This window comes from Jaculus jaculus, chromosome 17, assembly GCF_020740685.1.
Source record: "Jaculus jaculus isolate mJacJac1 chromosome 17, mJacJac1.mat.Y.cur, whole genome shotgun sequence".
Taxonomy (NCBI): domain Eukaryota; kingdom Metazoa; phylum Chordata; class Mammalia; order Rodentia; family Dipodidae; genus Jaculus; species Jaculus jaculus.
The window spans coordinates 62786199-62929033 of record NC_059118.1 but is presented as its reverse complement, the minus strand read 5'-3'; the positions used below and the strand labels follow the sequence as shown (position 1 = coordinate 62929033).

Below are 142835 nucleotides of genomic sequence, written 5' to 3'. Positions count from 1 at the left end.
GGACGGTTATGACCAGTCACAGAACAGCATGTGGGGACAACTGCACGTAGGTGAGGGCTCCGTCGCCCACTTGGGAAGATGAGTCACGTGTCTGGAAGGGTGACAGTGCTTTAGCAGAGGCAGAGGGTGGTGGGTGGGACTTCGGAGGTAGGGCTGGGGAGGGGGAGACAGCAAGACCAGCGGGGTTACGGTGGGGAGGAGAGCAGAGGTGGGGGACTGCACACGTGTCCGCACTGGGAAGCAGACGGGCTGGGTTTTAGCACACTCGAGCAGAGATAGCTGGGCCAGGGCATACACTGGTCAAGACTAGGCTAAAAATCCTACCTGGACCAAGAGTTATTCTAAGCATAGTCCACTTATTCACATTAGGAGAAAAGTCACATATGGGCACTTCATACGCTTTTTATTTATTGTTTGGCTTTTTTCAAGGTAAAGTCTCACTCTAGCTCAGACTGACCTGGAACTCATTCTTGTAGTCCCAGAGTGGCCTTGAACTCAAGGCGATCCTCCTACCTCTGCCTCCCTAGCTCTGGGATTAAAGGTGTGCTCCACCACGCCTGCTTCGGGTGTTTTTTGCAGACTGCTGGTGAGTGCTGGGTTTTGCTCCATGTCATTGCAGCCAGGGGGCCACTAGAAAGCTTTAAAAATTAACTCAAGGGCTAGGAAGATGAGACGGCTCAGTGTTCAAGGCATTTACTTGCAAAGCCTGATGGCTTGGGTTTGATTACCCAGTACCCACATAAAGCCAGATGCACAAAGTGGTACATGTGTCTGGAGTTCAGTTGCAGAGGCAAGAGGCCTTGATGTGCCTATTCTCTGTCTCTCTCCTCACGAAAATAAATAAGAATACTTTTAAAAATTAAAATATATATATATATAAATTTGTGAGTACCTATTAAACATGCTGGCTTCTTTCTCTCTCTACCTCTACACACACACACACAAGTTGGAGTGTCTGTAATCTGCATATCCAAAATCTACAATACTCTAAAATTGGAAACTTTTTGAGTCTGCATATGATGTTATAGGAAGCAAATTTCTCATCTGGCCTCATGGAGAGGTCACAGTCACAGGAAGGTCCACTCAAAATGTATGAAATTCTTCCACGCCGTGTCTATAAGGTATGTATGAAGCATGAGTTTATTTCACATTTAGATTTGGGTCCCATCCCCAAGACACCTCATTACGTGTATAGAGTTATTCCAAAACCTGAACCACTTCGCCTAGGCACACGGGATAAGAAATACTCCACTTGTTTATAAATTTCAAGAATATTGTATTGTAGATTTTTTTTTTTTCAGTCCTCTGCCACAGGTGAGGAAACAGGCTCAAAAACACTGAGAAGCCTCCCCAGGCCCGCAGGTAGTGAGCAAGGTGGAGACTGGAAGCTGCCACTTGAGCCCGTGTGGCCAGCGTGGCCCCTGGTCCCCGGGTGAGGCCGGCCTGGGCTCTGGCCCTGTGAGGGAGGGCGGGCAGGGGGCCGCGGAGGAGAGGGACTTTCAGAGACAGATACGAAAACAGTTGGATGCAATGTGAAAGAGCAGAAGGCATCTAGAACCATGCTGAACTTTCTGGTATGGTCACCTGAAAGATGGGGACATTCCCTGAGGTGACAGAGCAACAGGTAAGGAAAAACAAAGACAGGCACTGCTGAGATACAAGGCAGGAGAGGTGAGTGCTCAGGACCCACACATCAAGGTGGGGGACCTGGGGGAGGGTGTGGGAAGGCTCTGAGGGGTCCAGCCCCTTCAGTGGCTTCTGGGTGGGGACGAAGCAGCCTCAGCAGGCACAGTGGAGAGGATCCAGTGATCGTCAACAAGGGACAAGCCTGCTTTCCATTTCCAGAACAAGCACCTGAGAGAAACAGGCTGATAAAGAGGACAGCCTTGGGCTGGAGAGACGGCTCAGCAGTTAAGGTGCTTTTTGCAAAGCCTAGTGACCTGGCTTTGATCCCCCAGTACCCACACAAAGCCAGATGCACAAAGTAGCACATGCATCTGGAGTTTGTGCACAGTGGCTAGAGGCCCCAATGCACCCATACTCTCTCTCTCTCTTTTTCTGTATCTCTCAGCTTGCAAATAAATAAATAGGGAAAGAAAAACCCCGACAAGTCTTATTTTAGCTCACAGTTTCAGATGGTTCAGTCCTTGGACAAATGGCTGTGTTGCGGTCAGCCTCTGTCATGAGGAGCAATGCCCACTTAGATGATCAGCTGGGGAGCAAAAGGGAAAGAAGGGGCGTGAGGGCTGGAGAGATTGCTCAGTAGTTATGGCACTTGCCTGTGAAGCCTAAGGACCTAGGCTCAATTCCCCAGGACCCACATAAGCCAGGTGCATAAGGTGGTGCATGCATCTGGAGTTTCTTTATAGTGGCTAGAGGCTTTGGCACATCCATTCTCTCTGTCTGCCTCTCTGTCTCTCAAATAAATAAATAAAAAATAAATAAAAATTTAAAAAAGAGGGGGCTTGGGCCCCTCACCCCCCTTCGAGGGTTTGTCCCCTGTCACATCTCACTAGATTCTCTCCACTGAGCCATTGCCTGCTGAGAGCTGCATCGTCCTCATCCAAAACCCACTTAGATGCCACACGGCTCAGAACCCTTCCTAGCTTACTCACCCAGGTGTCCTCAATAGCCCTCCTCTTAAAGGTGCCATTACTTTTTTCAGTTTAAAAATTTTTATATTGATTTATTTATGTATATGGGGGCGGGGAGATAGAGAGAATGAGTGTGCCAGGGCCTCTAGCTACTGCAAACCACAGATGTATGTGCCACCCTATGCATCTGGCTTTACATGGGCACTGGGGGATCGGTCCTTTGGCTTTGCAAGCAAATGCCTTAACCACTAAGACACCTCTCCAGCCCCTACATTTTTTTTTTTTTTTTTTGGAGTTTTGAGGTAGGGTCTCACTCTGGTCCAGGCTGACCTGGAATTAACTATGTAGACTCAGGGTGACCTCGAACTCACGGTGATCCTCCTACCGCTGCCTGCCAAGTGCTAAGATTAAAAGCATGCGCTGCCACACCCAGCTCTCACAAGCTTTGACCACTAGATGTGATGCTGACGGTGGGGGCAAGACTGTCTGGAAAGATTTGAGCTCGGAGTGAAATGAAGACATTCGGCTTGAGGGACGTGGATGGCAGTCTGTGTACGCAGACAGCGTGGTCCAGAAGAGTGAGAGCTTCCCACAGAGGCCAGGACTAGGTGTGGGGTCGTGCCATGAGGTTGATGGCTGAAGTCTTGACAGTGGGTAGGTGTTGAGGGAAGAGATGGGAAGGAAGGCAGCAGCGGGAGGGCCTTGTGAACAGCCTGTTTACAGGCAGAAGGGAAGCAAGCATGCGGGTGACAGACGTGGGAAGGTAACTAGAATGATGGAATTTCCAAGTGGAGGCAGAATAAATTAGAAAGCTCCTCAAATCCCATGGCCATTTAGCATGCAATCATCTTTAATATTTTGACCAAAAGTAGATGCCATCCTGTACCTTTTGCCCGTCTTCCTGGTACTTTAATTTACGTATGACTAAAAAAAGACTTCTCTAAGTGCACATCGTCCTCGGCAGTTGGCTTCTGGTGTTTTGATCTTGGATGAAGGAAAAGTAACACTGATTCAGTAGAAACCATCCTTGGGATTTGGGGTGGGGAGCTCTTCCTTGGCTGTGGCCACACCATCTGACCCCAGGGCTGCAGTGGGGACAATGTGCTGCCCCGCTGAGCCTGGACCTGAGGTAGTCGCGCAGTGAGCATGCTTTTGTCTTCATGGTGATCTCCAACCCTCCTCCCTAATGGGATGTGACCCCATCTTACATCAAGGAGCATCTGAACCGACAGAAGCAATGACAACAAAAAAGCATAATAAATACCAGATGTGCAAAGTACGCAGCTCTTTCTCCCTCTCTGGCTCCCTCCCTTCCTGCCTTCTTCCCTCTAGGGTCTCACTACGCAGCCCAGGACGGCTGTGGACTCGCAATCCCCCTGCCTCCACCTCCCTAGTGCCTGGAGGACTTTCACCGGCTGTCTGCACACTGGCTCCGAAGGCGGGATGGGGGGGGGATGTCTCTGAGCCCCTCCTTCGGGCTTCACCTGCTGCCTGCCTTCCATGGCCTCACCGCAGCCCAGGGGTGCCTGCGTTCCTAGCTGGTTTACGGTGGCCTGTCCAGGGCCTGGTTTTTCTGATCCTTTGCTCATCAAGGGCATTAGGAGTCATGCCACTCTTCTAGTGAGACCTTGAGACAGACAGGGCCAAGACCATAATGCCAGCCTGAGGAAGTGACGTACAGGTCTGGGGATGGGTCCCAGTGGTGGAGGGCTCACCTAACATACAGGGAACACTGGATTTGGGTTCCATCCCTAGTACTGTTGAGAGAGCGAGAAAGAGAGGGGAGAGAGAGAGCGAGAGCTAGCGAGCTAGAGGGAGGACAGGGCGGTCACGACGCATGGGGTGAGGCTGCTGGGAGAAAGGGGGCAGTGTTGTGTCTCACGGTCACATGTGGTGGAGGTGGAGGAGGCTGGACCTGAGGTGATCCTCGGGGAAGGAAGAGAGGGTGCTGGTGGCTGTTGACACACTGTCCTCAGGCAGGAGTGGCCCGAGGACCTGTGAGGGGTCACAGGGTGAGTGGAACAGATGGAATTCCGGGTTCTGGAGGTGACTGACGCATTCCCCTCTTCTCCTCCTCTTGCTGCGTGGCTGCTCCGATGTCCACTCCGATCTCCCTGGTCCTGGTGACCCGAGGACATGGAGGCAGAGACCTTGCTGCTCCCCCAGGCTCACTGCCCTCCGCAGAGTGGAGACTGCCCCTCTGCCACTCCGAGCGTCCACTCGTGGGTCTTGGGTCAGAGTTTCAGTGACCTCCTCTCTCTCACCATGCCCTGCCCTCTGCTTAAGATCACAGGCAGAGCTTAGTGCCCAGCCATCCAAGCACAGAGAAGAAACAAAACAAAACAAGAATGAAACAAAAACTAACAACCACTCTGGAAAAGAAGTAGATAAGACTTGGTTTGAACACACATTTAGACAGCCTGACACCGTACCCTGCTTTGATGGCATTTCAGTCCACGTGTCTTAGTTTCTTCCCCAAACTGTTGACCCCCAGTCTTCCAGATATCCTCTCCTTCCTTGAGGGCAACCAGCCTCTGCTGTTGCTGGTGTTGCAAATCCATGCTGGTGTCATTCCACCTAATTACAGTGACATTGCTCAGTACCCAGAGTAAGCCATTAGAAAGAATTCCAGAAAGAATCTATGTGGGCCATCTCGTTCCCTAAAAACCCATTTCTGGGGTAGCCATTTGTCCCTTGCTCTCTCCTAACATTGTGACAACAGCCTTGTCTTCCTCCCTCCCTTCTGCCCTCCCTTCCTTCCTTCCTTTCTTTTATTCTTTTGTTTTTCTGATTTTGTTTTTTTAAGGTAGGGTCTCACTCTAGCCCAGGCTGATTGCAGTCTCAGGGTGGCCTCAAACTCATGGTGATCCTTCCAAGTGCTGGGATTAAAGGCATGCACCACCACACCTGGCTCTTTTTTTTAATTTTAATTTCTTTTAAAATATACTTTATTTGAGAGTGAGAAAGAGGCAGAGAGAGAGAGAACAGGCACAGCAGGACCTCTAGCCACTGTAAATGAACTTCAGATACATGTGTCCCCTTGTGCATCTGGCTTACATGGGTCCTAGGGAATCGAACCTGGGTCTGTTGGCTTTACAGGCAAGGGTCTTAACTGCTAAGCTATTGCTCCAGCCCCATAAGTTTGGTTTTTTGAGGTAGGGTCTCGCTCTGGTCTAGGCTGACCTGGAATTTACTATGTAGTCTCAGGGTGGCATCGGACTCATGGTGATCATCCTACCTCTGCCTCCCAGTACTGGGATTAAAGGCACCACACCTGACATTTTTCTTTTTTCTTTCTTTCTTTTTTGGCCAGGATGCTGGATATTGGTGACCAGTCTACACTTTAGGTCTCTACTTGCTGACATTTGGTACATAAGTTGTGGGTTCTAAATCTGTCACGAATCAATAATGCAACCTATGGTAAGTCGTTTGCCCTGTATGACCCTCATTCTTCTCCCCTTGAGTGATGAGAGTAAAGAGTTTGGGAAAGATCAACTCTAATGATCATCTCTAGGGAAGAGAGTGAAGTAAGCCCAATTTCCAGCACGTGTCAGTTTCAGAGATGCACATCATTTCAAACTAGCAACTTGGTAAAAAATTTCCTGGAAATTTAACAGTGAGCTCTGGTTCTAGGAGAGCACCAGATAGGATCAACACTACACATTACTTGATACTTGAATTTTTTTTTTTTTTTTAGGCAGAGTCTCATGGAGTCCAAACTGGCTTTGAACTCACTACATAGCTGCAGATGATCTTGAACTTCTGATACTCCTGCCTTCACTTCCCAAGTGTTGGGATGATAAGCACATACCACCACATATGATGTATTCAGTGCTCAGTATGGAGTCCAAGGCCTTGTGCAGCTGGGCAAGCTCTGTCCCAACTGAGCTACATCCCCAGCCTCAATCCTGAAATCCAGTGATATTTTAGATCCTCCCCAGCCCTAAAACTCCACAGCTGCACGATCCCAGCACCAGGCGAGCTCTCACATGGTCAGGCTGCACCCTAACCTAATTCACAGCTCCCAGAGCATCAACGTCCATCTCAGCTGGCTTTGGTCCAGATAAGGAGCAACCTTCCCGCTGTGGAGACAGCAGGGTTCTGGCCTCTGAACCAGAGATGGTCTGAAGGATCATGGCTGTGAATTGGGGGACTCTGAGCCTTAACTCTCCAAAGCTAGCTGAGTGGCCTTCCTGCTGGTCGGACAGCCTATGATTCATCCTTAGGTCATTCCAGCCTCTGGTTCCCAGGGTGCTGGGAAGCAAGACTGCCTGGCCCCAGAGCATGAAGCAGACAGAGAGGAAAAACAGGGCGGAGAAAGGGCCCCGCCTTGGGCAGGGTGCTACAGCCTCGTAGGCAGGTGTGAGTCACTTCTCACTGTCCTGTCGGCCACACCTTCTGCCTAAATTCTGACTGTCAGGTGGAGCATTTGCCTAGACCCAGCACCCTTGATCAAGTTGGAACAGGTTTCCTGAAAGATCAGTTCCATTAAAGTTAATGAGGTGAAAATGGGCCCATCTCTTCTGAAATGGGATTTTGTTCTGTTCTGGATGCTTCCTAACTGCTTGCAGAGAATACTGAAAGTGACAAAGAGAGGGAAAAGGGAAAGAGACGTATTTTGCCAACATCTAGGAGGACGCAGGTCACACAGAGGACTTACAGGAGGCATGCCTAAGATTTCCTAACCAGCTTGCTAATGAACCACAGCTTACGTAGTATGATTGAGAACTTTCCATTAGCTGTGCATGTGTGCACAAAACTGCTACTGAATGAATAAAAGGCCTAGTGTGGGGAAATTCGAGATATATGTAAACTTGAAAATGCTAGGGTCACAGTTCAAACCCATCAGGATGGCTACTATCCAAACAAAAATAATAAACAGAAAAAAAGTGATGATGAGGGTGTGAAGAAATTAGACCCCTTATGCAGTGTCCTTGGGAATGTGAAACAGTTGAATCCCTGTGAAAAACAGTATAGCAGTCTATCAACAAGTAAGCCTAGGGCTGGAGAGATGGCTCAGCAGTTAATACACTTGCTTGCAAAGCCCGAGGACCCAGGTCCAATTCCCCAGTACCGACATCCAGCCAGTTGCACAAAGTGGCGCACAAGCCTGGCATTTGTTTGCAGTGGCTAGAGGCCCTGGTGTACCTCTCTCTCTGTTTCTCTCTCTGTTTGCAAATAAATTAAAAAAAAAAATTTAAAGTAAATCTAGCCAGGCATGGTGGAGCACGCCTTTAATCCCAGCACTTGGGAGGCAGAGGTAGGAGGAGCGCCATGAGTTCAAGGCCAGTCTGAGACTACAGAGTGAATTCCAAGTCAGCCTGGGCTAGAGTGAGACCCTACCTCGGAAAACAGCATCAATCTAGAACTACTATAGGAGGATCCAGTTCTATTTGTGGGCACGCACCAGAAGACGGGTGATCTCTGTCCACAGGAGCGCCGTGCTCTGCAGCCCTCGCCATTTGCTGGCGGGTGACAGAATAAGCGGTCTATCTCAGACTAGAATAGTATTTGCTTCTGACATGGCCTGCAACATGGATGAGCATTGAAGACATAATGCTTAGCAAAATAAGCCAGACACAAAACCACAAATACTGTATGCCTGCAGTTACTTGAAGTTCCTAGAACAGTCACAGTCACAAGGTGGGAAGGAGAACAGGCTTGCCGGGGACAAGGCGGAGGGAGTTATGGTTTAATGACTACCGTGTTTCAGTTGTGAAAGATGAAAGGAACGCTGTGCACGACGGAGACGGCAGTGGAATGATGCTGAGAGTGTGTTCAGTATCACTGGACTGTGCCCAGAAAGTGATTAAGACGGTGAATTTTATGTTGTGTCCCTTTCCCCACAACTTGAAAAATTCTGCGCGCGCGCACACACACACACACACACACACACACACACACACACACACAACTGCAAGCCTTATATACAAACAACCTGAGTTTAATCTCCCTTTTCTGGCTTCACAAGGAATATGGTCTTGTTCAAGCACGGTGACCAGTTTAACTCTGTTTTTTTTTTAAAATACTTTCTTTTTAAAGATTTTATTTATTTATTAGAGATAGAGGAAGAGATAGATAGAAAGAGAGTGAGGATGGGCATGCCAGGGCATCTAGCCACTGCACACGAACTCCAGACACATGTGCCACCATGTGCATGTGGCTTGTGTGGGACCTGGAGAATCAAACCTGGGTCCTTAGGCTACACAGGCAAATGCCTTAACCACTAAACCATCTCTCCAGCCCTTAAGTCTGTTTTGTCCTATAAACTGGAGATAGTGATGATAAACACTTCTTTTTAAAAAATTGATTAATTGGGCTGGAAAGAAGGCTTAGCAGTTAAGGCGCTTGCTTGCAAAGCCAAAGGACCCAAGTTCAACTTCCCAGTACCCACATAAAGCCAGGTGCACAAGGTAGCATGTGCATCTGGAGATCCTTTGCAGTGAGTAGAGGCCCTTGTGTGCCTAAGCTCTTCCTCTCTATTTGCATCTTTCTTCCTCTTTCTCTCAATTAAATACATACATAAAATATTTTTAAATGAATTAATTATTTTGCAAGATGAGGGAGAGAATGAGAGAAAGAGAGGACGAGTGTGGGAGGCACCAGGCCTCTGGCTACTGCAAATGAACTGCAGACACATGTGCCCTTTGTGCATCTGACCTTTCATGAGTACTGGGGAATTGAACCAAGGCCAGTAGGCTTTGCAAGCAAGTGTATGTAACTGCTGAGCCATCTCCCTAATCCTTGATAAGTACTTCTTTTTTTTTTTTTAAAAATGGATTTAAAAAAATTATTAATTCGTGATAGAGAGTGAGAGAATGAATGGGTGTGCCAGGGCCTCCAGCCACTGCAAATGAGCTCCAGACAGATATGCCACCATGTGGGCTTATGTGGGTTCTGGGGAATCAAACCTGGATCCTTAGGCTTCTCAGGCAAACGCCTTAACCACTAAGCAATCTCTCCAGCCCTGATAAACACTTCTTAAGGCTAGCATAGGCTTTTTTTTTTTTTTTTTTGGTTTTCGAGGTAGGGTCTTACTCCAGCCCAGGCTGACCTGGAATTCACTATGAGTCTCAGGGTGGTCTCGAACTCACGGCAATCCTCCTACCTCTGCCTCCCAAGTGCTGGGATTAAAGGTGTGTGCCACCACACCCAGCTAGCATAGGTTTTAAATACGACAGATCAAGAAGAGTCCGTGGCATCCTTTTGGCATAGAGTAAGAGCTCAATGAATGCTAGCAATAGAAGCTAGCCATGGGCAATGTTATCTGACTTGTCTGTTTTGACTTGACTCAAAAAAAAAAAAAAAAAGGAAACAATGAATTTCCTACCATATGTATTCACTTCCATCACTGTGTGCGTCATTAAGATGATACACATTACACATATGGCGCACAGGTGAACTGGTAGCTCTAGTCAGCGTTCACTTTGAAAATTCTTATTTATCTGTAAGTAAATTCCAAACTCCAGATTCATGCGCCAGTCTGTGTATCTGTCTTTATGTGGGTGCTGGGAACTCAAGCCCGGGGCCAACAAGACTGGCAAACAAGCGCCCAACTGATGAGCCACCGCTCCAGACTAGTCAGCGCTCCCGTTTCCCATGCTGAGAATGGGGCTGCAGCCGGGGCCGGTGGGTTCTCGATTGCACGTTGGCTTCCTACAGTGGCACTGGCTGCATTCGCTGCAGGGACAGCCCGTGGGCACCAAGGTCTGTGGTGAAGGCAGCACTGGGTTTTGTCCCTGAACCAAGGCTTGAGATTGGTCAACGGTCCTTAGGGGTGAGATGGCAGAGCGTGCGAACGCCCTGCTGCCTGATCGGGGAGTTTACAGCGCAGGAGACGGCGGCTCCCTCCACTGCCAGGGAAGCTGTGGCCAGACGGTCTTGTACCTGTCAGGTGAGCAGGGCCTGGAGACCCTGCGAAGATCCCACCTCCACGGGCCAGTCATCACACAGACAGTGAAGCACAGAAATCGGGCCTAACACCCAGAAGGAATGACAGCCCATCCTTTCCTCCCGTGAGGAGGAGGAACAGAGGGATTCGAATGAAATGCTGAGAGGAGAGGCCAAAGGGAGGACATGCTGCCCCTGTTCGCTATTTGTGCTAAGGGGTGCGCATGCATAAGCACACGCTTAGGTGACCAGAGGCTACATTGGTTACATTTATTCATTTGTTCCTTCATTCATTTTATTTATTTAAGAGAGAACAAGAGGGAGGGAGGGAGAGAGAATGGGAGCGTCAGGGCCTCCAGCCACTGAAAATAAACTCTAGACACATGCGCCACCTTGTGCATCTGGCTAACGTGGGTCCTGAGGAATCGAACCTGGGTCCTTTGGCTTTGCAGGCAAATGCCTTAACCGCTGAGCCATCTCTCCACCCACACCTCATTCATTTTTTAATTATGTCTGGTTTTATTGAGACAGGCTCTTGCTCTGTAGCCCAGGTTGGCATGGAATTCTCTATATAGCCCAGGCTGGCCTCAGCATCACTGTGCCCTTTCTACCGCAGCCTCCTGCACGTTGGGATTACAGGCGTGACTCACTAGCCCCGGCCGCGTCACATTATTGTGCCCCTCTTTGCAATGTCTTTCTTTGTGAAACATTTAAAACTGGCTTTGGTAAAAAGAGAATTCAAAGCCAGGTATGGTGGCTCATGCTCTAATCCCAGCACTTAAGAGGCCGGGGCCACAGTCATCATGAGTTTAATGCCAGCCTGGGTTAGAGAGAGATCCTGTCTCAAAAAAGAAGGAAAGAAAGAAAGAAAGAAAGAAAGAAAGAAAGAAAGAAAGAAAGAAAGAAAGAAGGAAGGAAGGAAACCATCTGGGCTTCTTTGGTGAGACCTTCACGGTATCAGTCAGAACTTGTTTCCTATCTTGCTCCACATTCAGGAGGAATGCGTCCAAACATGAAATCCTTTGAGACTACGTAGTGGTTTATACTGGGAACCAGCTTTATGAGGCACAAATGAAAGAGGGGAAGGGTTTGGAGAAGCAACACCACATGATCTGTGGAAGAAGAGGTCCTTCTGTTCCCCAGAGCCCTAAACCATGCCACTGTACATTCCTGGACCCCTTCTCCAGTGGAAAGACTGGCAGAGCAGCTCTGAATGCTGGGTTGAGTCCTGGGCTCAAGAGACAACCTACGTGGCCTTGGGCAAGTTCATAAGTGCCCTGTCTTCTCATCCAAAAAGTAAGGACAGCAAGAGAATCTACCTTAGAGAATTGTTGAGTGGATTCAAGGAGATGCTACCTGGGGCCGAAGAGATGGCTTAGTGGTTAAGGCACTTGCCTGCAAAGCCTAAAGGCCCAGGTTCAAATCCCTAGTGCCCACATAAGCCAGCTGCACAAGGTGACACATGCATCTGGAGTTTGTTTGCAGTGGCTGGAGGCCCTGGTGCTCCCATTCTCTCCCTCCCTTCCCCTTCTCTTTCTCTAGCTGCCTTCTTTATTCTCTTTCAAATAATAAATTTTTTTTGGTTTTATTGAGATAGGGTCTCACTCTAGCCCAAGATGACCTGGAATTCACTATGTAATCTCAGGCTGGTCTTGAACTCACAGCAATCCTCCTACCTCTGTCTCCCAAGTGCTGGGATTAAAGGTGTGCACCACCACTCCTGGCTTAAAATATTTATTTATTTATTTATTTTTTGTTTTTTCGAGGTAGGGTCTCACTCTGGTCCAGGCTGACCTGGAATTAACTCTGTCACCTCAGGGTGGCCTTGAACTCATGGCAATCCTCCTACCTCTGCCTCCCGAGTGCTGGGATTCAAGGCGTGCGCCACCACGCCCGGCAAATATTTTTTAAATGAGATGCTGCTTAGCACAGTTGCAAGGACATTTCAGGCTCTCTACAGGTCAGCTGCCACAGATGTGAAAATGGAGCATGAGCCAGGTAGTGGCTCACACCTGTAAGCCTAACATAGGAAGAGCAACGTGGGAGGATAGCATGTTCAAGGTCAGCCTCGGCAACTTTGTGAGGGCCTGCCTTACAACCCTCGCCCCCACACACCAACAAAAGATGAGCATGGTATATTTACTTTCTTTGGGTGCTGGGCATGTGATCCCAGATGTACCACTGAGGCCTGGAACATGATGTGTTTATGCAGGGTAAAAAGCAGGATTAGCCAAGCATGGCGATGCCTTTAGTCCCAGCCCTCAAGACACTGAGGTAGGAGGATCGCCATGAATTTTTGGCCAAGGCTACAAAATGAGCTCCAGGTCAGTCTAGACTAGAGACTACCTTTTTCATTACCTTGACAAAAAAGATTTGTTCAAGTTTTCAATTTTACACACACACACACACACACACACACACACACACACACACGCATGCACATTTTACATAGGTTCTAGTCTTGAATCTCCTCTTCCCAGACCCCATTTCTCTGAGGGCCTTCCTCAGTGGGTACTTGGTGTCCACTGTGAGGTAATGAGGGTCTCTGTTAGTGTCCATTTTTTGTGTCTTTGAGAGACAATAATCTGGAAGTGATTTTAAAATGGGACAAAAGTATAATTCATTTTGATTTCCTATAAATCTAGAAATGAAAGCTACAAGGTAGGATTAGTGAAGAAAGAACCCAAGATAGAGAACTTGGACACTTGCTGTGAAAGGAAGCCTGAGAGCGGGTTTGGTGTTCATTCAAATGCTAGCTGCTCAATAAACATCTACTGAGAAACGAAGCTCGGGGAGGGGTTTCCCATGAATCATGAGATTTAATACAGTGAGCTCAAGATAGGTTTGCAAACACGCAGGCCATCTTGAGGCAAGAGTCAGTGGTTCCGCCCTTGCCCAGCATGTCGAGTCCCGAGTTCAGTCTGGGCGCTATCAGCACAAACCACAACGAACAACACGCAGCCCGAGGGACAGACGAGGGGTGAAGAGCGAGGTCTCCGCAGCGGCGAGACCAAATGCCCGTAAAACACGGGGATCTTGGAGAGCTCCCGGGGCCATTCTTGTCCCTGGCAACACACGGGGGCACTTTTATAATCCTGTTGCCTAGGTTTCATCTGGCTTGATTAAATCGGGAAGGAGCAAGGGGCAGGCACACAGGCACCCACATGCGGGCGGTTCTCCATGCAGGTCTGATGGGCACCCCGGGTGGACAGCCAGTGTGCTAGCCCTGGGGCTGAGGTGGAGGGCTTCTCTGAGAAGCCAAGCACATGGCTTAGTAGAATTTCTCCAAAGGCCCATCCATCTGCCATCTGCCCCTGGCGCTCAGCTAGATTTGCATACATGCAGGCCATCCTGGGGCAAGAGTCACTATGAAAGGATGGAGTTGGAATTTCCGGACATTTTCTCTTTACATCTTCTCCATGTACAGCACAGCAACAGCAGAAAGAACGCTCCAATTTTCCCCTGTCTAGTCAGAGTTGGCAGAAGGCGGCCTGACAGAGGACTGGGGAGCTTGTGCTCGTCACTCCCCAGCCTTGCTGAGCCTGCGAGCTGGAGCCAGCCTTGCAACATCTCTGTTTGCTTATGAAAGCACAAATCGTCCGCTGAGCTTTGGGCCATAGGATCGGCCTGCTCCCCTCCCTGAGCGGCAGCAGATGTGGAAACCTATGACTACACTCTACACGCTGGATGGAGCACAGGAGTTTTTGTTTTTTTTTTAAAAGGGTGGTGTAAGCTTTCTTTTCTTATTAAAAAGGGATACCAGGCCAGACGTGGTGGCACACACCTTTAATCTCAGCACTTGGGAGGCAGAGGTAGGAAGGAGGATCACTGTGAATTCGAGGCCATCCTGGAATTTGTAGAGTGAGTTCCGGGTCAGCCAGGGCTAGAGTGAGCTCCCACCTGGAGAAAACAGAAACAAAAACAAAAAAGTGGTAGCAGCTGGGCGTAGTGGCTCACGCCTGTCATCCAAGCTGCCTGTGAGGCTGGGGCACAAGGACTGCAAGTTTGAAGCCAGCCTGGGCGACTTAGTCACACCCTGTCTCAAAATAAAATAAAGTAAAATAAGATAGTGGGGGAGTCGCTCAGCGGTAGAACACTTGCCTAACGTCAGAGAAGTCCTGGGTTCAACCTTAAATACTGCTCCCCCTTTCCCAAAAAAAGTCATGGCTACAGTTGACAGAAAATTTCGGAAGCCTATAAAAGTCTAAAGGAGAAAATGAATGTCAGCTTCTCCATGCACAGCATAGCAACAGCAAACGCCCATGCTTGTATGTCTTCAATTTCTTTCTTGTTCTTTTTTTTTTTTTTTTTTTCCCCCAGTTCTTCGAAGTAGCTATTTGGTCAGTTTCTTTCTGTTCTTTGAGAGGAACTTTGCTGGCGGGACACATGGCATAATGACCAGCGTGACCATGCACGGCGAAGGACGCGTGGGACAGTAGCCGCCGTGCTGACCTGCGCTGGAGAACACAGCTCCCCGCTCTCCTTTTTTTGGAGCCCTGGCTTCAGCCCCACCGCTGCTCAGGACCATGTAGCGTGCTCTGCGCGTGGTGGCGCGGCCTTCAGTGCCAGCCCCCGGGAGGCAGAGGTAGGAAGATCACTGGGAGTTTGAGGCCAGACTGAGACTACATAGCGGATTCCAGGTCAGCCTGAGCTACAGGGAGACCTTACCTTGAACCCCGCCCCCTCAAAATAAAAGAAAAACCAAAGACAACAACAACAAAAAGGCATGAAAGTAACATGAGGATTGCCAGCGGAAGAGAAGGGTACTGATGAAACGGAGCGGGGAAAACAGGGTAAGTGGGCAGAATAAGTCCAAAGTACATTGCATACATGTATACGTGCATGAAAACGTAAAACACGGACAAAGTGATTTTAAAACTAGAGGGAGGCTGGGAGTAGGCTCAGTCAGTGAAGTGCTCCTGGCCGAGTATTTTGTCCCAGCAATGGGAGGATGTGCGACGCACACACGTCAGAGGGAGGAAAGAAAAGCTCCTTACGGTAAGCAAGGGAGCTACACCCGTAAGCCCAGCACTAGGGAGGGGAGACAAGTGGACCCTGGGGCTCACTGGCCAGCCAGTGAGACCTAATTAGGCAAGTTCCAGCCAATCAGAAACCTAGTCTCCGAAAGACAGACAGCACCTGAGAAGGTTGTCCCCTGTCCCCCACATGCACACCTTCCTTCCCCCCTCCCTCCTTCTTTTCTTCCTTTCTCTCAATCTCTCTCTTTTCAAGGTAAGGTCTCACTCTAGCCCAGGCTGACCTGGAAGTCACTGTGTAGTCTCAGGGTGGCCTCGAACCCACGGCAATCCTCCTACTTGTGCTTCAAGTTCTGGGATGAAAGGCGTGCGCCAACATGCTTGACCTCCCTCCCTCTCCCTCCCTCTTTTTCTCCTTCTTTTCTTCCTTCCTTCCTTCCTTCCTTCCTTCCTTCCTTCCTTCCTTCCTTCCTTCCTTCCTTCCTTCCTTCCTCTCTTTCTTTCTTTCTTTCTTTCTTTCTTTCTTTCTTTCTTTCTTTCTTTCTTTCTTTCTTTCCTTCTTTCTTTCTTTCTTCTTTCTCCTCCCTCCCTTCTTCTCTCCCTCCCTCCCTTCCTCCTTTCCTCTCTTCCCTCCCCCTTCCTCCCTTTCTTTCTCTCTTCTTTCTTGTCATTGTTATGTAGCCTAGGCTGGCCTTGAGCTGGTCCTCCAGAATTCTTGGGGTACAGCCTGAGCCATCATGCCCATTACTGTTGAAACACCCTTCAGGAGGACAGGCTATCGCGGGACTAGGATGGGCTTCTCCATTTAAAGGCCACTTGAATTTTCATGAAATAATCTACGTGTGGCGATAATATTTGATTCACTGATTATACAGTCCCCCAGGGAACTTTTCTTCTTAAATGCGCGTTGTTCTCACCCTTTCATTCTCACCAGCTGTTCCCACTAGGCTGCTCATCACCAAGCGCTAACTGGACACTGAAAGCCTTTGGAATTTGAGAATGGAGATAAGGGGCTGGAGAGATGGCTCAGCAGTTAGGGTGCATGTCTGCAAAGCCGGACCACCCAGGTTCAGTTTCCCAGTACCCAAGTAATGCGAGATGCACAAAGAGGCACCTGCATGTGGAGTTTGTTTGCAGTGGTTAGAGGCCCTGGCCCACTCATTCTCTCTATCTCTGCTGGCAAATAAACAATAGAATATTTTTAAAATAGAGATGAGCTTTCATGGGATGATTTTTGAACTAGGGGGTGAATGTGAAGAATCTGTGAGTAGTGAGTGCTCTTTCCTGGTGCATGCTAACATCAGCTGGGTGGCTTTGGCAAAGTCCAGTACCCAGGATGCACCCAGGACTGGGTGAGTCAGCGTCTCTGAGGATGCAACTCGGGTTTATAGCTTTTTTTTTTTTTTAAATTTTTTATTTATTTATTTGAGAGCGACAGACACAGAGAGAAAGACAGATAGAGGGAGAGAGAGAGAATGGGCGCGCCAGGGCTTCCAGCCTCTGCAAATGAACTCCAGATGCGTGCGCCCCCTTGTGCATCTGGCTAATGTGGGACCTGGGGAACCGAGCCTCGAACGGGGGTCCTTAGGCTTCACAGGCAAGTGCTTAACTGCTGAGCCATCTCTCCAGCCCTATAGCTTTTTTTAATATATAAAGAAATTTTATTTATTTGCAAGCACAGAGAGATAGAGAGATTATAAACAGAGAGAATTGGTGTGCCAGGACCTCTAACTGCTGCAAATGAACTCCAGATGCATGCACCACTGTGCATCTGGCTTTACCTGGGTACTGGGGAATAGAACCCAGGTTGTTAGGGCTTGCTGGCAAGCGCCTTAACTGCTGAGCCATCTCCCCAGCCCAAGATTCTTTGTTAATTGAACTTCTTCTGCTTCACCCCAGCACAGGTGAGCCAGAATCTTTGGAGGGGAGATCTGGATACTGTAGTTTTCCAAAGACTTTCCAGACAGTGTGTTCCACAGTAAACATTGCAACTCAGAGCTGCAAGGCCTGTGGACAGGAGAAAACCTGGGGTGGAGGCCACACAAGGCTACAGGATGGTGACGGCCCCCCACCGGGCCACGCTGGAAAATGGAAGCAGCGGGATTGAGAATCTGATGGCATGAGTCACGGTTTGGCTTTGCTGCCTAATATTTGGTGTGTGGTATCCAGCGAGTCACTTCTCAGGGTTGGGAGTTCTGGCTGCCAACCTGCATCCAAGGTTCTTTTCCCCATACCTAGGGCTTCCTGGCCCTTCTTTCTTCTTTCATCTGTATTTCACTGCCCTTTGTTTATTGATCAAACTGTGGGCATAGAGATTCAAGTAGAGCACATGCTAATGTATATATGTATGCAAATACATATAGTTTTCATGCAAAGCAAGTGCTAAAATTATAAAAAGCTAGTAACTAGTAAACTTTTTTTTTTGGTGCCTAGAAGTTTTTGTTTTTAATTGACCTTCCAGCTCAAATTTTGGGAATAATTTGTTCTTAAAAAGAAACTTTCAGGCTGGAGTGATGGCTTAGTGGTTAAGATGCTTGCCTGAGGAGCCTAAGGACCAAGATTTGAATCCCCAGGACCCATGTATGCCAGATGTTCAAGGTGCCACGTACATCTGGAGTTCATTTGCAGTGGCTGGAGGCCTTGGCATACCCATTCTCTCTCTCTCTCTCTCTGTCTTTCTCTCAAATAAATAAATGTGTTTTTTTTTTTAATTTTAAAAAAGAAACTGTCAAGTGTTGTCATCTTAAATACTAAGTTCTGGGCTGGAGAGATGGCTTAGCACTTAAGGCACTTGCCTACAAAGCTTAAGGACCCAGGTTCAATTCCCTACTACCCACGTAAGCCAGATGCACAAAGTGGTGCATGCATCTGGAGTTTGTTTATAGTGGCTAGAGGGCCTGCACCCATTCTCTCTCTCTCTGCATCTCTCCCAAATAAATAAACATAAATGCTAAGTTGTTAAGTGTAAAATTCTATTCATGATTTCATATCACAAGTGCTAAATGCTCACAATGGCCATCATTCTCGGTGCATCACTAGAGGCACTGGGAAAGCTGGGCTGCCATGGACAAGGGGGGAGCCCAGCTCTGAGGGGCGCTCAGGTCAGGAACTAGCTTTCTAAGTCACCCTACTGAAAGACGACAGATGTAAAGTAAGCATTGTGGGCCTGGTGATGCACATTATTAATCCCAGAGGCAGAGGTCGGAGGAGCACCACGAGTTCGAGGCCAGCCTGGGAGTACACAGAGAGTTCCAGGTCAGCCTGGGCCAGAGCGAGACTCTGCCTTGAAAACAAGAAGCAGCAGCAGCGTTACAGGTCACTTACATAGAGGTGGGGGGTTAGGGGTGCAAACGGACGTTTGGTTGTGCTTCTTGTTATGGAATATTCTCTTTAAAACTTTAAAAAATATTTTTTATTTGTTGATTTTTTTGACAGAGAGAAAAGGGGAGAGAGATTGAGAATGGGAGAGCCAGGGCCTCCAGCCTCTGCAAATGAACCCCAGACACATGCGCTAACTTGTGCATCGAGTTTACGTGAGTCCTGGGGAACTGAACTTGGGTTCTTTGTTTTGCTAAGCAATCCTTTCAGCCCTCTTTAAAACTTGTTAAATTTTTATTTTATTTTATTTGGTTTTGTTTTTTCAAGGTAGAGTGTTGCTCTAGTTTAGGCTGATCTGAAATTCTCAGGCTGGTCTAACACTCACGACAATCCTCCTAACTGTGCCTCCCAAGTGCTGAAATTAAAGATGTGTGCCACCCACACCTGGATTATTTATTTATTTCATTTCTTTTCTTGAGACAGTGTCTCATGGAGCCCTGGCTGGCTACTATGTGGTGAGGCTGATCTTGAACTACCGATGCTCTTGCCTCAGGTTTCCAGCTTCTGGGGCTATATACACGTACCATCATGCTCAACTTTATAGAAAATTTACAGAATATTCTTTTTAAAATTTTTTTGTCTATTTTTATTTATTTATTTGAAAGTGACAGAGAAAGAGGCAGATAGAGAGAGAGAGAAAGATTGGGTGCGCCAGGGCCTCCAGCCACTGCAAGCGAACTCCAGACACATGGGCCCCCTTGTGCATCTGGCTAATAATGTGGGTCCTGGGAATCAAGCCTTGAACCTGGTCCTTAGGCTTCACAGGCAAGAACTTAACTGCTAAGCCATCTCTCCAGCCCAGAATATTCTTTTTTAAAAGTTTGTACATTCATAAAATATATAGATATAGACAAGCATTATCTGGGGCTGGAAAGATGGCTAGGTGGCTAAGGTGCTTGCCTGAAAAGCCTAAGGACCTGATTTTGATTCCTCAGTACCCGTGTGAGAATATGGCTGTGGCAGGGCTGTCCCCACTGATCCATCCTGTGCTGTGACAAGTCAGAATGCTGACTGCAGCAAAATCCCTAAGGCAGTCATTTCCATGGTAGAAGGGCTGATTTTGGCACATGGTTTCAGAGGTGTCATAGGTCTGTCGTTTAGGACTGATGGAGGCTCCATACACCATAGTGAAAGAGCTCTGTCCACTTCATGGCAGACAGGAAGCAAAGAAACATGGACGAGATGGAGGCCCAATATCCCTTTCAAGGGTACACCATCAACATAACACCTTCAAGGCCACACTTTCAAGAGCACACCTTCAAGAATACACCTTCAAGAACTCACCTTCAAGACCATACCTTCAAGGGCACACCTTCAAGAGCACATCTTCAAGGGCAGACTTCAAGAGCTCACCTTCAAGAGCTCACCTTCAAGAGCTCACCTTCAAGGGCACATCCTCAAGAGCACACCTGTAGTGTCCTGACTTCTTCCACAGGCCCCACCTGCTAACACTCCCACCCCCATCTACCACCCGCACAGGTGGAGGACCACACCTGAAACACGTGGACTCTGGGGAGATGTCGATGATGCAGACAACAGCAGGTCCAATAGAAACACTCACTGTTCAGTTCTTGCTGAGTGACCCATGACCATCGGTAATGACCACTAATCTCTATTGTTGCTTACCAGTAGGCTAATAAGGCCTTTAGTGACCCTCAAGAAGAAGGCAATTAGAAAAGTACAGTCTAGATGACCTCATGACCTGCAGAGAGGCCAGGCATATCTAGACGATCAGTTTAGGCTCTGAGGTAAGTGCAGCCAATGTTTCTTTTAATTATGTAGGACCAGGTTCTTGTCTCCATGGGAAGTTCCAAACACTTGACTCATGAGTGGAAGCCCTCTTCATTGTTAGAATCACTCCATCATCCAGAGCTTTGAAGAGCAGTGCGTAGTTTTGAAGATGCTTATGCTTCTCTATTCAATTGCCATAAATAGCTTTGAGATTTCTGTACAGACATTTTAAGTAAGCTTTGTATTGAGGTTTGAAATGTACACAAATAATACTCAACAGTTAAATGAATTTTCACATCCATGGACATAGCACATCCTCAGATCAAGAAGTAAACATTTGCCAGATGTTGTGGCACACTCCTTCAGCCCAAGCACTTGGGAGACAGAAGTAGGAGGATCACCATGAGTTCAAGGCCACCCTGAGACTACATACTGAAGTCCAGGTCAGCCTGGGTCTTAGTAGTTAAAGCATTTGCCTGTGAAGCCTAAGGACCCTGCTTCGATTCCCCAGGACCCATGTAGGCCATATGCACAAGGGGGCACATGCATCTGGAGTTCTAGCGGTGGCTAGAAGCCTTGGCACACTCATTCTTTCCCTCCGTCCCTCCTTCTCTCTATCTCCTGCTCTCTCTCAAATAAATAAATAAAATTTAAAAAAAGAAAATCAAAACAACAAAAAAAAACATTACTACCAGCACCCCAGAACCCCATCTTTGTCTTCTCTCAGTCGTTTCCCACTGAAAGTAACCACTCCTATAATTCCAACACACTGCGCACTAATAATACCTAACTTTGAGTCATTTTAATTAATTTTAATTCTGTTCCCATGGACAGGAAACATTCTTCTTAATATTTTTATCGTGCAATACTGATATTTTCATTACCTTTTTCTTTAGTGCCCCAATGTGAATTGGTCAAATTACATAAAGTCATAGTACTCCAAGACCTCAGATGGTATGTTAGTCAGCTTTGCATGAATGTAACAAATGAAGACGATCAATTTTTAAAGAGGCAAGCTTTGGTTTTGTCATTGTTTTGGAGCATTTGGTTTTACTGCTTGTGGGCCCATGTTAGGCATGGCACATCAAAGTGGGGAAAGTGGGATAAACCAAAGTTGCTCACTCACGGCTGGAAGAGGAGAGGGGAAGAGATAACAGATGAGCTGAGTTCCTACAGTGTTCTTCAAGAGCACTGCTCCAAAACCCAGAAGACCTCTCCCTCCCCCTCCCCCCTCTTAAAGCTTCCACCACCCCCAGTAGCACCAAGCTGGCTGTGGGCGCCGGGGTGGGGGGTGGGGGGGTGGAGGGTGGATGATCCAGTTCTAGCTTTGGTAGCTACAGCCAGTCTTGTTATTTAGTCATTCAACCAAGAGGTGTGAACTTTTTTTTTTTTTCTGAGGTAGGGTCTCACTCTGGCCCAGGCTGAACTGGAATTCACTATATAGTCTCAGGGTGGCCTCGAACTCATAGCAATCCTCCTACCTCTGCCTCCCGAGTGCTGGGATTAAAGGCGTGCACAACCATGCTTGGCTTGTGAACATATCTTTGACAGCGGGTGTATGTCAACATTCTGTGCACCAAATTCAAGCCATTGGTATTTACATAAGGACACAGTGACTGGGTTGCTATTGGGAAGCACAGCCGAGTCATGGTGGAGAAGGACATGGAAGACACTTCGCAGCAATTTCTGAACTGAGCCATTGGCATCACATTTATCAACTAGCGCACGGTGGAGATGGAGCGCCTGCCCCGATGCCCACCAGTGCTCTGTGCCCGACATCCAGCAGGTGCCACCCAAGGAGCATCCCCATAATGCAACACAAGAGTCCAGCCTGCAGCAGGACCCAAGGGCTGCACCCTTCTCTCCCTCCCAAGTCTCCAGCCTGCAGCAGGACCCAAGGGCTCCACCCTTCTCCCCTCCCAGGCCTCAAGCTTGCAGTCCTCCGCATGAAATTACTGCAAAACGCAGAAAACATTTGAAATAGTACTGTTGGGCTGGAGGGATGGCTCAGCAATTGAGGCGCCTGCCTGAAAAGCCTTAGCAACCTGGGTTCGATTCCCCAGTACCCACGTAAAGCCAGATGAACAAGGTGGCGCATGTATCTGGAGTTCGTTTGCAGTGGGTAGAGGCCCTCGTGCGCCCATTCTCATTCTCTCTCTCTTGACTTCTTTTTTTCTCTCTTTCTGTCTGTCCCAAATAAGTAAAGAAATAGCATTTGTCACTGGGTGAAAGTTTCTTCTGAGTCCTTATCTTCTCAATATTCAGCCGAGAGAAGCAGACAATTTAAACAGATTTTTTTTTTAGCAAGGTAAGGAAACAGTGAATTCTGCATTGTGTATTTTTTTGTGTGTATGTGTATGTGTTTGCATGTTTATATGTGCGTGGGTACATATGTATGTGTGCAAGTGCATGGGCGTGTATGTGCATGTAGACATGGAGAGGTTGATGTTGGCGTCTTCCTCACTCCCTCTCTATCTTTATATATATATATATATTTTTTTTTAATTATTTATTTATTGGAGAGCGACAGACACAGAGAGAAAGACAGATAGAGGGAGAGAGAGAGAGAATGGGCGCGCCAGGGCTTCCAGCCTCTGCAAACGAACTCCAGACGCGTGTGCCCCCTTGTGCATCTGGCTAACGTGGGACCTGGGGAACCGAGCCTCGAACGGGGGTCCTTAGGCTTCACAGGCAAGCACTTAACCGCTAAGCCATCTCTCCAGCCCTCTCTATCTTATTTTTGAGAGAAGCTCTCTCACTGAACCCTGAACTCACCTATTAGCTAGACTAGCTAGCAAGTAAGCCCCAGAGATCCTCCTGTCTCCATCTCCCAGTGCTGGGATTACAGGCGTGTGCTGCCATGCCCAGCTTTCACATGGGTGCTGGGGAGTGCAGACTCAGGGCCTCATGTGCATGTAGCATGCATCTTACCTTTACTGACTGAGCCATCTCCCCAGTCCCTGCATTGTGGGATTTAAAGGAATTTTTGTGAATATTTATTTGGTGGGTAACATATTCATAAATGATGCTCTTCCCCTTCCCAAGCCATGGCGGACTGTACTTTTCCCATGATCCTCTTCAAAGCCCACTAGGGAAAAAGAACAGCACAAATGATATTATCGTGAAGCTGGGGTCTCCTGAGGGCATAGACCCTTTGTGAGTGCTCACCTGTGGCAGCTGTGAAATCTCCTAGCCTCTTTAGTTTCTTCCTTCTTTAAAAAACCATTTTATTTATTTATTTATTTGAGGTAGGGTCCTGCTGTAGCCCAGGCTGACCTGGAATTCACTTTGTAGTTCAGGCCACCTCAAACTCACGGTGATCCTCCTACCTCTGCCTCCCGAGGGCTGGGATTAAAGGTGTGCACCAACACGCTGGGCTTATTTTATTCATTTGAGAGACAGAGAGAGAAAGAGGCAGATAGAGAGAGAGAGAATCAGCATGCCAGGGTCTCTAGCCACTGCAAAGGAACTCTAGATACATGCACCCCCTTGTGCAGCTGGCTTATGTGGGTCCTGGGGAATAGAACCTGGGTTGTTAGGATTAGCAGGCAAGTGCCTTAACCACTAAGCCATCTCTCCAGCCCTGGCTCCTTAGTTTCTGATGTAGCAGAAAGAAGCTGACTGCAGCCTCCACGATGTTTAACCACAAAGCGGCATTCTGATGGTCAGGAGACAGCTTCCAAGATGCAAGCCGCAAATTTCCTTAGTTACGTCATACCTAACTCCTTGCATACAGTCTCAATACTAATACACAGTTAGTGTTGCCTTCACTGGTTACCAACAGAAGCATAGGTTTGATTAGGTGAAGATATGCAGTTTTAATAACAAAGTGGTCCTTATAATTTAAAAGCCAGAGGGTCATTGAGCACGGTAGTGATCTGTTCAACCCATGCTTGAGCTCCTCCTAGCTCCATAAAATTGTGCTGTTGACATGACAACAGTGTTACAGCTGCTAGAGACAATAATTTCACATCACCCTGCCCAGGGTATGATATTTTCATTGCATTTTAAAATTTATTTATTTGCAAGCAGAGAGGAGAGTGTGAGAGAGAGAGAGAGGGAATGGGCACGCCAGGACCTCTAGCCACTGCGAACGAACTCCAGATGCGTGCACCGCTTTGTGCATCTGGCTTTAGGTGGGTCCTGGGGAGTCGACCCCAGTTTCGTAGGCTTTGTGGGCAAGTGCCTTAACCACTGAGCCATCTCTCCAGCCCTGATAATTTTTATATTTGAGGCGGGGTCTCACCCTCACCCAGGCTGGCCCTGGTCCCAGATCTTCCTTCTTCAGCCTCCCCTCCTGGGGGCTGGGTTAAAGGCAGGAGTCCAGCCACTGCGATGTTCTTATCTTGTCTTCGTCTTCTCCCGGCTTTCGCTACCTTAACCTTATGGTGTTTACAAATCTACTTGGGGAAACAGGGTGTGATTCCTCACGCGGCAATAGGACAAGTTGAAAAAGTGTATGGAGGGGGCTGGGCTTAGCGGTTAAGCGCTTGCCTGTGAAGCCTAAGGACCCCGGTTCAAGGCTCGGTTCCCCAGGTCCCACATTAGCCAGATGCACAAGGGGGCGCACGCGTCTGGAGTTCGTTTGCAGAGGCTGGAAGCCCTGGCGCTCCCATTCTCTCTCTCTCCCTCTATCTTCTTTCTCCCTGTGTCTGTTGCTCTCAAATAAATAAATAAAAAATGAACAAAAAAAAAAGTGTATGGAGGAATGAAAAAAAAAAAAGAAGGGAAAAAAATGAAAATGTGTGGAGGAAGCAGAATGTTAAGGTATTTTCAAACCCATGACGAAATCAGAGGAAGGGGAAGAGGAGCGAGGGAGGGAGAAAGGGGAAGGGAGAGGGAAAGGAAGCTAGCGGGTTCCAGGCTTTTCGAACTAGCACTGAGTGACTTTGCAGAGACAGCCTGGTCCATGAGTTTGTTTTCTCATTAATAAAATCAAGATCACGTTACCTCCCCAGGGTGCTATGCTGAGGGTGTGGACGGCGTTTTACATGCTGCGTTGCCGCTGCTCCTGTGGCTGGGTCAGAACCGCTGCTGAGAGAAACACAGCGAAGGAGGAAGGAATGATTCTGGTTTCAGAGAATTTCTAGCCCATGGTCTGCTGGCTCCGTTATTTTGTGCCCAGGATAAGTGAAAACATCGTGTGAGAGTGGAGATGAAGTTAGGAGCGGGCTGCTCTACGCTGCAGGTAGTCAGTTCAGGGATGCAGACCCCAGGGAACAGATGCCACACCGCCCTGGGGACACCGGAGGAGAACTTCAGGGTGATCGTCAAGGTCATCGGGGACATTTCCTGACTTTTCTTCCTTAAGTTTATTTTTGGATTTTTGAGGTATGGTCTCTCTCTAGCCCAGGCTAACCTGCATTTTACCATGTAGTCCCAGGCTGGCCTTGAACTCACAGCAATCCTAGTGAGTGCTGGGATTACAGGCGTGGACCACCATGCCTAGCTCTCCTTAATTCTTTGAGGTCGCCCCTCTCACACATGGGTGGGCTCTTCCTAACTGTGCTCTCTTCTGGGCCCCCAACCAACCAACGTCCCTCATATACATTTGAACTTGGCTCTGAGGCTCATCCTAATTGGATACCTCGTTTATAAAATTACCTGATTCCCCCCACTCAAAAAAATGACCTGCTCCAAGTTGACATAAGGACTGTTCCCTCCGAGGACCCCTCCCAGCTGTGAGGGGAAACTTCTCTTAGCTTGAGGCTTTTTTGTTTTTCTTCTCTCTTAGTTTGACTCTCTTGAAATAAATTTTTCCTAATTCCCCACCCGTGCTCTTCATGTCTATTTTTCTTTTTTAATTCTTTGCTGATCATTGACAAGAACTTGAGAGCCACAGGCGTGGGGAGTTCTCAGCCACCTGCCCAGGGCCCAGAGAGGAAGGCTGCTGGTGCCATCCAGGAAGCAGAGGGAGAGAAGACGCCAGGGCTTGGTCATACCTCTCAAATGCATGTCCTCAGCTCCCCACTTCCTCCAGTTGGACCTCACCTTGCGTAGTTCCTGCCACCTCTCTTTAGTCAGTTCTATTTCGAATTCGTCATGATTTGGTCACCTCCCAATGGCTGGGTCCCCAGCTGGAGGGCCAGCCTTCCACGCCGGGCCCTGGACGATCCTGGTCCGTAGAGGTCAGCACGTGCGAGGCCGCGGCTCTGGACTCCTCTCAGCATGGGCAGGAAGGCCTACTTGTTTTTGCTTCCCCAGAATCTAGCTCAGTGTCTGGTGCACAACAGATTTGCAAAGGAGAGAAGGAGAGAGAGAGAGGAGTAAGAGAGTTTGTGTATGAATTCTGAATGAATGGATGGAAGGATGATGGGACTGATTTTTTAAAATATTTCATTTTTATTTATTTATTTGAGAGAGAGAAAGAGATAAAGAGAATGGGCGTGCCAGGGCTTCCAGCCCCTGCAAACGCACTTCAGACACATTCACCCCCTTGTGCATCTGGCTGATGTGAGTCCGGGTGAATCAGGCCTGGGTCCTTTGGCTTTGTAGGCAAGTAACTTAGCTGCTGAGCCATCTCTCCATCCCTGGATAAAATATTTTTAAAAAGAATGAGGGGCTGGGGGGATGGCTCAGCAGTTAAAGGTACTTGCTTGCAAAGTTACTTTTCTCATCACTGTGACCTGACAACAGCAACTTAAAGGATGACAGATCAAGAAACACATCTAGCTGAGCGTGGTGGCGCATGCTTTTAACCCCAGCACTCGGGAGGCAGAGGTAGGAGGATTGCTGTGAGTTCAAGGCCACCCTGAGACTACATAGTGAATTCCAGGTCAGTCTGAGCTAGAGCAAGACCCTACCTCGAAAACAAAAACAAAAACGAAAACGAAAACAAAAACAAAAACAAAAACAAAAAAAAAAAAAAAAGAAAGAAAGAAACACAGTCTATCTTGGGGAAGACATGGTGGCAAGACCCGGCTCCTGTCTCTGGTGGTGTTAATGTGAGGTGGCTGATCACCACATATATGGGCATCAGGAGCAGAGAGCACCATGGGCAGGAACCGGAGGCAGGTATCACCTTCCAGACCCAACTCATGGCAACCCATTTCTCCAGCTAGGCTAGGCAATGTCCCACAACCTCCCCAGACAGCTCACGAGCCTGGGACCAAGTGTTCAAACACACAAGTCTGCCAGGGAATTTCGCATTCACAACGGGCTATTTGCAACAGTTGCTGATGGCATGTGTCTTGAACCAAGAGGTCTCATTAGTCGAATCCTACACATCCGGGTGGGATGGGGTTAACTAGTTCTGGAATTTAGAGGATGCAGAGAGACCTGCCAGTTCTCCAGATACAACCGCCGGCTAACTGGAAGAATGGAGGTTAGAGTGGGTTATCCAGAGCCAGTAGGCTCTGAAGGACAACTTTCTATCCCACAAGTTTTCCATCTGCTCCAGACAAACAAAATAATGACCAAGACATTGTGCCTGATTTATGTGGCTGTGAAATAGTGTTTTATCATATTTTTCTGGTTAGAAGAAAAATGTTTTAAATTATGTATTTCTGACAATACGATTCTTTTTTCTTTCTTTCCCTCTTTCTTTCTTTCTTTCTTTCTTTCTTTCTTTCTTTCTTTCTTTCTTTCTTTCTTTCTTTTCTTTCTTTCTTTCTTCCTTTTTAATGGGCATGCCAGGGCCTCTAGCCACAGCAAATGAACTCCAGAAGCATGTATCCCCTTGTGCATCTGGCTTATGTGGGTCCTGGGGAATTGAACCGGGGTCCTTAGGCTTCGCAGGCAAATGCCTTAACCATTAAGCCATTTCCCCAGCCTGCAATAAGGTTCTTATAAAGACATCGGGGTCTCTTGCAGCTGAATGCCTGACATGTATGCCACTTTTTGTGTCCGGCTTCACATGGGTACCCGGGGAATTGATCCCAAACTTTGCAAGCAAGCCCCTTTAACCACTGGGCAATCTCCCCAGCCAATCTCCCCAGCCCCTGTTGTATGCTTTCTGACCAAGCAAAACAGTTCAGAGCATGGTGTTTTTAGACTAAGACAGAACTGAATTTGAATCTCAGCCTTGGTCCTACCCCCTTGGTAAGTCAATTGTCTTTCCTGTGGCCCAGCTGTGTTGTATAATTCTGAGTTGGCTTTCAGGATTAACCCAGTGCAGTGGTCAGCAGTTACAGCATCTGGAACAAGGTTAGGATCAGAGAGAGTCCTGACTTCGTGTTAAAAGGAGGGAGGTGGTGTAGGGTAAGAAAAAAGAACTTGGAGGCACACCCACAGAACAGCCGTCAGGGGTATGCCTGTGCAAAGGATTATATGAGATTTTTGACTTGAAAACAGCCTAGGGGCTGACTTCCCGTAGGTGAGGACAGAGCCTGCCCTCAAGGATTTGAGGGAAATGAATGCTGTTTGCCCTTTCAGCAAAACAGGAGGCTTGTTTATCCTTTTCCAGCAAGAAAAGAAAATGCCTCTAGCATGAAGCAAGGATGGGGTGCTGGTGGCGATGACAGTGGCCGAAGCATCATCATCTTTAAAAAAATATTTTTAATTTTTATTTATTTGACAGAGAAAGAAGGAGAGAGAGAGAGAGAGAGAGAGAGAGAGAGAGAGAGAGAGAGAGAGAGAGAATGGCACACCAGGGCCTCTAGCCACTGCAAACAAACTCCAGATGCATGAGCCTCCTTGTGCATCTGGCTAACCTGGTTCCTGGGGAATCAAACCTGGGTCCTTTGGCTTTGCAGGCAAGTGCCTTAACTGCTAAGCCATCCCTCTTAACTGCTAAGCCATCCCTCTAGCCCATCATCATCATCTTTTTTTTTTTTTTTTCAAATTTTCATCATCATCTTTTGAAATTTCATCTTGGTTGCAGGGACTCTCTGAGAACCTTTGTCTGTCCTGAGGTCCAGCTGGAAGGTGTTGTAGATTGAGCCCCTCAAACACATGATCCGAAAATAAATGGGGTCGGGAGTGTTGCCTAGAATGCATGAGGCTCTGGATTCCGTCCACAAGGAACACAAAACAAAACAAAGGAAGGATGCCCGATGCCCGAAGGTCTTGTCAAGTGCGTTGGAAGCAGACAAGCTTTGGGTGTCATGCTTCCAACAATGTGAGAAGCAGTGGTTCCCAAGCTTGATCTCTGTATCTGGCCAAATGATAATTACAGTGTATGTCAATAAGGACACTTTAAGACTCACAAGTTTCCCAAGTTTTGTTTTGTTTTGTTTTTTGTTTTCCAAGGTAGGGTCTTGCTCCAGCCCAGGCTGACCTGGAATTCACTTACGTAGTCTCAGGGTGGGCGTGCGCCACTACGCTTGGCTCCAGACTCACAAGTTTTAGAAAGTGAACCTTGCATAAAGTCTTTCTGAAGCACACTGATGGAAGACGCGTGCCTCCAAAATAAGGGCATCAGCAGAGAAAATGAAATCCGCCAGTAGAAGAAAGGATCCAGCCTGCACAGGGAGATGGTGGAGCGGGACTTCATCAAAGCTAAGAGACATGTTGAGAGATCAGTTAGGAGCAAGCCAGAAGATTCCAGCAGATTCCTTTAAGCAATGAAACTAATAGAATAACTGGTGTGAATGTTTGTTTTGCGATAATCACCCAACTAGAGGAGGGTCTGGGATAAAGTGGTGAACATAACAGACAACAAAGCAAAGGAAAAAAGAAGAAGAAGAGATAATGCCGAGGGATGAGAAAGTTGTAAAGAAAAAGGCTTAGGATCCATTTACTCCTTAAAAACAGCCTCGCCATGCTGGCTACAACAGCCAATGGGTAGAATCCATGCAGACAGCAGTCCTTCGTGGACGGGTGGATAAACAAAACATGATGTGGACAGAGCGTTCTTCAGCCTTGAGAAGGAAGGAATTGTGACACACACCGTGTCATGCAGGAACCCCGAGGCAGTGTGCTGGGTGAAAGAAGACAGTCACTAAAGGACAGGACTGTGTGATCACGCTAGGAGGAAGTGGCCAGGGTCAGTAAGTCATGGTCAGAAAGGTGGTTGCCAGGGGTTACAGGGAGGGAGGAATGAGGAGCTTTAGTCTGGAAGGCTGGATGTCAAAGTTATGGAGGCAGACGGTGGGGATAGTCAGACAGCCATGTGCCTGTACTTAATACCACTAAATTGCACACTCAAAAATGATTATTTTATTTATTTATTTGAGAGAGAGAGAAAGAGGCAAAGAGAGAGGGAGAGAGAGAGAGAGAGAGAGAGAGAGAATGGGTGCACCAGGGCCTCTAGCTACTATAAACAAACTCCAGATGCATGTGTCATCTTGTGCATCTAGCTTATGTGGGTCCTGGGGAAGCGAACCTGGGTCCTTTGGCTTTGCAGGTAAGCACCTTAACCTCTAAGCCATCCCTCCAGCTCTTGAAAATGATCAAAAGGGTGAACTTTATGGTATGTATATTTTACCACAATAAAAAAAATCTTATATAAATAAAAATGCCCTGTAAGGTGCTATATAAATGAATGGGATTGTAATTATTTTTCTCATAATGGGCAGATAAGTATTAAATGTCAGGTATCTCACCTTTGTTTTCGAGTGCAGATGTGAAAACTATTGCATGTATTTATTTTAAAATTCGATCACTAGAAATGCATATTATAACAAATAAGTCTTCTGAGTAGATAACTTCTAGGAACAACCTCAGTGTCTTAAGATCACTTTATAAGTCTTTTTAAAACATTTTTAATATAAAAAATCTGACTGTGTATATGGTCATAAGTGGTTTTTCAAAAAAAAATATTTAAGAGAGAGAAAGAGGCAGATATATAGAGAGAATGGGCACACCAGGGCCTCTAGCCACTGCAAACAAGCTCCAGACACATGTACCACTTTGTGCTCAGGTTCACATGGGTCCTGGGGATTTGAACCTAGGTCTTTTGACTTTGCAGGCATCTCTCCAGCCCCATAAATGGTTTTAAAATTGGTGGTAGTGGTGGCATATGCCTGTAATTTCAGCACTGGGGAGACTATGTAAGGAGAATCTGTCTCAAACAACAATAAAATTCTCTCTACAAATTTTTTTATGTCTATATCCATATAAATAAATCAATTTTCTTATTATTTGTGGCAAAAACTCTCAAATCAAGAATTGTTTCCTATTAATGTAAGCCCCTTTCGAGGAGCCAAACTCCTTTACAGTTCAAGCGGAAGCTTGCAAACACCACCTCCTTTTGGTGTTACACATTTTCTCGGGAAAATAAATGGGAATGTTGATTGTATTTTTGTTCGTCTTGAGGACGGTAATTCCAGTTTTAAGCCACGAGATTACCCCCTTACTTAGGACAGTGCAGTAAAGGGGCTGGGAGGCAGAAGGCAGGTCCCTGTGGACGCCCGTGGGAAGGAGGGATGTCTGGTTCCGTTTCACCGGAGCCGGGCAAAGCCGGAGCTGCCAGGCAGGTTTAGCGAGGGTGACGCGTCCCTCTCCACACCCACCTTTGCAAGACAAAACTGCTTCCTGGGTTTGCTGAACCGGCCACGGATCTGTGCTCAGCTTTCCCCGCATGTGAAATGCATCTGTCTCCTGCCAGCTGGGCTCCAGGGTCTCAGGGTCCCTCTGTGCAAGGAGGAGACCTTGCTCGCTCCGAGGGCAGGCAGACACTTGTGGAAGAAGGACATTTTTAGGCACTTCTCTTGATTCGCACAACCTCCTCTTGCTGTCTTTGGAGGCTGAGGATCAATTCCCATGAACCCCGTGGCGCTGGCTCCAGGAGCCAGAAGTAGCCCCGCGTCTTCCTAGGCAGGAATGCATGGTCCGAGACCGTCTGAAGGTCCTCCTGGCTCTGACATCCACTGCATGATCAGCTGGGAAGACCCTTCTGCTCAGGCCAGAATTGGTTTCCTAAACACTGTTTGGTGGTGGTTGTAGCTGCCTTGCCCTAAGTCAGAGCTCAATGCTTCCCCATCAACAGTGGGCTATCAGCCAGGGATGTGAAAAATTCTAGAATAAGGGTGGATCGCTCCTGTCGGCACTTTGCTCTTTGAAGAGCCTTAAACAACAAAACAGGAAGTCAACAAGTGCTGCCAGGACACAGTGTGCACCCTTTAAAGCAATGCTGTTGAGATGTTTTAAACAAGGTGGGAAATTGCTTATGATAGTCAATGTTAAATCAAGAAGGTAAAGACAGAACTACATATATCTGACATCAGTCAGTCAAAAAAAAAAAAAAAGTCACTGAAGGAAAAAAAAATCCTGGCAAAGATGTTTAATGAGATTTCCTTGTCTGTCTGGTATAATTATTTATTTTTTGATTTTTCAAGGTAGGGTTTCGCTCTCGTCCAGGCTGACCTGGAATTCACTATGGAGTCTCAGGGTGGCCTCGAACTCAGCGACCCTCCTACCCGAGTCCAAGTGCTGGATTAAAGGAATGCGCCATCACACCCAGCTAACTATTTTATTTTTAAAAATTATTTATTTGCAAGCAGAGAGAGAAGGGAGACAGAGAGAAAGAGAGGGGGAGTGTGTGAGAAAATGGGCACATCAAGACCTCTATCCATTGCAAAGGAACTTTAGATGCATGCCACACTTTGTGCATCTGGCTTTACTTGGATACCAGGGAATCCAACCTAAGTCGTTAGGCTTTGTAGACAAGTGCCTTAACTGAGCCATCTCTTCAGCCACCTGGCTGGTATAATTACATATACAAAAGTTTCTTAGCTTTGTTTCCATTTCTTTCTGTCTTTTCTGAGTACTTTATAACAAACATACATACTTTTATAATCAGCTCTTAACACTAATCTGGGGTTTGCTACTTATAGGCTGGGAATTTAGCCACAGCATAGAGTTTCTTTCCTGTGACCAAGTCTCTGGGAAAAGAAAGAAAAAGAGGAAAAGAAGAAAAAGAGCTCTTGTTATCCTAGATTAGAAGAATCAATTAAGACTGGAGATGTTGGCCCAGGCATTGGGGTGCACTTGGGAGGCAGAGGTAGGAGGACCACTGTAAATCTGACGCCAGCCTGAGACTACAGAGTGAATTCCAGGTCAGCCGGGGCTAGAGTGAGACCCTACCTTGAACACCCCCCCCAAAAAAAAACCTTAAAGATATTTATTTTTGCTTTTTTCTCCAGCTTGTACTCTACAGATGTTTGCTTTTTATGTTTTATTTAATACCATTTGCTGGTCATTTCCTATTTTGTCTCCTGCTTTTGCCATTGAGATGGCTGAAGTCAGGAATCTGAGCATTTTCTTCATGTTCGTTAGTCTCCTCATGCCAACATTTCTCTCTGCAACAGGGAAATAGTATTGTAATGACTACTTCATGTTAATGGTTGTGGGAACTTGCTCTTGCCTATGAATGTCTAGGATTTTACTAGATTATAGTTTAGTTGCCTTACATTCCACCCAGAGAGTTGGATGTCAGATCACTTATGGCTTAAGTTCATTTCTGATCTTATCTCATTTCAGTTTTCCTAAAAAATGGAACCTATGTTCAAAACCCGACTCCAGCAAAGCAAATAAAATCACTTTTTTTTTTTGGTTGCATTTTTTCAAGGTAGGGTCTCACTCTGGCCCAGGCTGACCTGGAATTCACTATGTAATCTCAGAGTAGCCTCGAACTCACGGCGATCCTCCTACCCCTGCCTCCCAGGTTCTGGGATTAAAGGTGTGCGCCACCATGGCCGGCAATAAAATCACTCTTAACGGCTGGGAATTAATTCTAGGATTCCCCAAGGATACAAAATGCGGGGGTACTCAAGCCGTATGTAGAATGGTAGGATATTTTCATGTAACCTGTAGGCTTCCTTTGTAGATCCCCCACGCACTCTGAATCACTTGTAGGTAATGTACAATGCCCCACACAATGTAAGAACTCGGGAAATAGTTGTCACATGGTATTGTTAGGGACTAATGACCAGAGACAAAAGTCTGTACATGTTCAGTAAAGATGCATTTTTCTCCCAATCTGGTTGGCTGACTAGGTGCATGCTGAATGGGGTGGTGCTCTGTGACTTGGGGCTACTAAGAAAAGCCATCTTCCTATCTTTAAGAAAAGGACTCAAACTAATAGTAAGTATTTGTGGCGGGGCTTCCACGAAGCAAGCGTACTTACTCATGGTACATCCAGACAACGTACTCATTTAGTTTGGTAAAGTGACAGTTTCTTGGTCTCAGGTTGACCCTGATCATTCAGAAATGTGCTCTTTCATGCCTGATAGAGCGGGAACTTTAGTGTAGTGATGCAAGATTACCATCTTACATAGCGAGTAACTCAGGGAAGCTTCTAGATTCTCCAAGTCTCACTGTTTTCTCTTACTACAATGTAGGTTTGGCTTACATGACTTCTGCTGGGGAAATGCTTTTGAACCAGAGCCTTGAATGGTGTGGTTCATGGGAGGGACAGGTTCTGCCCAGGCCACAGCCAGTCTGCCCTTCCATATTTCTGCTGCACGTTGTCCATCTAGGGTTTCCTGGGTGGAAACAGTTCTGAGAGCCTAAAAGTTTGGAAAACCACTGGCAGAATGGATTAGGTTGTAGCTCAGTGGCAGTATACATGCTTGAAGTCCTGGAGTCCATCTCCAGTACCAAAAAACAATAACAATAATAAATTAAAATTTAAAAATTGGCTTTGGGGCTGGAGAGATGGCCTAGTGGCTAAGGCACTTGCCTGTGAAGTCTAAGGACCCAAGTTCAATTCTCCAGGTCCCACGTAAGTCAGATGCACATGATGGTACATGTGTCTGGAGTTCGTTTGCAGTGGCTGGAGGCCCTGGTACATCCATTTTCTTGCCCTCTCTTTCTTTCTCTCTCTACCTCTAATAAATAAACAAACAAACAAATAAATAAATAAATAAAATTGGCTTAGGGGTTGGAGAGATGGCTTAGCAGTAAAGGCATTTGTCTATAAAGCCAAAGGACCCAGGTTTGATTTCCCAGTATCCACATAAGCCAGATGGACATGGTGGTACACACGTCTGGAGTTCATTTACAGTGGCTGGAGCCCTGGTACACCCATTCTCTCTCCCTCCCTCCCTCTTTCTCTCTGTCAAATAAATAAATAGAAATAAGTTTTTTTTTTTTTTTTTTTTTTTGGTTTTTCAAGGCAGGGTCTCACTCTGGTCCAGGCTGACCTGGAATTAACTATTAACTATTGAGACTTCAAGGTGGCCTCAAACTCATGGTGATCCTCCTACCTCTGCCTCCCAGGTGCTGGGATTAAAGGGGCGGGCCACCATGCCTGGCTAGAAACAATTTTTTAAAAAATTAAAAAAAATTCAAATTGGCTTAGGCTGCAGCAATGGCTTAGTGGATAAGGTGCTTGCTTGCAAAGCCACAGGTCCCAGGTTTGATTCCCCAAGACTCATGTGAACCAGATGCACAAGGTAGCACATGCGTCTAGAGTTTGTTTGCAGTGACTAGAGGCCCTGGTGCACCCATTCCCTCTATCTGCCTCTTTCTCTCTATCTCTCCTAAATAAATAAATAAATAAGAATAAAAAAATTTTAAACTAGGGCTGAAGAGATGGCTTAGCAGTTAAGCGCTTGCCTGTGAAGCCTAAGGACCCTGGTTCGAGGCTCGATTCCCCAGGACCCACGTTAGCCAGATGCACAAGGGGGTGCACGCATCTGGAGTTCATTAGCAGTGGCTGGAGGCCCTGATGCGCCCATTCTCTTTCTCTGTCTGTCACTTTCAAATAAATAAATAAAAACAAAATTAAAAAAAATTTAAGCTGGATTAAAAGTTCTTTAAGGCAGTTTTTATTTCTAAGGTTCTCTATGGCATTTGAGTTCTGAATTCCTTCTGTGGGGGCTGAAAAACTACACACCTCCCATTTCTTCATGTAGCTCTTAGCACTTGATATAAGCATGTGGGGTCCGTGGGTAACTGGATTCACCAGCAGCCATCTGCATGGTGACTGGATTTACAGATTTATTTTTATTTTTATTTTTTTTATTTGAGAGCAACAGACACAGAGAGAAAGACAGATAGAGGGAGAGAGAGAGAATGGGCGCGCCAGGGCTTCCAGCCTCTGCAAACGAACTCCAGACGCGTGCTCCCCCTTGTGCATCTGGCTAACGTGGGACCTGGGGAACCGAGCCTCGAACCGGGGTCCTTAGGCTTCACAGGCAAGCGCTTAACCGCTAAGCCATCTCTCCAGCCCGATTTACAAACGTTTGACTAGACGGTCCCATCCTGGCATGTCAGTCACACCGACAGAGCCTCACAGTCACGACCAGCCTGGGAAATGACTTTACGAGAAAATTCGAAAGGTGAGTTTGTGTGGCTCTTACATCGCAGTCATTGTCTGAGCGGCTCGTCCACTAAAGCAAGCTGAACTACCACCGGGTCCACGAAAGAGTGAGGGTGCAGACGTCCCCTGGGGTCCACAGCATGCTTGCCATTTTGGCACCCATGGCATTTAGCCTCCCACCTTGCAACTGATGAGAAATCAAATCAGGGGGTTGGCAAAATGGCTCAGTGGATAAAGGCACTTGCTTGTAAAGCCTGCCTTCCTTGGTTCACTTCTCCAGTATCTACGTAAGGCCAGATGCACAATGTGGTACATGTGTCTGGAGTTCATCTACATTTGCAAACGGCCCTGGTACACCCTGGTACTCATCTACCCTCTGTTTTTCTCATAATAAATAAATTCTTAAAAACAGAATCAGATAGTTAAGTGTGGACAAATTCCCAACTCTATGCTAGCCAATGAAGGGCAGATACAAGCAAATCAAAACTAGACATATTCTTAAAATACAGACAGGGGCTGGAGAGATGGCTTAGCAGTTAAGGTGCTTGCCTGCAAAGCCTAAAGATCCAGGTTTGACTCCCCAGAACCCCAGTAAGCCAGAGGCACAAGGTGATACATGCTGTCTCTCTCACTCTCACAGTGTGAACACACACATACACACACACACACATACAGCAGCCCTGCACGGTGGGACATGACTGTTTTCCCAGCCTTTGTGGGGCAGGGGCAGAATGGAGAGTTTGAGGCCGCCCTGAGTTATCTAGTGAGAGCTCATCTAAAGAAACAACCAAACCAACCAACCACACAGCTCGGCACAGGACAAGTGTCAGGAGAGAGGGAGGGGCAGGCCTCATTATTGCAACAATGCACCCAAAGTGTTCCCTGTCCAAAATAAATAAATAAATAAATAAATAAATAAATAAATAAATAAATAAATAAATAAAGTTCTTTAAAAAGAAAATTCTCCCATTCGTGAATATAATTAAACCAAAGAAAAGACAGTTTTAAGGCAAGGAATATACTTTATGAACATTTTCCCGTCTTGGAAGCTTTTTCCAGGAGGGGCGGGGACATTTTGAGGTAGGGTCTCACTCTGGCCCGGGCTGATCTGGAACTCACTATGGAGTCTCAGGGTGGCCTTGAACTCAAAGCACTCCTCCGACCTCTGCCTCCTGAGTGCTGGGATTAAAAGTGTGCACCACCACGTCTAGCTAGAAATGGGTTTAATTTGCTTCATTAAATGCTTTTTAAAACAAAAAACAAAACATTATTTATTTGTGTGTGTGTGTGTGTGTGTGTGCGTATGCGTGCACACACATACATGTGCCACAGCACAGGGCATGTGTGACAGAGATCGGTGTTGAGGCATCTGTGTTTTACCTTTTTAAAGACTGGGTCTGTAACTGCTGCAAACAAACTGCTGGGCAGCAAGTGAACGTCTCGCTGGGATCACAGACGCACACACCACACCCACCATTTGCATCTGGCTTTCTGGGGGTGTCGGGGAGTTAAATCTCAACCAGCAGGCTTGGCAAGCAACTGCCTTCAACCACTGAGCAACCTCCCCAGGCCCCATACATTCTTCCTCTGATGAAAGTTTCGAACAGTTTCAACGATTTAAGGAAAGAATAATCTTATTTTTGTAAAATTAAGAGCTTAGATTTATAATTTCTGCAGGATTTAAATTTGTTCATACAAGTGGAAAAGGAAGAAAGTACATGTACTCACACACATATATGTGCTCATATGCATATGAGTGTACACACACGCACACACACACACACACACACACACTGGATGCTAATGATCAAACCCAGGTCTCAAGACTGTGAGACGAGCATATTTCTACTGAGCTCCATCCCCAGCCCTTCTATATATTCTGTCACTGAAATTTGTCTCCATTTTAATTGTCATTTTCTTTACCTCACATCATATCTTCAACCCAAACTTCTGTCTATGTTCTGATTTATTCAAATACTACCCCTGTCACATAGACCAACTATTTTAGTTCATGGGCTATAAATATTTTTGTGACAAAGAAATATCATTTGCCACAAAGAGGGAGGAGCATTCCCATGTGATTCTGAGCACATATATGATTCATTTTAATCTCACTGAAATCAAGGTGCTCTGTTTAGTGTTTCTGTGACTGGAGCCTCTCTCCTAGCTGCAAGGTCATTTCTAAGGTCAGCAGAGGGCCGGCGGCCTGTCAGGGATCCGTCTCTATCAGTACAAGGGGAGCTATCTACAAGTGGCAGGGAAAAAATAGCTGACCTGCTCAGGCCAGCTCGTGAAGCCTGCCAGGCCTTGGGTTCTGTGCTTTTTAGATCTGGTTCTAAGAAACAAACTACTTTCCAAGCACGTCATGTGCTCCCATGATTCTATAAAGATACCCCGGTGGCAGCGCACCCTGACGTGTAACTGCTTTCTGAGTGGCGTTTTCAGTGTCCTGTAGCGAGCAATGCGCCTTATTCCCCAGGTGTCTAGTACTGAGCCTGGCGGCCGGCACACGCTGGCTACTCACATGGGTTTTCATATGAAGAACACGGAGCGTGTGCAAGAGGAGAGCTTAAATGATTCATTGTGAGATAAACATGGAACAATAGAGGCTAGAACTTCACTTCCAGGTCTGCGGAGACGGCTCAGTGGTCAAAGGCATTGCTTGCAAAGCCTGCTAGTCCAGGTTCGAGTCCCCAGTTTTCATGTAAAGTCAGATGCACAAGGTGACACTCTTGCATCTGGCATTTGCTTGCAGAAGCAATAGGCCAGGGTGTGCCCATTTTTTTTCTCTCTTTATGCTTGCAGATAAGCAAATAATACTTTTTTTAAATTTTTATTTTTATTTGAGAGCGACAGACACAGAGAGAAAGACAGATAGAGGGAGAGAGAGAGAATGGGCGCGCCAGGGCCTCCAGCCTCTGCAAACGAACTCCAGACGCGTGCGCCCCCTTGTGCATCTGGATAACGTGGGTCCTGGGGAACCGAGCCTCGAACCGGGGTCCTTAGGCTTCACAGGCAAGCGCTTAACCACTAAGCCATCTCTCCAGCCCACTTTTTTTTTTTTTTTAAATCTCATTTCTAGCCAAGAGTTTTTGGGTTACTAGGTGGTACCTTAAGCTTGACATAATAGTTCACAGTTTTTAAAAATGACCCCTGCGTTGTCTTTCATGGTTCTCACTGTAGACCTGGGCAAGTATTATTTCCCTTCTCCCCATGAGGAAGGCGAGTAAGTTACAACACAGACCGTAGCAATGGTTTCCTGACGTTAAAGCCTTCCTCATGACATGAGCCAGCCTAGACAATTAACGTTGTGTCTGGAGTCCATCTTCCTGAAATGAGTAGCCAACCTACTCATTTCATCTTCTTATCTTCCTGTGCCATCCTTAGACAAAGATAAAAGGAAACCTCCGTCTTCGCAGGCAGGCTTGCGAGGTTCGCGGGGAGCCCTTTGCGTTCTCGGGAGGACGTGGAGGCGGCGGGATGCGGTGAGGCAGGTGCGGAGGCCGCGGCCGGTGAGCAGCTGGTGGGCTTGTCGGCTCCTTTGCTGCCGGGGCGGTGGCTGGGCCTGTGTGGAGCGGGGTTCCTGACTGTCCCACGTGAACTCTGAAGTTCCCGCCTGCTGCAACGCGCTTTGTTGACACTGAGAGGGATTCATAAATATATGGGGTATTTTTAAGGAGAATTCCGCTATGAAATTGCATCTGTCTAGTTTACATTATTAGAAAAATGAAGCTGGGCGTGGTGGCGCACGCCTTTAATCCCAGCACTCGGGAGGCAGAGGTTGGAGGATCTCCAAGAGTTCGAGGCCACCCTGAGACTACATAGTGAATTCCAGGTCAGCCTAAGCCAGAGTGAGACCCTACCTCGAAAAACCAAAAAAAAAAAAAAAGAAAACTGAATTGTTTAACTTGAAGTCTTTCTCTAATATTGTTATTTGTTTATTAAAGACAGAGAGAAGGGAGAAAGAGAGAGGCAGGGGCATATAGAGAATGGGTGCGCCAGGGCCTCCTAGCCACTGCAAGCTTCATGAGCCACCTTGTGCATCTGGCTTTATGCGGATACTGGGGAATTGAACCTGGATCCTTTGGCTGTGCCAGCAAGCGCCTTAACCACTAAACCATCTCTCCGACCCTTACTAATATTTATATGTATGTATGTCTATTTGGTTTTTCAAGGTAGGGGTCTCACTCTGGCCCAGGCCGACCTGTAATTAACTATGTAGTCTCAGCGGGGGGGCTTGAACTCACGGTGATCCTCCTACCTCTGCCTCCTGAGGGCTGGGATTAAAGGCGTGCACCACTACGCCTGGCTTACTATTATATTTTTAAGGACAGGGCTATGCCTTATTTGATGTTGCTGTTTTTGGAAACTGACACTGGCTCTTCCATACAGTAGATTGTTACTATCTGCTGGACAAAGGAGGCACACAGAAGGAAAATGCCCTGGATCAAGTTTTGTGCATTATTTACAGACACACCAGTGTGTTTTCTCTCCTCCAACCAGTGGACATTATGGGCTGTTTGTATGGAGGCTGACCAGACATTGACTCCACCTCAGAAAGAAATCCTGTCTTGTCTCTGGATGACAGCTAGTGTAACCATCTGAGTTGAAGAATTCTTTACTCAGTGAGAGGAAATTGAGACAGAAATAGAAACAATTGGGTGTGCTAAGTGGGCAATCGTTGTATATTTGACTCTTTGGATTTTGCCTAGCTGGCTGTGGCCAACTGTGAGTCAAAAGCACAAAACCTGTTGTCAAAGGTTGTGTCTCACAGGGCCAGGAGTCATCAGAGGAACGACCCGGCACAGTCAGGAAAACCATCTCCCCCTCAGAACGCACGGATGTAGTTTGATATTTGCCTTTTGGCTTCTTTTGGTTCATAGCATTTCAGAAACACTGTGATGAGGACAGTTAACTGGCATTAGTTGAGAAGACGAGGAATATATATAGTAAACTTTAGATGGTGTTCACTAAATAGTATTTAATCATTTTCCAAGTTAGAGAAACAGCTTTTTATGGGTGGCGAGGCTACAGCGCTGGTAACATTCAGCTACTAACTGGGAGGGGCTTGGAACAAGTCTCTGGAATGTTCTGGTTCCAGTTACTCATCTGTATCAACTGTGATGGTATCTGTCCGGGGCGCGGGGTCTCTCAAGCTCCAGTCTCAGGAAGGGGCTGGGGCTGGGGAGAAGGTCCAGAGGGTTGGACCCAGACAGGCCTATGCAAGGTTCTTTTACAAAATGTGGAATCCAAGTCTTCTCTTTGTTTCTTTAAAAAAAAATTACTTCCCTCTCTCATGAGAGAGAGAGGGGGGGAGAGAGAAAGAGACAGAAAGTTGGACTGTAGGCACATCAGGGCCTCCTGCCACTGCAAACAAACTCCAGACGCACGTGCCACTTTGCGAATGGCTGTAAGTGGGGAATGGAATTCCCGTCAGCAGGCTTTGCAAGCGAGCGCCTTTAGCCGCCACATCCCTAGCCACTTTTCTTCCTTTTTGAGAATATGTTCGTCTTGATCTGTAGCCCAGGTCGGTTTCAAACTGGTGGCAATCCCCCTGCCTCAGCCTCCTGAGTGCCGGGATTACAGGAATGTGCCACCACACCCGACTGGAAACTGAGTCTCGTGGTTTAAGTCTTTACCACTTCTTGTTGAAAACAAGCCTCAAAAAGAAAAAAAATAGAGCAGTGACACTGGCAAGTTAGCAGATGAAAAACAGCTCTCCAGCCGGGCGTGGTGGCGCACGCCTTTAATCCCAGCACTCAGAAGGTGGAGGTAGGAGGATCACCGTGAGTTCGAGGCCACCCTGAGACTACACACAGTTAATTCCAGGTCAGCCTGGACCAAAGTGAAACCCTACCTTGAAAGAAAAAAAAAAAAAAGGCTCTTGAGCTCTGTTTATCTTCACGCCAAATAAATCATTTCGGGACACATCTTTTTGTGATTTTTTTTCAGTGAAAACAGTTTTAACACGGCAGGGACTGGACTTCTGGGGCCATTTAAGAGTGAAGAGAGAACTTTTAAATAGCCGACTTAATTGGCACCATCGTCGAAGAGTCTGCGCGGTTCTCCCTTTAGTTGTGCTTCCATTTAAAGCTCGGTTCACACAGTTTCGAGAAAAACACAAACAAAAAAGTACACTTTTCTCGAGGACGGTCCCGCGCAGGGGCCCATTGGACGCACTTTTCCTCTCGTCTGTGGCCCGCAATGCTGCAGAGCTGGTGCCCGTGCGCCCTGGGCGCAGGTCTGCCCGGGGTGGTCGCGCCCCGGGGATGGTGGCCCGGTGTCCCCCTCGCCCCCTCGCGGTGTCGGCTGGTGAAGCGCCCGTGGGCGGTGCCCGGAGGGGCGTGTGTGCGCGTGTGTGAGTGTGTGTGAGTGTGTGTGTGAGTGTGTGTGCGTATGCGCGCTGGCTCCGCTCCCCGGGGCCCGCCCCTCGCTCTCCGCCTCGCTCGCGTCTCAGAGGCGCAGGGCGGAGCCGCAGGTGGCCGGGGCGGCCCGAGCGCGTCGGTGACCCCCGCGGCGGCCGCACCCCGCCCTGGGAAGAAACCGGCCAGGTGTGGCCCGGGCGCCGGGTGCCAGCGGGGAGGAGACTCGGGCCGCGGCCGCCGCCAGCCTCACCAACACCCACACCCAGCCCCGACGCCGCTCCTGTGCGCCCCGGCCGCCCGCCCGGAGAGCCACGCACTCGCCCAGCTGCGCCCCGGGCCCCAGCGCGCCTCGCCGTCCCCAGCGGGTCCCCGAGCCGGCCCCGTCCACCCGGTCCCCGGCCGCTCCGCGTGGCCGTCGCCATGAGCTGCAACGGCGGCTCCCACCCGCGCATCAACACGCTGGGCCGCCTGACCCGCGCCGAGTCGGGCCCGGACCTGCGCTACGAGGGGACCTGCGGCGGCGGCGGCGGAGGCGGCGGCACCACCACCAGGATGTTCTACTCGCGGCGCTGCGGGGTCGCCGAGCAGAACTCGGACGGATACTGGTGGGTACCCACCCGCGGGGAGCTGGGGCGCCCGGGAGCCCGCGCGCGGGGACTCTGGAGGGGGGGCGCACGGGGACGGCTTCCCCTTTCCCTCCCCGGGAGAGCGCGGAGACGCTGGACACTGCGCTGTCCTCCAGGCTGTCCTCTGCGCGGGGAACTCTGGCTGCGATCGCCTGGTTCCCGCGGGCAGGTGGGAGGAGGCCCTGAGACCTCAAGGTCCCCCCCGTTTCTCAAACTGTAATCAAAAAGGCTGTGTGAAGGGGTCACCCCCAAACTCATGGTCACCCCACGATCGTTGCTCGGCGGCCCCACCTCGGACTCCCGACTCGCCCCCCATTGAGACTTCTCTGCGGGGCGCCCGCTGGGCCCGGCGCGGACTGCCGGCTTCCCTGCGGGTCCGCAGGTTGGCCACTCGGGGACCCCTCGGAGCGCATCGGAGGCTCTGTGCCTCTCCTGTGTTGATTTTATTTCAAATTTTCGAGGTCGAGTCTCGCTCAAGCCCAGGCTGACCTGAAACTCTTCTCTGTAACCCAGGCTGGCCTCGAACTCACAGGGATCCTCCCACCTCTGCCTCCTGAGTGCTGGGATTAAAGGTGTGCACCACCACATCCGGCTCCCCCAGCCTTAATAAAAGAAAAAAAACTCCGAATTAACTCTTTTTTTTTTTTTTTTTTGTCCAGAAGCACTAGCTCAGGCTCTGCCTTTGGTCAGCCCAGGGTGGTCTGGGCGTTTGAGAACAGGGTGGCCCCGGCGGGACTAGGGGTGGCGAGGAAGCCACGGGGAGACAGATCCTGCGCGCCAGCGCTGGCCCGGCGCGTCCTGGAGACAGACCGAGGGGCCAGGGGCGGGTGGGGGAGGGATGGGCAGCCCGGAGTCCCCAGAACTGCTCCCGCAGGCCCACGTGAGCCGCCGGGGCCTGGGGCCCGCCCCTCGCCGACGGCCCCGCGTCAGACCTTTGGGAAAGAGGCAGAGCCCAGAACCGTATCTGCCTGGCGTCGCGGCCCGGGGCGGAGGAGGGGCCGCCCCAGCGCACTGCTGGGGAGTTTTGCTTGCTAACAGGCTGGAGGGCCGGGCTGCGCGGAGCTTTTGCGAGTTGCAACCTGTTTTCTGCTTAGATTTATTTATTTATTTCCCCCGACAGCACGATAACTTATTTTCTCCTTCTTGGATCACTTTGTTTTGTGAGCAAAACGTCCCTAGGGATTTCCATGAAAAAACCAAAAAAATGTGTCAGTTGATCCCAGACATGAAAACTTGGATTTTTAAAGTTTGCCAGCCATGTAAATCTGAAAATTTACTTTCCTGTCTTAAGTCTTCTAGGATTTGAGAAGCACCTTCGTTTACATGTGCGTATTGCGCAATCTAAATTCAAGCCAGAATATGTAAGGATTCTTTGTGGCTCTTTTCTACATTTTATAAAGCAAGTGTTTACGATTAATTGTTTATTGTTTTAACATGTTTCTACTAGCCTAGATTTCTTATCTTTTATTATTATTTTGGAGGTGTTGAATCTCAAACCTTGCATGTCAGGCGAAAGTTCAACTTCTCTGCTAGCCCTGTTAAATCGACAATAAGCAGTGCCTACGCATAAAATATTTTCCTGCCTAAGCTTCTTGTAATTTTGTAGAGAAGATTTTAATGCATTCATTGGTAAATGAACTGCAGAGCAGAAAGATACATTTATTTCTTTAGTTATTTAGGATTCTTTCCTGAAACACTTTAGGGGAGGTTCAGTGTATTTGGCAAGAAAGTACCTTTAACCACTGAGCGATCTCTCCACACCAGTGTATTTTCATTGTGTAGTATTTCTGTGTTCTGTTTTCTCCAATAAAAAGCCTGTTTATAAACTGGACGTGGTGGCGCACGCCTATAATCCCAGCACTCAGGAGGCAGAGGTAGGAGGATTGCCATGAGTTCAAGGCCACCCTCAGCTAGAGTGAGACCCTACCTCGGAAAACAAAAAACAAAACAAAACAAAACAAAAACAAAACACAAAAAGCCTGTTTATAAACCTGTCCAGTTTTACATCCCTTGGAAGGGAAAACAGACCCATGTGAACATGAACTCGCTTTGAGGAGGGATGTTTTCTCCAAGGGTTGGCATTGGTCAGCCGCCTAGCAGATGACAGGCTTCCTCCCTAATCAGCTGGCTGTCATTTTTCGGAGACCCAGGTAACGGAGGCTCCCATGTCAGCGGGGGGCCTGTAGTGGTGCGGCTGCACACAAAATACCCCAGGAATGCTGACTTCTGCATTTCCAGTTAATGGCGACTGAGTGAGGAGTCAGGCTATGCACCCAGACCTGTTTTTCTGGTGGCATTGTAGTTCTGTGCAGAGGGATCATGGCTTGAATTATGTAGAAGTAGGAGGCCCTGTCTTCCCCCAGGGAGCTGGGAACCTCTGCTGAATGAATGATTAAGAATTTAATAAGTACTTTTTATTTCCTAAATAATTTTTTGGATATTTCCCCCACAAAAATCACTGTGGAAACTACTAGTGAAATTTAAAACTATTTGCTTAAATACCTGATACATTATTGGCTGAATTAGATTGGGAAGTTTTTTTTTTTTTTTTTTTTTTTTTTTTTTTTTTTCTCCTCTCAAGGTATGGTCTCACTGTAGCTCAGGCAGACCTGGAACTCACTTTATAGTCCCAGGCTGGACTGACAATCACAGTGATCTTCCTATCTCTGCCTCTCAAGTGTTGGGATTAAAGGCATGAGTTACCATAACAGCCTTAGATTGGTGATTTTTTTGAAATAAGTGTATTCAACACTTCCCTGTATAAACCAATATGAGCATTAAGAGAGCCCCAATCTTATTTTTCTTTTTTAAAAATTTATTTGCAAGCAGAGAGAAAAAGGAGAGAGTATGGATGTACCAGGGCTTCTTGCTGTTTCATAGGAACTCAAGATATATGCACCACTTTCTACATCTGGCTCTGCATAGGTACTGGGGAATTGAACCTGGGGCTGCACGCTTTGCAAGCAAGTGCCTTTAACCACTAAACCAAGCTTCCCAGTCCTTATTTTTCTTTAAAAATTGATCTTAAAGTATCTCCCCTCTGTTCTTTCCACTACTAATGCTCATTTTGCAGGCGTTTTAGACCCCTTTGCATTGACGTACCCTCTCCTGCCCCACCACTTACTTGTCCCTTACGCTTTACTTTAGACTGCATGGAACTGACAATTACCTACTTAACAACTTCTTGTATCCCATTCAAAGCATTGTTGGTAAATATTACGTGTCTGATAATATAATAGGCATAGTTTTGAGAGTAAATTTTGGACTTTTCCTGTATATATTATGTTGATGCTGTCCTCTATTAAAGAAGATTTCTGTAGTCTTATTCCACATAGTCTCTATTCTTATAAAACAACATACTAATCCTTAATGAGATTGATCCCCAAAGAAACCAAATCCCACACTTAGATCTTGCTCCAATCTAAGTGTGGGTTTTGTAGTAGGGTTTTTAAAAGCAGGACAGAGTCATTAAGCTTCAGAGATATGCGGTTGTAATATTAAGGAAGGCTTATTTTTGTCCAGATCACATGATTTCTAACTTAAAACAGTAGCCCAGTGGTAGCGTGTTCAATTCCAAGCACCATAAAATGAAAACAAAACACAAACAACCGCAACAAAACGCACATGAAACAAACCTGTTTCTTAGCATGAGAAAAACAGGACCATTTTCACTGAACTTTAGAGCAGGGACTGCTAGTGGTCCCCTAGCCTAATTGGGTGGCTCCCTGTGCCTTCCCAGCCTGACTTTATACTCACCGAGGGACCTCAAACACCATTCATCCAATGCAGGTATTTACTGAACGTGCTCTGTGTGCCTGCACATATTAGGTGTCCAGAGGGTCAAGGTGAAAATAGAAATACTGTACAACTCAGGCTGGCCTCGAACTCACATAGTAAAGCACTATGATACAAAAGTGAGCCCTTGTATTGCATGGTCAGAGCCTTGGGTTCGATTCCCAGCAGCACCTACAAACTCAATGAGAAGTAGCTGGCTTGGAGGGGTGTATGTGGTTTCAGCCTCTTGGTGAGGAGTGGCAATGCCATCTGGGCGGGGCCGCTAAGACTGCGAAGAAAGTGATGCTGACTTCCGCTGCAGTGCTTCACCTGGGGCAGGTGTGTGGGCAGAGGCGAGCGTGAGAATAGCCCCAGAGGCCCGTGGGAGGACTGCCTTCTCAGCATCCACTGTGAGCGGAGAGCAGTGGGGAGAAAGCGGGAAGGACCTTGGGAAAGCCATGGAGGGGGGTCTGTCCAGACCCAGAGTGTTGGCAGGTTTCCATTTATTGAGGCCCCATGAAACTCCTGCATTCCAGGAGCAGGGAAAGATGGTGGCCACTGAGCTCCTGGCCACAGGCGGCCCTGAGCTGGATGCCAAGGTGGGGGCGTGGGCCGGGAAGTCAGCCCCAGGCGGCCCTGCCCCTCGCAGGAGGAGTCCTGAGAGTCCCAGTGTGAGAGGTGGAGGGGATGGGAACTAAGTGGGAACTGCTGGGCTGGAATGACAGCTTCTACTGAGACTTGGCTGGGAGGCGCAAGGGGAGTCTGGGAGCCCAGCCCGGGGACTCAGAGACTATTTTGGGACAAATGATGACAAGTAAGGCTCAGTTTCGCTTAGTATGTGGCCTATAGTATTGACATGGTTATTAAGTCTGGATGAGTGGTATACTTAATAAAATAATCAGATCCATGGTTAATCATGGATCCCACTGTCTGGCAGACACATGTGACACGCCAAGGTGTTATGCAAGCCTTGCGTCATTGCAAACCTCACAGCTGGCAAACAGCGCAGTTTAGAGATGGGAAACTGGGGTTAAAAAATGTCAGAGCTGGTTCAGGTCTCACAGCTCACAAGTGGCTCGGCTCGCTTCCTTGACTCCAGGATATCGCAACACTCAAGAACAGCTCAAATCTCTGTGCTAGATTTCATCTGTTTTACTTGTAAAGTCTTCTAGCTAACATGAGTTTTCGTTTCTCTTTAAGTCCATAGCAGTCTTCACTCTGTATTCTATGAAGCATTTATTTCACACCTACGGTTTTCTTTCTCATATATACATACATATATATATATATATATATATATATATATATATATATATATATAAAATGTATGTATACTTCATCTGTTTAGAAAAAAGCTCCACCTAATATGAGTCTGTACTAAGCTGTCTGACTGCTGTTTAATGGACAGAACAGCTTCCAACAGTAGCTAATTTTTTTTCTCTGAATGTGAGTATGACTTCACTGTTGTTCAGGGGACTGAAATGTCTTGGGAAGAGAAAATCTGCTGATGCTGGGATGCCTCAGTGCTGACTTCTCAGGGTGGAGCAAAGGAGGGCTTGGGTGTGACTTTGGGAGTCCAACTCCACTTTCAGGTAACCAGTCTTTCCAGATGAGGGGGTTCTAGGAGATTCTAGGAGTGTTTCAGGCTACAAGCACTGATGCCGGGAGCTCTGCTCCACCTCTGGCAGCTCTCTTCCCTTCTTTCTACTGGGCTGGTCCACCTGGTCCTGATTGTGGAGAGCTGGAAACCCTCAGATGTGGTTCGGATGGAGAGGCCAGTGCTGTCCGTAACTCCGAGACCCTGACAATGAGTTACTCATTGGATAGCCAGCCCTGTCCAGCAGTTCACACCTCCCAGTGAATGCCTTGGCTGGAGGGGTCCACATCCTTTGAAACCCCACTCACGAGATCTATAAGTTTCACAAAAATGAAGACTCTATAGTGAAAAGCTACATGAACAGATGAAAGGTTTTGCTTAGAAAAACAGTTTTTGACACACAAACATAACAACCCTAATTGATCTGTCATTAGAGAGAAGGAAAGGAGCTAGCTTTTCCATGAACACAAACAATTTATAAGCCTTTTTCCCCCCCAGGATTCCATAAAATAAGTTTTTGCACTGGGAACTAGTTCAAAATAGAAATTTCTATTTTGGTATTAAATTTGTAAAACCAAATCATTTCGTGTCATCCTCACTTAACTAAAAAACAAAGTCATCTTTTGCTGAATTTTCATATTCCTTCAATACTCTTCCATAGTGGCAAAATGTAATTATTTTTATTGAATTGTCTTTATTTGATTTTTTTATGGGTAATCTTGAGAACTTCTGAAAATGCCTCACACTTAATATCCAATCCATTTCTTTCTTCTCCTCCTTCACTTTGAAAATATGAACTTATTGTGACTGCTCCCATGACAACATAAATTGTACACATTTACTGGTTCCCGTCCTGGGCTTTCGTACATGTGTATACATTCCTTCCTTTTCTTCTTGCTACATGCCCAAATTTCTATATCCTGATCTTAAAATAATCAATGGGGGGTAAAAACTAGAATCACGAAAGGGGACCTTCAGAAGCCTGAGGAGTTAGTCCTGTAGCACCCTGCAGAAACTTTCTGCCTCCACCAAGCCTCTCTCCCCAAGGACATGGGTGTCACCTCCTGTCAAGATGCTTACAAGCCATACAAGCGTGCCACTTTAGTTTGATCAAAGTCACAGGCTCTACAGCTAAGAGTGGCTGAGCTGAGAGGGACGCCGGTGTTGTCAACTTCAAGGTCCTTGTAAAGGTCATCATAAGTGAGCAGATTGCCCCCCGCCCCACCAGACACCTACACTCAGTGAGAAATGGCAAGGCACCCAGGAGGAGGTGGAATTTTTATTGGAACACTACCTCATGTTTCCTGTGTGAGGACAAAATTTAGGAGCAGAGGAGAGGTGAGCCCTTTTCTTTTAAATCTACAGAGAAAAAGCCCCCTTTTTTTTGGTTCATTTGTTAGGGCTGGGATAGCTGCCGTAACTGCTGTGCTCAAAATTGAGCTTTTAAATCTAGTGTGAGTTCAGGGTTCTCGAATCATCCATTCATTTGCCTTTGTTGCTCCTGCAGTTTACTAAGCTAAGCAAACACGCACTGAACATCTGCAGTCACAGAACCTTGTGTTGTCAGCTGTGTGTGGGAGGGAGGGTGACTCAGGTGTGGGACTTCACTCTCCAGGAGTGGGGTAGCCAGGTGTGCAAATAAGTAGTAGGGAGTGGGGGCAGAGGGTGAGCAGGTAACTAAGATTCACAGCGCAGGAGGCCTTGGGTCTGCCACTCCCGAAGGATGGCTGCCTGACACCTGATGTCCAGGGTATTCGTGAGTCATCCCTACACGAAGAAAGAAGTAAAACTGCGTTTCTGTTTTTCTTTTTACTTAAGATCCTTTAAAGAAACTTGAACAATACAGTAGATGTGAAAGATGCTTTGGAAGTTGTAAAGAGCTGAAAAGTTAGGCCTTAAGATCAGTATTAATACGTTATATGATTCCAAGACACTTAGGTGAGGTTTTGTTCTAGACATCAGTTGAAGAACCTGACCACAGAGAGACATAAGACTTCATTTCAGGCAAATATATAAAACCCTGTGTTGAATAATAAATGATCAAGAGAGGAAGAGGAGAGAAGGGGAGAGAGGAAAGGGAGGGGGGAGGGGAAGGAAGTCCAGGGGAAGAGGAAGAGCACACACAGAACTACCATTAACTGACAGGGATGTTCAACAGTGAAAGTTATTTTTCTACAACAAAGAGATTGACTGTTTTTGTCTTATAATAGTGCGTGCCCTTCAAGACACCTGCTTGTGATAACATTCTGACAAATGTACAGTCAATGCCATAAGACAGCTAATTTGGGGACTTTTTTTTTTTTAACCCCTCAAGGTAGGGTCTCCCTCTAGTCCAGGCTGACCTGGAATTCACTATGTAAGTCTCAGGGTGGCCTTGAACTCACAGCAATCCTCCTACATCTGCCTCCTATGTGCTGGAATTAAAGGCGTGTGCCACCACGCCTGGCTGGGATTTTTTTTTTTTTTTTTTAAAGAAAAGAATGTGTCTGAACATTGTAAGGTAAAAGTTGGCTCTCCCTTGTTCTCATGTTCATGTGACCCGTGTTTGGATGAAAATACAGAACACAGTTTCCTTTTACCCAGTGATGAAGGGATCTTTATACAAAAGCTTGGAGCCACTTGTTTAAACAAGTTTGAGAATGAATTAAAAAAAATGTTTGTGCAGACAGGTTCTAGGTGGCATGAGTCACTTGTCTTTGTGAGTTTCAAGATAAAACAATTTCAGAATAGTTAAAAATGTCTAAGGGCGAATGTTTTCTTTTCCAAGAATACCTTGTAGTTTGAGTTTAGAAGCCAGTAGTCTTTCGATTTGACCCATATGAGTTTCCTTTTCCCCCTCCCAAAAAAAGCATGTGATGTGATGGCTTTTCTCTTCCATGTCACTGACATAAATTACATTTTAGTGACATAGAAGATAAAAGAACCCTAGATGTTTATTCAGTTCTTAACATGTTATAAGCTTTCCACCTTTCTACCCCTGTGTAGCACGACTAAAATTTTGTGAAGCTAGGAATTTCTAAAACACATACACTTGTTAAATAGTATTTTTTAATTTATTGAAACATCTTCTCTTCCCACCTGATAGAAATATTCACTTACTAACAGAAGAAACAGAGTTAGTTCTGTGTGAAATACGGTGTGCGTGAGACGTCAAGCTGGAGTCTTCCTCCCCTCACTCACCTCAGTTGGGATCAGCCCGTCTTTTGAGGTGCATGCAGCCAGTCTACAGGTGCACCCCTTTTTTGCTTTCTCGCCTCACAGGTTCCAAAGCCTTCTTGGCTAGAAAGCAGGCTGAAGTAGGGTTTTCGGATGAAGACAAGTCAAGCTGGCCTCTTTAAGGACCAGTCCCCCACATCCGTGGTTTTGTTTCCTTTTTCTTGTTTCAGTTACCCATGGTCATGTGCTGTCCAAAAATACTACATGGACACATGCCAGGTATGGTGGCTCACACCTGTAATCTCAGTACACAGGAGTCCGAGGCAGGAGAATTGCCATGAGTTAGAGATCAAGAGATATGCGCTACATAATGAGTTTCGGGAACAAACACACAAAAAATAAATACAACCCCCCAAAATTCCAGAAATAAACAAGTTAGAAATTTCAAATGTTTTTGTCAAATATATTTTTACAGTTACCATCTTACTATTGATGATCCCTTACTGTGCCTAATTTATGTATTAAACGTTGTCATAGGTATGTATGAATAGGAAAAAAATTCCTATTCTATGAGAACAGATTTTTTAGTATTTTAAAAAAAAGCTTGATGGCTCCACCTCTAATTCCAGAACTTCAGTGAGGCAAGAGGATTACTTAGCGTTCAAAGCCAGCCTGGTTTACAGAGTGAGATCTGACTCAACCAACAAACGCATGTATCTGAGGACTCTGCAAGGTTTCAGTCACCAGGTGGGGGGTGTGGCTCTCAGAACACCTCCCCTGAGTAAGGGAGCTAGTGTGTAAAGTGAAGTACTATAGACAACATGCCTGACAAATTTTTTTTTTTGAAATTGTTGTACTTTATTTGTGAGTGTGTGCGCACGTGCACCACGGCCTCTTGCCGTTGCCAGTGCACACCAGGTGCTTGCACCGCTCTTCCAGAGTTCAGCTTTCGTGAGCGGCTTGGGAACTGAACCCGGCCACCAGCCTTTGCAAGCCAGCACTCTAACCACACTGAGCCATCTTCCCAGGCCCCTATAAAAGAGAGCGACAGACACAGAAAGACAGATGGAGGGAGAGAGAGAATGGGCGCGCCAGGGCTTCCAGCCACTGCAAAGGAACTCCAGACGCGTGCGCCCCCTTGTGCATCTGGCTAACGTGGGACCTGGGGAACCGAGCCTCGAACCGGGGTCCTTAGGCTTCACAGGCAAGTGCTTAACCGCTAAGCCATCTCTCCAGCCCCCCCTAGAGACTCTTAATTTCAGTTTTTCAACATGCTAGCTTTTCACTTCTTGAATCCTAAAGAAATTTGGTTTCTGTGCCTTCATCTTCCCCATCTGGATGCTCATTTATTTACTAAAATGCAGAGTGAAACTTGTGAGGAATGGTCTTGTCATGGGCACGTGGTGGTGAACATTTGCAAGTTCTTTAGTAAAGCATGAAGAATTAGTTTATTATTGTTACTATTTTTATTATTTTAATATTTATTTATTTGACAGAGAGAAAGAAGGGGAGAGAGACAGAGAGAGAGAGAGAGAGAGAGAGAGAGAGGGAGAGAGAGAAAGAAAGAATGGGTGCACCAGGGCCTCCAGCCACTGCAAATGAACTCCAGGTGCACGTGCCACCATGTGCATCTGGCTTACGTGGGTCCTGGGGAATTGAACCTGGGTCCTTTGGCTTTGCAGGCAAATGCCTTAACTGCTAAGCCATCTCTCCAGCCCTAGTTTAGTATTATTAACAGCGCATAGGGTTACCTCCTCCTCCTCCCTTTTTTTGAGGCAATCTCATTAGCCCAGGCTGGTGTAGAATTTACTTTCTGACTGAAAACCACCTTCCAGTTCTGATCCTCCTGTTTCCATCTCCCGAGTGCTGGTTTGCAGGCCTTTGTCACCATGTCTGGTTATGCAGTGCTGGGGAAGGAAGCCAGGCTTTATGCATTCTAGGAAGCACTGTACCGACTGAGCTACATCTCTGGCTCCTGTTTTGTTTTGTTTGTTCGTTTTTAATATTAATATTAATATTAATATTAATATTAATATTAATATGTGTGGGCAAGGGGAAAAGTATGAAGTGTTTTTTTGTCCCCACAGTAGTGGTATTTTCTAAAACCAGGAAGAAATAATAACTAAAAAAATTCAGTAGTGGTAGTAGTGGGGTAAGACGTTCTTGCTTTATGTTTCATTGTCCAGTGAGTTTCATGAATTGGCTTAAAACTTAAATGGCATTTTGGATACATTTATTTACCGCAGAGTTTGACTTCCCCGCCTCTGTGTGTAAGTGTGGCGGCGGCGGTGGCGTGTGCCGGTGCTGGGGATTGAACCCAGGGCCTTGCTCATCTTAAGCACAGGCTGTCCCGCTGAGTGACACACCCACTCTAATGCATTTTCATTTTGGAATAGTTCAATACTTACAGAAAAGCTGCTGAGAGGGTACAAAGTTCTTGTGCACTCAGTATCTATCTTCCCCTACCTACCTTGGTCTTATAGCTCAGTTTATGATCGTTTTTATGGGGCACACCTTGTTAAATCCCTGAAGAAAGTCTGGCTTTCCATTGTGCTGAGAGATAACCCCTTTCATTTACGTGCTTGGGCCTGGCATTCTTTGTGGCAATGACCCTCTGGCCAGCTTGCTGAATAGAATTTCCAAATGTTTCAGAAGAGAGCTTCCTCCGTCACCTTTCAAGCAGATGCCTTTAATCTCGGGGCGTTTCTCTAGCCCGTGTGGTCAATAAGGGCCGCCAGCCTGGCGCAGGAGGCTATGCAGGAGGGTCCTGATGGGATGGAGGCTGCCTGGGCTACAGAGTGAGACCCGTCTCAAATACACAAAAATGTACAGGAAAGGAAAAAGAAAGAAACCAACTAGAGTTACACAAAGCTGACTTACTCTTCCTTTTCTCCTTCCCTTCTCCCTCTCTCTTTCCCTCCCTTCCTCCTTATGTATGTGAGGTCTTAGTCGCTTGCTGCCCTGATGCGTCTTCACTGCAGGGCTCCAGGCCCCCTCCGGAATGACCTCACTGATTCCTTCGTCATTCTAAGTGAACCGTTGCGGTGTTTCTCAAGTTTCCCCATTGTTTCTTGAATTTCCTTCCTGTTTTCCAACAGGTGCATTTTGGCAAGTGTTCTCAGGTCGTTGGAATTCTGCGCAAGTCGGGACAACAGATGCAGCGCGGCCTGCCCAGCTCGTGGGCAGTGTGCCAGGCTTCCTGCGCATGCGCCCTGCGGCAGTGTGCGGGAGGAGGGCTGCCCAGGGCTGGGTGGGTGGAAGCCCAGGCTGGACCTTGCCTGGGCTTGCCTAGAGGAGCTGGTGTCGTCATTTGGGAAGAGGTTCCCAGGGAGGGCTGGGCTCCTCACCCACGTTCAGCTAGTGCTGGCATGTTGGGGAGCCTTGCTTGCAGGGAGGGACCCCACATGGGGAGCAGAGGAAAGAAAGAAAGTGCTCTCCTGTGGTGGTGATGCGTGATCAGGTACGGTGAGAGAAGTCCCCACATTCTTGTGAGCCTACCTGGCTGTGCATAATAAGTCATTGTTTTCAAACCTCTTTAAAAAAAAAAACAAAAAACACTTTCCAGTGCTGGGAATAAAACCCAAGGCTTTGCACGTGCTACACAAGTATTCCACCATTGAGTTACACCCCAGTCCAACTCCTCTCTTAAAAAAATTATTTATTCTTTGTTGTTGTTGTTGTTGTTTCAAGGTAGGGTCTCAGATCTCACTTTACCTCAGGCTGGACTGGGACTCACAGCGATTCTCCTACCTCTGCCTCCCGAGTGCTGGGATTTATTTATTCCTTGTTAATGGAGGGTTTATTTTGGCTTATAGATAGAGGTTTTAATCCATCGTGGAGGAGGGAAGATGATGCTGGGTGTGATGGTGCACACCTTTAATTCCAGCATTTGGGAGGCTGAAGTGGTAGAATTGCCATGAGTTTGAAGCCAGTCTGAGCTGCAGAATGAATACCAGGTCAGCCTGGGCTAGGATGAGATGAACCTTGAACCGTGAACCCTGAACTCTGCTTTTTTAATGATGATGACATCAAAATAGGATAGGGGCTAGTTGGGAAGGAGGAGGGGGATATAAGAGGTGAGACAAAGAAGGGTGGTGGGAGGGAGTTACAATCAGGATTCATTGTGTATGGAGGTGTCAATACAAAGTTGAAAAACAGATAGAATGGCGGAAGGAGCAGCTGTCTCTGAAGCCCCGTGACGGGTCAGCGTTGCGCGCACACTCAGGACTTCTTACGCCGGTCAAACCATAATTTGAGCTACTCTGTTAGGAAATTGAAAAGCAGCGCCATTTCTTATCCACTCGGCTCTTTCAGACACACTCATGTCAGGAGACGTCCAAATCTTGTGTGCTCTTGCTTTAACAACTTTCTTCTTTAACACTAGAGTTTTCCTTTCCTTTTCTTTTTTCTTTTTTGGTGTTTTGAGATAGGGTCTCACTCTGGCCCAGGCTGACCTGTAATTTACTAGGTAGTATCAGGGTGTCCTTGAACTCATGACGATCCTCCTACCTCCGCCTCCTGAGTGCTGGGATTAAAGGTGTGTGCCACCACGCCTGGCTTATAGTTGTTATTTATTTATTTTGAAGAGAGAGAGAAAGAGAGAAAGATGGGGTGTGTCAGGGCTTCTTGCTACTGCACCACTTTGTGCATCTGGCTTTATGTGGGTACTGGGGAATTGCAAGCAAATGTCTTTAACCACTGAGCAGCTTTCCAGCCCACTATAGTTGTTTTAAGGTTTCTTACAAATCTTCCATAAAAGTGCCTCATGTGGAATGTATATCAAATGAGCCTCAAGATGGAGAGAAATATTTAATCAAAGGCAACCTCAAAAGAAGGGACTTGCTTTTGCATTGAAGATACTTAAATTTCCATCATTTTCTTCACACCATGATTTCTTTGTCATGACTGGGTTTTAATTTGATCATGGAAAATATATGTGTACGGCTGGGAATGTAGCTCAGTTGGTAGAATGCCTGTAGAGTAAGCACATGAAGCCCTGAGTTTGATCCTCATGAAACTGGGCATGGTGGTACATGCCTGTAATTCTAGCAATTGGGAGGTGGAGGCAAGAGGATCAGAAGTTCAAGGTCATCCTCAGCTATATATCAATGTGAAGTCAGCCTGAGATAAATGATACTGTCTCAACAAAACAAAACAAAAAACAACCTTTCATTGCCAGGCGTGGTGGGGCACACCTTTAATCCCAGCACCCGGGAGGCAGAGGTAGGAGGATCACCGTGAGTTCAAAGCCACTCTGAGCCTACAGAGTGAATTCCAAGTCAGCCTGGGCTAGAGCGAGACCCTGTCTCAAAACAACAACAACAACAACAACAAAACTTTAATAGAATTTGTTTTCCTATTTTCTCTTTTTTCCTGTGGCCTCATTTACTAGTGACATCCGAGTCTGACACCATGAGGTCTTATGGAAGGACCTGTGTGTTGGGGAATTGACATTAAGGTTGCAGTGAGAAGGATGGATTCCTGCTCACATAGCTCCATGTCATTGCTAGTAATGTGTTTTACAACTCAAAAGAGTGTTCCTGGTTTGAATTCTGTGCCAGAGGAAAAATTTCTATGAAGGACATTTCTGGGTTAACTGATGAAATTTGACATTGTTGTCTAGATTATAAAGTAATATTATAGTCATCTTAAATTCCCTGATTTTGATCATTACAATATGGTTACATAAGTGGATACCTTATTCTTAAGAGATATATACTGAGGGCTGGGGAAATGGCTCCACAGTTAAAGGCGCTTGCTTGCAAAGCCTGCTGACCTAGGTTTGACTTCCCAGTAACCATGCAAAGACAGATGTGCAAAGTAGCACATGCATCTAGAATTCAATTGCAGCCCTGGTGAACTCATCCCACTCATTTATTACTTTTTCCCTTTCCCTCTGCTCACAAATAAATCAATTTTTTTTTGAGGTAGGGTCTCTCTCTAGTCCAGGCTGACCTGTAATTCACTATGCAGACTCAAGTTGGCCTCAAACTCATGACAATCCTTCTAGCTCCTGAGTCCTGGGATTAAAGGCATGTGCCACCACACCTGGATAAATAAATTATTTATTTTTAAAATTTATTTTATATTTGAGAGAAAGAGGGAAAGAGAGAGAGAATGGGTGCACCAGGGCTATCAGCCACTGCAAATGAACTGCAGATGCATGTGCCACCTGTGCAGCTGGCTTACGAGGGTCCTAGGGAAATGAACCTGGGTCCTTTGGCTTTGCAGGCAAATGCCCTGACCACTAAGCCATCTCTCAGCCCATAAATAAGTTTTTAAAAGGCAATATATACTGAAATATTTTCATTTCAAAGGACATGGTCATTGCCAAATGTTCTAGAAGATAACAAATGCACGTCTATGGGTAGAGGGATAAAGCAAACTTCAAAATGTGAACAGCTAGGGAATCTGGGTAGAGGATCTTGCTAGAGGGTTTTCGTGCCACCTTTGCAACCTTTTTGGTTTTATGATTGGTGAGAGTGACTTCACACCTGCTTTCTTTGTCTCCTCAGTCAAACTGGCACCATGTCCAGGCACCAGAACCAGAACACCATCCAGGAGCTGCTGCAGAACTGCTCGGACTGTCTGATGCGGGCAGAGCTCATTGTGCAGCCTGTAAGCTCTCTGTTCCCCTCCACTCCCCTGCTCCTGACCTGCACATCACTCTTCCGGGATCTCTTTCGCACACTTAGTGTTTCCAGATGGTTTTCGCCAGGCCAGCCTAGAGAGGGATATATTGAAGTCCATTTTCTGATGCTAGTAACAATGCCATAGACTGGGGAAACTATAAGGAAAAGAGGCTTGGGCTGGAGAAATGGCTCAGCACTTGAAGCTGCAAAGACTGACAGCCTGGATTTCGTTCCCCAGTACCCACATAATGTCACATGTACAAGTGGCGTATGCGTCTGTCACAAACATTTAACCTGAAGAGTGTAAGGGTTTTTCTATTCAAAGACTATTGTAATGTTCTAATTTCTTATTTTAGATACTGTGTTGGTTTCCCATTCTTGTACATTTTTGCCCAGTTAAAAAATATCCCTTTAGCTGGGTATAGTGATGCATTACTATAATCCTAGCCAACACTTGGACAACAGAGGCAGGAGAATTACCAGTTCAAGGCCAGTCTGGCTGTGTAGCCAGGGCCTTTTGCCACTGTAAATGAACACCACATGCATGTGCCACTTTGCATCAGGTTTTATGTGGGTACTAGGGAATCAAACCCAGATTGCCAGGCTTTTAAAGCAAGCACTTTAACCACTGAGCAATCTCTCTAGCCCCAGTCCACAAATTCTGATTTGTGAATCCCCCACTATTCCTTATCGCAAATTAATACGATCATTTTCAGTTTAAAATGTTTTTGTTTTGTGTGAGAGCTCTTAGCTACATAGCCCAGGCTTCCCTTGAACTTGGGATCCCCCTGACTCAGCCATCTGGAGACTGGGATAACTGGTGTGTATCACCCCACCTGAATCTTTTGCAGCTTGGTGGGGGAGGTACTTTTGATATTTACTGCATTTAGTATAGAAAGTTTGCTTTCATTAACACTCATGAAGCTTTTCATTGTGGTCTTACATGTTGTCCTTCGTGTGGATTTTTTTCTTGTAGGAACTGAAATACGGAGATGGAATCCAGCTGGCTAGAAGCAGAGAACTGGATGAGTGTTTTGCACAGGCCAACGACCAGATGGAAATCACAGATAGCTTGATCCGGGAGATGCGGCAGATGGGCCAGCCATGTGAAGCTTATCAGAAAAGGTACTCCCCTGAGAGCAAGGCTTAGGCATGAAGCTTACCAGAAAAGGTGTTCCCCTGAGAGCAAGGCTTAGGTGTGAAGCTTATCAGAAAAGGTGCTCCCCTCAGAGCAGGCTCAGGCAGCCCCTGAGAAGGAGAATGGCTCACATCCGGCTGCTCTCAGCTCAGTGCCCAGGGCCTCTCCTGCAGGAGGCACATGGGTCCCAGGAAGACCTGCCTTACTTGGGACCTGGTACACACTTCTAGATCAAAATCACTACTTTCGTCTTTCATGGGTTCTCAAAGCTGCTCTGAGAAGAATTAAATGGACCTGCCCAAGAAAGTGACCATTCACAAAGTAGTTCTTGGGGCTAGGGAGGTGGCCCAGCAGTTGAAGGCACTTGTTTACAAAGCTGGCCAGCCAGGTTCGATTCTCTTGTACCCACATAAAGCCAGCTGCACCTGGAGTTTTTGTTTTCAGTAGCAGGCCCTGTTAAATTTTTTAAAATTAATTAATTAATTAATTTGCAAACAGAGAGACACACAGAGAAACAGAAAGGGAGGGGAGAGAGAGAATGGGTACGCCAGGGTCTTCAGACCCTGCAAATGAACTCCAGGTGCATGGGCCACTTTGTGCACCTAGGTTTATGTGGGTACTGCAGAATCGAACCTGGGTCTTTAGGCTTTGCAGGCAAGTGCCTTAACCACTGAGAAATCTCTCCAGCACCATAAAAAACTTTTTTTTTTTTAAAGGGCAGGGAATGTAGCTCAGTTGTAGAACACTTGCTTAGGATCCAGACAGCCCTGGTTTAATCCCCGGGACCACACAAACTGGCTCTTTCCTTGAAGAGCTGAATGGAGCTGCGTCATTACCTTCCCTCCACTTAGGCAGCAGTGTAGGAGAGGTCTCTGGCACAGGTCTGACTTTCTTTATTTTCCTTTTCTTTTTCGGGAGTGGGTGGGTGAGTAGGGTCTTACCCTAGCCCAGGCTGACCTAAAATTGACTATGCAGTGTCAGTCTGGCCTCGGACTCATGACTGTCCTCCTACCTCGGCTTCCCAAAGGCTGGGATTAAAGGCATGAGCCACCACACCCAGCAGAGAGAGAGCACGCGTGAGAGAATAGGCATGTCAGAGCCTCTAGCCACTGCAAATGAACTCCAGACCCATGAGTCGCTTTGTGCGTCTGGCTTTATGTGGGTGCTGGGCAACCAAACTCCAGCCGTTTTGCAGGCAAACTCTTTTACCGCTGAGCCATCTCTCCAACTCTGGTGTCTGACTTTCTGTGAGTTAATATTAAATGTTACTTTAAAGAATACCAAAGGGGTGCTCTTGGAGTTGGAAGGGCATTACAGAGCAGTCCCTAGGATGAAACTCACAAGAAAAGCAAAGGTACTTCCCAGTTAGGGAAAGGTTGAGACATTTTCATGATGTTTTGGGCTTTGAACATCTTCATAGCATTTAATGTTTTATAAGGTGCAAGTCATGGAGTAAAGAAAAAAAAAATAATCCCCCCCCAAGAAAATCCATGTGGCCTGACCCAAAGGAGACCCAGAAGAGGGTCCCCATACGTGTTTCCCTCGGTCTCTCTCCTGCGATGATGTCGCTGTTTTCCTGTCCCTTTAGACTGCTTCAGCTGCAGGAGCAAATGCGAGCCCTTTATAAAGCCATCAGCGTCCCTCGTGTCCGAAGAGCCAGTTCCAAGGGCGGCGGAGGCTACACGTGCCAGAGTGGCTCCGGGTGGGACGAGTTCACCAAGCGCCTCACGGGCGACTGTCTGGGCTGGATGAGGCAGCAGCGGGTGAGCAGTGCGCCGCGGGTTCTGAGCCCGCAGAGCAGGGCAGCGCGGGTGGAAGGCGGAGAGAGGTCCCAGTGCCAGATGTCCCGCGACAGCCACCTGCGCCATCAGAGATCAGCTGACCTCACCGGTGTCACAAATGGGTTAAAAGAAAGAGCAGCCGGCATGGTGGCGGGCGCCTTTAATCCCTGCACTTTGGGAGGCAGAAGTAGGAGGATCGCCATGAGTTCGAGGCCACCCTGAGACTGCCTGGTGAAATCCAGGTCAGCCTGAGCTTAAAAAAAAAAGGAAAGAGAAAGAAAGAAGAAGAAAGAGCGAGTAGTGATTCACTGAAAATGTTAAAGGGAGGAGGAGGTGCGAACAGTGAAAATGGGGGTTCAGGTTTGGGCTCATGGGTTCCTACCTTGTATGTTTGAAGTGCCAATTGCCTGGTTGTGCAAGCAATACAGCCCTCATGTGGGAGTGAGCTGAAACCCTAGAACTGGGGTTTCTACAAAGTATTTTTTAAATTTTTTTGTTTTATGTTTATTTATTTATTTGAAAGTGACAGACAGAGGAAGAGGCAGAGAGAGAGAGAGAGAATTGGTGCGCCAGGGCCTCCAGCCACTGCAAACGAACTCCAGATGCGTGCGCCCCCTTGTGCATCTGGCTAACGTGGGTCCTGGGGAATCGAGCCTCGAACCGGGGTCCTTAGGCTTCACAGGCAAGCGCTTAACCGCTAAGCCATCTCTCCAGCCCCTCTACAAAGTATTTTTCAATGCTAATTATCATTCCGTTGTTTTCTATCCTCGTTCGGCCCTGTAATGAGCTGGTGGCAGGTGTGTTAGAATGACATGCTGTGGAGAGATCTTTTTTTTTTTTTTTTGGTTTTTCAAGGTAGGGTCTCACTCTGGCTCAGGCTGACCTGAAATTCACTCTGTAGTCTCAGGGTGGCCTCGAACTCACAGCGATCCACCTATCTCTGCCTCCCGAGTGCTGGGATTAAAGGCGTGCGCCACCACGCCTGGCTTTGTGGAGAGATCTTTAGGCAGTGTGGTTGTGGCTGTATGGAAGCTTGGTGGATTGTTGGATCAATTTGGCAGTGGTTCTAAAATTTCTCAGCCACTTTGGCAAAACTCTTTTTTCCCTTTGAGTCTGGGTTTTATGATCTTGCTGAAGACTAGTCTCAAGCGTGTGGCTAGAGGTGTCCTCCAATGTCAGCCTGCGGCGTCGCGAGGACCACAGCAAGTGCTTGCTCCCTGCCAGGTTAATTATTTTTTATAGAAGAAGACTTTTTAAAAAAGATTTTATTTTTATTTATTTACTTATTAGAGACACTATAGAGAGATTAGTAGATTTATTAGAGGGAGAAAGAGCAAGAGAGAGAGAATGGGCACACCAGGCCTCGAACCACTGCAAGCAAACTCCGTATGCATGCGCCACCATGTGCATCTAGCTTATGTGAGACCTGGAGAATCAAATCTGGGTCCTTAGGCTTCACAGGTATGCACCCTAACTGCTAAGCTGTCTCTCCAGCCTTTTCCTTTTTTTCTTTTTGAGGCAGGGTCTTACCCTAGCCCAGGTTAAGATTTCTGAGTGTGTTCTTTCCTACATGGTGAGTTCTTTTGCCACTAGGCATTTATTCACACACTTACTCAGTTATGTTTTCTTGTTTACCTTTTAATTTATTTATTTAGATTAGATCTTGCTATGTAGTCCAGGCTGGCCTCAAGAATGCTGAGATGGTAGGTGTGTACCACCATGCCTGAGGTGTGCGCCCTTCCACTCATTATGAAGAGAACGTGGGAAGAGCATCAGTGATTATCTCAGAAGCCACAATATCTGTATGGTTTAGATTCCCTTCAAATCTTTGAACACATGTTTCTTTCCTTTTTTCTTCCTTCCCTTCTTTTTCTTTTTTCCTTTCTTCTCTTCCTTCTTTTACTCTTTTCTTTCTTTCTTTTTTTTTTTTTTTGGTTTTTCAAGGTAGGGTCTCACTATAGCCCAGGCTGAGTCTCAGAGTGGCCTCGAACTCATGGCGATCCTCCTGCCTCTGCCTCCCAGGTGCTGGGATTAAAGGCGTGCACCACCACACCTAGCTTCTTAAGGGTTTTATATGTGCTGGCACCATGTCAGAAACTGCAGGCTCCAAATTATGGCCCCAAGGATGAATATTATTGGAGGAAACAAGATATTTTCCAAAGGCCAAATAATTGCCTTGCAAAAGCTATAATAAAGTCTTGCTTAGGAGTAAGGAGAGGAGGCGCTTCATATCTGTGGAAACTTGACTTGGTGGAGCTTGAACTGTGTGTACCTTGGAGATCCTCACTGACAGGCAAGACAGCCTTTGGGCCAATTAATTATGCAACATCATCTCCCCTGATGACTTCTGAGACACTATACCAGGGATATAAAATGACAGCTCATAATTTGTCATTTTCTGTATTCCTCTTGGGTGTAGCTGTGTAAGGCTTTATAGAGCTGGGTGTGGTGATACACACCTATAATTCCAGTCTGTGCCACATAGTGAGACTCTTGTTTCAAAATCAAACAAACAAAAAATAAATAAAGCAAGGAAGCAAAGAATGCTTTCTAGAAAAGTCTCTGTATCTTTAAACTTCAGAAAATGGCATTATCACATGGACTTGGCTTAAGGTCATTTTTATTCACTCACTCATCCTTATTCAGTTAATGTTTTTTCTAGTTTATTTTATTTTCTATTGAGATAAGGTCTTATGCAGCCAGACTGGCCTTGGACTTGTTACCCTCCTACCTCAGCGTCAGGAGTGCCGTGCTTTTGAGGTCAGACTCACAGCTGCCAGCAAACCGAAAGCCCTGCGATCACTCCTGGGGCTTTGGCCTGGGTTCTGTGTGTCTTTTCTCTCTCACCCCCAACCCCACACATAGCCTGCATTCTTCACTATTCCCAGGAGGCACCGTGAAGGCCTCTGCTGACAAGGGAGCCATTTCCCCAGCGGCGCCCGGGAGGCCGTGCCCGTCTCCCTGCCAGGCTTGGTTTTGTTTTCCTCATCTGCACTTGTGTCGATGGACAAGGCAGATACTGTACACCTGGCTGGTAGAGCCCAGTACCTCCCAGTGCGTGTCTGCTTTAATGCTGGGACAGCTGCAGATGAGGCTCAAAGTCCAGGTGACCTTCAGTGATCGGACTCTGAAATGGCTCCTCTCTCTGAAGCCCTGCCAAGTTCCCGGGAACGTGGATGTGGCTTAGGACAGTCGGGCTCTGTTCTGGCTGCCCTCCCAGTGTGATCTGTTCTGACACAGGTGATTTAGAAGTGGGCATGTATTGGGCCAGGCGGGATGGCACACTGGAGAAAGCTGGTGTGCCCCAGTTCTACCCCAAGAAAAAAGTGGAAGCCATGAATCAGGGGAAGGAAGCTGTGCCTTAAAATGAGGAAGACCCACCTGAAAGTTGTCCTCTGACCTCCACACATGCACATCACACACACACACACACACACACACACACACACCCCATGCAAACACACACGCAAACAGTGCAATTTTAAAAATAAAACATAGAGCCGGGCGTGGTGGTGCACACCTTTAATCCCAGCACTCGGGAGGCAGAGGCAAGAGGATTGCCATGAGTTCGAGGCTACCCTGAGACTGCATAGTGAATTCCAGGTCAGCCTGGGCTACAGTGAGACCCTACCTCGAAAAACCAAAACAAATAAAATAAATAAAATAAAATATAGAGCCAGGCCAGGCGTGGTGGCACACACCTTTAATCCCAGCACTCGGGAGGCAGAGGTAGGAGGATCACCATGTATTTGAGGCCATCCTGAGATTACATAGTGAATTCCAGGTCAGCCTGGGCTAGAGTGAACCCCTGCCTTGAAAAACCAAAAACTAAATAATAATAAAAATAAAAAAATAATTACAGGTACTCATGTAAAAGGAGAGGGAGATGATGAACTTGCCCCAGAATGAAACATGGAAGAGTGTGTTTGATTCTTACTGAGTCATATTCTTTAAATTTAGACTGAAGTACCAAAACTATACACTTTTAATTTTTTAAAAACCTGAACCTAAATCGGGTGAGGTGGCGCACGCCTTTAATCCCAGCACTTGGGAGGCAGAGGTAGGAGCATTGTTGTGAGTTCGAGGCCACCCTGACACTACGTAGTGAACTGCAGGTCAGCCTGAGTTAGAGTGAGACCCTACCTCGAAAAACAAAATGAAAAAAAAGAAAACCCCTGAACCTAAACCCACAATGTTAATATTGCCAACATGAATAGAGGACTGGAGAAAGCCTAGTGGTATATCACTTGCCTTGCATGTGTGAACTCCTAGGTTCACTTCTCAGTACCACAAAAAAACAAAACCAAAACCCCCCTCAAAAAACTAAAACCCACATTAATCAAAGCAACGTTCTTGAGTGTGCAATTTCCCTTTGAAGTAGACCACGGTGTTGTTTGTATGCTGAAAGTACGAGATGTAAGTGCACCGTTCACTTCTGAGTTTATTCATCCAAAGAGCTCAAGGCCAGCGGTGTACCTCAGTGGCAGAGCGCTCGCCTGGTATGTATGAAGTATGGGTTTGATCCACAGTACCGCAACGACAAAGAAAAGCAAATTTAGCCCGGCGTGGTGGCGCACGCCTTTAATCCCAGCACTCGGGAGCTCGAGATAGGATTGCTATGAGTTCGAGGCCACCCTGAGACTACATAGTGAATTCCAGGTCAGCCTGGCTAGAGCAAGACCCTACTTTTAAAACCCACACATAACAAAATAAAAGATAATTTAAAGAAATAAACAATGACAAATTCTTTCAGGTTAGCTGTTGGGCTGGAGAAACTATGTGTAACTGGTTTCTCAGTGACTTTGGGTGTACAGTAAAATGGTTGACTGAAGAAATGTCCATTGGCATTTTATAACATTCTATAATACACATACTGGTATCTTACACGCACACACACACACACACACACACACACACACACACACACACTTGCGTTCTCACACAGAGTTTCTTCAGAGATCATGGTCTAGGTTGCAAGACACCCATTTCTGCATCTTCCTCGGCTCCTCCTGGGCTAGGGCTAAACAAATTGAGGCATGTGTTAAACAATTGCCATTAGCTGTTTGGTAATCTTTCTAAATTAAAAAAATGCTTTTATTTATTTATATGTTTATAAATAGAAAGGGAAGGCAGGGGAGGGAAGGAGAGAGTGGGCATGCCAGGGCTTCTTGCCACTGCACATGAACTCCAGATGCATGTTCCACTGGTTTATGTGGGACTGGGGAATTGAACTGAGGTCATCAGGCTTTGTAAGCCAGTGCCTTTACCTGCTGAGCCATCTTCCCAGCCCTGTTTGGTCATCTTGGACCTTAGAAAAATATTTTGGCTTCAAACATGCTTCATTTTGACGTATGCAGTGTGTTTTGGTGAGGTGGTGTTGGGATGGGGACTTGCTGTGTACCCAGGCTGGCTTTGAACTCCTGGGCTTAACGTCCTGCCTCGGTCTCCGGGGTTACTGTACATGTTTGTTTTCTCAGAAGCAGAGATCCTTTGGCCCCTGGGGCTGGAGAGAAGTGGGTCGACCAGCTGCCGGACAGGGACAGTAAAAGGTGTCTTTTCCTATTTTCTCTTCGTCCCCAGGCGGAGATGGACTTGATCGCCTGGGGTGTGGACTTGGCCTCGGTGGAACAGCACGTCAACAGCCACAGAAGCATCCACAATGCGATCGGAGATTACCGCTGGCAGCTGGATAAGATCAAGGCCGACCTGGTATTGCTCATTTGCATTTTGGAGTCCTCAGAAAGCATACTGTAGGACTGTGTGACTGCTCTATGGCTGTGCTTTCCTTTGCAAGAGTGGACCATTATTAGAATCCTGTTTCACGAAGGGGAGTGGAAAGAGAAAGATCTAGGGCACGTAGAGGAGGAGCTGAGCCCGAGCTAAGTGCCCGCGGGCACTCGCGAGCTGGCTCTGTAGATGTGGGATCTAGTCGGCAGAACGCAGACCGTCACCTTCTGAGGAACCTAGGTCGGTCGTTGCATGTTCGTATTGTTGGTGAATCCTTTTGTAGGTGGAAATTAAGATGCGTTTCTTCCAAAGAAAATCATGACCTAGGCCAACACTTCTCTTGTGTGGAGAAAAAGTCAGACTTGCAGCTGGGTAGAGAGAATGACAGCGCGAGACGGGAATCTGCTTTTCGGTGCTCGGCTCCCAAGATCTCTGCACAGTGAAATCACCAACTTTTGTAGTTAGGCTGAGGCTATCCATCCTCATTTGTTCTGGATGCCCTAAAAACAAAACCATAACAGCAACAACAAAAACTTGTCCATTTTAGTACCTGATCGACTTTCTCATTTCCCTAAGATCTAGAGCATTCTAAGTAATAGTTTCAAATGTTCAGAAAAGATGTACAAAAAGCAAGTCATTAGGTGACAGTGACTAGGCCTTTATTTTGCGGTGAAGGCTGTACTCAGCCATGGAGGGATCTTTAAACCACATGTGGGAAACCTCGTAGAACAATCCTTCTTTCTCCTGAGGGATCCAAGGCCAGCACCGTAGGGAGGAAGATCAGCAGAGCTGCTGTTTCTTTTTCTGTTTTTCGTTTTTTTTTTTTGCTTGTGTTTTTTGAGGTAGGGCCTCGCTCTAGCCCAATTTGATCTGGAATTCACTATGTAGTCTCAGGTGGTCCTCGGACTCTCGAACATCCTCCTACCTCTGCCTCCCAGGGTTGGGATTACAGGTGTGCGACACCATGCCCCACTTAAGGCTTCTTTTCCTTCAGAAATACACAGGGGAATTAAAGTTAGCTGTGTTTTCTTCCAGCGTGAGAAGTCTGCCATCTACCAGTTGGAGGAGGAGTATGAAAACCTGCTGGTAAGCTGATTTCCTCCAAAGGACGGGAAGTCCTTGTCCCTCAATAGTGTGTGGCCCCTGGGGACAGTGCAGCTGCTCAGCGAGACCTTCCACCCTGGACCTACACTGGCTGCTGGTGCTCAGAGACCCTAATATTGTTGTTACTGTTGATTTTCCTTTAGAAGCAAATTTGAAGTCCCCTGCCCCCAAAGGTAGTACTAATTTTGAGCGTCGTGTGAATGGCATTTGTTAGTTGCTTGTATAGTGATCGGCCTCTGAGACTCTGGGATGGCAGTCTTCAGAAGAGGGTTAAGTAAGGGTGCAGGTTTACTAAACGGTCATTGCCATCTTATGACTGGCTCTGTGTCAGTCGCTTGTTTCATAAGAGAGATGCCCATTCTGCCACCGATTTGTGCCACCTTGTTTTCACCTTTTCCATATTTCTGTTTTCTTTTTTGTTTTTCTGTGGTAAGGTCTCACTCTAGCTCAGGCTGACCTGGAATTCACTATGTAGTCTCAAGGTGGCCTCGAACTCATGGTGATCCTCCTACCTCTGCCTCCCAAGTGCTGGGATTAAAGGTGTGTGCCACCATGGCTGGCCATATTTCTTTTTTTCTGATGTTATTGATGTATTTATTTGCTTGAAGGGTGAGGAGAATGTGCATCTGGCTTTATGTGGGTATTTGCGAATCAAACCTGGTTTTGTGAGTAATCGCCTTCAACCTCTAAGCCATCTCTCCAGCCCCCACCTTTCTTATATTTCTTTGCTGGATATAACAGTTTTAAAATAATGTGGCTATTGGTGACACAATAATTTTCCTGTTGGATACAACTGATGGCCCCTTAAGTTTGTAGGTGTAGGAGAGGGGGAAAACCTTGTCTTGTGTAAGATAAAAGGCTCGATTTATCTAAGAGTCCAATTCTTCAAGAGGAGAGGGAGAAAAAGAGAGAGAATGAGAATAGGCACACCAGGTCTTCTGGTTACTGCCAGCGAACTCCTCATGCATAACATTTTCTTCATTCATTTGGCTTTACATTGGGTATTGGGGAATTGAACTGGGGCCAGGATGCTTTGTAAGCAAGCATCTTTAACCACTGAGCTATCTTCCTGTCCAAAAGTGTTAAAGCCAAACATCATTATCAGTGGGGAAGGAGCTGAGTGGTTGAACGCTTGTGGAGCATAAGGGAGGCTGAAGTCGGACCTCTGGTACCAGAGGGGAGAAACAAACAAACAAACAAACAAACAAAAGACCTTTTGGCTGTTTGAATCTAAAGTCACCATTGCCCTCTCATCCATCACAATTTTGGGCAGGCTCTTGGTGGTCAGTGAATGCGCCAGGTTAGTAGCTTTTGCCTGTTTTCAGATGATCTTGGTAAGGGAGCCACAGAGGTTTGTGTGTGAAGTCTGCTGTGAGCACGGCTTCTGTGTGTGCTGTTTCTAATGCCGCCTTTGACCCTGGCCGGCAGAAAGCGTCCTTCGAGAGGATGGACCACCTGCGCCAGCTGCAGAACATCATCCAGGCCACGTCCCGGGAGATCATGTGGATCAATGACTGCGAGGAGGAGGAGCTGCTGTACGACTGGAGCGACAGGAACACGGACATCGCGCAGAAGCAAGAGGCCTTCTCGGTGCGCCTGCCGGGCCTCACGGGCCTGCTCAGCCTGCTGCCTGGAGGGCTGCGAGGGGACACGGGGTAGTTTAATAAGCGGCCAGCCCCTGTCATTCAGCTTTGGAAAAACCACTCCTTTCCAAGTGCTGTCCCCAGCATTCTGGGTGAGGGACACTCTCCAGGCATCACGTTCCACGTGTGATCTTGGTCACCAGCATTGCTTGGGAGGGACACTCCACACTTCCTGTCCCCAGCATTTTGGGTGAGGGACACTCTCCAGGCATTACTTTTCCTTTGTGATCTTGGTCAGGCCTGGTCACCAGTCTGGCCTGAGCCACTTACTGTCCTGTGACAGACACGCTTTCCAGCCTTGAAGACGCTGTGATTCTCGAGGACAACACAAGTCACACCAGTCCGTGGCATCGTTCGTTTCCAAAATGCACGCAGTCTTGGGTGCAGCACCCTCTAGATACTGAGGGTGATGCGGGCCTAGAGTGGCAGCATTCTCTAAAGGACTTGATGTTTTCTTTCATAGATCCGCATGAGCCAACTGGAGGTCAAGGAAAAGGAGCTTAATAAGCTTAAGCAAGAAAGCGATCAACTTGTCCTCAATCAGCATCCGGCTTCAGACAAAATTGAGGTGGGCTTCATGGGAGTCATGTTGAAAAGCTGGGCAGAAAGAGCCTACGTGGGTGGTTGATTTCTCTCCATCAGAGCAGTGCCGACTTTATTTTCTGTTTTGGATCAACAACTCTGGGTCAGGGTTGCACACTTTTTCTGGAAAACCTACATAATAAGTACTTTTGACTTGTAGGTTAGGTGGTCTCTGTCATAATCACTGACCTCTGCCACTGTATCACAAAAGCCACCAGAGACACTATGTAAATGAATGAGCATGGCTGGGCTCCAATAAAACTTTATTCACAAATAAAGGCAGTGGACCTAGTATAGCCTTTGGGCAGTATAGTTCGTTGACTTTTGTCAAAAAGCTGTCATTTGTGGCCCGTGCTTAGGCTGGTGTAGGTCACCCGTATTGTCTGTAAGACTCACTACCTTAAGCCCCCTTGGCCCTCTGACCCGATGCCCCAGACGTCCTGGGATCCAGCACCTGGCTTGGTGTGGCAGAGGGACCTTCCTCACGTACTGTCTTCAGCGTCTGCCCTGACTGGTCAGTAGCTGCTCAGTTCATGCCCATCCAAGGAAGCCACACTCCCCCTCTGATGGCAGTGGTTTGTGGAAACTGGTTGTAAAATCTAATTTCCGCCGCACAATAAAAAGGCATGTCGTGTGTCCGTGTGTGCCCCCGTGTGTGCGTGGGGCCTGCGCCTCGGTGCAGTGGAGCTGGGCGGTCAGCGGCGCCGTCTCGTTGCAGGCGTACATGGACACGTTGCAGACGCAGTGGAGCTGGATCCTGCAGATCACCAAGTGCATCGACGTGCACCTCAAAGAAAATGCAGCCTACTTCCAGGTCAGCATCCTCGTCATCTTGCGGGTCTCCGTACCTTATCCTTTGAGTGATTTTTTGTTTGTTTGTTTGTTTGCTTGCTTGTTTTTCAAGGCAGGGTCTCGGTCTAGCCCAGGCTCAATTCACTATGTAGTCTCAGGGCGGCCTCGAACTCATGGCGATCCTCCTACCTCTGCCTCCTGAGTGCTGAGATTAAAGGTGTGTGCCACCATGCCTGGGTTGAGTGTGTTTGAAAAGCACTGAAAACAATCCTGAAATCACTGTATACATCCTACCAATTGGTTTCCGTTCAGGGGAGCGTAGACCTGTAACCTGACCACCGTTGACTCAGGTCCTGCTTCCCTCCCCCATGTGCCTAGTTCCTGTGCTGCTCATGTCCTTTAGCCCCTACCAGAGGCTTAGGGGAGACAGTCTGACGCAGAACTACTAGCTCTCTGACACCATAGCAAAACACCTGAAGCAGTTAACGTGTAAAGAAAAAGGTTTGGGCCGGGCGTGGTGGCGCACGCCTTTAATCCCAGCACTCGGGAGGCAGAGGTAGGAGGATCGCCGTGAGTTCAAGGCCATCCTGAGAATGCAGAGTAAATTCTAGGTCAGCCTGAGCTAGAGTGAGACCCTACCTCGAAAAACCAAAAAAAAAAAAAGAAAAAGGTTTGGGCTTAATGGTTAAGCGCTTGCCTGTGAAGCCTAATGACCCTGGTTCGAGGCTCGGTTCCCCAGGACCCACGTTAGCCAGATGCACAAGGGGGCGCACGTGTCTGGAGTTCATTTGCAGTGGCTGGAGGCCCTGGTGCGCCCATTCTCTCTCTCTGCCTCTTTCTCTCTCTCTGTTGCTTCAAATAAATAAAATAAACAACAAATATATTTTTAAAAAAGAAAAAGGTTTATTTTGGCCTATGATTTTGCAGTTTCAGTCTGTGACTCATGGACCCCGTTACTGTAATAAAGCAGATGATCATGGAGGGGTGTGTGGGGCGGGACAAAACCACTTGACATCGTGCCAGCCAGGAAGCAAAGGGTGGGAGAAGGGCCTAGAGTCCTACAGTCCCCATGCTTGCCCTTCCTTCCTTCCTTCCTTCCTTCCTTCCTTCCTTCCTTCCTTCCTTCTTTCCATCCTTCCTTCCTTCCTTCCCCTTCCTTCCATCCTTCCTTCCCCTCCCTTCCTTCCTTTCCCTCCCTTCCTTCCTCCCTCCCTTCCTTCCCTCCCTCCCTCCCTCCCTCCCTCCCTCCCTCCCTCCCTCCCTCCTTCCTTCCTTCCTTCCTTCCTTCCTTCCTTCCTTTTTTTAGGTAGGGTTTCACTATAGCCCAGGCTGACCTGGAGTTCCCTATGTAGTCTCAAGATGGCCTTGAACTCATGGCGATCCTTCCACCTTCTACCTCCCTAGTGCTGGGATTAAAGGTGTGCACCACCATGCCCAGCCATCTCCCTTTTTAAAAACATGTTTTTGGGGCTGGAGAGATGGCTCAGCAGTTAAGGTACTTGTCTGCAAAGCCTAACAACCCAGTTTTAATTCTCTAGTATCTACATAAAGCCAGATGCATAAAGTGGCGCATGTGTCTGGGCAGTGGCTGGAGGCCCTGACACATCCATTCTCTTTGTCTCTCTCTCTTTTTGTTTGCCATATATATATATATGAATAATAATAATAAATATAAATAAATAAAGTGTATATCTATATCTATCTATCTATATCTATCTATCTATGTATATACACACACTTTATATATATATTTATTTATTTATTTTTCAAGGTAGGGTCTTGCTCTAGCCCAGGCTGACATGGAATTCACTCTGTAGTCTCAGGGTGGCCTCAAACTCATGTTGATCCTCCTACCTCTGCCTCCCGAATGCTGGGATTAAAGGCATGAGCCACCATGCCCAGCTTAAACAGATATCCTTTCTTATTTATGTATTTATTCATTTATTTGAGAGAGAAAAAATGAAAGGGGGAGGAGGAGAGAGAGAGAGAGAGAAGGGACACACCAGGACTTCCTGCCACTGCAAGTGACCTCCAGATGCATGCGCCACTTTGTGCACGTGGCTTTACATGAGCACTGGGGAATCAGCCCAGGCTGGCAGGCACGTGCCTTTAATGGCTGAGCCATCTCCCCAGTGCCATAATCTCCTTTGAGAACACTGCCCCTCAAAGTTAAAGACCTCTCACAAGGCCCTTCCTTCTGAAGTTTTCCCAGGGGTACCGCTCCGGGCCCAAGCTTTTCACACATGTGCCTTTAGGTGACATCCAAGATCTGAACTGTGGCAGTGACAGCGTCTGCTGATAAATTCCTCTTCATTGACATGGGTCACTCTCATTCTTCACAGTTTTTTGAAGAGGCCCAGTCGACTGAAGCCTACTTGAAGGGTCTGCAGGACTCCATCCGGAAGAAGTACCCCTGTGACAAGAACACACCCCTGCAGCATCTTCTGGAGCAGATCAAGGAGCTGGAGGTACCACGGCCCTGGCGGGGGGTGAACCCCAGGTGCAGCTCAGGCTGCAGCTGGTATGCAGTACACACCTGCACCCACTCCAGCAATTCCCTCGACATTCAATGGCTTCTCTGCATGTGCGGCCACCTGGAGAATGATTTTCACTTCAGGGCCTGGGTGGCTTACTGAAAACAGGAGCTGGGAGGACCCACGACTCCCCTGGTGATTCCCTTGGGAGAGCACACTTTGATTCCCCACAGGTCCTTTCACACGAGGGCATTCCCTACTGCCCATGTGATTGGGCAGGCTCATGACAGAAGCCTTTCCTATTCCCTGGGGATCCGTTTGTGCTTTATTACCATTGTGCAGTTACAGTGGTGTTTAACCTGCCATGTTGTAGCAGGCACATCCTTGTCATCCAGAGAGCTATAAACTTCACAGGGCAGCTGTGTTGTTAAAGGCTGTGTTTGCATTTGCAGAAAGAGCGGGAGAAAATCCTAGAATACAAGCGTCAGGTGCAGAACTTGGTGAACAAGTCCAAGAAGATCGTGCAGCTGAAGCCACGGAACCCAGACTACAGGAGCAACAAGCCCATTATCCTCCGGGCTCTGTGTGACTACAAGCAGGACCAGGTGCGCTCGCGCTGCAGAGCCAAGATGCGTGACTCTGTCTGTCCATCAGGAGAGCTGCCTAGAACCATGATGTAGGGCTTTGTCCATCAGGAGAGCTGCCTAGAACCATGATGCGGGCCTCCGTCTGTCCATCAGGAGAGCTGCTCTAGAACCATGACGTAGGGCTCTGTCCATCAGGAAAGCTGCTCTGGAACCATGATGCGGGGCTCTGTCTGTCCATCAGGAGAGCTGCCTAGAACCATGATGCAGGGCTCTGTCTGTCCATCAGGAGAGCTGCCTAGAACCATGATGCAGGGCTCTGTCTGTCCATCAGGAGAGCTGCTCTAGAACCATGATGCGGGGCTCTGTCTGTCCATCAGGAGAGCTGCCTAGAACCATGATGCAGGGCTCTGTCTGTCCATCAGGAGAGCTGCCTAGAACCATGATGTAGGGCTCTGTCTGTCCATCAGGAGAGCTGCCTAGAACCATGATGCAGGGCTCTGTCTGTCCATCAGGAGAGCTGCCTAGAACCATGATGCAGGGCTCTGTCTGTCCATCAGGAGAGCTGCCTAGAACCATGATGCAGGGCTCTGTCTATCCATCAGGAGAGCTGCTCTAGAACCATGATGCGGGGTTCTGTCTGTCCATCAGGAGAGCTGCCTAGAACCATGATGTAGGGCTCCGTCTGTCCATCAGGAGAGCTGCCTAGAACCATGATGTAGGGCTCCGTCTGTCCATCAGGAGAGCTGCCTAGAACCATGATGCAGGGCTCTGTCTGTCCATCAGGAGAGCTGCCTAGAACCATGACGTAGGGCTTTGTCTATCAGGAGAGCTGCCTAGAACCATGACGTAGGGCTTTGTCCATCAGGAGAGCTGCTCTAGAACCATGATGCAGGGCTCTGTCTGTCCATCAGGAGAGCTGCTCTAGAACCATGATGCGGGGCTCTGTCTGTCCATCAGGAGAGCTGCCTAGAACCATGATGTAGGGCTCCGTCTGTCCATCAGGAGAGCTGCCTAGAACCATGATGTGGGGCTCTGTCTGTCCATCAGGAGAGCTGCCTAGAACCATGATGCGGGCCTCCATCTGTCCATCAGGAGAGCTGCCTAGAACCATGATGCAGGGCTCTGTCTATCCATCAGGAGAGCTGCTCTAGAACCATGATGCGGGGCTCTGTCTGTCCATCAGGAGAGCTGCCTAGAACCATGACATAGGGCTCTGTCCATCAGGAGAGCTGCTCTAGAACCATGATGTAGGGCTCTGTATGTCCATCAGGAGAGCTGCTCTAGAACCATGATGTAGGGCTTGGCTTTGTCCATCAGGAGAGCTGCTCTAGAACCATGACAGAGGGCTTTGTCCATCAGAAGAGCTGCTTTTAGAACCATGATGTAGGGCTTTGTTCATCAGGAGAGCTGCTCTAGAACCATGACAGAGGGCTTTGTCCATCAGGAGAGCTGCTCTAGAACCATGACATAGGGCTTTGCCTGTCCATCAGGAGAGCCAAGGCTCATCTTGGTTTCAGTGGGCACAGCTGTCCTGTCCTGTCTTTGCTTGGACGAATAGAATAGCAGCCTGTGGCAGCCATGCCGCAGCTCTACAGAATCACCTAGACATGTCGTGAAAGGAAAATAGTCACTTCTAGTGTTGGGGAGGTCAGGTGGAGCCTCAGGCCGTGCAAGCATGAGTTCCCTCACTGAGCTACACCCCAAGATCAGACAGGAGTTGTTCTGAAAACTTAAGAAAAATCCTTAAGGCTACTATTTCTTCTAGTACCTAAAATTTATCTGTGAACATCCTCATCTTACTGACCAAATAAATGACAAGTGATGTCATTGTGCTGCCTGTAAAAGTAAGAGTCTTGCTGATTTGGGCAGTACTTGAGCACGTAAGTTCTGTAGGTTCTGATGTAAATGCAGCATTTTTACTTATTTATTTATTTACTTTTTGGTTTTTCAAGTTTGGATCTCACTGTAGCTCATGCTGACCTGGAAATTCACTATGTAGTCTCAGGGTGGCCTCGAACTCATGGTGATCCTCCTGTCTCTGCCTCCCAAGTGCTGGAATTAAAGGTGTGGGCCACCACACCTGGCTATTTTTTTAAAATGTTCTCATTTAGTTAAGAGAGAGTGAGACAGATATGAGAGAGAGAGAGAGAGAGAGAGAGAGAGAGAGAGAGAGAGAAAGAGAGAGAGAAAGGGAGAATGGGCACTCCAGGCCCTCCTTCCTGCCCTCAAATGAACTCCAGTTGCATGTGCCACTTTGTGCATCTGGCTTTACATGGGGAATTGAACTTGGGCTGTCAAGCTGTGCAAGCAAGTGCCTTAACCACTCGCCACCCTCCCCCCAGCCCCGTAGATGTGGCATTTATATAGAAGATGGTTTGGTTTAGTGTTTGCTTATAAGAATCTCACAGATCTGTTTTCTCATTGTAACATTATGAAGGATTTCAGAATCAGTGTGATTACTTGGTTAGGAAAGCTTTATGGAATGTTCGAGTACTGTACCATGTGGAAGTATCTTAACAGCTTGTTGACTGAGAAGAAAGTAGTTCAGGTTGGGCTGGGAGTTGGTATTGCACATCTATAATTCCAGCGCTCGGGGAGGCTGAGGCAGGGGAACTACCTCTAGTTTAAGGCCATCCTGGGCTTCAGAGTAAGAGTGTTACAAATCCAACAGGGAATACAGGGGAGAGAAAGAGGCAGTTGGGTCGGAATACAGGGAGAAACTCCAGTGTCTTATGTTTCACCAGTTGTTTTAGCGCGCAGCGCTTTTGCTCTTGTATTGCCTCACGTCTAGGAAGCACGCTGCCTTTGGCGACGCCACAACCCTGAAGTAGCCATTTCAAGAAGCTGTGGAGACTGGAGTGAATTAACTAACTCTGCTTTTTGTTGTATTGGACAGTGAGTCTGAGGCCTCCCACCTGGCAGGCAAGCCCTATGCCGCCGAGCAGTACCCGAGTCCTTCTCTGGGATTCTTGTTATGAGGCATGGTCTTGCTAAGTTGATCAGGATGCCCCTACCCTCACTGCAGCCCAGGCAGTCCTCAAGCTTGTGATGCTCCTGCCCCGGCTTTCTGAATAGCTGTGATTCCAGGCCTGGGCCTCTGGGCCTAGATGCAATTAATTTGTAAGCAAAGATATTTAAATGCTGTAGTTAATTTGTTCTACTGGAGAATGACACCAGAATGTTTTTATTTTGAAAACTTAAGAGCAAGGGGCTGCGACGACCCAGGTTCAATTCCCTAGCCACCCAGATGAGCACTCATTTGCAGTGGCAAGAGACCCAGGCACATCTATAATACACACACATGTGCAAATACATTAAGTGTTTAAAAGGTTTAAGAACACATGAGGGCAGTGTCTCCCTCATATCAAAATCTAATACATGAAACACAAGCCACAAAAATAGAACGTGAGGGCTGGAGAGATGGCTTAGCGGTTAAGGTGCTTGGCTATGAAACTTAAGGACCCAGGTTCAATTCTCCAGGTCCCATGTAAGCCAGGTGCACATGGTGGCACATGCATCTGGAGTTCTTTTGCAGTGGCTAGAGGCCCTGGAGCACCCATTCTCTCTCTCTCTCTCTGTTTGTCTCAAATAAATAAAAAATAAAATCTTTTAAAAAAATAAGTAGGACGTGACAGGGCGAGGTTTGCTTTGCGGAAGAGTTCCGCTCCTGGCCGACGCCCCAGACTGACTTCGTAAAGTCACTCTCCCTAGTTCACTCACAATGTTTTATTTACAACAGCCCCGTGTAAATTTAGAACCAGCTTCACGGGGGCAGCGCCGAGCGTTGTAGCAGTTGGCGCGTCTTCCTCCCTGTCTCGGGCCCGCGGGGCGCCCTGCTCGTAGAGCTCACGGGGGGCTGCTTGCCTTACAGAAAATCGTGCACAAAGGGGACGAATGCATCCTGAAGGACAACAACGAGCGCAGCAAGTGGTGCGTGACGGGCCCTGGAGGCGTGGACATGCTCGTGCCCTCCGTGGGGCTCATTGTCCCCCCTCCGAACCCGCTGGCTGTGGATCTCTCCAGCAAGTGAGTTGTCCCTGCTCCCAGTGGCCAGGGCACAGGTGCAGTGGGGGTACGGGCGCTTGCACCCCAGCAGAAGACAAACCAGCAGGCTTTTTAAAATTTATTTTATTTATTTGAGAGAGAGAGGCAGGTAGACAGAATGAGTGTACGAGGACCTTCAGCCACTACAAACAAACTCCAGACGCATGAGCCACCTTGTGCATCTGGCTTACCAGGGTCCTGGGGAATTGAACCTGAGTCCTTTGACTTCGCAGGCAAATGCCTTAATGGCCAAGCCATTCCTCCAGCCCAGATTCTTATTTATTTTTACCATAATGGCTTCCTGGAAAAGGAACCTCTTAAAGGTCACCTTTACTTTGTCATGCATTTATATTTTGAAGACACTTTGATTATTGTTTTTGTTTGGATTTTTTCTTTTCGAGGATAGGGTCTCACTCTAGTCCAGGCTGACCTGGAACTCACAATATAGTCCCAGGCAAGCCTGGAACTCACAGAGATCTTCCTACCTCTGCCTCCTGAGTGCTGAGATTAAAGGTGTGCACCGCCACACCCGGCTGTGGTTATTGTTATTGTTTTTGTTTTTAGAGGTAGGGTTTCACTCTAGCTCTGGCTGAGCTAGAAGTCACTATGTAGCTCAGGGTGGCCTTGACCTCATGGCGATCCTCCTACCTCTGCCTCCCGAGTGCTGGTATTGAAGGTGTGTGCCACCACACCCAGCGACACTATGGTTACTACTGGATAAAAAATAACACCTGAGGGCTGGTTGAAGGGTTGGCTTCGTGGGTAAAGAGCCACCCTCCTTACCACATCCACCTGCCTCAACTAAAGTGATGTGAATGTCCCATAGTGTGTAGACAAAAGCGAAGAATATACTTTTGGGGGGCTGGAGAGATGGCTTATCAGTTAACCACTTGCCTGAAAAGCCAAAGGACCCAGGTTCGATCAGTTCTCCAGGACCCATGTAAGCCAGATGCACAAAATGGTGCATGTGTCTGGAGTTAAGTTTGCAGTGGCTGATGGCCCTGTCTCTCTTTCTTTCTCAAATAAATAAATAAATAAAACATTTAAAAAAAATGATATACTTTTGGGGGGTAGCTTGGTCCAAATCCATCGAAATGTCGGCACTTTTGAAAAGCACAGGTGCACCTGTCACTCGTAAGGTTTTGTTTTGATTTCTGGGTGGTTGTACCTGCGTGCCCTTCCTGTCTGGCTGAAGTGGCTCCCCTTCCTGCCTCCCAGGATCGAGCAGTACTACGAAGCCATCTTGGCTCTGTGGAACCAGCTGTACATCAACATGAAGAGCCTGGTATCCTGGCACTACTGCATGATTGACATTGAGAAGATTCGGGCCATGACCATCGCCAAGGTGTGTCCTGGGGACATGGTGGGCTGCCTGACGTGGGTGCTTGCTGCCAGCTACAGGCAGACCTCACTGGGCAGCTGGTGATTCGCACTGTATCCCATGAGGCCTCTCAGCCTCCATAGAGGTCCGACCTGTCCAGTATTCACAAGAGCAGATGGACAGAGCTCAGTGGTCGAGCATTTGCTCGGCTTGTGTGAGGCACTGGGTTCCGTTGCTGGCACCGCAAAATGAACAAAACCAGGAGGCACTGGCTTATGGCTGGTTGGGAGACAAACAGAAACTCTCACAGAAGTGACCTGACAGGCAGGAAGTACCTGTGGGGAAGGCAATGAGGGCCTGAAGTAGTTAGGACCCCAGCCTCCTGGGAGAGGAAGGGAAATCAGGTCCCAGATGCCCACTGCTCGGCTGTGGACAAGGGCCAGGCAGGATGGCATTCTCCAGGAAACGCTGACCATCCTCCTTGAGCTCAGGGCTCTTCCAGGGGTGTCTGGAAGAACCCTAGCTTGAGGAGTGCTTCAGCAGAGTGACAACGTTAGTGACAGGCGGGGAAAGGGAAGCAGAATGGGCAGGTCTCAGGGTTCCCCTCCCCCCCTTTACATTCACAGCTGGAGAAGTCTTGCTATACTGTGCTGTCCATTTGGGACTTCTGAGTAATATTCAAAAAATAATTTTATTTGATATATATATATGTATGTATAGATATATATATGCATACACACATATATATATGTATCTATGTGTCTATGTATGTATGTATGTATGTATCTATCTATCTATCTATCTATACATATATATATATAGAGAGAGAGAGAGAGAGAGAGAATGGGCATACCAGGACCTCTAGCCACTATAAAAGAATGCCAGGTGCATATGCCACCATGTGCATCTGGCTTATATGGGTACTGGGGAATTTGAACCTGTGTCCTGAGGTTTTGCAAGAAAGAGCCTTAAGTGCTAAGCCATTTCTCCAGAACCTGAGTAATATTTTGTTTGAGGAAAAATATCCTGTAGGTGAGCAATCCATTGCTGTGGTCCTTAGGAACACAGACAAAACGTTCCAAGACCTTCTGCGTCGTAGCCTACCATGATTAGAGCGGCCTCAGGCTCCATCTGGGGGGGGGGGGCGTGGTTCATGAGCGCCCCTTGGTCTCCCTGGGGTGAGGGGCGTCCGCGGTGGCGCAGCACCTCTGGCTGACGCGCGGCCTCTTGTCTCTGGGCAGCTGAAAACCATGCGGCAGGAGGATTACATGAAGACCATCTCGGACCTTGAGCTGCACTACCAGGAGTTCATCCGGAACAGCCAGGGCTCGGAGATGTTCGGCGACGACGACAAACGGAGAATGCAGTCGCAGTTCACGGACGCCCAGAAGCACTACCAGACTCTGGTCATCCAGCTGCCAGGCCACCCGCAGCACCAGACAGGTCAGCCCAGGACACCCTTCTCTTCCTTTTCCCCTCCTTCCCTCCTTCCCTCCCTTCCTTCTTTTCCAATCAGAGAGACAGAGAGAAAGTGGGAATGGGTGCACCAGGGCCTCTAGGCACGATTGCAAACGAACTCCAGTTACAGGCGCCACTTTGTGCATCTGGCTTGACGTGGGTGCTGGGAGTTGAAGCCAGGTTGTGAGGATTTGCAGGGAGCATCTTAACCGCTGAGCCACCTCTCCAGCCCACATCCGTCTCTATCAGCCTCATGTGTAATTGGCTTTTCAAACCATTTGTATAAAAGTAGTTTCAGAACCTTTTTTTTTTTTTTTTTTTTTTTTGGAGGTAGGTTCTCAGTGTAGCCCAGGCTGACTTAGAATTCACTATGGAGTCTCAGGGTGGCCTTGAATTTACGGTGATCTGCCCACCTCTGCCCCCCGAGTTCTGGGATTAAAGAAGTGTACCACCATGCCTGGCTACTTTTTCTTTTTAAAACAGCACTTAGTGTGCTTTTTTAAAAAATACTGTGCTTGACTATTTTTTTTTGTTTATTTTTTATTTAGTTGATAGTGACAGACAGAGGGAAAAAGAGGCAGAGAGAGAGAGAGAGAGAGAGAGAGAGAGAATGGTGCATCAGGGCCTCCAGCCACTGCAAACAAACTCCAGCTACATGTGCCACCTTGTGCATGTGGCTCATGTGGGTCTGGGGAATCAGGCCTTGATCGGGGGTCCTTAGGGTTCACAGGCAAGCGCTTAACTGCTAGGCCATCTCTCCAGCCCCTAGTATGCTTTTTTGATATAACAAAATACCTGAATCTAGGGAATTGGTCAAGAAAAGAGGATCATTTAGCTCATGGTTTTGGTGGCTGGGAAACCCAAATGGCATGGCACCTGGTGAATGACCCCTGGCCATGTTACAGGGCAGTGGAGAAGCAGAAAAGGGGGGGTCGCATGCAGTAGGCGCCAACTACATGGGTTGGCCTGGCTTGAGAGTAACTCATTGTTGAGAAATGATTAGTGCTGACGACTTGCCCAGTCCTGAGGGCATTCGTCCTTGCTGAGGGTGGAATGCCCACAATGTACTCGGCTTCTGGGCACACCTCTGAAAGGTGCCTCTGTCTCAGTCCCTTCACGTGAGCCGTCACTCTTCCAGTGCGTGCGTCTCAGGGGAGGGGCAAACCTTATCCATACCATAGTGGGCATAGACAATCATGTACACACCAAAGTTCTAGAATCAAGTCAAAGGAAATTGGAGTGTTTTTAGGCATTGCGAATGGTGTCTCAAGGCCCGGCACGCCGCTAGCTAGGAAATCTCTGATTTTTATGATCCAAACTTTTTTTTAAAAAATTTTTATTTATTTATTTGAGAGCGACAGACACAGAGAGAAAGACAGATAGAGGGAGAGAGAGAGAATGGGCGCTCCAGGGCTTCCAGCCACTGCAAACGAACTCCAGACGCGTGCGCCCCCTTGTGCATCTGGCTAACGTGGGACCTGGGGAACCGAGCCTCGAACCGGGGTCCTTAGGCTTCACAGGCAAGCGCTTAACCGCCGAGCCATCTCTCCAGCCCCAAACTTATTTTGTTTTTACAGTGACCAAAACTGAAATCACGCATGTTGGCTCCTGCCAAGACGTCAACCACAATAAAGTAATTGAAACGAACAGAGAAAATGACAAACAAGAAACGTGGCTGCTGATGGAGCTGCAGAAGATCCGCAGGCAGATGGAGCACTGTGAGGGCCGGATGTCGCTGAAGAACCTGCTGCTGGTGGAGCAGGGTTCACCGCACCACATCACTGTGAAGATCAACGAGCTCAAGGTGGGCCCCGCGCTTCCTCGCGGGCTCGCACGGGCTTGGGGTTTGGCTTCAGGGGGGCCTCACTCTAGCCCAGGCTGACCTGGAATTTACTCTGTGGTCTCACGTTGACCTCGAACTCACAGCGATCCTCCTACCCCGGCCTTCCAAATGCTGAGATTAAAAGCCTGCACCACCACATCTAGTTTCACATATACTTTTATATTTGTTTACAAATGAAGGAAAAACTTCCTGGCTTGTATGTGTATGGGCAAATCTATTTTTTTTTTTTATTGCTACACCAAGGACTTTAAAAAATATTTAATTTTATTTATTAGAGAGAGAAAGAGAGAGAGAGAATGGGTATGCCAGGGCCTCTGGCCACTGCAGACAAACTCCAAACACATGCACCACCTTGTGCATCTAGCTTACGTGGGTCCTGGGGAATACAACTTGGGTTCTTAGGCTTCACAGGCAAGTGCCTTAACCACTAAGCCATCTCTCCAGCCCTGCCCCCCCCAAGGACTTTTTAAGGGCAAAAAGACTGGAAGAATCACACAGCTATAATGCAGAACACTGACCACTGTCTAGTCCATTTTCTAATAGTGTGGCATATGCCCAGCATGGAATATTATTCAATTTTAAAAAGAAAAGAGAAGGGCTGGGGAGATGGCTCAGCAGTTAAGGGCACCTGCTTGCAAAGGCTGCTGGCCTGGGTTCGATTTCCCAGAATCCATTGTAAAGTGAGATGTTCAAAGTGGTCTGAGCATTTGAAGTTCATTTGCAGCAGCAAGAGACCCTGCTGTCCTCATTCTCTCTCCCTCTCGCTCTGCTTGCAAATAAATTAAAAAAGTTAAAATAGATAAAGAAGAGAATCTGACAAGTACCTCGATATGAATGAACATGAGGACTCGCCAAGTGAGGCAGAGCAGACGCGTAATGGCAAGACCGTGTGGTCCCACTTGCGTGCAGACTCTAACAAGAGCTGAACGTCACGGGACCAGAAACAAGAGCGAGTATAGGAACGATGCCAGGGAGGAAGGGAAGAGATGCAGGTCAAAGGTTGAGTTATGTAAGACGAGTCTGGAGAGCTAATGTTAAAGCAAAAGGACCATAGGTCATAATATCATGTTTATTGAAAGTTTACAAAGAGACTAGACTTCAGGTGCTTTTTTCTTAATTCAAATTTTTTGTTTCTTTGTTTTTGTTTTTCAAGGTAGGATCTCATTGTAGCCCAGGCTGACCTGGAATTCACTCTGTAGTCTCAGGGTGGCCTCGAACTCACAGTGATCCTCCTACCTCTGCCTCCCCAGTGCTGGGGTTAAAGGCGTGCGCCACCATGCCTGGCTTTAGGTGCTCCTAACAAACACGTACACTCACAAGGAACCCAGGAAGGTGGCAGATGTACTAATTTGCCTAACAGTGGTAGTCATTTCACATACACGCGTGCACCCACCCCCCCACACATGTATATGTCATAATAGAATGCTGTATACCTTAAGTTCACATGATAAACACAAATTTTAAAAATCGCACAGCTGATGAAGAGGGCTTCTTTTCTTTGGTGACAGAGCGTACAGAACGACTCACAAGCCATCGCCGAGGTTCTCAACCAGCTGAAAGACATGCTTGCTAACTTCCGAGGGTCTGAAAAGTACTGCTATTTACAGAATGAGGTGTTTGGACTGTTTCAGAAGCTGGAAAATATCAACGGTGTTACAGATGGCTACTTAAACAGGTCAGCGTGGGTGCACTAGTCAAAGATCATTTGCTTTCCCCAGATTTCTTTTTTCTTTTCTTTTTTTCCTTGAGGTGCTGGGGCAAGGGCTCTACCACTGAGTTGTATCCTCAGCCTGGTGAAGTTTTATACTTGGTATAATGGACCCTGTGTCTTATGGCTGAGACTGGCCTCAATTCTCCTGCCTCTACCTCCCAGGTGCGGGAATCAGATCCCCTTTTTACTAGAGATTTCCGTAATTCTCCTGTGGCTTGGAGTTGATTCCACTATTATGAAATGTTGAACTGTTTTCTTTTATCTTAGTGCTGAGGCACGTTGTAGGCTCAGAACTTGGAATGCTTCAGTAAGTGTGGAGTGGTGGTCGGAATTATGACAGATGGGAAACATAATGCTGATCCCACATCTTACAAAGGAAGCAAAATAAATTAGATTTCTTTTGGTTTGTTTGAGACAGGGTCTCATACTGTAGGCTAGACCTCCCTATGTAGTCCAGGCTGGCCTCAAACAGCAGTGCTCTTCGCTCAGCTTCCCTGGGGCTGGGATCACAGGCTTTCGCTGTCACACCCGGCTTGATGGGCTTCATCATTTTGTTTCATGAAAAGTGGCCAGAGTCACGTGCTTACCCTCTGATATGGCAATGGCAACTTTATTGGCCTGTCTTGCTCTTTCCAGCCTGTGCTCAGCAAGAGCTCTTCTCCAGGCCATTCTCCAAACAGAAGACATGTTAAAGGTCTATGAGGCAAGGCTTACTGAGGAGGAAACTGTCTGCCTGGACCTGGATAAGGTGGAAGCTTACCGCTGTGGACTGAAGGTAATAGGAAGGGTCACAACTGTAGCCTGGCTCACGGGAGGCAGTGTAGGACGTGGTCACTGCTCTGAAGCTCACAGGAGGCAGTGTGGGATGTGGTCACTGCTCTGAAGCTCACGGGAGGTAGGACAGGACGTGGCCACTGCTCTGGAGCTCACGGGAGGTGGTGTGGGACATGGTCACTGCTCTGAAGCTCACAGGAGGCAGTGTGGGATGTGGTCACTGCTCTGAAGCTCACAGGAGGCAGTGTGGGATGTGGTCACTGCTCTGAAGCTCACAGGAGGCAGTGTGGGATGTGGTCACTGCTCTGAAGCTCACAGGAGGCAGTGTGGGATGTGGTCACTGCTCTGAAGCTCACAGGAGGCAGTGTGGGATGTGGTCACTGCTCTGAAGCTCACAGGAGGTGATGTGGGATGTGGTCACTGCTGTGAAGCTCATGGGAGGTGGTGTGGGATGTGGTCACTGTTCTGAAGCTCACGGGAGGTAGGACAGGACGTGGCCATTGCTCTGAAGCTCACGAGAGGTGGTGTGGGACATGGTCACTGCTGTGAAGCTCATGGGAGGTGGTGTGGGATGTGGTCACTGCTCTGAAGCTCACGGGAGGCAGGACGGGACATGGCCACTGCTCTGAAGCTCACGGGAGGCAGGACGGGACATGGCCACTGCTCTGAAGCTCACGGGAGGCAGGACGGGACATGGCCACTGCTCTGAAGCTCACGGGAGGTGGTGTGGGACATGGTCACTGCTCTGAAGCTCACAGGACATGGTGTGGGATGTGACCACTGCACTGAAGCTCACGGGAGGTGGGACGGGACGTGGTCACTGCTCTGAAGCTCACGGGAGGTGGGACGGGACGTGGTCACTGCTCTGAAGCTCATGGGAGGTGATGTGGGATGTGTTCTGAAGTCTCACTAAGTTTTCATGAGTGGCTTTCTTTTCACTTTCCTACTTTTTGAAAATATATTTCTTTTAGAACATCTACAGATTTACAGTGAAATCGGCAGGATAGTATAGAGTCCATATACCTTGCACTAGCTCTCCTATCATCAATATCTCGCGTTAGTGAGCTGGTGGTGATATGTTAATCTGGGGTAATGTCTATGCTTTTTAAAAAATAGTTTTATTTTTATTTATTTATGTATGGGAGAAACAGAGAATGAGCATGCCAGGGCATGTAGCCATTGCAAACCAATTCCAGACGCATGTGCCACCATGTGCATCTGACTTACTGGGGTTCTGGGGAATTGAACCTGGGTTCTTAGGCTTTGCAGGCAAGGGCCTTAACTGCTGAGCCATCTCTCCAGCCTGGCATTTTTGTTTGTTTGTGTGTTTTGTTGAGGCTGGCAGCGTCTCATGCATTCCAAGCTCACTTTCAGAAGCTCACTGTGTAGCCAGAGCTGACCGTGAACTGCTGATCCTCTCGCCTCCACCTTCGAAGTGCTGGGATTACCAGTGTGCACCACCACACGTAGCTACTAAAGGGTATTCTCTATTCACATATGCTCCTGGGTTTTATTGGCTATCCAGGGCCAACATCTGTTGTTGCTGTGAGACTCTGTTTCCAGTGTCTGCTTCTATGAGAAAGTCACTAACGATGGGCTTAGTTTGTGGAGTGCTGAGTTAAACCGATCTCTTCCTCATAGCACTTCTCAGCCACGTGTGGTGGCTCCTGCTTGTAATCCTAGCACTTGGGAAGCAAAGGCAGGAGACTTGCCATGAGTTTGAGGCCAGCCTCGGCTACATAGTGAGTTGATAAGCACCGTGATCATTTCAGAAATAGAATGTGGTATTTAGCATTTCTCATATGCTTCCATATCATTTCTTATCATATGCTTTCAATCATTTCTTAACAGGGGCACACAGTAATTTCATAATCACTGGAACAAATACAGAGAAATTGCATTAGTAAATATAAGTCTAGTCAAAGGCTAAAAGTCTAAAAGCTATGAATATTCTAAAGCTTTTCATAAACTTTTCCTTTTTTGGAGATACTAAGCATCAAATCCAGGGCTGTGCATATTCTAATCACGTGCTGAACTACTGAGATATACACCACCTTTGTTTTCCCTATTAAGCTTAGTAATGTGAGGCAGTTTCCAGCTCAGTGGGAGAGTGTTAGACTGTTGGGTGCAAAGCTTTGGTTTGATCGTTAACACCAAAGACACATTTTTTTTTAAAAAAGATAACTAGTTGATAAATAAAATTTAAAATAGTGGCTTTTTCTGTAGCATACAATGGAAGGAGATTAATTTTGTCTGCACTTTTTTTTTCTAAATCCCTTACAGAAAATAAAAAATGACTTGAACTTGAAGAAGTCCCTGTTGGCCACCATGAAGACAGAGCTGCAGAAGGCCCAGCAGATCCACTCCCAGACATCCCAGCAGTATCCGCTGTACGATCTGGACCTGGGCAAGTTCAGTGAGAAGGTCACACAGCTGACAGATCGCTGGCAAAAGATAGATAAACAAATAGACTTCAGGTGTGTCTACCTCCTTACCCACTCTCTTCCCATTTGATGGTTCAAGCGTTGTGGGAATGCCACTTGAAGCAGTAATTATAGAAAAAACAGTGGTTTCATTTGGTGGAGAAGTTAAGTATAATGGGTAGTCTTTCGTGGACTGCCCGCAGACAGCTTTGTGTAAAATGGAGAATATCACCGTAGCTTTCCAGGGTCCTAGACAATCAGGAAAAGCTATTTGACAAGTGTTTGTGTGCCCTGTGGACTCTCGTCCTGGCACTGGGAATAGGAGCTGCTTTGAGTGAGTGGTCTCCTAAAATTTGTGAAAATTAAATCTTATTCAAAAATGTGTTCACATTGTGCAGTTATGAATGAACTATGGAAGCATTTACATCCACTACAAACATTTATATTGCAAAGAAAAGTTACATACAACTTTTTCTGTGAACATTGATTTTCAATCTTCTTGAGTAAATATAGGTGGAGTGAGGTGCTGGTTCATATGTCAATTGTGTATTTCACTTTGTAAGAAGCTAATAAATTCTGTCCCAATGTGAACAAAATATGTCTTGACAGCAAATTAGGATGTAAAAAATATTTCCTGAAGTACCCTGATTGTAATCCCTTTTATTAACAGTGATTAAACAAATAATTATGGAGCTGAGTGTGGTGGTGCACACCTTTAATCCTAGCACTCAGGAGGCAGAGGTAGAAGGATCTCTGTGAGTTTGAGGCCAGCCTGAGACTACATAGTGAATTTCAGGTCGGCCTGGACTACAGTGAGACCTTACCTCAAAAAAAACCACAAGGGCTGGAGAGATGGCTTAGCGGTTAAGCGCTTGCCTGTGAAGCCTAAGGACCCCGGTTCGAGGCTCGGTTCCCCAGGTCCCACGTTAGCCAGATGCACAAGGGGGCGCACGCATCTGGAGTTCGTTTGCAGAGGCTGGTAGCCCTGGCGTGCCCATTCTCTCTCTCCCTCTATCTGTCTTTCTCTCTGTGTTTGTCACTCTCAAATAAATAAATAAATAAAATTATTTTAAAAAAAACCATAAAAAATAATAATAGTAATAATCATGATTATTACTATTATGGAGCTATAATTATCGTGCCGTGCAGTTTTGCATTCGAAGCAGACAGTTCAGGGAGCTGCTGCCTGGGGAGAGTTGTGTGGCCGTCACCATAGCCTGCTGGGGCGGTGTTTTCCTCCCCAATTCTGGGGATCAAACCAAGGACCTCACACAGGCTAGCAAGTGTTCTACCACCAACTTCTACCACCAGCCCTATAATTTGAGTTTTAAAACTTTTTAATCACCCTCCAAGGAACTCTCATACCCAACTGCAGTCACCCCCCCATTACCTTACCACCCCACTCTCCAGCTCTTGCCTGTCACCAGTCAACCTTAAGCCTCTGGATTTGCCTGTTCCGAGTAGTTTATATAAATGGAATCATACAATGTGTGCGCACCTTTGTGAGCTCATTTCACAGGGGCCAGAGCTTGGAGGGCTCGTCCGTCTGTCCTGAGGCAGGTTTCGTGAACTGCTTTTCTTTTCCCTTTCCTTCCTTTCCCCTTCTCTCCCCCCTTCCTTTCCCCTTGCCTCCATCCCTTCCTTTCCCCTCCCCTCCCTTGCATCTGGAGTTCGTTTGCAGTGGCTGGAGGCCCTGGCAAGCCCATTCATTCTCTCCCTCTTTCTCTGTCAAATAAATAAATAAATGAAATGAAAAATATTAAAAAACTAATGTAAATAATGTTGTTACATTTTCCTCAGACTGTGGGACCTGGAGAAGCAAATTAAACAACTGAGGAATTATCGTGATAACTATCAGAGCTTCTGCAAGTGGCTGTATGATGCCAAGCGCCGCCAGGATTCCTTGGAGTCCATGAAGTTTGGAGATTCCAACACAGTCATGCGGTTTTTAAATGAGCAGAAGGTATAAGCCAATTTGTCACACCATCTCTCTTTTGAGATTAATTGGGTATAAGTAGTCTCTGGTTTGAGAGTGAGGCATTTAGAAAGAAATGCAATTACAAAGCCAGGAGTGATGTAATGTTTTCATGTTATAGTAAAGGATTTTTTTTTTAAGTGAGTCAATATGGCATATACCTTCAATCCCAACACATGGGAAGCTGAGACAGGAGATTCTTCAGCCTTTGCCCTGTCTCCAAAGAAAAGAAGAGGAAAAAGGTGATAGGACCACAGGAATACAGTGTCTTCTTAAAAGTGATAGGTGCAGAGGAAGCACAAGGGGGCGCACGCGTCTGGAGTTCGTTTGCAGTGGCTGGAGGCCCTGGTGCGCCCATTCTCTCTCTCTCTCTCTCTCTGCCTCTTTCTCTCTCTGTCTGTCGCTGTCAAATAAATAAAACAAAAAAAATTTTTTAAGTGATAGGCTATAGAGTTTTCTTCTTTTAGTAGAAAAAATGATGGTCTCCTAAGCTGCAACTGAAAATATGAGGCCAGTACATGAAGGAAAACAAAACACGGTAAAAGAGTGAAACCGCACTTATTTCTAACTGCCTATATCGCTTATCACTCACGCCTGTTGTCTTCTTTGTCTAGAACTTGCACAATGAAATATCTGGCAAACGAGACAAATCGGAAGAAGTCCACAAAATCGCTGAACTGTGTGCAAATTCAATTAAGGTATGTTGGCTTCTCTAAGAACGTAGTTGTGTCATCAGGGATATTGTTAATTGCATTGTTTGCTGCTTTAATGATTATATAAACTTCCTGCGGATGGGGATTCTGGCTGTGCACAGTTGTTCTGAGCCATCTGTGGAAGTTTTCAATGCTTGTCTGTGAATTCATCACACACTGGAGGCACCCACAGGCTGGGCTGGTGTTTATCTTCCCTTGGGGGCTCTGTGTAAGATTACTGAGCTGGCTCGTGGGGGTTCACACACTTCATTTAATAAAACAGTGTTAAGTGCTTGGTCACTAATGGTTTAGGAGTTAGGCTGATTTCTAGAAATAGTTTGATCATTTCACATAAGTGAAATTATAGCTGTTCACCACTCCTTTAAAGTCCATTAAGTATGCTTTTCTAGTAAGGCATGGTGGCTCAAACCTATAATCCCAGCAATCAGTAAACTAAGGTAGGAGGATCACCACGAATTCAAGGCCAGCCTGGGCTACAGAATGAGTTTCTGGTCAGCCTGGGCTAGCGTGAGACCCTACCTCAAGCAAAACAAAACAAATCAATCAAACAAAAAAATGTCTTTAAAAATTTTTTTATTTTTTTAAATTTATTTGAGAGTGACAGACAGAGAGAAAGAGGGAAAGAGAGAATAGGCATGTCACTGTCTCCAGCCACTGCAAACAAACCCCAGACGCATGAGCCCTCATGTGCATTTGGCTTACGTGGGTCCTGGGGAATCAAACCTGGGTCCTTTGGCTTTGTAGGCGAATGCCTTAATAGCTAAGCCATCTCTCCAACCCCCCCCTTTTTTTTTGAGCCAGGTGTAGTGGCTCATGCTTATAATTCCAGTACTTTGGAGGCTGAGGCAGGAGGATTGTCATGAGTCCAAGGTCAGTGTGTGCTGTATAGTGAGTTCTAGGCCGTTCTGGGCTTCAGAGTGAGAATCTGTCTCAATAAACAAACATGTTTTCCTAAGAGCTGGGGTATAGCTCAGTGGTAGCGTACTGGCCTAGCACCAGTACTTGACACCCTCACAAATGTTCCTTCCACTCTGTTACTTGCAGGATTATGAACTCCAGCTGGCATCATACACCTCAGGGCTAGAAACTCTACTGAACATACCTATCAAGAGGACTATGGTTCAGTCCCCATCAGGGGTGATTCTGCAAGAGGTAAATCTACCCTTTCAAACCTTCTTTCTGCCTCTCTTCTCCCTGTTTCCCATCTGCCTTCCCTCATCCCCCACCCACGTCCTATTGTCATCAGAACAGCCACTGGGAAAAGCCTCACGGCAGCTGGGGCTCCCTCCAGTGTGAGTCACTGATAAATGACACCTCCTAGAAGTTGACCGTCAGAAATCTCAGTGTGTCATTTATACCTTAGAGTCTTTGCAGAAATTAGACTTGATCTTTCTGGGTTTGGTGAGGGAGACCTCTAAAAAATAGACATTATGCAGTAGATTGCTAAAAGACCAGTTCTCCCTGAAGATGTCTGAGAATGTCAAGTGTCAGGCGGATTGGGAGAAAAGCCTGGAATGATGAGGAAGGGGTACAAATGACTTTGACCCTCTGTTTTGCTGTATGTCTAGACTCTGTAACCAGCACACATGACAGAATGAGAAGAGACCCTTTAACTTATAATGCCGCAATTTCCTTGTTTTGTGGACCACAGTTGGTTACATTGCATGCTACAGTTTCTGAATATAATCCTTACACACACATAAATTTATTTTCTCCTGCCTTTCCCTAAGGCTGCTGATATTCACGCTCGGTATGTAGAGCTGCTCACGAGGTCTGGAGACTATTACAGATTCTTGAGTGAAATGCTGAAGAGTTTGGAAGATCTGAAGGTAATTTACTCATTTCTTTAGAGCAATAAAAAAAAGAAAAAGAAAAAGAAAAAGCAGGGCGTGGTGGCCTTTAATCCCAGCACTTGGGAGGCAGAGGTAGGAGGATCATTGTGAGTTCGAGGCCACCCTGAGACTACATAGTTCATTCCAGGTCAGCCTGGACCAGAGTGAGACCCTACCTCGAAAAACCAAAAACAAAACAACTAATAATAATAAAGAAGGCAGACTAGAGCTGCGTCATCACTGTGTCCTTATAACATGGATTTGGGAGCTCCCTGGTCAGACTGAAGTTCCTCTGAGTGTCCAGTACCACGCGGTGTGACCAGTGTGACACTCTGGTGTGTACGCTCTCCACAGACAATATTTGCATTCGCTGCTGCCTCACTTTACCAAAGCCCCAGCAGTTCATTTAGGGCTTGGTTGGGGCATTCGTTTTATGTAAAATTTCGGAAAAGTATATCCTAGACTAGTTGGTTTTTAATCTTTCACGTTGATAATTATTTAGACTTGATTTTTCTGGGTTTGGTGAGGGAGATCTCTAAAAAATAGACATGATGTAGTAAATTGCTAAAAGACCAGTTCTCCCTGAAGATGTCTGAGAATGTCAAGTGTCAGGCCGATTGGGAGAAAAGCCTGGAGTGACGAGGAAGGGCTACAATTTATTTTTTGAATTTATTTTTCCTTTCTAATACTAGAACTGAGTTTATATGCAAGCTTACTTGAAACTTTTGAATAAAAGGAACATCACATATGAAAACATAAGTTTTCTTTTGGAAACAGGGTTTTACTATGTAGTCCAGCTGCCCTCCAATTTGTACTTCTCCTGTCTCAGCCTCCAGTGAGCTAGGATCAAAGTTTGTGCACCACACCCAGATCAATAGGAGCTGGTGATCATGAAGGAAATTATCTTAGTTCACAAATGAGAAGAGTGAAATTAAAGTTGCTATAGCATTCCCTAAGGCCAGACGAACAGCAGATGGAAGAATGGCGTTGAAATTTCTTGGAGATTTCTTGCATTTTTAGCAGCTTTAGTTTTATCGTTATGCATGTGCTTGTGTGACTAAGTGTGGATCAAGAGAAGGGAGAATGTATGTTGGCAAGGGAGGTGGGGGTGCTGATATTTTCTTGCAATGTGAGGTAGTTTCCTTGAACATTATTTCTGCTTTTATGTCCCCAGCTGAAAAATACCAAGATAGAAGTTTTGGAAGAAGAGCTCAGACTGGCCCGTGATGCCAACTCCGAAAACTGTAACAAAAACAAGTTTCTGGACCAGAACCTGCAAAAATACCAGGCCGAGTGTTCCCAGTTCAAGGCGAAGCTCGTGAGCCTGGAGGAGCTGAAGAGACAAGCTGAGCTGGACGGCAAGTCGGCCAAGCAAAACCTGGACAAGTGCTACGCCCAGATCAAAGAGCTCAACGAGAAGATCACGCGGCTCACGTACGAGATCGAAGACGAGAAGCGAAGGAGGAAGACCGTGGAAGACAGGTTTGACCAGCAGAAGAACGACTATGACCAGCTGCAGAAGGCCAGGCAGAGCGAGAAGGAGAACCTGGGCTGGCAGAAGCTGGAGTCGGAGAAAGCCATCAAGGAGAAAGAGTACGAGATAGAGAGGTTGAGGGTTCTGCTGCAGGAGGAGGGCGCCCGGAAGAGAGAGTATGAAAATGAGCTGGCAAAGGTAAGAACCCACTATAATGAGGAGATGAGTAATTTGAGAAACAAGTATGAAACAGAGATTAACATTACAAAGACCACCATCAAGGAGATCTCCATGCAGAAGGAGGATGATTCCAAGAATCTCAGGAACCAGCTGGACCGGCTCTCCAGGGAGAACCGGGACCTAAAGGACGAGATCGTCCGGCTCAACGACAGCATCCTCCAGGCCTCGGAGCAGCGCCGGCGGGCCGAGGAGAGCGCGCTGCAGCAGAAGGCCTGCGGCTCGGAGCTCCTGCAGAAGAAGCAGCAGCTGGAGGCGGAGCTGCGGCAGGCCGTCCAGCAGCGCGCGGACGACAGCGCCAGGCACAAGCAGTCGCTGGAGGAGGCCGCCAGGACCATCCAGGACAAAAACAAGGAGATCGAAAGACTCAAAGCCGAGTTTCAGGAAGAGGCCAAGCGCCGCTGGGAATACGAAAATGAACTGAGCAAGGTAAGAAACAGTTACGATGAGGAGATCATTAGCTTAAGAAACCAGTTCGAGACCGAGATCAACATCACCAAGACCACCATCCACCAGCTCACCATGCAGAAGGAAGAGGACACCAGCGGCTACCGCGCCCAGATAGACGGTCTCACCCGGGAGAACCGGAGCTTGGCCGAGGAGATAAAGAGGCTGAAGAGCACGCTGGCCCAGACCACCGACAGTCTCAGGAGGGTCGAAGAGAACGTCCAGCAGCAAAAAGCCACCGGCACGGAGGTGTCCCAGAGGAAGCAGCAGCTGGAGATCGAACTGCGGCAGGTCACTCAGATGCGAACGGAAGAGAGCATGAGGTACAAGCAGTCCCTGGACGACGCTGCCAAGACGATCCAGGACAAAAACAAAGAAATCGAAAGGTTGAAACAGCTGGTGGAGAAAGAGAGCAGTGAACGCAAATGCCTGGAGGACGAAAATGCCAAACTGCAGAGGGCCCAGTTTGAGCTGCAGAAAGCTCACAGCAGCGCCTCCGAGACGGTGAGCAAGCTGAGGGGGCAGGAGCAGGAGCTGTCGCGGCTGCGCGTCGACTACGAGCGGGTGTCCCAGGAGCGGACAGTGAAGGAGCAGGACCTCGGCCGCCTCCAGGGCTCCCTGAAGGAGCTGCAGCTACAGAAGCAGAAGGCGGAGGAGGAGCTGAGCTGGCTGAAGAGGTCGGCGTCCGAGGACTCCTGCAAGAGGAAGAGGCTGGAGGAGGAGCTGGAGGCCATGCGGAGGTCTCTGAAAGAGCAAGCCATCAAGATCACCAGCCTGACGCAGCAGCTGGAGCAGGCGTCCATCGTGAAGAAGAGGAGCGAGGACGACCTCCGGCAACAGAGGGACGTGCTGGATGGCCACGTGCGGGAGAAGCAGAGGACCCAGGAGGAGCTGCGGCGGCTCTCCGCGGAGGTCGAGGCCCTGCGGAGGCAGCTGCTGCAGGAGCAAGACAACGTGAAGCAGGCTCACGTGCGGAATGAACACTTCCAGAAGGCCATAGAAGACAAGAGCAGAAGCCTCAACGAGAGCAAAATCGAGATCGAGAGGCTGCAGTCGCTCACCGAGAACTTGACCAAGGAGCATCTGATGCTGGAGGAAGAGCTGCGGAACCTGCGGCTGGAATACGACGACCTGCGGAGGGGCCGGAGCGAGGCGGACAGCGGCAAGAACGCAACCATCTCGGAGCTACGGAGCCAACTGCAGATCAGCAACAACCGGACCCTGGAACTGCAGGGCCTGATTAATGATTTACAAAGAGAGAGGGAAAATTTGAGACAGGAAATTGAGAAATTCCAAAAGCAGGCTTTAGAGGTATTCACAAATATTTGATCACTGCTTCACTGTTTCTCAAATAATTCACTCCACCTCTGATCTGAACTGTTCTCTTGATGCTTTCATAAAGCCTAATTTTTCTGTTTTACTGCTCAAGTACTTACTCCCTGTCAAAATCTAGACAACCGCTTTAGAATAATGTCAGTGCCCTTATCTTTCTGTCCTGCCATGGCATCACATGCCAGTCTGTTCGGAACCTGTGTCTAGCACGGCTTTTAAGAACTTCCGCATAAGAAAAACATCTAAGATCACTTCCTAGGGATGTGCCACGCTCCTTTCTACAAGACTGCTCTCAGCGGGGGCTATTGTTGACTGGGATTAGCATGTGCTTAGCATGTATAAGGTGCCAAGTTCAAGTCCCAGAATCAAAATTTAACATAAATGAAATAGAAGGGAATTCTTATTTCATGAGCCAGGCTGTAAATTTTTAGCTCGTTTTCCTCAGTGAAAACTATTAAGCATGTCTCTATGCAATTTTTAAATTACCATTTCCATCTTGCTTAGATGGTTTTTCTGCATGGTTTTGATCACAATACTAATGTTTCTGTTTATTTTCTTCTTTAACAAACCCTAATTTTAAAACAATTTCTTTTAACTTCTGATATAGACAATATTTGTGCGGGGCTGGGTGTGCATGTGTGTGTGTATATTTGCATATTTATATTGCTTTACTAAATATGTTAGTATAGCTGTGACAGATGTAGGCATAGCAAGGAGGCTGACTTGGAAGAAAATTCCCCATATATTTTCAAACTGTAATTACTATTAAAAGTAAGGTAGGTCTACAACTTCTAGTTCCTTCTATGGGACCCACCCCCAAAACAGTAAGTATTAAGCCATTTATCAAGGTGGCAATATACGTTTTCATTTTTTTTCATGAATTTATAAGGTAACAAATTAAAAGTATATCCAGGGAAAGCACGGGAAGAAAAAAATAGGTAAAGAATTTTTTTAAAGATGCAGGAAAGGAAGTTAAATTACGATGGCCCTGTGATATGATAAAAGTGTTTTCTTTCCCATTTCTTTCTTTTAAATTCTAGGCTTCTAATAGGATTCAGGAATCAAAGAGTCAGTGCACTCAGGTGGTTCAGGAGAGAGAGAGCCTTCTGGTGAAGATCAAGGTCCTGGAGCAAGACAAGGCGAGACTGCAGAGGCTGGAGGAAGAGCTGACTCGGGCCAAGGCGACGCTGGAGGCCGAGTGCAGGGTGAAGCAGCGCCTGGAGAGCGAGAAGCAGCAGATCCAGAACGACCTGGACCAGTGGAAGACCCAGTACTCCCGCAAGGAGGAGGCCATCCGGAAGATCGAGTCGGAGAGAGAGAAGAGCGAGAGGGAGAAGAACAGCCTCAGGAGTGAGATTGAGAGACTCCAGGCCGAGATCAAGAGGATTGAGGAGCGCTGCCGGCGCAAGCTGGAGGATTCCTCCCGGGAGACGCAGTCGCAGCTGGAAACAGAGCGCTGCCGGCTCCAGAGAGAGATCGACAGGCTCCGGCAGCGCCCGTACGGGGCCCACCGCGAGACCCAGACCGAGTACGAGTGGACTGTGGACTCGTCCAAGCTGGTGTTTGACGGGCTCCGGAAGAAGGTGACAGCCATGCAGCTCTACGAGTGCCAGCTGATTGACAAGACAACCTTGGACAGGCTGCTGCAAGGGAAGAAGTCGGTGGAAGAGGTCGCTTCTGAAATCCAGCCTTTCTTGCGGGGTGCAGGGGCTATCGCCGGCGCCTCGGCTTCTCCTAAGGAAAAATACTCTTTGGTAGAGGCCAAGAGAAAGAAATTTATCACCCCAGAATCCACAGTCATGCTGCTGGAGGCCCAGGCAGCCACAGGTGGGATCATTGATCCCCATCGGAATGAGAAGCTCACGGTCGACAGTGCCATAGCTCGGGATCTCATCGACTTCGACGACCGCCAGCAGATCTACACAGCGGAGAAAGCCGTCACCGGTTTCGATGACCCGTTTTCGGGCAAGACAGTATCTGTTTCGGAAGCCATCAAGAAGAATCTAATTGATCGAGAAACCGGAATGCGCTTGTTGGAAGCCCAGCTCGCCTCTGGGGGTGTCGTCGACCCTGTCAACAGTGTCTTTTTGCCAAAAGATGTCGCTGTGGCCCGCGGGCTGATCGACAGAGACCTGTATCGCTCTCTGAATGATCCCCGAGACAGTCAAAAGAACTTTGTGGATCCGGTCACCAAGAAGAAAGTCAGCTACGCGCAGCTGAGGGAACGATGCAGAATCGAGCCGCACACAGGCCTGCTCCTGCTGTCGGTGCAGAAGAGGAGCATGTCCTTTCAGGGGATCCGGCAACCTGTGACCGTCACTGAGCTGGTCGACTCTGGAATATTGAGACCATCTACTGTGAATGAACTGGAATCCGGTCAGATTTCCTATGATGAAGTTGGTGAGAGAATTAAGGACTTTCTCCAAGGCTCGAGCTGCATCGCAGGCATCTACAACGAGACCACGAAACAAAAGCTTGGCATTTATGAAGCCATGAAGATTGGCTTAGTTCGACCCGGTACTGCCCTGGAGCTGCTGGAAGCCCAAGCCGCTACTGGCTTTATAGTGGATCCCGTTAGCAACTTGAGGCTGCCTGTGGAGGAAGCCTACAAAAGAGGCCTGGTGGGCATCGAGTTCAAAGAGAAGCTTCTGTCTGCAGAACGAGCTGTCACTGGTTATAACGACCCAGAGACCGGAAACATCATCTCTCTCTTCCAAGCAATGAACAAGGAACTCATCGAGAAGGGCCATGGGATTCGCTTGTTGGAAGCGCAGATCGCTACTGGCGGGATCATTGATCCAAAAGAGAGCCACCGTTTGCCCGTGGACATGGCGTATAAGCGGGGCTATTTTAACGAGGAGCTGAGTGAGATTCTGTCAGATCCAAGTGATGATACCAAAGGGTTTTTTGACCCCAACACTGAAGAAAATCTCACCTACCTGCAGCTGAAAGAAAGATGCATCAAAGACGAAGAAACAGGGCTCTGTCTTTTGCCCCTGAAAGAGAAGAAGAAACAGGTGCAGACATCGCAAAAGAACACCCTCAGAAAGCGTCGCGTGGTCATAGTGGACCCAGAAACCAATAAGGAGATGTCTGTTCAGGAGGCCTACAAGAAGGGCCTCATCGATTACAAAACCTTCAAAGAACTGTGCGAGCAGGAGTGTGAGTGGGAAGAGATCACCATCACCGGGTCAGACGGCTCCACCAGGGTGGTCCTGGTGGACAGGAAGACAGGCAGTCAGTATGACATTCAAGAGTCCATCGACAAGGGCCTGGTTGACCGGAAGTTCTTTGACCAGTACCGCTCCGGCAGCCTTAGCCTCACTCAGTTTGCTGACATGGTCTCCTTGAAAAACGGCTTTGGGAACAACGGCAGCGGCGTCAGTGATGACGTCTTCAGCAGCTCCAGGCACGAGTCCGTGAGTAAGATCTCCACCGTTTCCAGCGTCAGGAACCTCACCATCAGGAGCAGCTCTCTGTCCGACCCTCTGGAGGAGTCGAGCCCCATCGCGGCCATCTTTGACACAGAAAACCTGGAGAAGATCTCCATCACCGAGGGGATAGAGCGGGGCATCGTCGACAGCATCACGGGCCAGAGGCTTCTGGAGGCCCAGGCCTGCACCGGAGGCATCATCCACCCTACCACCGGCCAGAAGCTGTCCCTTCAGGATGCAGTCACCCAGGGTCTCATCGACCAAGACATGGCCACCAGGCTGAAGCCTGCCCAGAAGGCCTTCATCGGCTTTGAAGGTGTGAAAGGAAAGAAGAAGATGTCCGCGGCAGAGGCCGTGAAGGAGAAGTGGCTCCCCTATGAGGCCGGCCAGCGCTTCCTGGAGTTCCAGTTCCTCACCGGGGGCCTCGTGGACCCAGAAGTGCATGGCAGGATCAGCACGGAAGAAGCCATCCGGAAGGGCTTCATTGACGGCCGGGCGGCCCAGAGGCTGCAGGACATCAGCAGCTATGCCAAGATCCTCACCTGTCCCAAGACGAAACTGAAGATCTCCTACAAGGATGCCATGAATCGCTCCATGGTGGAAGACATCACGGGGCTACGTCTTCTGGAGGCGGCCTCAGTGTCCTCCAAGGGCCTGCCCAGCCCCTACAACGTGTCCTCGGCCCCAGGCTCCCGCTCGGGCTCTCGGTCAGGCTCCCGGTCCGGCTCGCGCTCGGGCTCCCGCAGCGGGTCTCGGAGAGGAAGCTTCGATGGCACGGGGAGTTCTTCCTACTCCTACTCCTATATGTTCAGCAGCAGCTCCATCGGGCACTCGTAGTCACTGAGAGAGCCGAGGCCGCCCAGCTCTCGCGTCGTCGACAGGAATTTCTACTTTCTTGAATGCCAGCAAAAGAAAACCTGGTGCTTTGCAGTGTAGCGATAGAATTTTTTATGCTTAAAACGTAGCCAAGGTCAAAATCAAATAGTAAAGGCTGTTCTGACTTTCTAAACTTTTCGCTTAGCATAAGGAATGTAGTACACTTCTGTATAGTTTATGTGAGGTGGTAATCACTTGTAAGGATAGCACAAATTGAATTTCGAATTTGGTTCTTCGTGTGTTTAGATTTTGGGTCAGTTCTTCCTGAAGCTGTTTTTGACCTACAAGGTAGATTTATTTTCTTGGAGATAGATATTAAACTCATCCCTGGTGTTTTGGCCATCATTCTGTGTCTCGTCTAAATATTTCCATTTTCTGTATTAGGAGAAAACTGTCCCCCCACCCAAGCTTTTGCCCCGTTTTCTTTAGTTTAAAAATATGGATTGTATAACTCATATATTCTTCAATGCTGTTGTTTGGTTCGGTATTCATTTGACTATGTCCGTGATACCAGGAATCTTTTTCTTCAAAGTTTTCTGTTTATTTTGCTTGTTATTGCAAATGTGCTTTTAAAAGGTGTCTGTGGAGTTTACTGCTCTGGCAATAAAGTTTTAGACTTTGGAAGTTGTTGTGTTTTGATTTAATAATGTTTATACACACGAGGCATTTGGCAGCTGACTTTTATAAATCATAAAATAGGACTAAGATAATTTGTTCGCTATCAAACCTAATAAGAAAAATGATTAAATCTACTTTGGAATTCTTGTTAAAGAGTAGTTTTCTGCCAGATGCAATGCTGCACGCCTTTAATACTAGCACTAGGGAGGCAGAGGTGGGAGGATCACTGTGAGTTCAAGGCCAGCCTTGGATTCAGAGTTAGTTGTAGATCCACCTGGGCTCGAGAGAGACCCTACCTCAACAAAACAAAAATAAACAAGAAAATCAAACAAAAGGAAGCTTTCTGAAGTTTGTTCTTTCAGCGTAGCTCATTGGAAAGAGCTAATAAGCCATTCCAGAGGTCAAAACCCTGGTCTGGTTTATTCTGGATAGCGAATTCCAACAATTATCAGCAGAATTAGCATTATGGTACTGAAAAAATCATCCAATGGCTATGATTCCTTTCCATGTTTCATTGTCCCCCAGAAGGAAAGAATTGTCCTTGAAATTTATTGAAATGGTTCTTGGTTCTCATGAAGAACAATAAACTGTGAGCTTATTCCAACGGACCCAAGAGAACTAATAAAATTCAGACATTTGTCATTAAAAACTTCGATGCAGGGCTGGAGAGATGGCTTAGTGGTTAAGCGCTTGCCTGTGAAGCCTAATGACCCTGGTTCGAGGCTCGATTCCCCAGGACCTATGGTAGCCAGATACACAAGGGGGCGCATGAATCTGGAGTTTGTTTGCAGTGGCTGGAAGCCCTGGCGTGCCCATTCTCTCTCTTTCTCTCTCTCTGTGTTGCTCTCAAATGAATAAATAAAATAAAAATAAACGAAAAAGTTTAAAACAAAACAAAACTTCGATGCAATACCTACTACGTATCACTTTTCCCCTCACCCACAAAAAGTTAAGGAGATGAACCACTTGTCTGCCTCATGGTTGCAGCCCATAGTTCTTGGCTCCATGGCTTCTGGGGGGGGGTGGAACAGTGGGTACACATAGTAGAGGGCACCTCATGGTGGTGGACAGGAAGGAGAGAGGTGCGGGGTAGGACAGGATAGAGCCCTCCACCCCCTATGACATGGCCCTGGAGACCTACTTCCTCTAGCCAGGCCCTGCCTGCTGAAGTTTTCCCAAGAATCTCCCCATATAGTTCCACCATTAAAGGACCAAGCTGAACTCAATGAGCCAGGGAAAGATGTTTTATATTCATTTACTTATATTTATTTATTTGCAAGGAGAGAGAAATGGTTACTCTAGGGCTTCTAGCCATTGAAGATGGACTCCAGACGCATGTGCCATTTTGGGCATCTGGCTTTACATGGGCACTGGGGAATCAAACTGGGTCATTGGGCTTTGCAGGCAAGAACTTGAGTACCACTGAGCCATCTTTCCAGACGCACATCTACTGTGTCTAGTATTGGGTGACGTACAAGGTTCAATAGAGTTTACAAGCCCCTTGACTGCAAGACCTAGGTACTCTGGAAGGGAGTGACAGGCCCATAAAGCAATCGGTGGGGCAACTCCCATATGTCAGCAGTGCATACTAATACACTCAAACAGGGTAGACAGAAAATGGAAAAGCAAATGAAGCGTTAAACATGTACAACAGGAGATGTAAGACCAGATCATGAGCTTTGGTATTTAAGGTAAGATTGACCTTCATCCTCAATGAAAGGGGAACATTTTTCTATCATAGCACTCATCTCTCCTGGTCTCCTTTGCCCTTTCTCCTAGTATTAAGGACTTTAATTTTGTTCACTAAATACTAAGTTCTGTGTGTCAGTTGTTGTACCAGAAACTATAGATCTCACACTTTGAGAAATACATGGTACAAAAATAAGCCACGTAAGCTGGGTGTGGTGGCACCTACCTTTAATCCCAGCACTTTGGGAGGCAGAGGTAGGAGGATTGCTGTGAGTTTGAGGCCACCCTGAGACTACATAGTGAATTCCAGGTCAGCCTGGGCCAGAGTGAAACTACCTCGCAAAGGAAAAAAAAAAAAAAAAAAAGAAAAGAAAAGAAAATAACCCATGCAATCTAAAAGGAAACTACCGTAGCAAATGCTTTCTTCTCTCTCTCTGGGGGGAGGGGGAGGCAGTTAGGAGGAGTGTTACACAGGAAGTTCCTGTGCTAGATAGAGCTGGTATAGTAGGCTCTTCATCACCTCAGGCTTCCATCACACACCACAGACCTAGTAGCTTACAAAAATGTATTTTCCCACGGTTTTTGAAGAGGGAAGTCCAAGACTGAGGGGCCGTCAGGGCTGATTTCTGATAAAACCTTTTGTCTGTGACTGGCCACCTCCTTCATACGGGCTCACAGCTTTTTATACGTAAACAGAGGAAGGGCAAGGAAAGTAGGCATCGTGTCTTCTCCCCACCCCTTCTCATTTTTTTTAAAGAACTCACATAATATTTAATTTTTTTTATTTAAGTGTGTGTGCAAGCCAGGGTCTTTTGCAGTTACAAAGGAATTCCCATCAGGCTTTACATAGGTAGTGGAGAACTGAACCTGGGCGGACAAGCTTTACAAGCAAGCACCTAACCACTGAGCAATCTCCCCAGCCTCGGTCATGGGTGTTCTCATGGTATGTTTATACAAACATGTCATTATATTTTGCTTTTTTCATTCTTTCCTCCTCTCTTGCTCTCCATCTTTCTCTCTCGCTGGCCTCCTCCCTGCCTCCCCCCTCGCCAAAACTCTCCTCAGCATTCATGGCACACGCATCCCAGTACGCCATTACTTTCTTTTTCTCCTTAGCTCTCTTTCCTCTCATAATCCTTTTCAACGTTCATGTTTTACACATACATATATGCGCACGCACACACTCACACACATGTACTCTTAATCTAGATCCCACATATAAGAGAAAATGTGACATTTGTCTTTCTGAGTCTGGTCTATTTTGCTTAACATTTCCAGTTCCATTTTTCCTGCAAATAACATGCTTTCAATTAGTCTCTGTGGCTGAGCAAAATTCCATTGAGCATGTGTATCAGGTTTTTTCCCCCTTTATCTGTTGGTTGATGCCTGGGCTGGTTCTCTGTCTCAGCTGTTGTGGATCACGAGCCATACACATGGAAGTGCCGTATTTTAGAATACATGCTGCCCAAGTGAGCGTGGAGTGGCATTTTTCAAATGAAGACAACTTAAAAAATAAAATTAGAGCCCCACTCCTACACCTTTGTTTAATCTCACTTACCTTTTTATTTTTTTGTTGTTTATTTTTATTTATTGTTTTGAAAGCGACAGAGAGGAGGAGGCAGAGAGAGATACAGAGAATGGGTGCGCCAGGGCTTCCAGCCACTGCAAACCAGATGTGTGTACCCCCTTGTGCATCTGGCTACTGTGGGTCCTGGGGAATCGAGCTCGAACCGCGGTCCTTAGGCTTCACAGGCAAGCGCTTAATCGCTAAGCCATCTCTCCAGCCCATCATTTACCTTTTTAAATAATACACTGTCTTCCAGTACAGCCACATTATGGCTTTTCAAAATGGGAAGTTTTCAGGGAACCCAGTTCAGTCCATAATAGTAGCCTAATACTCAGACCCTAATGGGTATATGTCAAAGACTATTGGGTGACTTAACATGGCTTCCACTGGCCAGATCTAGGATGATTTGAGTATCAAGAAGAATTATGGTAATGAAGTATGATACTAAATTAAAATACCTAAATTTGTTTAAACTCTTTGATTCGATGGTGAGATAAGCAAGGAAATGGAGATGATGACACACAAAGCATAATGGCTAGAACAGTAGAATCAACTGACAAATCCTTCCTACCTCCTCCTCGTTGCTTTCAAAATTGTCAGCAAACTTTGAGACAGGACAGGCCTGTCTTGGAGCGAGCACACACCGTATCTGGCTGAGTTTTGGCTGGTCACACACAGAGCTTCCACGGAAGAGGGAGCTACGCCCACCTGTCACAGCAGTCGTCACGACACGTCCCAGCCTGGTCTCACGTTCTTCCTACCACGCGCCTAACTAAGGACAAAGTCACAAAGGCCAGGGAGACGGCTCAGCACTTAGAGGTGCTTGCTTGCAAACTTGTTGGCCTGAGTTCACTTTTCAAGCACCCACACAATGCCTGGTGCAGAGTGGCACACCCTCTGTGATTGTAGGATGCCTACTACAATGGGTGGTGTAGCCAGGAGAATCCAGAAGCTCACGGGCCAGCTAGACTGGAGCACACATGATGGCCAAAACGACCAGGAGGGCCTTGTCTCAAGAAGAAGACAGAAGAAGAGGACAAACACTATAAGGATGCTCTTTACCTGCCACACAAGCTGTGCTGCAACACACACACACACACACACACACACACACACACACACACACCCGCACGCACACACCCACACATGCAAGCACAAAATAATCAAAGGAAAGTTACCAGTTACTGCTGTAAAGAATCTGGGAAAATTTGAACTATATATTAGATAATTTTATGAACTTTGACTATTTAGTACAATCACGTAGACAAATGTTCTGAGAACACATTTTGGGAAAAGAATCTGTAACTTTATGCCAGGCCTGGTGGTGCACATCTTTCATCCCAGCACTTGGGAGACAGAGGTAGAAGGATCGCTGTGAGTTCGAGGCCACCCTGAGACTACGTAGTGAATTTCAGGTCACCTGGGTTAGAGTGAGACCCTACCTCAAAACAACAACAACAACAAAAAGCAAGCCAACAAAAAAGACTGTAACTTTGAAAGAATTCAGCAAACGTGTGGGGAGCTGTATATGTGAATACAACAATGATTAAAAGTAGCAAAATGCTAACGAGCTGGAACAAAGCTATGCCAACACTTTTTGTGTTATTATCCAAATGTCTCAGTCACTGAGAAGTCTTTTCTAAGGAGGGAAAAGGAGGGTCGCACAGGAAAGAGCAAGGGGAAGCGCACAGACCTGCGAAGGTTTGCCGGATGCTGGAAAACACCTTTCAAAACTACAACTCCCGCCACCCCCCGCGGCTCTTCCCATAGGCTGTCGCGGTCACGTGGCGGCGTGGCCCCGCCCCGCCTCCCAGAGGCCCGCGCGTGCGCGTGCGCGCGGCCGGCAGTCGGGCGGCTTCCGGAACAAGCGCTGCGGCCATGGAAGCCGGGCCTCCGCCCGTGGAGGAGCGGCGGCGGCTGCGGGCGGAGCTGGGCGAGTTCGTGGAGAGCTGCTGCCGCACGCTGGAGGAGGTGACGGCGTCCCTGGGCTGGAGCCTGGACCAGCTGGACCCCGGGCCAGAGGCGGCGGCCGAGGTGAGCGAGGGGCGGGGAGGCTGCGGCCAGAGGGCGGTCCTCCTGGTCACCTGTCGCCGGGACTCCTCATTTGCTTTGGATCCCACTTCCGGAGAGCCCGGGGCCCGCCTGCTCTCCTCCCGCTCCCTTAAACCTGCACGTTTCTGACGATGGTCTGTGGCAAGTCGGCTGGGCGATGGAATTCATTGCCGGCAAAAATATATTGGGGCTGGAGAGGTGGCTTAGCAGTTAAGGCGCTTGCCTGCGAAGCCAAAGGACCCAGGTTCGACTCCCCAGGACCCACGTAGAGCCAGATGCTCAGGGTGGCGCCTGAGTCCAGAGTTCGTTTGCTGTGGCTGGAGGCCTTGGGCGCCCATTCTATCTGCTTCTCTCTCAAATAAATAAATAAATAACACATATATTCGCACGTGTTATTCGCGTGCATGATGCATGTAGGACGAAGGGGTGTACTCCATTGTGGCCTAAGTTTGTATTTACTCTGCTGGAATAACTTCACCAAGGTTTAAAATTCCCTGAAAATATTTAGAATATATTTGATTTCCCAAGCGTGGTGGCCAAGTACTAAGGCGCCAGTCTTGTAAAATATATTTGATTTATATTTAAGCTATTTGCCATTGTATTAAAATCGCAGTATTTTTTTTTTAAATCTTCAGTTTTTTCAAAGGGGTATTTGAAGAGTGAATTAACAGTGATAGGTTTTGAGTTACAAAAATATAAAACTGGGGTCTGGAGAGATGGCTCAGCGGTTAAAGGGCCTTGCTTGTAAAGCCTAACGGTTCAGGTTCAGTTCCCCTGCATCTATGTAACACCAGATGCACAAAGTGGAGTTTGATGGCAGTGTCAGGAGACCCTGGGTTGCCCATTCGTTCTTGTTTTCTCTCTCTGCTTGCAAATAAATAAAGTATCATAAAACTGCTGCTAAAAAGAATTTGGGGGACAGTTAGGGGGAATTTGAGCTACATATTAGATTATTTTATGAATTTTCCAGGCCATTGAGTGGGCTTACCAAGACTTAGTGTGCATGGCAGTAAAATTCCTCATATCAGTACTTGAATAGCACTTTGTACGCCCCTAGTAAACATAGCTTCATTTAAAACTTAAATCGTCCAGTGAGGCAGGAGCTGATGGCAACATTTTGCTGATGCGGAGACACTTGGGGAGGTGGTGATTTCCCCAAGATTCTACTGCTCCTACTAAATGGCAGTAAGGATTTGAACGTAGGCCTTCTGGCTCCTGATAGTTGAGTCACTGTGTAAAACTCCTTTGTGAAATCCATATCCTGACACTGTGTCCTGAATCTGATACCCGACAATGTGACTGGTTTAAGAATCCTGTCATTTAGACATGCATAAGTTTCTAGAATAAAAGGAGTTCAGAGAGTTAATGAATCTGCCATTTCCTGTGGTGTTTTTAATACTGAAAATGCTGGTTAGCAAACATTAGTGACAGTTTCTGTCTTCATCTGCTGGTAGTGAGCAGGGAATGCTGAGAAATTGCAACTCTTACATTTGTGTATGCTGGTGTAAGCCCAGGTGGTTGTGCTGGTATTGTGGTAGTATAGGTTATTACACATTTAAGCCCCTGGAAAATTATTCTAAGCTAATAAAATGGGTAGAAGTAGCTAGGAGAAGCATGACCACACACATGAATCCAGGCCAGGTCAGGACCTCAATAGTTGAGTGTCCACTTAGCTAGAGTGTAGGTGGGGGCGTAGAGGGGAGTGAGGGTGGGAGGTAGTGGTGGCCAGATCCAGAATTTTAGATAATTTTTAAAATTTATTTTTATTTATTTGAGAGAGAGAGAGAGAAGCACACGAGCGTGAGCGAGCGAGCGCATAGGCAAGCCAGGGCCTCCAGCCACTGCAAATAAACTCCAGATTCATGTACCACCTTGTGCCTCTGCCTTTACATGGATACTGGGGAATCCTTTTGAGTCCTTTGGTTTTGCAGGCAACTGCTAAGCCATCTTTCTAGCCCTTGATTTTTCTTTTTTTTTTTTTTAACCAAGGGGAAGCATAGACATATTTTAAGCCAGGGCCTATCAAAAGTCACTTGTTTTTTGAGGTAGGGTCTCTCTCTAGCTTAGGCTGACCTGGAATTCACAGTGTAGTCTTAGGGTGGCCTCGAACTCATGGCGCTCCTCCTACGTCTGCCTCCCAAGTGCTGGGATTAAAGGCGTGTGCCATCATTTTTGTATTTTGATAAATAGTGCCCTATGTTCATTGAACACTTGTTTTTTAGCAGGCCTTGCTCAAATAATGTATATAAGCTTACATATTTATGCTTACACAGTCTCCACAATATCTTTGTGAGATGAATCTACTGTGTTCATTTTCTAGACGAGAAAAATCAAGGAAAGGTTAATTATCTTGCCCAGTTTCACATAGTAAGTTGCAAGGCTGGGCATTCAAAGTAGCTGCATTGGGAAGGGCATGGTGCGCAACAGACTTTGGAGCACAGTTAGAGGGCAGTTAGGAGATGGCGGTTGTAATCAGGACAGAGAGGGTGATCCTGAACTGGAGAAGTGCTGGTGGGGATCGAGATGTGGAGGATTTCAGAGATGGGCCGGAGTAAAATTGGCAGGACTCGGTGAATCTGGGTGACCAGGGAAGAGGCAGTTTCTTGCTCGAGCAGGTGGGACCTTTCCCTGAAATAGGAAGGAGGGGAAACACATTGGGTATTAGGAGACCATGAATATTTTGAATTCATTTTCAGTTATGTTTACTTTTTTAGTGTTTTTAGTATAAGGCATTTGCAAGAAAAGCAAGGTCTAAGTTAGTTTTGGGGAGTTGCCACTGTATAGTGAGAACCTACAGATCTGCTATCAAATGGCAAGAGATTGCTGACCTGCAGCACTTTAGAGGGGCAAGTAGAGAGGAAAGGCAGCATTTTGGGGGGGCAAGTAGAGAGGGAAGGCAGGTTTTTGCAGGAGACCAAATGGAAGCCAAAGGGAGAGAGAACAGAAGTGTCTCGGGCTGTCTCAGTAAAACACAACAACAGGAAAGAACAGTGTGGCCGAATTCCAGGAATGGAAAGTAGATTATGGCCTCAGAAGCTCAAGTATTGCATATGACCTGTCCTTCGGTTTTGGTAGCAGGAAGGCTGCTAGTGATGTAATGACTGGCGTCAGTGAGGAGCGGCTGTGGGTGAGGCCATCAGGTCATTTGATGTGAGACTGCTCAACAAGCACACAGGCTGTAGGGGGATCGAGTCATTCTTTACCTCACAGAGGAGTTGAGGGAGGCCTGCGGAAGGTGAGGTACCAGTTAGAGCCTCTTAACCAATTAGTAAACACCTAATGGTATAATTCTTCTTAAATATTGTATGTGTTTTCTTGTTTGCTCTTTTCTTAGGATGAAATTGTCATATGCCCTTATGACTCCCACCATCACATGCCTAAGTCATCTTTAGCAAAGCACATGGAGTCTTGTAGACTGAGGAAACTGGGCTGTACCGCAGAGGAAGAGGTACCATTATTATGTAGGTTACATGACTCATGAGGTCACAGTATTTGGAAGGTACATTGGGGCTTTTCTGACAAATAGTAATAGCCCTTGTAGATTAGAAAGCATGTTACCTAATTTCACAAGTTATTGTAAGATAATGTCAAGTCTTGAAATAGCCAGTTATCTAACCCTAATGACCATCTTTGTTTATTTTTACTGTTTAGAATGAAATGTGTAATCCTGAGTTTTTCTATGAGAATGTGAAGGTTCCTTCAATTACTTTGGGTAAGTATATTAGATTACAATTGAAAAATAGTGTAGATACTGGCCTTTCATTTTTAGATTATCAAAAGAATGGATTTTATAAGCATACTTATGATCACAGGGGACCATAAGAGGGTATAGGATTAATTAATATACAGAAACTAGTTCACATTATATAAAGGCAGGGCCATGCTTGTTAACAGGGAGTGAAAGCCCTGCAGAACTTTGTACAGTGGGACAATGGCTGGCTTCTTGGTTGTAATAAATCAGACCATAGACCAGGCTGAAGATAATTGCAAGGGTGGAAGTGTGCTCCAGGCCTTCGCAGCACATGGTCAGAGTCTTGAACTCTAGAAACACTGGCCCTGATACAGCTCCTGGCCTTGTCACTAATCGCTGAGTGACTTTTAGTAGGACATTAACCCATTTGTTGCCTACATTTCTTTCTTTCTTAGTGTTTCTTTTGTGGTACTGGGGACTGAACCTAGAGCCTCTCACATGCCAGGCAAGCTGTATCTTCTACCACTGGACCCTCAGCCCTTATGTTGAAACTGTCTGGCTGAGTTCCCTGGGCTGGCTTTGAACTCATTCACTTTGTAGCTCAGGAGGCCTTGAACTTAATGATGCATCTAATATACTTAGAAGAGGCTTGACACCTAGAAACGATAGCTGCTGTTGGTCACTAAAATGTGCACCTTCTAATCCTGCTTGCCTTACTATATGAACTGTTTGAAACTTGACCCCTGTCTGGGCTGTGGCTAGATGTGGAAGAATTCTCTGTCCAGACTATACAGACAGTGTCGTGGTTGCATCCTCTCTCTGTCAGTGTGCTCAGAGAGAGCTTGGTTTGGAAAACATTAATCATCTGAGTTTGAACACTAATGGTTCATAATAGATCTGTTTTGAATTTTTTTTTTAACCAGATAAGGATTTACAATTCCAGATAATTCAGCAAGCTAGAACTGCAGCTGGAAAAGATGGTGATTGTTACAATCAAAGTAAGTAACACTGTAGATTGAGCTAGCTGATGAACAAACGTCTTTTTTTCGCAAGCACATGTTACTAATGTAACTTTTTTTCTTTAAGACAACACTTAATGAAGACAGTTACCTGGGAAAGGATGAGATTTACATTTAACATTGGGCTACTTTGCTTTGTTTTAGCTTCATTTGTTAGATATTTCCTACTCAAGTAAATGAGAGTCTCACTCAGACAGTGTCTTAACTAGGGGTGCAGGTTTTGGAATTATCTAAAAGATGAGACTGCCTTGTAGATAATGTTATGTCTGTATATAAATGTATATAACATGTACTTTTTTAAATGAATAACTGAATTTGGTGACAGTGTCTTGGGAGGTGATGAAGTTGAATCTGCCTTACCCTGGGAGATTCTTTCTTTTTTCTTTTCTATTTGTTAATTGTTTATATGAGAGAGAGGCAGATAGAGAATGGGTGCATCAGGGCCTTCAGCTGCTGCAAACAAACTCCAGATACATGCACCACATTGTGCATCTGGCTTATGTGGGTCCTAGAGAATCAAAACCTGCATTCTTTGGCTTTGCAGTCAAGTGCCTGAATCAGTAAGCCATCTCTTCAGTCCAGGAGTTCCTTTCTTGAGAATTTAATGTTGAAATATAATGTGGAGGGAAAAAGGCTAAAAGAGATTAGTCTGACTCCTTTGATATAATGAATGCCTCATGGTGTGGGGGGGGAGCAAAAAACACAGCATTTGGGATGGAGAGATGGCTTAGCAGTTAAGGCACTTACCAGCAAAGCCAAAGGCCCCAGCTTTAATTACCCAGTACCCATGTAAAGCCAGATGCAGAAGATGGCACTTGGGTCTGGAGTTTGTTTGCACTGGCTGGAAGCCCTGGTATGCTCATTCCCCCTCCTATCTCTCAAATAAATAAATAAAATATTTTTTAAAAACACAGTATTTGACATGTAACTTTAGAGGATTTGTGGCTTCTTATGCTTAGCCTAGGAGTAGTCTAAAGAGTTTCTCCCTGCAACTCTGACAGAAACTGGGATAAATTTTAAACATTAGACTTTTGGGCAGTGAGAAGAAAGCCCATCAGACAGAAGGAAGTAAGTTAATCAAGATTGGAGTTCTGAACCTGGATTGGCATTGAGCCAGAGCTTGACTGGCTCTTTTTTAGCAGGGTTTCTGAGTTGTCTGTTTTGAGGCTGCTGTAGGCAGCTTTCTGTGGGCAGTGTACCTTTTCTTACCCTTTGCAAGTTGTAGTTAGGATTGTTTTTCCATTGTTTTGATATTCAGGGTTTTTTTTTCTAACAGTGTTCTAAGAAGCCAGTATCTGGACATCTTATACTTGAGCTGCGCCCTGGCTTTAGAAGGACGGGCGTCTCAGCCTTGAGCTGCGCCCTGGCTCTGGCTTTAGAAGGACGGGCATCTCGGCCTTGAGCTGCGCCCTGGCGTTAGAAGGACGGGCATCTCGCCCTTGGCCTATATGTATTACATTTGTTACTTTCAAAAGCTAGAAATAAATTTATTTACATTTCTCATTTCAGAGTTTTCAGTTTTGTATTTATCAGCTTAATTTCAGTTTTTAATTTTTTTTTCCTTGGCAGAAGATGTGTGACTTGTGCAGGTTATTAAGATTTTGTCCTCTGTTATTGTTTCTACTCATCATCCCTGTTCTGTTAATTTTTTTTTTTTTTTTTTTTTTCCGAGGTAGGGTCTCTCTATGGTCCAGGCTGACCTGGAATTAACTCTGTAGTCTCAGGGTGGCCTTGAACTCATGGCGATCCTCCTACCTCTGCCTCCCGAGTGCTGGGATTAAAGGCGTGAGCCACCACGCCCGGCATTAAACTAATTTTTTTAATCAAGGTTTTGTTTATCTGAAGGCATTAACTTATCTTAAAAGACTTTATTTGACTCTTCGCTAGTTCAGTAGATTGTGGAATTTCAGAGTTGAAAGTTCTTGGAGATCATTTAGTCCATTGTCTACGTTTCACAGATGGAAGCGGTTCTGTTCTGGTGTCTGCTCTGAAAGTCTTCACTGTGGTTGCTTTTGAGACAGGGTCTCATTATATAGCCTGCAAGATGCTCTCAAACTGGTGACCCTCCTGCCTCAGTCTCCTGAGTGCTAGGATTACAGATGTGAGCTGCCACATCTAGCTATGAAATAAAATATTTATTTTGTTTACTTATTTGAGAGGAGCTGGCAGATAGTTCAAATGAGCTCCAGATGCATGCACCATCTTGTGCATCTGGCTTATGGGTCCTTGGGAATTGAACCTGGGTCCTTTGACTTTGCAGGCAAGTGCTTTAACCATTAAGCTATCTCTTGAGCCCAAGAGTATTTCTTTAAATGTTCTTTTTTTCAGTGCTCTTTCATGATTTTCATTTCTCTTTCACAACAAACTTAAAATAATTTGGAGAAGTGTTTCCTTCTGTATTAGGTAAAGAAACAAGCACACAAAAGGGAGGTGACTCACTCACCTGTGCTAGATAACAGCAAAGCTGGGTCCAAGTCTGACTCCCGAATCGTGGTACAAATTCTGAACGAGTTGTGTTTAGTTAGAAATGCACTGTGCCACAGGTCCCCATGCCCTCGCTATGCCAGGGGGGCCTCCTGCTGCCTGTCAGTGCTGCTCACTGCTATAGCTGTGAGCCCGAGAAGTGAGCCTACCTCTGTCCGTGTGTGAAAGATGACTCAGGGTTTGTTTCTTACCTGAGGAAGTTAGAAGAACAAGAGTGGCAGATGCTTAACTGAGTGGGTATCTAAGTAAAAATCACAACCCAGAAAGCAGTATTAGTATGAAATGGGCAAGAGTCCTTTTTTCTTTTGGTTTTTTGAAGTGGGGGCTCGCTCTATCGCAGGCTGACGTGGAATTTACTGTGTAGTCTCAGGCTGGCCTGAAACTCCCAGCAGTTGAAGACTGGCGCCCCCACGCCTGGCTGCAAAAGTTTCATATACATAAGTGATTTAAAATGTTACAAGCTTATAACTTTATATGACTATATAAAATTTAGGCATTGGGTTTTTTTATTACAAAAACAAAGAATTAGTTGGGCTTTTTTAATTGTTTGGAATAACTTTTATGTGATCTGCAACCCTCTTTTTGAAACTTTTATATCCCATGTAGAGCTTAGCAAGTTCTCAATAGAAATTATTTTTGTCGCCCACATCTTAGATATTTTCAAGACTGAGACCTTAAGACAGGAACCTCTTTAAATATTTTCTTACTGATTTATTTGCCTTGAAGGGAGAAAGACTAACATGAAACAATATGAATTCCCCTTCTAATGCATAGTCGAATGTACACTAAACTGGAAGTTTGTTGACAAGGTTGAATTTATATTTTCATTTTGTCATTTATATCAGGACTAAACTCTGTACTGAATCTTGAATCTCTTATGCAAGCTGGAATAGCTATTAAATGTAGATAATTTGCTCTGATAGTTATTGTGGCTAATTATATTTTATCTATTTAAAAATATTTTATTTACTTATTTTAGAGAGAGAGGGAGAGAATATGGGCACACCAGGGTCTGTATCCCCTGCAAATGAATTCCAGACACATGCACACCTTGTGCATTTGGCTTACATGGATACTGGGGAATAGAACTTGGGTCCTTAGGCTTTGCAGGCAAATGCCTTATGCTAAGCCATCTCTCCAGCCCATTTTGTCTATTTAAAAAAAAATATTTATTTGAGAAAAAGAGAGAGGAGAGAGGGAGAAAACGAATGAATGGGCATGCCAGGGCCTCCTGCCACTGCATATGAACTCTAGCCAATATGAACCACTTTGTGTATCTGGTTTTACATGTATACTGGGAAGTTGAACCCAAGCCATTGAGCTTTGCATGCAAATGCCTTTAATCACTGAGCCATCTCTCTAGCACTTATTGTGGCTAATTTTATAAACTAGTTGTCAATTTCAGTCTTAATCAGTAGTTAAAGTTGTGAACTTAAATTTTATTAAGTATATCTGAGATATGGCCATGATTTGGCATATCAGTATGTTATAAAAAGAGCTTTAAGCTGGACGTGTTAGCACACGCCTTTAATCCCAGCATTCGGGAGGCAGAGGTAGGAGGATCCCCGTGAGTTCGAGGCCATGCTGAGAATATATAGTGAGTTCTAGGTCAGCCTGGGCTTGAGTGAGACCCTACCTCAGAAAAACAAAACAAAACCAAAAGAGCTTTACAGAGCCAGGTCAGAATGGCTTTAGACTAGCTCTACTTGTGAGACTCTGAGCAAGTCTTATTACTTCATGAGCCTTCATTTCTTTACCGATAATGTTAGGGATTGTGTCTGTTTAGATTTTCTATAAATTCCTGAGTGTGTTCCTTTACACGTACAAACTGTGTTTCCTGTGTGAGGTACTTGGTGGTGGTGCAGGTGAGCGGCAGGGAAGCATGAGGACTGGAAGTGGAGTTTGGGCTCACCATTCTGAATGTTCTGGCCTGGACAGAGGTGATCGTTGCACAGTGATGCCTCGGAGCTATGTAATTATAGGTGGTTTCTAAAAATGGATGAGTCTCATGTTACTATGTCGTGCCACAATTTGAAAACATGTAAAAAAGAAAGACACAGAATTACAGCAGTAAACCATTATAGAAACTTTGCATTTTGAAATTTTATTCTTATATAAACGTAAGCTTATGTAAATATCCTTTTGTCAAAAATCTGTCATGAAATATCTGTTGCAGTTTGTTGGTTAACTTTTTCTGTACTTTTTCTTTTTCAGTAATTGGGGTGAGTATAAAGAGGAATTAGGAACCTGAATGTTCTCCTTATTTAAAGATAAGCGGTATCCTTTTTTTGTAAATGATATCCTTTTAAAAGTATCTTTCAAGCCTCTCAACTTTTTCATTGTAATAGCTGTCGAAATATTCAAGTCTTGATTTGGAGTTTCAGTTGAGTTTTAAGAAGTTCTAAATATTACTCTTCAACTTTAAGATAAATTAATCAAGAAAACCCCAAAATACTTTTGAGGAGGAAACATGTCTTTGTTTAAAGATAACAGGCAAAGGTTTATAAGGAGTTTGATTTATTACTGCTTCCTACGTTTTATATTTTTCCCCAGATTTTTATAGCCTATGTTCATGAGAGCCTATCAAAGCTAATTTTATGTTGTAAAATTAAATGTCTTAACCCTTGGCTACATAAAAGACCTTTCCATTGTGCCTCCTAGCGTTCGAGTGAAACTGACAGGGGAGCGCGTTCAGCCCACTCTCGGAGCCCTTTGACTGGGAAAGCTAATGATTGTTCACTTTTCTTTGAACCAGAGTTGCTAACGTAGTAACCATTAGAAGGATTCTTTCTGTAATTCATGTTTTGTGTTTGCACTAGAAGGAATTGTTTAAAATTGCTTTATTTACAGTTACAGTCATTATATTTCTTTGCGAACATTTGAATCTCAAAACAAAAATTTTCTTCATTGTTTTAGTACATCCTATCAAGGTATTGTATGTATTTGCTTTGTTTCATTAGTGAGCAGGATTTAGAAAGTTCTGTGACTACTAGGGGCCATGCCATTATCTTTTTTGTAGTTCATTTGGTTAAGCCAGTATGCTTCCTTTTTAGAAAATTAAGATAAATTTAGATTTAATGTAATCTGTCTTCCTCTAGTTTGAGGCTATTTGAGATTTCTCCTACTAGAATTTTTAATTTTGAGATTTCTTCTAAAATTTTTAATTTTTTTTTTTTTTTTTTTTTTTTGTTTTTCGAGGTAGAGTCTCATGAGCTCAGGCTGACCTGGAATTCACTATGCAATCTCAGGGTGGCCTTGAACTCACTGCAGTCCCCCTACCTCTGCAGCCCCGAGTGCTGGGATTAAAGGCGTGCACCACCACGCCCAGCAAAATTTTTTTTTTTTTTTTTGGTTTTTCAAGGTAGGGTCTCACTCTGGTCCAGGCTGACCTGGAATTAACTCTGTAGTCTCAGGGTGGCCTCGAACTCATGGCGATCCTCCTACCTCTGCCTCCCGAGTGCTGGGATTAAAGGCGTGCGCCACCACGCCCGGCTTTAAAATTTTTAATTTTTAATAATTGATGTCATCACTTTTTGAGAGTCCACTGTGAAGCCCAGGTGGGGCTTGTGGGGGGCCTTCTGTCTCCCATGCTGGGCTTGCTCGTGTGCCCCACCATGCCTGCTTGAATTAATTTTTTGCTCCTTTGTTCTAGGTCATTGCACAATTGATTTTAATTATTGAACATCTAGTGCTATGTCTCAAAATAAAAATATTTTTAACTTATTTTTCATATTCCCATAATTTGTTTTCAGAAGGACTATAGTATATATTACCTATCAAAATTTCTTTTCAGCTTTTATGGATAGTCTTCAAAAAAGAAAAAGTACAGAGCTAGGTGTGGTGGTGTATTCCTTTACCCCAGCACAGGGAAGGACAAGTGAGGAGCTTGTCATGAGCTCGAGGCACTTTGGGGTAAGTGTCAGGTCAGCCTGCACTAGAGTAGAAGCCCAAAACAACTGACTGCACAGAGGCCTTTTCAGCCTGGTGCTGAGGTGTGTTCCTGTAATTCTGGTACCAGAGAGGCTCCCTGGAGTCCAGGAGTCTGAGCCAAACCTGGCAATGTAGCAAGACCTCATCACAAAAGAAGAAAAGAGTTTTTCTTAGGAGGAATTTGTTTCTTACCACGATTCTTGTCTGCCTTCTTGGAATCTGGCTTACTGTTAGACTAGCAGACTCCCATGATGCACTGAAGCGTCGTTGTTGACCATTTCCCACTCAGGTGTGTGTGCATGTTTAGGGGTTACTGTGTAGACAATAGGCTGTGCATGGTTAAGTACATGTTTAATGATAAGTAGTAGATTATAAGTCAGAGTGCCATTCATTATTTGTTCTTGTGGTTTTATTTCTGAAATAGGAATGTATTCTTCAGTGCCTGTCGAGGTTCCTCTGAATCACAAACAGTGTGTCTGTGACCTCACCCAAGCGGATCGTCTTGCCCTTTATGATTTTGTCATTGAGGAGACGAAGAAAAGGCGCTCTGGTTCCCAGGTCATTGAAAATGACAGTGATCTCTTTGTAGACTTGGCTGCCAAAGTCAACAAAGGTGGGAGGCAAGCGCCGCACTTCCACTGCTCCCTGTTGCCATCTCTTCTCCTGAGCGTTAGCAGTGATGGTTCTCATGTCCCTGGAGTTGCGCAGGGCGCTTTTGCAGCCCCCAGTATTGGCATAGACAAGCCTTTACTCTCTGGCTTCTGCATTAAGTGTAGCTTCCTTTTGTAAGAACACTACTTGACTTTAGACTATAGACCCAAACACACCAGTGTTCATCCAATGACTAGAGAAAAGGGATGATGTGAAACAGTCCATATAAAATGGGTGTGGTGGCGCACGCCTTTAATCCCAGCACTCAGGAGGCAGAGTAGGAGGATCACCGTGAGTTTGAGGCCACCCTGAGAATACACAGTGAATTCCAGGTCAGCCTGGACTAGAGCGAGACTCTACCTCGAAAAACAAAACAAACAAACAACAAAAAGAGAATTATCCCTGGGAAGAACCAATATTTTTATCATTTTTAATGGCTGCATCACAGTAGTGGTGTCCAACACCCATCTGTCTGTGTCCCAGAATGGGTCAACAGATAAGTCCCAAAGGATCGCCATGAGTTCGAGGCCACCCTGAGGCTAGAGTGAATTGCAGGTCAGCCTGAGCTAGAGCAAGACTCTGCCTTGAAAAACCAAAAAAAAACCAAAAAACAAAAACAAAACAACACAACAACAAAACCAGTCTCTCTCTGCATGCATATACAATGTAGAATTTTTTGTATGTTTGATGTGCTGCTTTGAAACATTGAAATACAGGGTGATTCCTTTGTGCTAATTCTTCTTTTCAAATTTGTTTTGGGACAGTATTATGCATATGTAATATATTTTAGTCACAATTGCTCCTCGTTACCTGCTAATTTTTGACAATTTAACAGCTTCTAAGGATATAATAATTTTATTCTTTCATTAGATAATAGCCGAAAAAGTCCAAAATCATATCTAGAAATCCTTGCAGAAGTGAGAGATTATAAAAGGAGACGCCAGTCCTACAGAGCTAAGAATGTTCACATAACCAAGAAGTCATATACTGAGGTAACTTTTACTTTATTCTGGAAAGCTTTTTTTTAAATTAATTTTTGATAAGAAGGTTGTACTCTTTTATCTCCTCCTCCTCGCCCCAATTCTGCAGAGGCTCTTCCTCAGTAGGGTTATTGGTGTTCATTGTGGGGACCATGCAGAGTCAGTGAGTCTGGGGGTGGGGGTCGTGCGTGGTGCCTCAGGCTATGACCAGCCACGCGGAGCCTCTTAACCAGCATCCTCCTGCTCCTCTTCTGCTTTGCTCTTTCTGTGCCTTTGTGCGTCAAGATAGAGAGCTGATTTAGTGTTGCTTTCTCTGTAGCCTCTGGATCTCTTGTTTTATTTCTGTCTTTCCATTTTCATGTCTTTATTTTTTATCTTGTTACATTTTTATTTACTTATTTGCAAGCAGAGAGAGAGAGAGAGAATGAATATGAGCGTGCCAGGGCCTTCAACTACTGCAAACGGGCTCCAGGTGCAGGTGCCACTTTGTGCATTCGGCTTCACATGGGCCCTGGGGAATCAGATCTGCACTGCTGCACTTCGTAGGCAAGCACCTTACTCTCAGCCATGTCTCCAGCCTGGGATCGCTGTCTTGCTGAGGAGAGAGTGACCACAGTGTCTGTCACCATCTCCCTGGAACTGGTTTTCAGGCTAACTGTGAGAGCAGTATTCATGTCACCGCTTCTTCTGTAATGAAAAACATTAGAAGGATTCTTTCTGGCAATGGGCTGTAATGTTTTGGAGCATCAGGGACCTCCCTGGCCAACAGTGCCCGGAAGGTATCCCATCCCTGGCACTGAAAATTTTTCTTGTAACAATCTGTGGCTTTTGGGTGTGCCATTGTCCAAAAAGGTAAGTTTCCAAATGACTTTTTTAAAGATTGTTTTGTCCACATTTTCTGGTTTGAAGGATCTTCAGCTTTTAAATATATATTCGAGAGAGAGAGAGGGAAAAAAACAAACAAGAAACATATAGAGAGAATGGGCATACCAGGACCTCTAGCCACTGCAACTGAGCTCCAGACACATGCTCCATCTTGTGCATCTGGCTTATGTTGGTACTGAGGAATTGAACCTGAGTCCTTAGGCTTCACAGGCAAATGCTTTAACCGCTAAGCCATTTCTCTAGCCCTCTTTTTCTTTTTAATATGTTTTATTTATGTATTTGAGAGAGAGAGAGAGAGAAAATGGGCATGCACAAACAAATGCATGTGCCACCTTGTACATCTGGCTTACATGGGCACTGGGAATCAAACCTGGGTCCTTAGGCTTTGTGGGTACGCACCTTAACCTCTAAGCCATTCTCCAGCCCGGGTGTGTCCTTCCTCAGCTGGCAGCATTTTCTGCTTAGGTACGTGTGGCAACTGTTGCTCTCCAGCAGCTCTCAGGGCATTTAGGGGCCAGAAACAACAGGCCTGGATTCTCTCCGTTATTTTGAAGCACTTTGTTGGAATAAAAATCTCCTGCATATAGTTTTCTAAGCCTGCTGTATGTCCTTAGAGGTTTTCTGAAAGATTGTCCTTAAGGTTGCCATGCCTGATTTGTACTTACTCCCTCACTTTCAGACCTGCTCTTTACCAGACAAAGGCTTTTCAAAGCACTGCCTTTGCATAAAGAGGGTATGAGATTTTTTTTTATCTCCTTTGAGGAAGTAGTGCTTTGTCAGGTCAGGGTAAGAGAGTAAGCAGAGCTGGCTTGAGTTCTGTTAGCCATGTGATTAGACAAGTTATTTGAGACTTTTAAAAGTATTTTTTTCATTTTTATAATGGTATGAACCTTGCAAAGTTATGAGATTAATTGAGATAATGCATGAGAATTGAGCCAGCAATTTGGAGGCAGAGGTGGAAGGATCACTGTGAGTTTGAGGCCACCCTGAGACTACATAGAAATAATGCATGAAAACATAGACATTTCTCTTTTTAAGAATATGCATAATTTTTATTTTTCAGTTGTATCCCAATACAGCTAGAAAACAAAGCCTCATAAATGATGTAATTGTGTTAAGGGGTGTGGTCTAGAGCTGGGTAATAGCACATAGCTGAGACTGAGGTGAGACCTCAGACATAAATCAGGTTACCAGCCAACGAAATCTACCTCACAGATGTGATGTACTTAACATGTATGTTTAATTTTTAAACATTCTCAGTAGGATTCGGGTCATGGGAACGTTCTTGTGTTGGAGGCTTGTCTTGGTTGGAGTATGTGGCACTTTCCCTCATGGTGACAGTATTGTAGCCATCATCTCGTGACCCTTTGTGGAGATTGTGGTGGGAAATGACGTGTTCTCTAGACACTGTGACCCTATGCTGAAACCCAGTGAGGGATCCTCTCAAGAGACATTTGTGCCCCTCCTTTGGGTGTCACACCGTCATCTGTTTTCTCTTGCAAACTTAGTGTGTTTGGCCAGCATGCAGGGTCAGAGCTGAAGCTGCCCTCCACAGAAAAGTCGCCAAAGGCTTCTACTCTTCACCTACCACAGTTGGGGATCTTACGCTCAAGGAAACCCAATTCTTTTCTCTCCAGAAAGGTGAAATTTTAAGACCCACTTTCCTGGGCCATTGGTGGGGTCTCGTTAAGGGATCCCTACTTTGTCCAGACTGTCAGTGAGTCTGTGCTCCCAGCGTCCTCTGGCGCACAGGGAGTGAGAGCAGCAGGTGATTGAGATGAGGAGCTCCCGGCTCCGGTGCACAGGCTTCCAGGAAGCAGTCACCGGGCCTTGGCATCCCTGTTGTCGCTGCAGGCTTGTTGCGTCACCTACAGCAGGCCTGGGCTGGGGAGATGGCACAGTGGTTAAAGACACTTGCTTGCAGAGTCTGATGTCCTGGGTTCCATCCCTCAGGACCCACATAAAGCCAGATGCCACAAGTGGCAAGTATGTCTGGAGTTCATTCGCAATGGTGGGAAGCCCTGGCATGCCCGTTCTCTCCCTCCCTCCCTCTGCCTGATTCTTTCTCTCTCAGTTAATTAACTAATTAAAAAATAAAATATGGCCAGGCATGGTGGTGCATGCATTGAATCCCAGCACTCTGGAGGCAGAGGTAGGAGGATTGCTGCGAGTTTGAGGCCATGCTGAGAATACAGAGTAAATCCCAGGTCAGCCTGAGCTACAGTGAGACCCTACCTTGAAAAACCAAAAAAGTAAAAATTAAATAAATAAATGAAATGTGGTGCTGACATCCTGAGTGTGGCAGGCTGTATACTGGCCCAGAAGTATGCCTCTGTCTCTGCATACGTGACTAAATAGCAAGTGAAAAAATGTCTTATAAAAAAAGAAAGAAAGAAAGAGGGAGAAAACAAGGTCTCCCCTTTAATACCAGGCTGGCTTTCACTCCCAGTGCTTCTTTCCTCAGTCTCCCAAGTGTTGGCATTACAGACACAAACCACATGCCTGGCAAGAAACGTCTTGATGTCACTTGATGCACAGCTAGACTTTTGGATATTATTTGGTGGGTAGAAATTGATGAGTTTTTTGACATGTAAATTACTTTTCTAGGCTCTACAATTTCTTCATTGGATCCCAAATTGTTCTACTTGAGTTCTTTGCTAATTTAAAAACCCTTTCACAATCTGGCCTCATTTTGTCAAGTATTTTATTTTGCCTTAGTCAAGCGTATCTCTTAAGCTAGGTCTGATTACACATATTTATTCTTTGTAAAGAAAATATTGCCTCTATCTATTTATTTATTTCTTTCTTGAGAGAGTGAATAGAGAGAGAGAGAGAGAGAGAGACATAGGCACACCAGGGCCTCTTGCCATCGCAAACGAACTCCAGATGCATGTTGTGTTTTGTGCATCTGGCTTTACAGTGGATTAAGTGTTAAAATAAAGAGAACTCAGAGTGTGTGTGAGGCACTGGAGAGATGGCTTAGTGGTTAGGGCGCTTGTCTGCAAAGCCAAAGGACCCAAGTTCGATTCCCCAGTACCCACGTAAGGCAGATGCATAAGGTGGACCATGTGTCTGGTGTTTGTTTGCAGCAGTTGGAGGCCTTGGTGTGCCCAATGTCTCTGTATCTGCCTCTTTCTATCTCAATTTTTTAAAAAAGAGTGTGTGTGAGGAGAAAGTGATTCTTTTTAAAAGATGAGCTGGTAGCTGAGGGAGATTGCTGTAGGAGGCTCCTGTGCTAGGTAAGCTCTGGGACTTCACGCACACGGAGAGCTGCCGAGGAGTCTTCGAGGACAGAAGTGCTGGAGCTGGACTCTGACGAGGGTGTGTGGCTGATGCCCCTGCTGGCTCAGACCATGGCCTGCCTTGGGCTTTTCTCAAGAGAGTGATGCAGTGAGGGGAGTGGGGGTGGAGTGGGAATAGGGACTTTCCAGGTGGAATGACAGACATTAGAAAATGTAGATAAAAGTTTTAAGAGTTCTTTAGACCCCAAGGTTGGCTCAGAGCTCAGGGCTTCTGCAGACACTGTCAGTTAGGACTAGCTTCTGTGTGATGTCACGAAATCACAGAGGCTTCCCCTTTTTAAAGTATTAGTTTCCCCCTTTTTTGAAATTTATTTTTTCTTATTTGGGGGCTATTGAAAGTTTCTCTGAGGTAGGGGAATGCGCTCAGCCCTGGCCTGCAGGGCCTCCCTCTGGTACTGTCCCCGTTTACCACACTGCAAGAACATGTCCTGGTTAAGTGCGAGGGATCAGCTTCTGGTGTAGCTTTTTTTCCTTAATTTTTCTTTGTTTATTTTTACTTATTTATTTGAGAGCGACAGAGAGGGAGAGAGAATGAGCGTGCCAGGGTCTCTAGCCTCTGCAAACAAACTCCAGATGCCTGCGTTACCTTGCACATCTGGCTAACGTGGGACCTGGGGAACCGAGCCTCGAATCTGGGTCCTTAGGCTTCACAGGCAAGCGGTTAACCACTAAGCCACCTCTCCAGCCCCTGCTGTAGTTTTATCTTTGCCTTCCCTGTGACTGGCCGTGTTGTTAGGGATTTGTGTTTTCTGGGAACATCTGTGAAGTAAGCTTAAGGGCTCCTGCTTTGTCACAGGCGTGAAAATTACTTGTACACGTCACCGCCATACAGAAGAGTCTGGACACCCGCGCCAGGGGCCGCGTCGTGCGTGTTCTGTGCTCTGTGCTCTGCTCCTCGGCTGCGCTCTCTGTCCCTCCCCGCACTCTTTCATGTAAACATGTGCCACTGCTCCTTGTTCCTAGTCGCTGCCCTGCTCCTCGGCTGCGCTCCCTGTCCCTCCCCGCGTTCTTTCATGTAAACACGTGCCACTGCTCCTTGTTCCTAGTCGCTGCCCCTGCTCCTCGGCTGCGCTCCCTGTCGCTCCCCGCACTCTTTCATGTAAACATGTGCCACTGCTCCTTGTTCCTAGTCGCTGCCCCGCTCCTCGGCTGCGCGCTCCCTGTCCCTCCCCGCACTCTTTCATGTAAACATGTGCCACTGCTCCTCGTTCCTAGTCGCTGCCCCGCTCCTCGGCTGCGCTCCCTGTCCCTCCCCGCACTCTTTCATGTAAACATGTGCCACTGCTCCTTGTTCCTAGTCGCTGCCCCGCTCCTCGGCTGCGCTCCCTGTCCCTCCCCGCACTCTTTCATGTAAACATGTGCCACTGCTCCTTGTTCCTAGTCGCTGCCCTGCTCCTCGGCTGCGCTCCCTGTCCCTCCCCGCACTCTTTCATGTAAACATGTGCCACTGCTCCTTGTTCCTAGTCGCTGCCCCTGCTCCTCGGCTGCGCTCCCTGTCGCTCCCCGCACTCTTTCATGTAAACATGTGCCACTGCTCCTTGTTCCTAGTCGCTGCCCCTGCTCCTCGGCTGCGCTCCCTGTCGCTCCCCGCACTCTTTCATGTAAACATGTGCCACTGCTCCTTGTTCCTAGTCGCTGCCCCGCTCCTCGGCTGCGCGCTCCCTGTCCCTCCCCGCATTCTTTCATGTAAACATGTGCCACTGCTCCTTGTTCCTAGTCGCTGCCCTGCTCCTCGGCTGCGCTCCCTGTCGCTCCCCGCACTCTTTCATGTAAACACGTGCCACTGCTCCTTGTTCCTAGTCGCTGCCCCTGCTCCTCGGCTGCGCTCCCTGTCGCTCCCCGCACTCTTTCATGTAAACATGTGCCACTGCTCCTTGTTCCTAGTCGCTGCCCCTGCTCCTCGGCTGCGCTCCCTGTCGCTCCCCGCATTCTTTCATGTAAACACGTGCCACTGCTCCTTGTTCCTAGTCGCTGCCCCTGCTCCTCGGCTGCGCTCCCTGTCGCTCCCCGCACTCTTTCATGTAAACATGTGCCACTGCTCCTTGTTCCTAGTCGCTGCCCCGCTCCTCGGCTGCGCTCCCTGTCCCTCCCCGCACTCTTTCATGTAAACATGTGCCACTGCTCCTTGTTCCTAGTCGCTGCCCCGCTCCTCGGCTGCGCTCCCTGTCCCTCCCCGCACTCTTTCATGTAAACATGTGCCACTGCTCCTCGTTCCTAGTCGCTGCCCCGCTCCTCGGCTGCGCTCCCTGTCCCTCCCCGCACTCTTTCATGTAAACATGTGCCACTGCTCCTTGTTCCTAGTCGCTGCCCCGCTCCCTTTCTGCTGGTTCCCGTTCTGCTTTCATGTCGCAGGCATCCCATTACCGTTCTGTCAGCTCGCGACACGGCTTCTCTGCGTAGCCCTTCAGTACTGGGATCGCAGGCATGAGCCGCCATGCCTAGCTTCTCTTTCTTCCTGCACATTTGTCATTTTCCATCTCTTACCTGCGTATAACTTTTTTCTTGAATTATTTATTCAAATGTAAGTGCTTACATCTGTGGACTTTCCCTAAGTAGTGTATATTTCCTAAGAATGGGTTGTTTGCCCACATGGTCACGTTGTGGTGAGATAAGGCTTTCATGTGCCCCTCATATTCCACTTGGACCGTTGCCTTTCAGCGCTTTGACATGCCTGCGCTTTGCAGGTCACTGGTAGCTGTTAGCGTGGTCCTGACTGCTGATTAGCACTGGTTTTCTGCCCTCACAGTCTTGCAGTTTAGAGTTTTCTTCTGTGACGTCTGTTGCTTGTTCTCCCAAGGTGATTCGGGATGTGATCAAAGTACATATGGAAGAGCTCAGTGAGCATTGGCAGGACGAGCGGGACAGAGCAGAGGACGACGCAGGAAAGTATGTCGCCCGCATGGGTGAAAATACTCCCTTCACTTCTGTCGTGTTTGCTTTTATGTGCTTTTTGTGTGTGCTTAGTTTTGTGGCGCTGGGGATTGGAACCCAGGGCCTTGTGAATGCCATCCAAGTGTGTGTGTATTTGAGAGAGAGAGGCAGGTGGAGAAAGAGACAGAATGGGTGTGCCAGGCCGGGTGGTGCAGCCAGATCCTCCAGCCGCTGCAGATGAACTCCAGATGCATGTTCCGCCTTGTGCATCTGGCTTTACGTTGGTACTGGGGAACTGAACCTGGGTACTCTGGCTTTGAAGGCTAGTGCCTTAACTGCTAAGCCATCTCTCCAACCCCAAGTGTGTTTTTGAGAAACTCTTACTGTGCATCCCAGGCTGGCCTCACACTCACCATCCGCCTTCTCGTGCCTCCCATGTGCTAGTAAATTATGGGTATATGCCACCATATCTGGCTTAAAATAGCATCTTTTTAATGTATTACCTGTGATTGTGAAATCTTTGTGTTTCCAAGACTCTCGGTAAGTGTCATTTATCAGAATGCTCCTTGCTTATCATCTGTGCTCAGGATTAATTCTACTCAGACTCCTTCTGTCACACTGCCGGACTCACAGGGCAACCAGCAGCCCTCGTGAAGCAGCTAAGTAGTGGACTCTGGGCATGGTGGCACAGACCTTTAATCCCAGCAGCACTCAGGAGGCTGAGGTAGGAGGATCTCTGTGAGTTGGAGGGCAGCCTGAGACTACAGAGTAAATTCTGGATCAGCCTGGGCTACAGTGAGACCCGACCTTGGGAACACCATTAAAACCTGTTGTGTAGGAGCTGTTTTCTTATCCTCTATTGAGTGTAAAAATTATGCATATTTACTTAGACTTTCTGTGACCAGTGTGACAGACTACTTCAGGTTGATGTTCCTGTGTGTGTAATGGAGCCCAGAGCACAGAGGAACTCTTCAGAATTTCTTCTGGGTTTCAGGAATGAAGAAAGGCGATCAGTTTCAGTAGATTCACGACAGTCTGGTGGAAGCCATTTGGATGCACAGAGCTCACGGCACAGAAGGGATCGGAGCAGGAGCCCACATAAACGAAAAAGAAATAAAGACAAGGATAAAAACTTGGAGTCGAGGAGAAGGAAAGAGAGGTGAGTCTGGCTCTGAGTTATACATCATTAAGTCTTGAAATGTAGTGTGGGTTCTTTTGTTGCAGAGACAGTAGATCGTGAGAAGAGGCTAAGAGGCTGAAGATATGAGATGGAGTGTCTGTGTGCTTAGCAGGCCCGAGGCCTTCAGCAAGGTCAGAAAGGGAGCGGCGCGGCTCACCACAGGTCATCACGCACGCCCCATCTGTGCCCGAGGAGGAGGGGGCCTCCATCGCTTTTGCCTCTGTCTCCTTCCTCTTCATTCTTTTAGGGATTGGACCCGGCCTCGTGCGTGCTGAGACAGTACTGTGGCTCCGAGTTGTGTCCAGTCCTTTTTTATGTTTTTATACTGGACAGAGTCACTCAGTTACCCGTTTGGTTTGTAAGTTGCACTACAGCCAAAGCAGGCCTGAACTTGAACCTCGTGGTTGTCATGCCTCAGAGTCAGAAGTAGCTGGATAAGAGGCCAGCACCATCACGTTCAACTTGGTTTCTTTTATTAAATCACGTACTGCTTCTTATCCAAGACATGACAGTAATGTCTGGATAAAACAATTCTGTTACAAAGGAAAACTTCCATAAATAACACCCCCCCCCCCATTTTTCTGTCATGTTTTTTATCCTGATTCTTCAGGTAAAGTTTTTTAGGTTCAGAGAGTGACCCAAGCCAGGGCTTCTAGCCACTGCAAGTGGACTCCAGGTGCATGTGCCATGCCACTTTGTGTATCTGGCTTTATGTGGGTACTGGAAGTTGAACCCAGGTCATTAGATGTTGCAGGCAGGCACCTTGACCGCTGAGTCATCTCTCCAGCACCTACTTACAGCTTGTTAATCTTAGGTCTTTTTGTTGTTGTTGTTGTTGTTTTTGAGGTAGGGTCTTGCTCTAGCTCAGGCTGACCTGGAATTCACTCTGTAGTCTCAGGATGGCCTCGAACTCACGGTGATCCTCCTACCTCTGCCTCCCGAGTGCTGGGATTAAAGACGTGCACTACATGCTCAGCTAATCTTAGTTTTAATACTTGACTTTCCCTTTTTACTTTTAGTAAAGTATTGTTCAGTCCTGAGTGTATGTTTTAATTTGTCATGATTTATGTCTGTGTGATGGAAGTACATTGCTGAATTATGTTTTGAAGTTCTAATATTAAAGAGTCCATTATTTATAATTCTTTTTTTGTATCTCTCATTTCAGGGATGGGGAAAGGCATCGTAGTCATAAAAGAAGAAAGGAAAAAATGTAAATAGTTCTGGTGACTGAAATCAAAGCACCAGTGTTTTAATTACCGTCTTTGCGTAGGGAGTGTGGCTCGGCTCGTTCATTGCTCGTGGTTTTTCAGTAAATACTCGCACATCAACCCGTGAGGCACGGCTACCCTGCAGCCTTGTTTTCCGCACATTGCAGGAGGTGCTTGGTAATAGTGACTTACGAGGTCAGTACTTGAGATACGAACGTTATGCGTACTGTACCTGCCAGTGACTAAGCCCACCCCAGAGGTCACTCTACCACTGCCCTGGTTAGGACAGGGGAAATGGCCTGGCTGAGTGAACTGTGGTGTCGTCTCAGGGTAGGTTACAAGCAGTAACTTTGATCGTGTTAATACAGTATTGACATGGGGAGATCTGAGAAACGTACTGCTAAGGGAAAATTAGTAGTTGTAGGAAGATACGTGTATATATAGCTCTGTGTGTAAAAAACACTACTGTGCATTTCCTAAGGGTCTATATGATATCCTTCTAGGCGGGGGGACAGAGTCTCCTCTAGCCCAAGCTGTCCTGAACTCACTCTTGAAGTTCACCTACCGTAGCCTCCCAGGTACCAAGACTGTAGGTGTGAGCCAACATGCCTGCCTTTGAGTGTATGTGAACAAGTTTGTAAAACTTCAGAAGAATCATTCCAGACTCCCAAGTGATGTAAGAGATGAGGGTGGAAGTCAGGCTTGGGAGGGTGATTAAAGGAAACTTGAGCTTTGCCCAAAATATGCAGTGTATACATAAATATATATATATATATATTTTAAATATTCATGTTTTACTTGATAATTTAGAATGTGCTATCATTTTGTGTCCTATGGATTGTTTTATTGAGGTACTATGCACATATATTAAAATGTAACCATTTTAAGTACACACTGCCTTGAATTTTGATTAATTCATACCCCTACATAACTACCACCACAAGATACAGAATATTCTCTTGTCTCCCACAGGCCCCTGTACCCTTCCCAACCATTTCTGTACCCTTAGCTCTCGGTGCAGCCAAAGATCTGCATTTTTAAAAATTTGTCATATTTATTAAAGACAATCATTCGTTGTTAATAAAAAAAGTGCCCCAGTACACAAAAATGTCCTGGTCGTCGTAACTTAAAACCACTGCTTCCATCTCTTCATGTCCACAGCAATATTCAGTGTAGATTGGTTTAATCTTCAAGTGTAATCCAGTAAGACTGAAGACTAAATGCTTCAGATCTTGACAGGGTAACAAATACTCATAAACTGTCTGCTTTCTTGGACTGATTAACATCAATAAGGGAACGGATTTTTGATGTCGTGAAAGGACTATGTTCATCTCCGGTGACGGTTTCCAGCTCCTGCCGGCCCACTCAGCCTTCTCTAGTTCTCCCCACGCTTTACGTGTGTAAGCCTCCGCTCATCATGTTGTCATGTTTCTCATCGCTTATTGTTGGCATATTTTAATTTCCCGTCAGGACGGAACTCAAACTCCAGGAGTTCTGGGGCTGAATTCGCCTTTGTGGCCTACGTAGCCACGCAGATACAAGTCCCTCTCCATGGCTTGTAGAACACCATCGGCTTCTCCCAGCAGGCCGCACCTACCCACTGGGCGCCCATAAGATCTGCTTGTTGTTACTGTTGATTAGGGTTATGATTTACAGAATTCACGTGCATCTCACACCGCAGTGTGTGCTCTGCTTTCTTCCACCATAGGGTGGTGTGTGTATGTGTGTGCGCGCATGCACGTGTGGACACATACACCTGTATGAAGGCCAGATTCATGTAGGGTGTCTCACTTGATTGCTGCCCAGTTTATTTACTGAGCTGGGTTTCTCCCTTGAGCCCAGAACCTTTACCGAGCCATCTCTCCAGCCTCAAGCTGAAAGTCTTAATGAGTACAAGCTGTAATTTTTCTCGCTTTTTCCTCAACCCTTGGCAACCCCTATTTCTCTTTCTGAATTTAGTGTCTTAAATGCCTCGCCATCAGGCCTGCCACGAGCTGCTCTAGAAGTTGGCCGGCCCATGCAGCAGCACAGGGGCGCCGCCGAGCCCACCATCCCCGCGCCCACCCCGTGCTCAGCCCCTCTCCATCACCCTGCTCAGCCACGTGGCTGCGCCCCGGGCTTGGGGGTGCACACGCTCTGCCTGTGCACATTCTCCTAGCTGTCCTGGAACACGTGAGAGTGTTTCCAGCACACACACCTCTGGCTTTGCTACATTTGTTCCGTTTAGTCTGTGCTCAGGGTGCGGGCGTGGAGGTGGGAGAGGAGGAGGAGGCAGAAGAGTGGCCTCCCAGCCTCTGTATGGGAGCTCAAGGCAGGGTGTGCGGGTCCACAGGTGGTGACCAGGGACTCCAGCTGCAGCGCAGAGGCCTCATGGAAGCCACGGTGTGGTCACTGCAGGCCTGTGGCACTTGCAATCCCCAGTTGGGTTTGTGGTAGTGAAGCTGGGGTGTCTCCTCTGGAACCCGGTCCTGCAGTGTCCTGCTCTGGCCATGGCGTGGTTCTTCTGGTTATTGTCATCGTGGATTATCAGTGCTCTCCATGCTCCCAGGAGAGTCCTTGGTAACCTCAGGTTCAGGCAGAGTGGACAGCCAGCTCCAGATGCCACGAAGCCCGCAAGGGAGATCTGTCCTTGCAATTCTGTTTCTCTAGAACCACTCCTGGGGTCACAAGCGGTGTTACCAGGGCCATCTAGAGGAATAGCAGTGTTAGAAGGTGCCTACATTGAGAAAGAGACTCTACCAGAAAGGCTTACAATGGATAGGAGCTGGGTAGTTGAGCGAGTGGACCATCTGCCTGCTGGAGAGCCTGGGGGCTTAGTAACTTCAGCCGAGAGGATGGGGCCCCAGCAGCCCCAGTCCGGCATGGAAGGAGCCACTGGCCTCTTGAGTCTATGCTGGGAAGGACGGCGGCGGACAGCGGCGGACGACAGCGGCGACGCCACACAAGCCACACTGGTAGTTCCTTGGGCCTCTGTTTCTGGAACACACCGGGAAGTGCCACTTGCTCTGAGGGGAGGACCCGCTTCCTCCCTCAGTCTTCCACAGGTGTGTCTCAGGCGATGCTTGCACGTTGAGAGCGAGGGCTGACCAGCCCAGTAGCTGGCCCCCCGCGCCTCATCCTGTGTCTCCTCCCAGCCCGTGTGCAGCTGCCCCGTCCCATGCTTCGCTCTGCTGCCCATGGTCAGTCACCGGGGTCTGGGGAGGTGGCCCAGCAGTTAGAGGTGCTTGCACAGCCTGCTGGCCTGGGCTCCATTTCCCATCACCCACGGAAAGGTGGCCCCCAAATGGCACATGAGTTTGGCATTTGCTTGCAGCAGCAGGAGACCTTGGTGTATATACACACACACATGCACAGTAATGTATAAGTGAAATATATATATATCACCAAAGTTCCAGTCATCAGTTGATTCAAAAACAGCTGCCACGTCCAAGAGGTAGCTTATTCTGGTGTCAAATATGTGTAACTATGGCCCAGAAACATAGGTTTAGGTTATCTCAAATACCATGCCCTAACGTGGTATCAGTTTAATGAAGTTTTTATGGAAATGGGATGATGAAAGTTATAAATCAAGGCACTTTCAAAATACATTGGTGTGAACATAAGGTCGGTGGGGTACAGCAGAGTGGAAGGGCTGTGTCTCTGCTCTTGACCTCGGATGCAGTCCCGTGGCATTCTTAGCTTTTGGATCTGTGGAAAATAGGGCTGTGTTTGTACTTTACAAAAAGAATTTTACCTTGCAGTCACGAGAATGTTAGTCAAACAGAGGTAGGGAATAAATGCCTATTAAGGGAGCCCAAGGTAGCCCCACAATAATTTGTCTCTAGACCTGCAACATACCAGCTCCCCACGGGTTCTAGACAGTCTGTCGGCAGAATCTTTGACACGGGTGGGGCTCCCCCCCGCACCCCCCGCAACAGTCCATATCAGTTTACCCCTCAGCTAGCTGCTCCCTGTCCATCATCTTTCCATCCAGGCTGGAGAATGGAGGCGTCCTCCATTTCTCCTTTACTTCTCTGTGGAATTCTTCCCACAGACGCTTCATCCTGTCCTTCCCATAGTTACGACCTGGTACAGTGAGAAAGGCGGTTTTCTCCCACTAATGCGCTCCCCACAGACCAAACTTTCCACCACACATCAGTTCTCGGAGGGGTTCCAGTGGAATGTCTGACGGTTTAGCTCAGTTCTGATGCTATGTACCTGTAGATGGCACCAAAACCCACTGGTTCAGGGCCCAGTGCCTGTGTCCGTTACCTTGTCGTTGCTGTGACCAAATGCCTGACCAGAAGCAACTTAAGGAAGGCAAGGTTGGTCCTGCTTGTAGTCCAGGGCTGCAGCCCATCGCGGTGGGGAAGGGACCGCAGCAGGAGCTCGAGGCAGCTGGTCGCATTCAGTGCGCAGTGAGGGCGCAGAGTGACGGATGATGGTGCTCAGCCAGCTCCGTGCTTTAGCCCAGTACAGGACCCCGGACCACGGAACGGTGCCACCCACTGCTAAGGTGGGTCTCCCACCTCAGTTAATGGAATCTGTGGCATTCCTCACAAGCATGCTCAGCCTCTCTTCCTGAGTGGTTGTTGGTCTTGCCAGTTAGCCATCAATGTAAAACGTTAAGGTTCCCTCAGCCTGACTTCAGTCTACATCTCACTACTGAGCTTTAGATCAACTAGCTATAAACTAGGAGACCTACAATCCCCTGTGAGCTGATGATTTACTAGGATGGCTCCCAGAAGTCAACAGAAGTACACTTCCTGGTTTGTTACAAGGAGTATTATATACAAAATATAGTAATATGTTATAAAGCACAATTTATAATATGTGTTATCTATGTATACACACGCATATACAAATATATATGTGTGTATTTTTTTTGAAGCAGCATCTCTCCTAGCCCAGGCTGACCTGGAACTCACACTGTACCCCAGGCTGGCCGCAAACTCACAGCGCTTCTCCTATCTCAGCGTCCCGAGTGTCCACCACCATGCCCAACTTCAAAGGACATTTTGAAAGCAAAACGAACAGATAAAAGAGGTGTGTAGTGAGGGTTTGGAAGACCTCAAGAACAGAAGCTTAGAGTCCTGGTGAAATTGGAGGGTGGCACTCTCGTCACACTTGGGTGTGTCTGGTAACCTGGAAGCTCACTGGACCCTGTCCATTTGAGCTCTGATGGAGTCTTTGGTAGGGCCTGAGTCACTGGTGGTAGTTGATGGTAAGATCTACCTTCAGCCTCTGCACTGCACGGGAGGGGAAGGAGCTAGGGCTGAGCATTCCAACCTCCTAATAACAGGCTTGATTGCCTTGATAACCAGCTTCCATCCTGAGGCTGCCCAGGAGCCCCAGACATAATGTTTGTATTGGTAACGTTCCTCCTCGGGGAGATTGCAGCCAGTACATTCTCCATGCGGGGACAAAACGCTCCCCAGAAGGAGCCTGTGTTTTCAGGCCACTTCTACCGTGGCAGAAAAAAGGATGGACAGCTGGAGTCACGTTTTCACATCAACAAGGAGAAAGTAGCAAAGTGGGAAAGCAGCTGGGCATGGTGGCCTTTAATCCCAGCACTTGGGAGGCAGAGGTAGAAGGAGCACCGTGAGTTTGAGGCTGACCTGAGACTACATAGTGAATTCCAGGTCAGTCTGGACTAGAATGAAACCCTATGCAGAAGGAAAAACAAAACAAAAGGAAAAGAAAAAGGAGGAAAAGAATCTGTAAGTAGAAAGTCACTAACTGGTGCTAGAGGATAATACCTCAAGGCTTGCCTCCAGAAACACACCTCCTCCAGCCAGACTCTACAACTTCCCAGACAGTGCCACCAACTGGAGCATTGAGTATATGGGGGACATTTTTGTATGAAATCACCACAGGAATCAAATACCTGGTTAAAAAAAATAAGGGAGGGAGGGCTGGAGAGATGGCTTAGCAGTTAAGGTGCTTGTCTGCAAAACCAAAGGACCTAGGTTCAATTCCCCAGGACCCATATAAGGCAGGTGCACAAGGTGTGACACATATGTCTGGATGCCCTGGCATATCCATTCTCTCTTTCTCTCCTCCTTTCCCTTTCTCTGCCCATTTCTCTCAAATAAAAATATTTTTAAAAATAGGGAAGAAAGTTTATTTGGCTCACAGTTGAGAATTCAGTCCATCGCAGTGGGAAAGACATGGATGTAGGTGGCTCTGGTGACGTGACTGGGCTGGGACACTCACTTCTCCGAGGAGCAGGAAGCAGACACTGGTCAGGAAGCGGGGCTGGGCTGTAACCAGTAAAGCCCGCCTCCAGTGACCCACGCCTTCAGCTCATCCATCTCCAAAACATTGCACCACCTTCCAAAACGGCACCACCAGGTGGGGACCCGTGTTACCATGCATGAGCTAATGGGCTCATTTCCCATCCAAACCCTAGCAATCTAAAAGGCATGCCACTTCACAGATGCCAGAGGGTATGGAGGGCATGCCCAGAAGCAAAAGAAAGGCCATATCTATATTCTTTCTTTTTCTTTTTTCCATATTTGTGTTCTTATACATCAGCATATCACATCACCTGGCTCTGGCTGTAGTGCCAAGTATCTGTCTCTGCTGCTATAACCGTCTTTCAGTTGATCTTTGTAGTCTCCAATTCTCACATCAGTGCCGGTGCTCCAGTAATTGTCCAGACTCTCACCCTAGCTTTTCTCTCCATCCCCCACCCACGACACCACAGATGATTTGAAAAAAGAAATTAGGAATAGTCTGTACCTTAAAAAATATTTATTGTGTGTGTATACACACATACTTGCTGCTATAAACAAGAGTACATGAGTGAGGTCTGGCTTTGTGGCAGCTTGGGACCTGAACACAGGCTAACAGACTTTGCAGGCATGCACCTTTGACTCCCGAGCAATCCTTCCAGCCTCTGGAAAAATTTTTTTGTGTGTGTGTGCACGCGTGCACTTGTATACAACTGTGTCAGGGCCTCTTGCTAGTGCAAACGGATGCCAGATGATTGCACCACCTTTTGTATCTCGTTCTTTATAGGTACTGACAAACCCAGAACTGAAGCTGGCAGGCTTTGCAAGCAAGTGTCTTTAACCATTAAACTGTCTCTCAGCCCCACGAAAAAATAACTTTTGAGACTTAACTTTTAGAGTATCTTTAGATTTCAGCAACACCGAAAAGGACAGTACAGAGACATCTATACCGCCTGTTCTAATGCCTGGGGCACCTTCCTCATTAGGAACACATGCACCAGGCTGATGGTCAGCTACAGTGTCAATGTCAAAGGTGTCTGCTCTTAAGGAGCCAAGACTTATCTCATTCGGAGCCAAGCATGAGTGACCATGCCTAGATCCATGGGTTCAAGGTATTCCAAATGACACGGAAGAGGTTATATGAAGTTAGGTAGCAGCCACAAAACTAATTCACAAATCAATACATTTACTGATCATATTGGTGGGAGCAAGGTATGGGAGGTCCGTCTCTCGACGTCTCATGTTCTTATAGCATCCTCAGTGTTAGGTTGTAGAGCTACGGCTAAGCTTAGTGACCCATGCTAGGTTTACCTGCGAGCCAGCAGGACACATGCAAGAGTTAAGGAGACTGGTTGTTAAGGTGCCCAGGAAGCTTAAGAAGGCCGTGCCTGTGGACCTGCGACGTTCCATCGCGTTGCCCTCACCGTGTTCCACTCAGCCAATGCCGAGAAGTTTTTAGGATCTTTACTGAAGATACTTCTCCAGAGAGCTTAGTTCACGCTGCACGGACGCGCGGCAGCTGCTTAAGTTCCATTAACAATGGGTTCCTTCTTGGCGAGTGTGGCCGACAGCTCCAGGTTCGCTGACATGAAGTTCCAGGCCAGGCAGGTTAGGCAGGAAGGATTCACTGACGCTCACAGATGCCAGGGAAGCTCCGTAACGGCACAGGCACCCGCCTGCTTCCATGGGTCCAAGCACAGAGAGAGAAGCACAAGCCAAAAGCCACATGCACAGGCTGCACCCTAAGATCCACCCAGTGATAACACCACCAGTCAGGTGGCTGTAGATCCAAACTACAAGCTAATGAAGCACTGACTATACCGGGGGCCGTATATTCAAACTACCAAGGAGTAGAACCTAAAACAAACACATTCTATGCCATAGTCCATGGGGTTGAACACACACAATGACGTGTTCAGTACCACCCAGAGTTCCTGGGAATTCTCCTGTCTCGGCTTCCCATCTTGCCATACGTGTGGGAGGATTCCAGACATGTGCTTCTGCAGCCAGCTTTATGTGGGTGCTGGGTGGGGGGGATACTAACTCAGATCCTCGCACTTGTCCAGTAAGTGATTTTCCCACTGGGCCATCTCCCCAGCTGCCTTTTTCAAAAGAACAGGACCTAAGCTGGACGTGGTGGTGCACACCTTTAATCCCAGCCCTGGGGAAACAGAGGTAGGAGGATCACCGTGAGTTCGAGGACACCCTGAGACTTCATAGTGAATTCTGGGTCAGCCTGAGCTAGGACCAGGAGAGAAACTCCGCTGCTCATGTCATGCTGTCCCCTGCCACCATGGAGCTTCTTCTTGACACTGTAAGCAAGATAAAAACTCTCCCCACCCCCGCCAAAAAAAAAAAAAAAATCATGAGTGGTAGCATAAGGCTTTAATCCCTGCACATGGGAGGCAGAGGTAGGAGGATCACTGTGGGTTTGAGGCCAGCCTGAGACTACAGAGTGAATTCCAGGTCAGCCTGAGCCAGAGAGAGACCCCACCTCGAAAAACCAAAAAAAAAAAAAAAAAAAAAAAGGGTCATGGAACTGAACAGAGTTCTTAGACGAAAAAATGCAAGTGGCCAATAAATATTTTTTAGTGTTCAACATTCTTAGGCATCTGGGAAATGTAAATTGAAACCGCTTTGAGATTGCATCTCACACCGGCCAGAATGGCTGTCATCAAGAAAAGTGACAGGAAATGCTGGTGAGGGTGTGAGGAGAGGGATCTCATGTGTGGAGGACAAACTGATGCAGCTGCAATGGGAGTCAGCGGGGAGCTTCCTCAGAAAGCTGAAAATTGAACTATCTGGGCTGAGAGATGGCTTAGCAGTTAAGGCACTTGCCTGTGAGGCTTAAGAGCCCAGGTTCAATTCCCCACTACCCATATAAACTAGATGCACATGGGGACACAGGTGTCTGGAGTTCGTTTGTAGTGGCTAGAAGCCCTGGTATGCCCATTCTCTCTCTCTGCAAAATGATAAGTAAATAAATAAATAAAATGTCAAAATCTTTAAAAAATTGAACTACCGGATGGCTCAGCTATACGGCTCCACAGCACATGCCTTGAGGACTCCGCTTCCTACCACAGGGGGTCTGTACCTGCATGGCCATTGCAGCTCTGCTCACAATAGCTAGGAAATGCAATCGATCTAGAAGTCCATCAGCTGATGAGTGGATAATGAGAATGTGCAGGCTGGGGACATGGCTCAGCGGTTAAATGTGCTTGTTTGTAAAGCCTGCTGGCCCATGTTCAATTCACCAGTAATCCACATAAAGCCAGATGCACAAAGGGGTGCATGCGTTTGGAGTTTATTTGTAGTGGCCAGGGGCCCTGGCACATCCATTCTTTCTCTCTCAAGCAAATAAATAAAAATGACAAAAACAAGAAAGTGTTACATACACAATGGGATTTTATTCACCTATAAAGAAAAATGAAATTTGCAGGAAAATGGATAAAAGTGGAAACCTTATATTAGTGAGACAAGACAAGCCAAGAAAGACAAACGCTACATGTTCCCTCTTATGTGGATCCTAGCTTGGAATTTTTACATCTGTGTGTTTAAGTGGGGCGAGTGTCTGTAGAGGCCAGGAAGCTGGAGAGGGCCATGGAAGGAGGGGGAATGAGGCTTTAACGGGGAATAGTGCAACGTGCATGCTATGAAATCTGAGGGGAGAGGAGAAGGGGAAAGAACTGGATGAGAGGAGGATGTAGGGAGAGGACTCATCAAAATAGAATGAGTGAAAAAGCCATAACAAAATCTATTATTTTAAAGTAATTAAAAGATAATTTTATTATCATCATTTTTTTGGAGACAGGGTCTCACTCTAGCCCAGGCTGACCTGGCTCATGATGATCCTCCTACCTGAGCCTCCCGAGTTCCGAGACTAAAGACATACGCCACCACGTGCAGCAAAATGTAACTTAAAAGGGTTTGAGGGGTTGAGGAGATGGCTCACCGGTTAAAGGCGCCTGACTGTAAAGCCTGCCAGCCCAGATTCGATCCTGCAGCCACCCGTGTAAAACCAAATACAGGTTTACTTGCAGCAGCAAGAGGCCCTCACATGCCCAAACTCTTTCTCCCTCCCTCTCTCTCTCATACCCACAAGTAAACAAACTGCAAAATTAGAGTTTGAGTGAAGGCATTCTACTTGCATAGATAATGCTGCTCCTAGGAGCTACAGATTATTTTTATAACTTTTTAAAACAATTTTCATGTATGTACACAGTATTTTTTAAACTCATAAACTCCTTTTACTGAACCCTTTTCTTCTTTCCAACCAGTCCTTCTTCTACGGTGACGGAATTTTTTCTCCCTCACTTCCACTGTCCACAGTAGAATGTTGATGGCCCCAATGTTGTGCAGATCTTGTGTACGTAATGACAGCCATTGTGAGTCACAAAGGCAACGACCACTTCAAGTCTGGAAGATAGTGTTCCATGGCATGCCACTCCATCCTTTAGCTCTTCAAGTCTTTCTGCCTATTTCTTTTTGTTGTTGTTGTTGTTATTTTTTATTTTTTATTTACTTATGAGAGAGAGAGAGAGAGAGAGAGAGAGGAAGAGGCAGAGGAAAGAGAGAGAGAGAGAGACAATGGGCACGCCAGGGCCTTCAGCTGCTGCAAATGAACTCCAGATGCATGCTCCACCTGGTGCATCTGGTTTATGTGGGTTCTGGGAAATCAAACCTGGGTTCTTTGGCTTTGTAGGCAAGCGTCTTAATTGCTAAGCCATCTCTCCAGCACCTCTTTCTGCTCATTTCTTTTGCAATGTTCCCTGAGTCTTGGAGGCCATAGTAGAGATGTTTCATTTAATGCTGAACCCTCAATAGTCACTTACTTTCACCCCTTTGATAAGTCACCAGATGGTGGTCACCAGAAGCCATGGTTATTGTGGTGGTTTGATTCAGGTGTCCCCCATAAACTTAGGTGTTCTGAATGCTAGGTTCCCAGCTGATGGAGATTTGGGAATTAATGCGTCCTGGAGGTGATGTATTGTTGGGGACGGGCTTATGGGTGTTATAGCCAATTTTCCCTTGCCAGTGTTTAGCTATTGCCATTGTGCCTAGAATTCACTAGAACTAGATGGTTCCTATGGCTACAGACACCATGTGCTTTGTTGCATGGCATAAAGAAACCAAGCTGGTGGTCTTAACCAGCAATGGACTCTTCAAGCTTTCTGGCTGGCTAGCTGGGCCAAATGTGCCAACTGGTGCAATGGTGGCATGTGCATTATGGGATAAAGCAGCTGCTCTCTGACTGGACTGGAGGCTCCACAGGAGGAAACACATGCCTGGTACTGAAAACCTGGTCAAAAGCCTATGGCTTGGGAGGTCATAAGCCCAAAGGGGTAACTACTCCTGTTGTCTGGCTAAGTGGATGTATTATGCCCACCACACTTATGTTTATGCCAATATAGTAATGCTACTCTCACTCTTGGTTAGAGAAACTTCTCTTTTCAGATGGTGGTGACCACTGGGGTGACTCAAAACTCACCATAGTGCTGACAAGTGACAGCCAAGTGCTCAGCACTGAGACATCTCTGTCACACCTTCCAAGGCTCAGGGACCACTGCAGAGGAGGTGGCAGAAAGAATGTAAGAGCCAAAGGAAGAAGAAGGAGTGCTTACAAAACTGTCTTCCAGACAGAGTGGCCTTGATATTCATGACCTCATAGTAACTGATGCTACCCACACAAGAGCTGCAAGCCAGGTGTGGTGGCGCACGCCTTGAATCCCAGCACTCGGGAGGCAGAGGTAGGAGGATCACCGTGAGCTGGAGGCCACCCTGAGACTACAGAGTGAATTCCAGGTCAGCCTGGGATAGAGTGAGACCCCACCTCAAAAAACCAAAAAAAAAAAAAAAAAAAAGACCTGAAAAAATGATGACATCAGAATAGAAGAGAGACTAGTTGGAAAGAAAGGATTCAGTGCGGGGGGATGGATTTGGAAGGAGAAAATGGGTGGTAGAATGGGATTATGATCATGGAATATTTTCTATATTTATGGAATTTGCCAATACATTTTTTTAAAAGAACTAGCCAGGCGTGATGTGTACAACTTTAATCCCAGCACTCCGGAGGCAGAGATAGGAGGATTGCCATGAATTTGAGGTTACCCTGAGACTACAGAGTGAATTCCAGGTCAGCCTGGGCTAGAGTGAGACCCTACCTTGAACAAAACAAAAACAAACAAGCAAAAAAAGAAAGCAAGCTAGAACTGAGCTAGAAGCTTCTCCTTTTCTGCCTGAACTTTCATAGCTCTGTAAGGGTGCGGTGCTGGCTGCTGAGGGAGAAAGTGATCACCAGCCTTACTCTGCTGAGTACGCTGCCTGCTACACAAGTGATCTGAAAGGCAAGATGAGCCCCCAGATGCATCAGTGGCGTGAGGAAGATGGGAGCAACCCATCCCTTTCTGGATTTGAGGCCTACGCCACGGAAGAACATGCATGTCAGATAATGTGAACCTGATCTAAAGCCCACAGCTGATGTAATCATAGGCCCTAGGGAGGAACCTGCCACAGTTGCTGTGCCAAATAAAAATGATATCAAGCTGCCTTCTCAATATTCATGTTTCCAGCCATAGATCCGTGCTGCTCTCGGCTGTGGCCAGAGAAGCTTCTTTATGAGGTGGGGACAGGTTAATGGAGAGACACCTGTCTGGTCAGAGTGCGGAGAGTAAGTGCTGCTGAGTGCTCAGCCTGACGTGGGACATCTGCGTCTCCCTTGCTGAGTGCTCAGCCCCACGTGGGATGTCTATGTCACCCTTGCTGAGTGCTCAGCCTGACGTCGGACATCTATGTCACCCTTCCCAAGGCTCATGGAACATCACTACAGAGGGAGCAGAAGGACCATAAGAGCCAGAGGATGGTCAAAGAGGGCAGGAATGCCGTGGAACACTGTCTTCTGGATATGACATGGGCATCGCACTCATGAGCTCACAGCAGCTGTGGTAGCCCATTCCATCACAGATGAGGGAGGGAGTCCTGAGACTTCCCCGTTAATGTTGCCAGGAGGAGAGTCATGTTCTTAGGTGCCCATACTCCAGTGAATAACACCCTCTCCCCTCGCACAAGACAGCGGAATACCCACAGACTATGGAAGGTTATTGTGGCCTACAGACTCCAGGGGAAGCTCCACGATGACAGGGAAAAATGTGGCATGAGCAAAGGCTGGAAGTCACCTCCTGGCCAACATCGGCAGCAGGAGAGTGTGCCAAACACTGTCAAGGGGAAGCTGGCTGTAATACCCATGATCTTGTCCCCAACAGCCCACATCCTGCAACAAAGCTCCAATTCCCAAATTGCCATCAGCTGGGGACCCAGTGGTCAGAAGACATGAGTTTCTGGGGGACACCTAATTCAAAGCACCACAGGGTTATACACAGAAAAAGACATTAAAATCGTAAAGGAACCAGTTGAGAAGAATGATGTGATGGTTTGTGTTAGGTTAGGAACTTAGAAGACTGTTGAGGCAGCTTCTTTGGGACCGAAGTTTTATTCATAGAGCAAGAGAGTGGTGGGGTTAACAGCAAGAAAGAGGAAAGCAGCCCTGACCACCTGGGATTGAGAAGAGAAGGTCTTGAAATCTTTCTGTGCATAAGTTGGAAGGAGAGGGTCTAACACAGCGCTGTATGGGGTGTCTGGTTTGAGGGAAATGGGAATTTTCTTGGAACCACATGGTCCTGATCTGTGCTTTCATCTCTTGTTTTGGGTCAGCTGGTGTTGACCAGGAGATTGGAGCTATTTTTCCTCTCAGTTCAGGTAAGAGGGCCTATGAATTACCATAATAGTATTTATTTATTTATTTATTTATTTATTTGAGAGCGACAGACACAGAGAGAAAGACAGATAGAGGGAGAGAGAGCGAATGGGCGTGCCAGGGCTTCCAGCCTCTGCAAACAAACTCCAGATGCT

The 142835-nt window shown here is 47.0% G+C and overlaps 2 protein-coding genes and 1 pseudogene across 3 annotated transcripts; 2 read left to right on the top strand and 1 right to left on the bottom strand.

The window, feature by feature from the left end:
- Nucleotides 1–43501: 43501 nt before the first annotated feature.
- On the top strand, nt 43502–101212 carry LOC101604872 (desmoplakin). 2 transcript variants are annotated; one of them, XM_045136473.1, is made up of 24 exons: nt 43502–43686; nt 58750–58852; nt 59843–59991; nt 61593–61767; nt 67366–67494; nt 68548–68598; nt 70045–70206; nt 70723–70827; nt 71560–71655; nt 73976–74101; nt 74560–74712; nt 78566–78720; nt 79957–80083; nt 81301–81502; nt 83095–83321; nt 84869–85035; nt 85708–85846; nt 88129–88322; nt 90069–90231; nt 90858–90941; nt 92001–92108; nt 92687–92785; nt 93963–94460; nt 97319–101212. In XM_045136473.1, exons 1-24 carry the CDS (start codon nt 43502–43504, stop codon nt 100547–100549), a joined length of 6828 nt encoding a protein of 2275 aa, XP_044992408.1. In that variant the 3' UTR covers nt 100550–101212. The 2 variants fall into 2 exon arrangements, with proteins under 2 accessions (XP_044992408.1, XP_044992407.1); XM_045136472.1 differs by having other exon boundaries at nt 93963–96257.
- Nucleotides 101213–106340: 5128 nt separating this feature from the next.
- On the top strand, nt 106341–129859 carry Snrnp48 (small nuclear ribonucleoprotein U11/U12 subunit 48). The gene is made up of 9 exons (XM_004666153.2): nt 106341–106496; nt 109849–109962; nt 110166–110226; nt 111129–111203; nt 118063–118251; nt 119160–119281; nt 126254–126342; nt 127322–127486; nt 128673–129859. Exons 1-9 carry the CDS (start codon nt 106341–106343, stop codon nt 128719–128721), a joined length of 1020 nt encoding a protein of 339 aa, XP_004666210.1. The 3' UTR covers nt 128722–129859.
- On the bottom strand, nt 129783–130268 carry LOC123455539 (annotated as a pseudogene).
- Nucleotides 130269–142835: the final 12567 nt, after the last annotated feature.

Coding starts and splice junctions, on each gene's coding strand:
- Snrnp48 (XM_004666153.2), top strand. CDS start 106,341: ATGGAAGCCGGGCCTCCGCCCGTGGAGGAGCGGCGGCGGCTGCGGGCG. Junction 110,227..111,128: donor GGTTCCTTCAATTACTTTGG/GTAAGTATATTA, acceptor TTTTTTAACCAG/ATAAGGATTTACAATTCCAG. Junction 127,487..128,672: donor TCGAGGAGAAGGAAAGAGAG/GTGAGTCTGGCT, acceptor CTCTCATTTCAG/GGATGGGGAAAGGCATCGTA.
- LOC101604872 (XM_045136472.1), top strand. CDS start 43,502: ATGAGCTGCAACGGCGGCTCCCACCCGCGCATCAACACGCTGGGCCGC. Junction 58,853..59,842: donor CAGAGCTCATTGTGCAGCCT/GTAAGCTCTCTG, acceptor TTTTTCTTGTAG/GAACTGAAATACGGAGATGG. Junction 68,599..70,044: donor AGGAGTATGAAAACCTGCTG/GTAAGCTGATTT, acceptor CCTGGCCGGCAG/AAAGCGTCCTTCGAGAGGAT.